The 102,187-nt window shown below is 40.5% G+C and overlaps 7 protein-coding genes and 1 long non-coding RNA gene across 16 annotated transcripts; 4 read left to right on the top strand and 4 right to left on the bottom strand.

The window, feature by feature from the left end:
* Positions 1-10,736: 10,736 nt before the first annotated feature.
* Positions 10,737-22,692, bottom strand: LOC102306254 (tetratricopeptide repeat protein 39C). The gene is made up of 14 exons (XM_005919766.3): positions 22,066-22,692; positions 21,280-21,328; positions 20,318-20,446; positions 19,759-19,873; positions 18,272-18,632; positions 17,146-17,314; positions 16,739-16,832; positions 16,533-16,640; positions 16,332-16,441; positions 14,155-14,278; positions 13,970-14,067; positions 13,776-13,880; positions 13,626-13,664; positions 10,737-13,525 (listed from the first exon to the last, which is right to left on the bottom strand). The coding sequence occupies exons 1-14, from the start codon at positions 22,215-22,217 to the stop codon at positions 13,436-13,438; spliced, it is 1,743 nt and encodes a 580-aa protein (XP_005919828.1). The 5' UTR covers positions 22,218-22,692; the 3' UTR covers positions 10,737-13,435.
* Positions 22,693-23,399: 707 nt separating this feature from the next.
* zgc:103559 lies at positions 23,400-27,368 on the top strand. Of its 2 annotated transcripts, none has more exons than XM_005919767.2 (11): positions 23,400-23,661; positions 23,812-23,963; positions 24,441-24,555; positions 24,668-24,814; positions 24,946-24,991; positions 25,127-25,220; positions 25,369-25,555; positions 25,648-25,786; positions 26,802-26,974; positions 27,042-27,074; positions 27,174-27,368. In XM_005919767.2, the coding sequence occupies exons 1-11, from the start codon at positions 23,515-23,517 to the stop codon at positions 27,321-27,323; spliced, it is 1,383 nt and encodes a 460-aa protein (XP_005919829.1). In that variant the 5' UTR covers positions 23,400-23,514; the 3' UTR covers positions 27,324-27,368. The 2 variants fall into 2 exon arrangements, with proteins under 2 accessions (XP_005919829.1, XP_005919830.1); XM_005919768.3 differs by having other exon boundaries at positions 27,148-27,225.
* An 878-nt stretch (positions 27,369-28,246) lies between these two features.
* Positions 28,247-32,345, top strand: agxta (alanine--glyoxylate and serine--pyruvate aminotransferase a). The gene is made up of 11 exons (XM_014332856.2): positions 28,247-28,610; positions 28,748-28,940; positions 29,632-29,696; positions 29,788-29,888; positions 29,964-30,034; positions 30,123-30,207; positions 30,290-30,388; positions 30,480-30,549; positions 31,722-31,817; positions 31,915-32,043; positions 32,140-32,345. The coding sequence occupies exons 1-11, from the start codon at positions 28,452-28,454 to the stop codon at positions 32,245-32,247; spliced, it is 1,176 nt and encodes a 391-aa protein (XP_014188342.1). The 5' UTR covers positions 28,247-28,451; the 3' UTR covers positions 32,248-32,345.
* Positions 32,346-33,248: 903 nt separating this feature from the next.
* On the top strand, positions 33,249-37,639 carry dtymk (deoxythymidylate kinase (thymidylate kinase)). 2 transcript variants are annotated; one of them, XM_042216278.1, is made up of 5 exons: positions 33,249-33,709; positions 33,807-33,915; positions 35,316-35,325; positions 36,211-36,432; positions 37,313-37,639. In XM_042216278.1, exons 1-5 carry the CDS (start codon positions 33,397-33,399, stop codon positions 37,436-37,438), a joined length of 780 nt encoding a protein of 259 aa, XP_042072212.1. In that variant the 5' UTR covers positions 33,249-33,396; the 3' UTR covers positions 37,439-37,639. The 2 variants fall into 2 exon arrangements, with proteins under 2 accessions (XP_042072212.1, XP_005919832.1); XM_005919770.3 differs by lacking the exon at positions 35,316-35,325 and adding an exon at positions 36,047-36,137 and having other exon boundaries at positions 33,261-33,709; positions 36,235-36,432.
* Positions 35,742-46,611, bottom strand: atg4b (autophagy related 4B, cysteine peptidase). Of its 2 annotated transcripts, none has more exons than XM_005919769.3 (13): positions 46,487-46,611; positions 43,476-43,577; positions 43,283-43,354; positions 43,091-43,189; positions 42,886-42,987; positions 42,719-42,791; positions 41,280-41,359; positions 40,800-40,996; positions 39,608-39,686; positions 39,319-39,464; positions 38,778-38,834; positions 38,579-38,672; positions 35,742-38,237 (listed from the first exon to the last, which is right to left on the bottom strand). In XM_005919769.3, exons 1-13 carry the CDS (start codon positions 46,494-46,496, stop codon positions 38,164-38,166), a joined length of 1,185 nt encoding a protein of 394 aa, XP_005919831.1. In that variant the 5' UTR covers positions 46,497-46,611; the 3' UTR covers positions 35,742-38,163. The 2 variants fall into 2 exon arrangements, with proteins under 2 accessions (XP_005919831.1, XP_042072193.1); XM_042216259.1 differs by lacking the exon at positions 35,742-38,237 and adding an exon at positions 38,292-38,404 and having other exon boundaries at positions 38,482-38,672.
* Positions 46,612-47,395: 784 nt separating this feature from the next.
* On the bottom strand, positions 47,396-58,872 carry boka (BCL2 family apoptosis regulator BOK a). 3 transcript variants are annotated; one of them, XM_042216289.1, is made up of 5 exons: positions 58,698-58,872; positions 58,136-58,502; positions 55,860-55,988; positions 53,801-53,964; positions 47,396-49,327 (listed from the first exon to the last, which is right to left on the bottom strand). In XM_042216289.1, exons 2-5 carry the CDS (start codon positions 58,347-58,349, stop codon positions 49,202-49,204), a joined length of 633 nt encoding a protein of 210 aa, XP_042072223.1. In that variant the 5' UTR covers positions 58,350-58,502; positions 58,698-58,872; the 3' UTR covers positions 47,396-49,201. The 3 variants fall into 3 exon arrangements, with proteins under 3 accessions (XP_042072223.1, XP_005919835.1, XP_014188346.1); XM_005919773.3 differs by having other exon boundaries at positions 58,136-58,471; XM_014332860.2 differs by having other exon boundaries at positions 58,136-58,468.
* A 5,133-nt stretch (positions 58,873-64,005) lies between these two features.
* On the bottom strand, positions 64,006-94,367 carry farp2 (FERM, RhoGEF and pleckstrin domain protein 2). Of its 4 annotated transcripts, none has more exons than XM_005919774.3 (27): positions 94,221-94,367; positions 93,403-93,623; positions 86,547-86,651; positions 83,870-83,912; positions 83,712-83,790; positions 83,272-83,369; positions 82,682-82,796; positions 78,870-79,017; positions 78,672-78,767; positions 78,409-78,572; positions 78,251-78,319; positions 78,042-78,099; positions 77,619-77,871; positions 73,003-73,187; positions 72,677-72,766; positions 71,518-71,651; positions 71,249-71,330; positions 70,921-71,158; positions 69,041-69,171; positions 68,877-68,945; positions 68,696-68,785; positions 67,501-67,583; positions 66,759-66,877; positions 66,406-66,569; positions 64,466-64,573; positions 64,232-64,383; positions 64,006-64,148 (listed from the first exon to the last, which is right to left on the bottom strand). In XM_005919774.3, the coding sequence occupies exons 2-27, from the start codon at positions 93,601-93,603 to the stop codon at positions 64,055-64,057; spliced, it is 3,168 nt and encodes a 1,055-aa protein (XP_005919836.1). In that variant the 5' UTR covers positions 93,604-93,623; positions 94,221-94,367; the 3' UTR covers positions 64,006-64,054. The 4 variants fall into 4 exon arrangements, with proteins under 4 accessions (XP_005919836.1, XP_005919837.1, XP_005919838.1 ...); XM_005919775.3 differs by lacking the exon at positions 66,406-66,569 and adding an exon at positions 65,828-65,967; XM_005919776.3 differs by having other exon boundaries at positions 73,051-73,187.
* On the top strand, positions 64,495-68,965 carry LOC121812973. Its single transcript, XR_006053438.1, has 2 exons — positions 64,495-64,602; positions 67,687-68,965. It is a non-coding gene; the product is annotated as an uncharacterized LOC121812973 (long non-coding RNA).
* Positions 94,368-102,187: the final 7,820 nt, after the last annotated feature.

Raw genomic sequence — 102,187 nt, 5'->3', positions numbered from 1 at the left:
AAATAATAAACGTTGATTGCTAAACAAACAATACGTGCAGTTTGTTTTTTGACCTTCCTTTTGAAAAGGAAGCAGCTAAATGCACATGCACCTATATGTATTCTTTTAAGACATGCAACCCACACTTTAGTTTCCACTTCTTGAAAAAAAGTAAAATATGTGAAAACTATCATTTCTGGACGATTTGTCATACCTTAATTCCACCCGTGTTCTGTGGATTAGAACATCTGAAACAGGAAAAGCACAGATTAAGACACGTTCTGACAACCATGACTCAGTTCCATGAAGTGAACTTAATGAGTCTCAGCTTTATAATTATATTAATTGCATTTTCACAAAATATAGAGATTTTGACTCATGGCAGTAAGAAGCACTGATGTCATATTATGTTTTTCACTGATCAATAAAATTTCAGTTAAATTTTCCTTGAGAGAGAGGACCATTTTTACAGGCAGAAAAACACTGTCTGCTTCAGAGAGATACTCAGATAAACACACAATTTCCATCAGATGGAATGAATGAAAATTCAAAAACTCATCATTCTAGCTCTATTTTTTCAAATTTACTGACTACATTAAGGAGTGACAGTATGCCTATTTGACAAATAAATACTCCATTTAATATACACAGCAGCATTTTTTTCTACAAGTGCCTTATTTATTACATTTGAAAGCATTTACGCCACACACCACACAGCTGGATCCTCTTAGTTAAGAGTTGTCAGGAAAGGGGGTCTGACAGCTGAAGCCTGTACCTCCCATTCTACTTTTAAATATCCACAAATAAGCCTGCAGTCTGAGCGTGAAGTGCTCTATTGGGATAATAACATAATATAAGGTTTAAGATAAGATGTGGCCTTATTATTCAACATTTTGCATGTGAGAAGAAGAATTTTAAATGCAGTTATAGTGACTGGATGTTTACAATTTAGCACTGTTGACAGAGAGCAGTTATTTTTGCTTAATGTGTACATTGAAGGACATATTGTGGTCAAAAATGACTCCAAGATTCCCCTCAGTGCTGCTGGAGGTATCTGCCCAGAAACCATATTTCTAAGAATTTTAGGACTGTCTACAATAACCTCAGTTTTCGTCTGAATTGGTACTAAAAGTGGTAAATAAGAGGCCCCTGAGTCCATAAGAATGCCTTTAATAACCTTTACTAGTGCTCTTATGACGAATTTGAATCTTCTTCATATAATTTATTTTCATCGACCACTAATAATAAAGAATAATTAAGTAATTTCACTGAGAAACTAAATCATATCGACTAAAGCAGAACTATTTAATCAGAAACAGAGAAAAAAGAGCAGATAAAGTACCTGGAGAGAGATGTTTTGTGGATATACTTAAGCATCAGGTTGATAACAGAGATGAGAGAAGAAGAAGAAGCTTCTTTCAGCTGCTCCTTTATTCACACGGCGTCACCACAGCAGGTAACTTTGCATGTTTGAGTCAACACAGCCTTGAAAGAGACTTGTGCCTCCTCCTGGGATCAAACCGGGGAGCTTTTATTTGTTAGGGGAATGTGTAGACATCCTACATCACTGGCAAAAAAGATGACAGGATCCTGCTACTGGACAATGAAGATTTAGTGCCTGTAAAGCTCGATGCTAACAGATCAATAAATTTTATTTTCACTGACAGCCAGTGTAAAAAATCTTATGTGTATATTTTAAAAAATGAATTTTATAATTTGGCATCTGAGGAGCAGCTTTCTGAACAAATTCTTTTTTTTCTTCCTGAAAATAATTTGCAGCAATTTGCAAAAAGGTTTAGGCAGTAAAAGGCAGTCAACAGGAACTCTTTGTCTGGTGGAAGGATACTTTAACTGCTCAGGTTTCAGCCTCAGTGAAACACAATGCAATTTTGTGACCTTGCTCTTTGCGCAGTCCTACCAGTCCTACTGCTCTCTCTCACACACATTTAAACGATGTGTAAAATCCCTCTTGGGCTCTCTCTGTCTCATCCACTTCTCTCTCATGCAAATGTTTTATTTAATTCATCAGCATTAAGATTTCACGGTCTAATCTCCTCGCAGAACGAACATGCTTCAAACGGCACACAGAAAACGTAAGTGGTGTGAATCACAGACGTGAATAAAACAGGATGATGTCACTCCCATGAATGACCACATGCAAAACTCAGCAGACACTCCCTGCTGTGTGTACGTTTAGTTTTTTTTAAAGTGGGATGTTTTTATGATTACTTTGGCACACTAGTGTCCACTAGAGGAAAACACAGGAGTCGTGTATTGTGTCCCGATTCACGATTGAGGTGTGAGACAAAGGACCACTGGTCCAAGTGAGTCCAAACAATGATTTTATTACAATGTTTTCAAAAAATGCCACTACTCAAAGCTGAATAAAGATGATATATAAGAATAAAAATGATATAATTCCCACAATTGTTTCTGCCCAGCCTTCCAGCTCTGTTCTGCCATGTCTAAACTCAGTGGCACAGGAGCCTGAATAATTTATTGGTAGAGTGAGCTGTTGCCTCAAACCTTGTGTGACAGACATGCTTTCTTAAAGAGATGCTCTTGGTGTGTACCTATCAGACCGTGTGGAGAAAAACTCCCACCCTCATCACACTTGGAAACAATAATATCATGGCTTGAATATTAAATTTAGAGATGAATTTGAGATCATGTAAAAGGAGGTCATGGTCAGCAAAAACAAAGTGGATGGGTAATGACACATTACTTTTATCCTTCATGCTTCATTATGATCTGATTGTTTGTATTGATGTTCATATTTTCATAGGCAAGCTTTTCCTTAAACATTTGCCTTTTCTTTGGCTGTCAGTCACTCAACAACAATCTACTGCTAATAAAGGCAGCTACAAGTGCCTTTTACTACAAGGAGTACACTGAGATTTGACAGGTATTTATATACCACCAGTTCACAACCACAGTTGTCTTTACTGTAAGGATAGTCCCAGGATAGGTCACAGGATAGTCCCCCACGGGCAGCACCTGGCAACACTGGGAAGGAAAAATGCCCTTTTAACAGGACGAGACCTGCAGCAGAACCAGGCTCAAGGAGAGGCAGTGACTGGTTTGGAGGGTGAGAGGAAACCAAAGAGAGAAAAACAAAAGGAGAAATTAGAGACCATGAACAACAAACAGGACATTATACAAACTCTGGGCAGTGAGAAAAGGCAGTGGCATATAAAAAGGAAGAAATGAACAGGGCATAATTGGAACCTCAGCAGCCTGAGCCTATAGCAGCTTACTTAACTTCTTTGGTCTGCTGCCTACTGCACAATTGTATTTTTATAGTTTCACGTTTTAAGCTTTTCCTACCCTCACTTATGGCCGTTCATACTAAACAAAGTAATTAAGAAATAAACAATTATAAATACACAGTTTCTGTTTCTCGCTTTCTACAATCGAAATTTCTGTTTTGTTTTGGGATGTTTTCTTTGTTTTTACGAGTAGAGTTTAAAAACAACAAAGAAAGAAAGAAAGAAAAAAACTGGACAGTCTGAGCTACCAGAACTTTTTCTGTAAGTTAACACGTTTATTTCTTACAATGTAGCCCAAAGAGTTGTGCTGACAGATTTCTTTCTTTGTCACAGCAGCGTTTTCTTTGTCCTGTGAAAAAACAGTCAAACATGTAACTTCTTTATACTGACTGACTGGTGCGGCCCACTTAAGGTCATATTGGGCTGTGTTCAGCCCGCAATGTAAAATAAGTTTGACACACCACAGCTAAAGTGTAGCTTTTAAATATTGTCACATGCTATGGTGTAACTAAGAAATGACCCAACAACAAGAACTGACCTGACCTGACAAGAACTAACCTGATTAAAACTCATTTCAATATTAATAATAAAACATATTTGATTAAAAACACACAATCGTGTTTACCCTAATCCTACCAATACTTCTAAAATCGAGAACTGCAAAATATTTTTTTAAAAAGAAGGTGGGGTTGTAGTACTTCTATAAGTCAGTGCAAAGGTTGTTTTTTTCAACCCCTGTAATGTGATGCCTGAACAGTGCTGGCTTTAAGTTGTGTATCAACACAAACAGACATCCATACGATGATCGGTGGTGATGGTTGGCGCCGCTTTGGAAACAGCAACTGTTGGTTTGAAAGGCTGCAGTGCCTCCTTGTGGCGGGATTCTTACACTACACTGCAAGATATCGAGCAGTGTCAGCTGTATGCTAGCAGGTGATAAATGAAATTTTCTGGGGTCACAACGAAGAGCTTACTGCCTTTCTTGCTCAGTCTACAAAATGTGGTACTTAATGGATTGAAAAGAAAAAGATGACACCCTTTAGTTCACACCAGTAGTGATGATTCAGGGTTTTAATTTTGAGCCGGAAAGTATGTTATTAGCCAAAGCTAATAGTTTCTTCTATCTAGCTAGCTATCTAGCTATCTATGCCATTTGGCACGAGCAAGTGTATTTATTACATGGTGGAAATCACTCGAGGCAGATTGTCTCAGACAAGTCATTTAACCTTTGTCCTGTACTTTTATTAACCAGCAAAATTCCAGAGATTAACTGTTCACTCAGCATCAGGAAGTTTTTTATCCAGACTCTAAGTGTCCAGTGAAGCCAGAGTCCAAATTTATACACAACTAAACCAGGATGAGAAACTTCAGCTCTGCTAACAGTTCTATGTAAGTAATTCATGCTGCCTGAGTCAAACACAGAAACCTTCTTATCTCAAATTAAAGCTACCATTTGCTCCAGGTTATACATAAACATGTAGAATTTCACATTTGAGCTCATGTTTCCTGTCTTAATGGTTTCAGATAAGTTAAACTCTGTAGTTAAAAGCAAAAGGTAACCTCTATGTGTTCAATGTGTTTTCTTGTGTAATAAAGTGTAATAAATGAGAACCCTAAAGGATTTTAGTCACTTCTTCCCTGCACTTACCTACTGTACGATGACACAAATGCTTGCAGCCAGTTCAAAAGCTCCCAGAAATATGGACTTTATTTAAGAATCAGTCACTTTTAGACTATATAAACATATCACGTATCAACCTTGGTGCTATTTTACAAGCTGAATTGTGGAAACAAAAACAAACAAACAAAACACCCTTTTATAGCAGTCCTTTCAGTCTCCAATATTGATGACAGGTTATGTTTCATTATCACAATGAATACATTTATCAATAAATTCCTCATTAGTGAAGACAATAAATAATCACTGGTCAAATATACAGTGTGTGTGTGTATACAGTGTGCTTAGCTGATTTTATAAATGCAAAATGTTCTTAAGTAGATAACATACATAGATGTTTACATTGATAAAATACATTCATTAATTGCATCTATTAGCTAGATTTAAATGTAGCAAAATAGATTTGTTATGTGATTTATTAAATTTGATTGCATAAGACTTTCATTACAGGAAGTGATAAAAGAAGTAGAAAGATTCAAGTGATTTAAGGGATTCCTCTGAGGCCTTTGTCATTTGTAGTTTGATGCTTTTAGATTTTATCCTACAGAAAAGGATCACTGAGAAAGCCATGGCACATAAGTAAGGGGTTAAAATTTCAAAAATAAGGTAAGAAAAGGTGCCAAAAGGAGAAAAAAATGTTTTAAAAAATAATGGATTGCATTTATATAGCGCTTTTCGGGGCCCATCCATTCACCATATAGTTCATCTTAATGTAATGTAATGTAACCTCCAGAGCTGCAATCCTGAGCGCCACTCTCACAATAGCAGTGGTGTTATTGTCAATCAGCTTCCAGATCTTTGGGAAGCAACCAGTGATGGTCTAAAAAAATGTGTAGTGGGTGTAGGTTAAAGAGATATCATAATTATAAAAATATTTTGAATAAAGAATAAAATGTTCTTTTTCTTTTTTCTACTACTTTGAACTGTCCTTACCGAGCTAGTACATATACATTTCTACCACAGTGCTCAAACAGCCCTGCCGTGAAAAGTTACGTTGAAACCAAGCACACAATTGTTTTTCTTGTGACATTAACAATAAGTTTGATGTGTCACATGGCCCTCTTCCTATTGAAAAAACAAAAGTTGTATCCAAGATGGCCGACTTCTAAATGGCCACCATGGTCACCACTCATCTTGAGGAGTTTGCCCCCTCATATATACTAATGTGCCAAAAACAGGACTTTAATATCACCAACCATTCCCATGTTATTACGGTGTATCCATATAAATGGCCCACCCTGTCTATTTGACATGGATTTTAATTTAGTGTATGTGAAGTCATCCAAATGAAATCATGTTAAAAAAAACACATGTATGTGATAATGAGCAATTGTCATTCAGGATATTTAAGCTGCCTGTTGATTGAAGAAAAAAACGAGAATATTAAAAACTGAATTTCAGCTCAAACAAACTAAAATCTTGTGGATGAATGCCGCCTACATGTTTGCAACTTGCTTAGGAAGAGATGGAGATACAATCTAACACTCATGCACCCTGAAAATGATCAAGGATTTCTATGGGACAAACTTAAACCAGCCACTGTGACCATTACTGCAGAGCACAATGACCAATCCTGATGGGGACTATGAGGGTTTGTAGTTAAATTCCTGCTCTTGCAGGATCAGTGAGTGTCTGTTTAAAGATAAATCTCATTAACACAATTTTAGATTTCTGCTCCCCATGACATCACCGACAGTTCTGCAGGAGGACAGAACCCCCTGAATTAATCTACCATAATGCTCTGTGTTATGTTATCATGGCAATATGAAGTCAGAAAAATACAAATACAAAAATGCTAAAGAAAACATTTAAAGGAGGACAACAAGACAGGCAGCTGGAAGAGCTTCTGAAGCAGGAAAACTTTTCTGGATTTCTCTTAACTCTTAACTTTACTTAACACAAGTCAAAGAGGAAACAAGGAGGCAGCTTGTTGGATTATATCTGAGGACAGGACGCATGAAGGAGAAGCACGAGGAGAGAGAAAACAGCAGAGAGATGGCGTCGAGCTAATCGTGGATCAAGTCGAAGAAGCAAGCATCAAAACTGTGAGTAGACATCACACACCAAGAGTTAAAATTACTGTGCTGATTAAGGAAACATTAAATTTGGTTAGTTTGGGGTCTGGGGCTACAGGTTTGTGGGTTCAGTTGGTCTCAAAATTGAGGAAAGACAAAAAAATGTTTCTTTCAAAAGGTTGTTGGAGGATTCTTACTGTAAGAAGTGAAAATCAATCCATGTGTTAAACTGATAAAAAGAAAACAACCCAGAAGGTTTAAACATCTGGGTGTGTATCTGCTTTTATTTATTTATGTATTTAAAGTTGAATTTGGAGTAATCACACTGGAAAAAGAAAAATGGAGGATCAGGACAATAATGTGGCGAGATTTACTGTTTCCTTAATCAGAACAATAATTTTGATCTGAACTGAAAATGTTGAAATGGGTTATTTTCTTTTTTCTCTACAAATCACTCTGTTAAATCTTTAGTTACTTGTCGATCTCCGTTAATGCTAATGGAACTTTTAAAAAATGCAGTTTATTTGTAATTTTGTAGAAAAGGCTCTACACCTGTGAAAATAAAAAATAGGTATCCAGACGCCCGAGGTCACTGCAGATCAAAGTACCTAAGCTGTGGTTAACTACGATTATATTACAGATCTGCAGGCCCAGCTGTTGTTATACAAATGTGCCAATTTGTTTTAATTACATTAATAAGAAAAAATGGGATGTTTAAAAAGTGAACATTGCAAATTTAATTTTAAATTAGTTGGAAAGACGCTGATGTCTTTGGAAAAAGGTTTGGTAACTAAAACGTTGAGATTTAATATGATGTGATTTGAATATGATATGATTTAAATGTGTTTACTTATGCATGGGCCCATTTTTAGTATCAATCACTCCTGTATGGACAGATCGCATGGTTATTGTGATATTATTGTGATATTATTATGATATTATGTTATTTGTGATCAGTATGAGTTTTAAACATTGATATTTCTTTGTATTTCATACTAATTTACAAAATATAAAAAACACTTTTAGTATTTTAGAAAAGTAAGATGTTTCTAATTGACTTCAAACTTTTGAGCTGTAGTGTAGCTGTCGTGGAAGTATGAGGACAGGGAAACACAGTTAAAAAGTTATGAGCTGTCTTGCTGCAGAGAAAGTGGAGTGTGTCATCCTTGAAATGCTCCCTAGATCGGCAGCTGGCAGGATCGAACGATGCTCTGCCTCTGTGGTCAAGTACAGACATAGGCCTTAAGCAACCATGAGCCACTGATAAGCGTGATACACTAGGACGTATGCATAAAGTGGACTAGTTAGACACCTATGAGCCACTAATAGGACAAAATGAGCACACAGCCATAAAGTGGACTTGTTAGGGAGAGTTTCCCATCAGACCTTAAACACTTCAACTCAGTTTTTGATGATAGACACAACTAAAATAATCCGGATCAGATAAAGACAGACACATGTACACAATACACACTACTGCTCAAAAGTTTGTGGTCAGATTGAAACATCTTGTCTCAGTTATGACTTTACATTTGCTTTAATGTAATATTACATAAAGTTTATCAGTAATGTTTTCACAGATGTCTTTTTAATGAATCATTTATGGAAAATCACTCATGATGTGTTAGGAAATGTCTACACAGTTACACATGGGCACTTTTTTAGTATCAATTACTCCTGTATGAACAAATCACATGGATATAAACCAGATGCAAATTTGATTTAATGTGATTATAAAGGAAAAATGGGATGATCCATCACAAACCTCGCAAATTTACCGTTGTTAATCTGCAAAATGATTTTGGTTTGTGCTGATGTCTTTGGAAAAAGATTTCTTGATTGACAAGTTTGGATTTAACATGAGAAAACTGACAGCGGGTAACACAATGTACCACTGAAACAACAGGTATAAATGCTGAAAATGGGCCTCTGTAGATGTCATGGTCCCCGAGCCCTCTTTTCTCTGCCTGCTTTTTTCTCTCTCTCCTCTGTCCGTGTTGTTGTCCATGTGCTTATCTTTTTCAGGTGATGCCCCTCTGCCTTCCAATCTTCTGTGACAGCGCCTGAGTGTGCCTTCAGACAACCTGCGGCACCTCTGCCCCGTCTCCTGGAGCCCACATCGTTTATCCTGTATTCATAACTAACTGCAAATAAACCTGTTAAACTTTACCACAGTGTCTCATGATCATTCTGTTGTTAACAGTACACCTTTGTAGACATTCCACTAAATCTCATTCGTGATTTATGATAAATGTTACAATTAATTGTTTATAATCGTTCTTTATACTTCTGATTAGTAAAACATAAAAAAGAATTTCACTGTTGTCAGGAAATAAGACCTTTATAATTCTCTATGAACTTTTAAGATGTGGTCTAGATTGCAATAATAGTGTACCGTTATTGTTTATAGTAAATGATATAGGAGTATCAGGACGGGGAGTGAATAACAGTCATGAGCTGTGTGGCAGCAGAGAGTTGTTTACTTTGATTCTTTGAGCTTCCAAAAGTCTAATGGGAGGCTGAGCCTTCAGCTTTCCTGTCCCTCTCCTGTGTAGCCAGACATGTTCTCTTTAACATTAAACTTATGACTTTGCTTTTGATCAATCTTATGGCTACAGCTGGATCAGCCGACCCTGACCCATCCTTTAGTTATGCTTTTATAGGACACAACTGCTAAGTAACTTCCCATCATGCACTGAGCACTTCTGCTCCACTTCTGTCTTTTACTCTCAGTGTGTTAATTTATCACTACTGCATGTCAGTAACGTTGGTCCTCTTCCTCCCACCATGTGGTTTGTCCTGTCCTCGTATGCCCTTGATTATTTTTTCTTTTTTTGCCTTTTCTTTCATCCCCAACCATTTCCACCGTCCTTGAGCCTCATGCTGCCGAAGGTTTCTTAAAAAGGGAGTTTTTCCATCCCACCATCCCCATTTGATTGTTGGGGTTTGATGAGCACATTTGAATAATTTTCCATCACTGCATATTTTCAGCGAGTTCACATTATTATCGTGACTGTGCTCGGCTGTCATTGTGATGAAGGTGTGGTAAAAATCAAGCTTGTCGTATTCTGCACGCTTACTTTGAGATATAAAAAATGAAAGTGCATAGATAGATACATACATACAGCAGGATAAAACACAGCACAGGCCACAACGGTGTGATTAAATATACGCAGCATCTCATCACACACCAAGGGACCTCTGCCTCTGCAGGAAGAAGAGGCGGCTCTGCCCCTACTTGCAGAGAATATCGGTGTTCAGGGAGCCTGTGATCCAATAGGACTGCAAGATATTTATAAGAGTGCACATGAATGGAATTAAAATTTTAATGAATGTAATGTATTGCCATTTATATAATATGTTTCTGGTCATACTGACTATTCAAACCATGAACTCATTTAGCACTTTTAGGCCAATTTAGAATAACTAATTCACCTAATCCCAAAAAGTTGATATAATGACTGAATAAATGACTTGAATGAGTAATGAAATGCTTTTCCCACTTCATGTTTTGCCAGAACTACTGAATCAACTATCTGGGATTTGCTCAGCTACATTAATAGAGCATTAATCAAGTCAGTTCACCTAGCATGCATATATTGGACCGTGAGAGGACGCTGGAGTTAGTAAAGATAAATTCAATGGGAATACATAGAAACTTGACAGCATAACAAACAGTTTCACAGACATTTTCTTGAAAGTGCAGTTACTGTGTGTCTACCAAAAGTCATCGGTGCAACATCACTTTTCAAAGGTGCGATTTCAGTCCAGAGGGAAGAGAAAAAACACACACTGTTTACCTGGATTAATGGAGAACAGTTTATTGTTCAGTGACACATTTGAACACCATCATCCAGACTTGTAACTTTAATTCCAACATAATCTCGTGACAAAAGAAAATCTTTCGGTGACAGAAGTACTGGATGCATTCAACTGCTCAACATTTACCACATGTTATATCCATCACAGCCACAAGGGATGACTAGCACTGTCTTACCAGGTATGTCAGCAAAATAAACCTTTAATTTTACAATGTGATGTGATGAAAAACACAGAGTCGGTGTGGAAAGCCTTTTTAAATGACTATATGATACCCTTCATTTGCTTGTATTGCTCGGATAACAAAAGCCTCGGAGTGCTTGTTCATAAAAGGCAGTTCTCTGCACAGAAGTTTTCATATGTACAGTGTTAAACTGGTTAAAAAGGTTGTCAAAACCACTCTCACCAATGTTCTTTGTCCAATACAAGATCATACTGAGTCAATTCAGCTGCTAACGCCAGCCATCACAGCAGTCAAACTAAAAACAGCATAAATACTGCTTGTAAAAAGTGCACCTCCTCTTATGTAATATATAAACTTGCCACTATTAAGAACTAATTCAAAAGCTTCAATCACTAAAACACTAACAAAAGAAGTCACTAGTAATATATGTTTATTACGCTGACATTTAGCAGCACCTTTCAAGAGGTAACATGACAGCACTGAAGGTACTGTATTATAATACCGTCATATATATATATGCAGGACTGGACACACAGGTACATTTGACTTCAGTACAGTCTTAAAGCCACTGTTACCCTGCCATGCCATGCATAGTGCACAGGAGCCACGCCCAGTGTCTTCACATAGCAACACCATGAGGGCATTGTGAAGTGTGGTCGTCTCATTTGTTAAAGTTCCAGCTACTTGAGCCGCTGTAAGATTAGGTGACCGGTGACGTTATTTAACTATTCCCATGTTAGTTTGCTAGTTTATTTCCACTGTGAATAGTAATGAAACTGTGTGATAAGGTATGACTCGTTTCAATGTCCATTTTGTTCAAAGTCCACAGGCAGATTACTAAAATTTAGTCACCAAAAGCACGATTTTAACACTGAAGTGACAGTTGAAACATTAGCAAGCTATTTAATAATTTACAGACAGGTGACAAATTAAAGGAAAAGCCAATATTAGTAATTAATGAGGCCATACGATGGGATTCGCATGATATTTGTACTTATCGATCAACTCTGTGACCCTCATGTCTTATAGATGGAGGCACTGTCACCCTGGAATCGCCTTTAAGGATTAAACTGTTTCATTATAGGATAAAGCCGTACTGAAATGCAAAAATCTAGGGTTTATTTGAGCAGTTTTTTGAAGTAGTTGCAGTGATTCATATCTCTAAGAGGACAAGTGAATCAAAACCAAGACATCAAAATAAGCTTCCACAGCATAACAGATCTCTTGGATCCCCCCCCCTCTGACTTCCGGTTTATGTGACTATGGCGTAGGTCGCACCGAGCGTAGCTCCTGCAGAGTCTAGTTATTATCTATCATTTCCAGGCACATTTTGACGGGTTTTTTCTTTTTGTATAGCTCCGAGACAAGACTGTTTTTGCTTTTTGTGTTTACAATGTCGCGTAAGGTTAATAAGAGCGCAAGTACCTCTCTTGGATCCCCTCAGGGCCCACTTGCGAAGAACATAACCACAGAGGGGCCGTTGCTGATGTCATAGTGCTGAACCGTCAGTTACTAAAATTCAGCTTTGTTGCTTTTTTATTCAAAACTGCTGATTTTTTAAAAAAAAATTCCGAAAGGTGACACGATAGAAACACCACTGCTCTCTTTCCATTAATTTGTCATCTGTCTGTATAAGAATGTATTAAATATATCAAATATTACATTTTACTCACTCCTGTTCACAATATGTTATGTGGTAAAAAAAACAAAACAACTGAATTTAATTTAGCATTTTCTTTTTTATAGTTGGAGTGAGATGGCACAAATGTAAAAGCAATATTAACTGTATCTTATCCATTTTAAAACTATTATTGAAGGAATTCCACTCTCATTAAGAGGTTGTGTGCTGAGTAAACTGCTCACTGAAGGGAGAGGCTTCATTAAAGTCATCCAAATACACAAGTTAATGAGGTACACTGTTACAAGCTAGCTTACACATATGCATGAGAAAAACACTTAAAGGAACAGTTAAAGATTGGAGGAAATGAGTTTGTTTGTTATTTTTCCCCAGGGATAAGGACTCATTTAGTTTCATCTACGTGGATCATATCCAGAAACAGGACATGGATGCCTTGGAGGTGAAAACAGCTATCGTAGCTGGATGTAAACTAAAAGAAACACATTCGTAAAGCTCCCAGAATTTCTTATTTAGATTTTAGCTTGATGTATATGATTCACCTCATCATACAATGAAAATAATCTGCCCTAAAGTTTTTAATATTTCTTGCACCATGCAGCAACAACATAGGTTTTGGTGGCTAACTTGCTGGCTAACAATATACATCTATAAAAGTATAACTTTGAAAACTTTAGGCATAGTTTTAAGCCTGCTAGTAATAGCCACACTAGCTATTTTTATGATGACACTTGGTTGTCAGTCTGACTGGGTGGGGTAACAAACATGTATTTCCCCAAATCCTTCACTAATACATCAAACAGTTACTCTGAACGGCTTAAAAATTCAGCCATTGATGCTCATAGTTGTCTGGAGTCACACAGGCACTACTTCCTTCAAAGAGGCCAGGGCTGAATGGATGCGAACATGAAGCCGGTTCTCAAAGTCGTAGCCTGTAAAATCCTCCTAAAACATAATATAGACATGTATTAAAATGTTTGTTTTTTTTGAGAAAACTGCAAATGAGTTCATTCTAATTCAAATAACTTATAAGTTATTATTTTACCTTTGCTTGAAGTAGCAGTGATCTACCTTTTCCCACCGTCTGAATAGCAGCACAAAAACCATGGGGTTATAATTAGGCACGTAGTCGCAACAATATCCAACATCTCAGACAAATAAAAAAAAATCTAAAAGCTGTGACCAGCAAGCTGACCTCTGGCTTTGCAAGGAGTACACATCCCAGCTCATAGACGGCATACGGCTGAACGTATGAGTTGATCTGTCGTCCGTACTCATCTCTAGCAGCCAGCTGGAATGACTGGAAGGCCACACAAAAGAGCAAAATGAGTAAATCTGCCAGTGTGGATCCACTGCAAAGCCTCTCAGTGTGTCGCTGCGGATTGATACCTGAACAGCGTCTCTCATATTTCCATGACATTTATGAATGGCACCGAGAAGGAGGTGTTTCAGGCCTCTGCACGAAGTGTCATCTATAGTCTGCAATACTGAACCCCCCCCAAAACAGGAAATGATTACACAGGATAGATGATGACAAAGGTAATGCTGATCTGAATCGTATGGGCTACCCTCACCCTGATTCATTATCTGCAGTTTAGATGAGGAGCAGTTCTGCAGTGCTTTCCACAGATAAACAACTTCGATTACGCCAAGAATGCATAGCTCTCTGGAGGGCGACATCTTTCTCAGTCTCTCAGCCTGCAGGCAGGAGACAGAAAACATAGAGAAACATTAGAGAGGCTGTCGTACGGTGGAAGAGTCAGACATTTCACCAGAGGTCACCACTTACCACCAAAAACACTTACTTGGCACAGAAACTGATTTCTTTTGGTTTTAATAGAAAGTCCTATTGGACACTCCCAGTCATTATTATACGTAGAACTACACAGGATTGCTACATAAAAAGGCTTTTTTAATGTAACTCTCAAATGATTAAAACAAACTTGAAAGGCTAATGTTACTGCTTTTAATTACAATTTTAATAATAATGGATTGGATTTATATAGCGCTTTTCAAGGCACCCAAAGCGCTTTACAATGCCACTATTCATTCACTCTCACATTCACACACTGGTGGAGGCAGCTACAGTTGTAGCCACAGCTGCCCTGGGGCAGACTGACAGAAGCGAGGCTGCCATATCGCGCCATCGGCCCCTCTGGCCAACACCAGTAGGCAAGTAGGGTAAAGTGTCTTGCCCAAGGACACAACGACCAGGACAGAGAGCCCAGGGATCGAACCGGCGACCTTCCGGTTACAGTTTTTCCACCTGAGAGCTTCCATGATCCATCCATCCATCCATCCTGATTCCATCCATCCATCCATCCTATCATCCATCCATCCATCCATCCATATCCATCTGATCCATCCATCCATATCATCATCACCTCCATCCTAATCTCCATCATCCATCATCCATCCATACCAATCCATCCATCCATACCTCATCGACTCTGAAAGGTCCATCCATCCCTCCTCCGACTCCGCCCCCTCTTCACTCCATTACCTCCCCATCATCCATCCATCCATCGCACTCCATCCATCGATCCATCCTATCCCATCCCATCCCATATCCATCCATCCATCCTATCCATCAACCAGCCATTTTCCACCATCATCTTATCCGCTTTATCCGGGCCGGTGTCGCGCGCGGTAGCCAGCCTAAGCAGAGAGGCCCAGACCTACCAAGGCGTTCCCAGGCCAGCCGAGAGATATAATCTCTCCAGCGTGTCCTGGGTCTGCCCCGGGGCCTCCTACCGGTGGGACATGCCCGGAACACCTCACCCAGGAGGCATCCTTGTCAGATGCCCGAACCACCTCAGCTGGCTCCTTTCGATGTGGAGGAGCAGCAGCTCTACTCTGAGCCCCTCCCGGATGGCCGAACTTCTCACCCTATCTCTAAGGGAGAGGCCAGCCACCCTTCGGAGGAAGCTCATTTCTGCCGCTTGTATCCACGATCTTGCTTCCATGATTTAAACTCAAAATAAAAACAAAATATTTTTGGAGGTCTAAGACCAGAGAAGTGATTATTTAACTTATATACACTAGGTTTATTTTATGAGCATTAAGTTATTAGTTTATTATAAATAATGCCTTTCTGTCCACATGCAGTACCTTCACAAGCCACCAGGGTGCTGAAAAAATCCATAGAAACGAAATTTTATAAACATGGTTTTAACCTCTGAGTCTGAAAAGTGAAAGCAAGTCACCTTAGTCTTGCATTCTTTCTACTGTCCACCAGGTGGTGCCCATGGTGGCAGAAACACTGTTCCTGCACTGTTTTACATGAATGAATGCTGAGGACAGTGCAGTTTGTCTGTTTTTGCTGAATGACAGTAAAGTAGTCCTTCTATTCTATTGTATTCTATTCTAAGTTGTATTTAAGACTATAGGAAAATGGGTGTTGGCTCTTTTCTCCTTTGACCTCAATAAACACCGTCCTCACAGGCTCACAGTCATTTTGAATAAAACATTTTGAATACAAGTCCAGCTTGTAAAATATGATCATTATAGAAATGAGGCTTATCCAGGGCATGCTCGCTGGCTAAGAATAATGTGGCTACTCATTAGTTGTGATGGCTATGTTCATGTTTTGTACCATCCATGAATTAAATCAGGTACTAGATGTAACTTCTGTCCTGTGAAAATGTCACAGTTGACTTCAGCTGTGCAGTGAAGCGCAACCTGTGACCCTAACTGGCTCTACACTTTGTAAAAGAAAGAAAAGATAAAAAGGTGTCATCAGAGTGCCCACCCTTTTCACAGCAAACTGCTCAATCTGGTTGTTTTTTCTCTTGAAGAGCTTCTGCACGTCTTTGAAAACTCCACTTGCTCCATCCAGGTCTCCTGAAGCACCCTGACACACTGAAAAAACACACAAAGAGGACCATTTAGGAGCTAAAGCAAAAGGAACAGCATCCTAACAGTGTCGCTTGTTAGTGTATGCCAGTCCTACCTCCGGTCAAATACGCATAGTAGCACTGTGACCAGCGAGACTCATTCTTCAGTCTTTCGAATGCCCTGTATGCATCCTCAAAGTTCAGCTCTATCATGCTACACCAGCCTGTTCCAAAGACAAGCAGGCAGAGTGCAATTAATCTATCACTGCAGTCTGCGCCAACAGCCAGTATGTCACGACTAACCTGATGAGGAAACACGTACCAATCTCATAGAGACACACATGCTGGATCTCTCTTTGGTCTGATGCAAGTTCTAATGCATCATGGAAACAGGCCAAAGCACTGTTGATATGGCACTGGGGACAGAGGAGAGAGCACACACACCAACAGGTAACGGTAATCATGTTAGACAGACTACATGCATGCGCTGGGTGATGGATCAGTAGGTGGTTGATTAGATGCTGGTGAGTTAATGAACCATCTGACATGCATATTAAGTGCATGTGCTCAAAACACAGAGAGGTGAATGATATTTTTCATACTCTACTACAGTGAAGAATGTTTTGTCTACTGTGTATTTCTCATGGAGCGCAACACAAATAAACCATCTGCAGCTAATATGGACTTGCTGACTGATCTGTCGCTGACCATTACCGAAAGGTTACATACCTCTAGCCTTTGGACTCGTCCTTTAAAGAACATGAAAAGAGAGGAGTTGGGGTAAACCACCGACTTTCTCTGCAGAATAGCTTTTGCTTCCAGCAGCCCTGCATGCGTATCCGAGCCCTCCAGAGCAAAGAAAGGCAGCACTACGGTGTGGTACCACAAGAGGGCCAACCTGAGCAACAAAACAGGAGATTGAGCCCAGAGTGGTCAGATAACAGTTCTCACTACTTCAGTCTAAATCTCTGAAATGGAATTAAGCTTATAAACGTCTTGTCAATGTGGCTTAAAACTTGAGATTAAAAATTAATTCCCAAAGCTGACACGCAGCTCTCAAATAAACCTATTAGTGAGACTCCATTATCAGCTGCTTTTTCCAGGGTGAAGATAGGACCCTGATTGGCTAACAAGCTCTATGTTATGTAATCAAAAACCACAAAATAGCTGTTAAATGACCGTTGGTGAGACTGTTTTAAATTTAGAAGAGGGGGAAAAGAAGAACTCGTATGTGACGATCTTTTACTATATGCTATAATTAACAAGTAATTAAGCTTAAACAGAACCATTAAGAACCACTCAGCAATTCCTCATTTGTTTATTATTATTATTAATAATAATATTATTATCCTAAAGGTCATTTTCTACCGCAGGAACTTGTGGGCCATTTTAGGGATGCAGGCATCTTTGCATGCTGTTTGAGTAACAGTAACTGCCTCCACTGGACCTCTTCAGGATTGTTTTAAAAAAAGGGAAAGGGTACATGCTTAGATGAAGGTACTTCTGAGTGCCGATGAAAAACTGCACTGTTTGCTTGTTGCACAAAACATTTCTAAAAGATGATGAAGAACAGCAGCTGCATTGCTCAAATAGCAGTATTTTTACACTGAAATGTCACCATCAGATATCAACCATCAACCATCTCTGTTCCCTTTATTGTTGTTAATATTTATGTTGTTTAAACTGACAAAATATGTCACCTCAGTTTAGTTTTATGGATCGTCCTTTTCTGCAATGGAATTAGAGGGTCTGAAACAGCAGATTAGGGAGCTGCTCACATATAAAACTTCTGCTCTGAGTTCCTGCTGTAGAAATGAGCCTGATGTAATAAACGGTAAGACCTCCGCTCACTCACGTAGCTAGAGGGGCCTTCATGTCCTTGCTCTCGCTTGCATACATAAGGGAGGAGAGGCCCTGGAGTCGGTCCCCAGGGAAACCCAGCAGGTTGATAATCTTGAGCAGGTGTGGCGGCACCATGGAGATGCACAGGTGGAAGAGGCCGTAACCGAAGCTGACTGAGCCCTTGAGGCGGTCCAGGGCTTCGGCTGTGACACCATTCTCCACGGGTGTATTGTGGTTGGCGTTGTCTGCTGAGAGGGAGTCCTGGTTCCCAGAGGACCTCCGCTGATAGGCGTCCTGCAGCTGGCTGATGTCGCTGTGGCACTTATTGTACATTTTCCAAGCCTTACGGAGAATCCAGCCTCCTTTGATATACGCTGTCAGTGGAAACAGGAAATAAGATATTTTGGAGGACACTCTGCACCGACATGCTGAGGTGGAAGAACAAACCCAGAAACCCAGAAGACAACTATAAAAAACTCTAAATCTTCTGTTATGGTTTTGAATTTATTGCTAATTTATTTAACTGATTGCAACAACCCATCCATGAAAGTAAGTCTTAGGCCTGACTATAAATTCTTACCATTTACTCAATATTTAACTTTATTAAGTGCCAAATTGTGTCAATTTCAGACCAGAAACAACTATACTTCATTTAGCTTGCTGTAGCAAGATTCTCACTGCTGGAAATACTGGAAATACACTACTGGTGTATGATCTGTAACAAAAATGCTGAGAATCAGAAGAAGCTGGTAGAGTGTGCAGGAGAACAGGACAAAAGATGACAATTTAATCACTGCGAACTCTCCAGTTACTTGCACTATCTCACACAGTCTCACATGGATATTACACAGACTCCGTGCTACAGATCTTTGAATGTCTAATCTTGACAGAATCAGACATTTGCACTCTCACATCTTTCAGGCGGCAAATTACATAAGAAATGAGGATCACCTGAGAACCATGGAGCTGAATTTCTGTGTTATTATTTCATTAATCGCTTAACACTTTTTAAAACAAAACTCATCTGAGTAAGTGGGTGTTTGGTGACAAATCTCCATCACTCTGATCTATGCTATTATACAGATTCACCAAGGCAGGTGAGTCTGCTGCCTGACCTCCGGTGTAAGACGCTTACACTGAAGGTCGTGGACAAGCATGGACCATCTACTGCACTTGCAAGACAGGCTTTACTAACCAAAACAACAAGACTCTTCCTCTAAGGGCACTAACATCCAACCCTGTGTCTGTCACCACTTGCACCTCTCTTAGCTTTTCACTTGAGTTAAATTTAAAGTTCAAGAACATCCCACAGGTTCGTTAAGTTAATGAATCATGCAAAGTAATCAGAATTATAATGTCAAGTACAAGTTCAACAATCAAGCAAACCTAGTCATGATAGACCAACAGCAGTCTAACCCCCCACTTTCCCACACACTGGTTTACTTCATGAATGATGCAGATTCAGATCATACCGGCTTGTGATGGTTCTTTGTTTATTACCTGAGAGTTCCTGTTTGACAAAAGAGAGCACAGCAAGGTATACTTGGCAGTCGGCGACGATTATCTGTCTCTGCAGGCGGTCCACGACAACAACGCCGGACCGTTGAGAGTCCATCTGTAACACGCACACACAGGCACACGTCTTTAGTTGCCAGCATGCATCTCGTTTCCCCAGCGGTTGGCAGGCATGAGGGACGGGGAGTTTCCTGAATGACCCTCCACTCCTCACCCAGTTTGTTGATTAAATTTCCCAGGAGTACTAATTGAATCTGCGAGTGAGTTTGGCATGATCTCATTGCTGCCTGCATCATTACGCCTAAAGCTGAGGATCCTAACATAGTTATCTGGATTGCAGCCTGTACCGGCCGTGATACAAGAAGATGCCAGCAACAGTGGAATCCATCTAAATCTGTACTAACAGTATCTCTGGATTTCAGTTCAGCCCCAAATTTAATGGAAGCTCTCTTATCAGTTTAGTCTACAGTTTTTTTTCAGCACCCTCCAGAAAGCCCCATAATATACACTTTGAATTCTTTTTTTTAAATAGCGTTGCACTCACACTCTTTTTAATCTTGTTCCTGATTGTCTCTATGACTCCAGCGCTGTCGCTCTCACACAGTTTCTCAGTGGTCCTCAGATCATCACAGGCAGTCTGCATCTTCTCCTCCTCAAATGTCATCATGGCATTCTGCAGTGAAAGGCAGGAAAAAAGTCCTTGTCTGGTGATATTTCATTGCTTCACATTAGTACTATCTTGATATGAATTTGTATTGTTTTGTAAGGCATTTTTATGCATTAGCTAGCTTACAATCTAAGAGTGAAGGAGCATTATGTAATAGCTTTAAAAGCAGGAAAGGACAAAGGGCTCTTTCTACAAAATAATGAATGGAGGAACCCGGTGACATCTGTGCAGCTGTGTTTGGGATGGCTGAAAAGATGCAGCCCAGCAGAATACACACACAGGGTGAAATGCTAAATATAAAACAAGAATAATTTCTTACATTGACATAAGAAATTAATTTTGTGGTTTTATACTAGCTTGTAATAATATTATGCATGGTGCATTAAATGCCACTGGGCATGTGTGAGTGCCTGCAATGATTGGTCAGATGTCAGCACCCCCAACAGCCTTCAGGGCCATTTAGCATCTGGGGACAGAGGATGACATCATGCTGTGCGAGTGTTGACACGAGTGGGAGTGACACAGCAGTGTCTGTGAGTGTGTGTGTGTGTGACAACCATGCTGTGAAAAATCTCCTTCTGCCATTATTGAAGCATTTCAGTAATGTGCTTCACTGCAAGAGTGATGCTGATCTTGAGAGGAGGAAGCATCCATTATGTTAATGGATTTAAAAGCAAATCAAAGGAGAGAATGTAGTGGTGACAATGAGGTCCTAATACCTGGGTGAACTGTGATGGGGTGGCCATTATTTTAACTCTGCTCTTGCATCTTTCACACCTCTTTCAGTACATTGCTATTTTTTCTACCAACTTTTTGGACTACTGGCTAAGGAAACTCACCAGAAAGCTGACAAAACTGGCCCCAAAGCTCATCAATGGGCTCTGGCCCCTGTGAAGAAACAAAAAACCAGAGAACAAGAAAAAAAAACTTTATTATGCTTTTTGTGTATTTTTGGGGTGTCCTGCAAAACCAAGATGAACATTTTTAAAAGGAGCTGCAGACAGTAACTTTTTCTGTTAGCACAAACAGAGCAGAAACAAGTCTCATCTTAAGCTGTCATGACCGCTGCCAAGGACTATCTGTCTGACATGCAAGGAGGAAAATGCAAGTGTCTCAGTGCATACATTTAGCGAGGCCACGTAGGGCTGCAACAAACAAGTATCATTAATCTGTTGTGCCTGAAAAAATATCCTTTATCCTTCACGACTCTTCAGAGCTAAAGCTGAAATCCCAAAATGTTTTATCTCGACCAATAAGTTAAAATACATTTAAACTGATTTACATTTATTACAATGTACTACAAAATCACCAAATACTTTCATGATAGAAAATACAGCAATAAAGTAACTGACATCGTTTAACATTTTCTTTGATTTCTTAACTTTTTATATCTGTCACCTGGTTTCTTAATTTCAACTCTAGTGCTATGACTTCCATTTTAAAGGTGGTGACATAAATCAGACAGATCCTCAAAGATAGTAAAGTTCTTTAAAAAATATTCTTCCGTTTGAGGTATATGTGGATCCATAGGGACATACTGTACTGTGTAGTGTTTCAGACTTAAAAAATCTCACTAAATTGTAGGCTTCAGCAAGATTGCAGCGATTAATGCGCAAAATAATTACCTGTATCTCCTGAACAGCTCGTCGCTTTCCTTGAAGCCGTTGTTGAGCAGCATGTTAATGCCTTGCAGAGCCATCTCAGCATCATCTATGTGCTCTGCCTTCTCCTCTACCTGCTGCTGCTGCTGCTGCTGGGACTGCTCGGGACCCGCCATTGTTTATACCACAGCTCAGCGGCTGTTGGCTCAAACCAACGCAATAAAGAACAAAAGACGATGTTGTTTCTTCCCTCAGCCAAACCCGCATTAGTTTATTTCCACTGAGATAAGAGAACACGTTGAACACAGACGCGCCAGCGGCCGGCTAAAAAAAAAAAAAAAAGATGTGCAGCTTCCGCAGGCTCCAGACGTCTGTGCACCTCAGGGATGGGCACCGATGTCCCAATCAGGCTCTATCACACTGCACTCCTACAGTTTACAGTTAGCATTGTAGTTGTAAGCTCAGTCAAACGCCGGCACGCGGTTATTTGTTACCAAATCAGCCATCCGTCAGTTTTCCTCCAGATCTTGAGATCCGTGCAGCAACACCCGATGCATTACATAACGCGGCTGCTGTGCTGCTCTGACAGCCCCACGTAATGCGCTCGTCAAACGGCCTGGCGTCATAACGCACAGCGCATCGCCGGGAGGATGAAGGGATGAGGGGAGGCGAGGCTTGCTCAAGCTGAATCCTGTCAGCCTCCATCCCTCACACTCACCCCACGCCCACAGACAGCCAAAGCCAGCAGCAGGCTGCGGTGATGACAGGTGAGGAGGATCACATCTGTCGGATTTGCGCACGAGATTTTTATTTTTTTAAATACTTGTCAGAATCGGCGCAGATGTGTGCTCAAAACTGATTCGGTTTTAAAAAAAAGTGTAAATCTACATTTTTAAGTTAAATCCGTTTCATTGTAAAATACGATCAAACAAATAATAGATTATTGTAGCCCTTTTACCTTACAGTATAAAGTGCCTTGAGATGACTCCTGTTGTGGTTTTCGTTATATAAATAAAGTTTAATTGAATTAATTTAAAAAGTGATATTGGTCATCATATCTATTACTATACTATATTCAGACATTCAAATAAGCCCCCTGAAATATGTTAAATGAAATATTTAAATGGAGCTGAAAAAAATCTGTCTCAAACATGAAGTATGAAAATGCCTTTAAAAGAAAAAGTATCAGTATTAGTACATGCAGTATCAGACACCACTACTCAACATGCTCACAATTTGTCATATGTCCTCTAGAATCAGTATATTTTATGGCCCTACTTGTGAAATTTCATACAAACCGTGCATGACTGGCCCTGCATGTCACGTGGCCAAACAAAGGTCAATAAGCCCGTTCAGTAGAGGGTTGTGCCTCCACATAGGGCAACTGAGCTGCTCAGATTTTATCTAGAGTTCAGAGGAATATTAGTGAAAGTCTAGGGTACTCAACTCAATAACAGTCAATAAAAAAGAAACATGGAACTCGGATCAACAGTCAGTGCTGTGAGGAGTACGAGGGTGCTGGATGGTGACAAAGTACGTCCTGCAGTTGTAGTTATAAAGGATGGGAAGATACATGAAATAGTCTCGAGCTGCAGCTTTTCTGAGAATGTGGCCTGTCAGGTAAGCTGGGTCTCACTCCTCAGAACACTGCTCAGGATAATTCGCCTGTCTGTAAAATTGTAATTCACTGATTTAACACTCCTGAAGATCTTTTTTCTCTCAGATGCTTGATTCATTGCATTGTTTAAAAAACTTTTCTGTGGTTGGAAGGTGCTGGATGTGGGTGACAGCGTGGTGATGCCAGGCATTGTAGACTGCCACGTTCACGTGAATGAACCAGGCCGTACCTCCTGGGAGGGTTTCTGGACCGCCACCAGAGCTGCAGCAGCCGGAGGGGTGACGACGATTGTGGACATGCCGCTGTAAGTTGGAGACTTCACCAATTCAGAAATCAGTCCCTGCAGTCTGATCAGACAAGGTCACTGGCAGAGCGTGCAGGGTAAACAGACTGCAAAATAAATGTTGTTTTCCTCAGGCAAACATCAAAATGAATCTGAGAAGCACTGTACGTCAATGGCTTGGTTTAAAATGTCAAGGCTGAAATTTTTATTTGTGAGCAACACTTTATTCTAAGAATTATACTTACAGTGAATGAGTTTAGGGTAACTGGAAAAAGTTTAAAGCTAGAAAACAAAACATAACGATGCAGTCTTGCCTGACGGGTTAAATATAGCACAAATAATGAAAAAAGTAATAGTAACGTAACATGTCTTCTTTATCAGTTTTATGTTTTATTCTATGGCTGAAATGATTTTTGGCTTTGGCCTGAGACCATTTTAGAAAGATTCTTTTTAAACAGTAGACGTGAAGCTCTCATCAGGCCTTTGTTATTCACACAGAAACAGCATCCCTCCCACCACAACTCTTGGAAATTTTCACGAGAAGCTGCGGGAGGCAACAGGGAAGTGTTTTGTGGATGTAGCCTTCTGGGGAGGCGTGGTCCCTGGCAATCAGGTAATGTGTGCACAGCTTTAGCATGATGAACTCTACAAACAGGCCAGGTTGTAAAAAAGCAAACAAAAAAAAACAAGACTAAAGCAAATGCTCCATGAATGTCTCCTTGCAGCTCCATCTACGTCCAATGATCCAGGCTGGAGTGGCTGGCTTCAAGTGTTTTCTCATCCATAGCGGGGTGGATGAGTTCCCCCATGTAAATGACAGCGATCTACATACAGCCATGAAGCAGCTGCAAGGCACAGGAAGCGTCCTGCTGGTAATTTACAAACCAAAACATCTTACGTAACATTAAGTTCTCTTACTCTGTGTGTGATTTGCCTTTAGTTTGCACACAGAACATTGCCAGATGAAATAAAAAAATAAGCCTTTTTCTCCTGTCTCCTCCAGTTTCATGCAGAGAGGGACGTTTGGGAAGGAAAAGGAGAGACTGGTGGTAACAATCATTACAGTGTTTTATGAAAATACTTAATATAATGTAGTCAGTGTCCAAAATTCATTCACCCTTTATCCTTTTTATTTGTTTTTACACTAATAAACACTGATATTTTCTTACCCAACCCCATGTTAGACCCTTGCCAGTACTCCACCTTCTTGCGGTCCAGGCCAGACGTCATGGAAACCGAAGCTATTCGTGTTGTCACAGAGCTTTGCCTGCAGTACAGGTGAGAAAATCATCATGTTAACGAATAACCATAATATCATAGTTCATATATTTGTATAGGTTCTGTGTGTAGCAGGAAAAAATAGTCATTCCATAAGAAAATCAACCAAAGGGAGATGCTGATGTTTCTTATAATATCCCTGCTCCAGGGTTCGCTGCCACATAGTTCACTTGTCTTCTGCAAAGCCACTGAAACTGATTGAGGAAGCACGGCAGGCTGGAGCTCCTCTGACTGTGGAGACCACCCATCACTATCTCAGCCTGTGTGCAGAAGACATACCTGCAGGGGCCACGCAATTTAAGTGCTGCCCACCCATCAGAGGATCTGTTAACCGAGTAAACAATCATATGTACAGAAGACACAAAGTTGACTATTTTCAGCAAACAACAACAAAAAGCTACTCTCTGACTGATTTTTTCCCCACCAGGAGCAGCTATGGTCTGCGCTGAAAGCTGGACAGATTGACATGGTGGTCTCAGACCACTCCCCCTGCACCACCGACTTGAAGAAACTGGACAGTGGAGACTTCACACAGGCTTGGGGAGGGATTTCTTCTTTACAGTTTGGTACTGACTCGTGCAAACACAAATGCAGAATATTTAATATTCAGTAGCAACTATCAAAAAGGCAGGCAGACCTTAATGTCTGCCACGGTCCCGGGACCTCAGCAGCCTACATCAACCCCTTCTGCATATCATACCGGCAAAGTTGATGCCACCTGCCTGCAGTTACTGCTGCCTCAGCAAGCCTCTCTCCTCCATAATTAATGTCATGTCAGATGCGTGATCTGTTCTGTATCCTGAGGAGGTCTTGCTGCAGCTTTCCAAGTATTTGTTTGGTGCAATGGAAAGACCAAATGCCAAAACTGTATTTGGATGACAGTAATGGGAATTGTTAACAGGCATTCGCATCAGTAATAACTGTAGATGGAGAAACTATTCTACTCAACTACTGCAACATAACGTAGTGTTTCAGACAATACAATTATAATCACAGCACTTTCAGCACTTTTATAGTACCTCGTATAATAGTGAACGCTCTGGTGAGAATCAACCAGTTGATATGAATAGAAGAGATGATGTCTCTGTGTGTTAGCCCTCTGACAGACTGGTGACCTGTCCAGGGTGTAATCTGCCTCTCACTGTATGACAGCTGGGTTAGGCTCCAACCCCCCTGACCCTGAATGAGATAAGCAGAAGAAAATGGATGGATGGATTACAAATGAATTCTAATCCGTGGAATATTACAGGGATATGCTTCTTTTCTTTTGGGTTGGATTAGCTGCCCCCTGCCCCCACATATCCCCCATAATGCTTTTGACAATCACTGACAGTCAGTCAAAGTTCACAGGAAGGTAAACATGAACGAGTTCCAGTTTAAAGCAATCATTTACTGTTCTGCCTCAGTGAGAGAGCGGTCAAAGTCTGACACCAACACGTCTCGTGACAGTGATACGCAGTGTTTCGCCTCATACAATCTTATTATTAAAGGACAAATAGAATTAAGGAGTGGAAAAACTCTGATTTGATTAGTCTCAGTTCAGTTCTCAGTGATCTTCTTTATTACTCTCATCGTTTTCAGGCTTGTCTCTGTTCTGGAGTTCAGCCAGTAAACGAGGTTTTCAGCTCCCTGATGTTGTGAGGCTCCTGAGCCAAAAAACAGCTCAGCTGTGTTGCCTCGACAGCCGGAAGGGCTGCCTTGCCCCCAGTTATGATGCCGACTTGGTCGTGTGGGACCCAGAGAGAGAGTTTGAGGTAAGAAACCATAAACAGTCATCATATCCTGAGGCAGATGTCTTTCATCCTTTGCTGTGTTTCACAGATTCAAGAAGAAAACATACATCATAAAAACAAGGTAAATGTAATCACTGAGAAAATTTTAACATAAACACTGTACGATGAGTTGACGAGTGTTGTTTGTATAACAGTTTGCTGTTTGTGACTGTGCAATCAGCTGACTCCTTACCTTGGCCTCAAACTGCAAGGGGCCGTGCGCGCCACCATCCTGAGGGGACGGCTCGTGTACGAAGATGGCAGCTTCTGCGCCGAACCTCTGGGGAAGCATCTCCTCATCCCTCAGAAGACAAATCAGGCCCAACTGTGAAGCACAATGACAAGCTGTCATAATAAACCTCAAATATTCAATTCACCACTGATTCTCACTGAGTGATGGTTAAAAAGTTATTGACCTCATAATAATGGAAAACAAAAACTGGCCTAAGGGTCATTTAAAAAACTAAAACTTCTGCTGAACTTTAGCATTTTAACTGCACAGAAAAATGTAATTACGATACCGCATATTTACTTCAAAAGAATACTCAAGCAAAAGCTTTCATCTGTGCACTATCTCTAAAATTAGAAACATCCTTTTTCAGAGTGACGCTGAAAAACTAGCTCATGCATTTATTTATTCTATGCTGGACTGCTGTAATTCATTATTATCAGGTTGTCCTAAAAGCTCCCTGAAAAGCCTTCAGATGATCCAAAATGTTGCAGTGAAAGGACTGACAGGGAGTAAAGTGTAAAGAGAGCATATTTCACCCATATGGGCTTCCTTTCATTGGCTCCCTGTTAAATCCAGAATCTAATTTAAAATCCTTCTCCTCACATACAAGGTCTTGAATAATGACAAATATCTTAAAGGGCCATACTCTCCCAATAGAGCACTTTACTCACAGACTGCTGATTTAATTGTGGTTCCTAGGATATTTAAAAGTAGAAGGCTGTCCACTGTGAGTCTTGTTTTAACAGGAGATTTCATCCTGGTAAAAATGAGTTTCTCCTCATCAACTATTTCCTTATGAGAGAATTGTTGGGTTCTTAATGACCCGAGATGTAATAGATTTCATTAAGGTTCATTAATGCATTTAAAATATCATCTTACAAAGTGAATTTTTTTTTAGCAAACAAACTCTGTTAATGTTTTAGGAACACTGCAGTTTAATAGTTAAACCTGAGACTCAGTTGGTGGTCAATGATTAACATCTCGGGACATGCAGGATCACTTGCTTATCTTGAAAAATGAGAACACATCAAACTACATGAGCTCATTACGCAGAGAGACCAACAAGTGTTGACATAAGAAGAGAAAGATAAAAGCAGAACATGTTATGATGGTCTTCTGACCTGTGATGCTCACTGGTCAGAAAGAGAGGTGTGTTAAGCTGAGGTGTGGTTTCTCTGGTTCCACGGCTCTTTGCGGTTTTGTTTTGCTTGTTACACTGCTGGGAACATGTCGTCCATCTCTGTACCGCCACCAAAATGCCTGCAGAAACCTCTGACTGTTCCCTATCGTCACATGTTTGGACCGGGACCTTCAAACGTCCCTTCACGGATCTTGGAGGCCGGTGCTAACCCTGTCATTGGACACATGCATCCAGAGATATTCGAGGTAACTTCAGAGGTTTAACACCAATGACTAGGATCTATATTTGGGTTGCATGCTGTCTGTGCTAGACAAAGATTGGGAATGGTTCTAACATCAGATCGCTACTCGTTTCACCAAACTCGGCCCTTTTTCAATTACAGATAATGAACGACATCAAGAGTGGGATCCAGTATATGTTCCAGACTCAAAACAAAATGACTCTAGCTGTGAGTGGCACCGGCCACAGTGCTATGGAGTGCGCCATCTTCAATGCAGTGGAGCCCGGGGAAAGCGTGCTTGTAGCTGTGAATGGAATCTGGGGGGAGAGAGCAGCTGAGATGGCAGAGAGGATAGGTAAGGCTCATTGTATCATTTGTACCTAACAAATCCTGGAAGATAACCAAATTCAAAAATATAATTTCCTACAACAGATGGGCACTGTTCAAAAAGAGCTTTTGCTGTGGAATACTTTCACGCCTTTTCCAAATGTACGGCAAAGTTGATGTGTGCCATCTGCTAATCTCTGAAATCGCCTAAGAAACTGTCTCTCTCACGCAACTGTGCCTCCACCCGGGCCATTGTGTGAGTTCCAGGTTACACAAATTGTGACAGGCACAACATGCATGACACCAAAGCACACTGCAAGTCAAGCTGAACATTTTCACAGACGCCATCATAGCTGTTTAAAACATTAACTTAATGTTGTGCTAGCAGCTGAACCTATAATCTCCTGAGAAAGGTTTTTACTGAGGTCATACAATAAGGGAACCATGAGCCATATATGCAGTCTATGGTGAATACTCATTAGCTGCTCTAGTATTTGCAGCATGTCCACAGTAACGAACATGTCAGGCAGTGCATTATACTGACTTTTAGGAAAATAACGGAGCATTGTGGAACATAATTAAATAATCTCCCATAGGTCTTTCCACAGGATTTGATGATAAAAATACAGATTACTGCTGCTGTCTTTTTAAGGTGGCTTTCATTGGTGTAATTAAAAAAACAGTTAATAAAGAAAAACGCATGTGTATCAAACCTGCAGGTGCGAGAGTAAACACTATAGTGGCTCCTCCTGGTGGCTGCTTCACTATTGAAGAGATGGAAAAGGTATTGTTTCCTGATGCTGCAGTTATCAGGCTACTTTAATCATTTCTGTCACTGCTGCCACTTGTGTAATCACACTGTTATCTCACCGCAGGCTTTATCCAAACACAGACCTGCGCTGCTCTTTGTGGCACACGGAGAATCTTCTACGGGAGTCTTGCATCCTTTAGATGGCATCGGACAGCTGTGCCATAAGTAAGACACAGCACTTTGCCATCACCACATCTGCAGCTAGACAGATGATATAGGTGTTTTGTGATTTGCTTGCAGGTATAACTGCCTGTTTCTTGTTGACTCTGTGGCATCAATTGGAGGAGCCCCTGTTTACATGGACCAGCAAGGTGCACTGAAAAATCCTGCCAGATGTTTCCAGTCTTTATTTTATGAAATAATATATGTGGATTTTTCTGTCGATGTTTGTACTTTTAGAGATAGATATCCTGTATACAGGCTCCCAAAAGGTTCTGAATGCCCCACCAGGTACAGCACCGATTTCCTTCAGTGAGAGAGCATGGTAAGAACTGCACATTTTTATCATTTTTATTCATTCAGAATAATAGGGTACCATAAGTATTTAAAGGTAAATTTATCCACAGCCAAAAAATCTTCAGCCGAAGGACAAAGCCTGTGTCATTTTACTTGGATTTGAGTTGGCTGGCAAACTACTGGGGATGTGATGGAAAGCCATCAAGAGTGTAAGACTTTCTCTGCAGACTGGACCGTGTTTCAGGCTCACTTTTAACCTATTACTAAGATCATTTGGTATTGCTTTGTCTCTTTTCATAGATATCACCACACAGGTCCTGTCACTGCTTTTTACTCTCTGAGGGAAAGTTTGTCTGTCCTTGTTGAAGAGGTGAGACATGTCTAGCAATTAAAAGGGTTCATGAGCCTGCAGTTTTAACATTTTATGCAATTAACTAATGAAGCACAGAATACAGTAATGGAAACAGAGCGTATCTCCTTTGTGGAAACCTGAGATAAAAGCACTGCAGCTAAAACATTTGGTGTCACTAAGGAAATGTCACATTTTCAATTAAAATCCTGACTTTTATTAAACAGATGAGTTGCAGAGTGAATGTGAAATATAGACCCCATCACTTTTCTTGAATCAAAAAAGAGAGAATAATTAGTCCAGCTGCAGCAGTCAGAACTTTGCAGATGCAGAACTCAGTTTGTTGAGGAAATCTGCAGACACCTCCCACCAGTTGAGTACTTCTTATGGCCCATACAGTTAAGCTCCAGTTAAGCAGCTGGATCCTATGTGGTTCAGTAACTGTCTTGGGAATCCCATAGAGGGGGAAAAATATCTATTATCCTGCTTATCTCAGTCTGAGTTGCAGGACAGGAGTCTAAGCAGGTATGATCAGACAGCCCTCAGCCACCTCCTCAGGTGAGGAGAGGGAAATGGCTTTTGTAGTTAGATGCCCAAACCACCACAGCTTTCTAGATCCATGGTGGAGGGGTTTACTTGGTTAAGTGATCCCAAGAGTGTTGATGTCAGGGGCAATTTGTCAAAACAGCCACACGGTAGTGTATGAATTCATTAATAGATAATTAATTAATGAGTGAACAAATGTTTGGCTTTTGTGCAGGCTAAAATATTTCAGCCTTGTACTGATGATCATGTTCAGAGAATTAATCCTACCAACTTTAGGATCGTTATATTTCTATAGTCTCCAACAGTTATCAGGCCAAAATTTAATTTATCCACTGCTTTGATTGGAATACCAACAACGTGACATTCCCACCAGACTTGGTATTGTGTGCCTGATGCTAATATGAAAAGTGCTAACACACTACTCTAAGAGTGAACATGAAACACTTTCACCTGTTAAATATTCATGTCATCCAGCATTAGAATTTAGCTGAACATGCAGCTTCACAGCACAGCTGTAGAGCACACTTTTGTGATCAGTACTCTGAAAATTGAGATATGGTTGATGAGTAAAGGACTTGCAGCTCCCTAGTGTCTGCGAATTGTCTGTGAATTTTTTAGCTTTAATTCTATAATTCAATTTTTTTAAGGGTTTGGAGAATTCATGGGAACGACATCTGAAGGTAGCCGAATATTTCCATGCTGGCCTGGAGAGCATGGGCCTCAAGCTTTTTGTCAAAGAAAAGGTAAGTTTTAGAATAATCATAATAATCTGTATGGGAATTTACATCAAGCTTGCAGCTCTTTCTTATATAAGATTAAATAATGAGCTGTTTGTTACAGCGTCTGAGGCTACCAACAGTCACTACAATTGTTGCTCCTTATGGATATGACTGGAAAGAGATCACAAGCTACATAATGAAAACACACAATCTGGAGATTTCTGGGGGGCTTGGACCATCAGTTGGTTTGGTAGGAGAAAATGATGATCGAGTGCCAATATGCATCATCCAAACACATTCGTTCCTGCCTGTGTGTTTTACATTGGATGTTTTTGTCGTTTTCCAGGTGCTCCGCGTGGGACTGATGGGATGTAACAGCAGCAGGGAGAACGTCGACATGGTGCTGGCAGCACTGAAAGATGCTCTGAAACACTGTCACAAGAGCAAAGTGTAACACGTGTCTAATGCTGTAAAGATCATTTTCCCATAAGGATGAAATCTGGTGCTCATGTGGTTATGCAGTTAAATATTAAAGTTAAATACATACATAAATTGCAGTTAAGTACATTTTTAACAATACAGCAACTTGTCATGACAGTCTCTGTTAATGGGAAACAACCTATTCCACCCCCTCCCATCTGCTTTATGGTCTTTTGTTTTTGCTGTGTTCATTCACAGAACAAACCAACGTATCAATAGGCTATAATTTAATAAATATATATATCTATCTAATTATTTAACTAAGAATTAATGATTAATTTCATTCATCGTGTCAAAGGGAGTGAAACAGATTATTTCCCTCCATACTATCAGAAAAAGAAAGGTGTTGAATATCACCTTTTACAGGACCTGTGGGTATTTAGCTGGAATTAGTTTTAAGTGATCACCTTCATCCTGATGGGAGTGTTCCCTTCCAGGGTGCCACCGGACACAAAGGGACAAAAAAGGGATAGCAAACAATAAAAATATATAGTCTTTATGACTTCCAGCTCTAAAAAACAACTAAACAGTTATGGGACATTTTGTGTCTATTTGCTATCCACCACCATTATCAAAACACCAAATCTGGGAATATCTTTTAAAGCGACATCCAGACTATCAGATACCTGGAGAGTCAACGCCAACTCTTATAGAAGGGGTTGTCATCTTATTTCGCCGTATTATTACCTTATATAAATCAATCTCTAATATGAAGCATCTCAAGGAGATTGCTGTTGTGATTTGTTGAGATTTTCTGATGACATTGAATTGACAGACTTGACAGGGGGGAGGGGTTCAATCTGAGAGCGAACTTCGGGACACTGCACACTCACAGGTGAATCAGCCAGTAAATTGCCCTGTGCTAATAAAACATGTTTTATTCAGCATAACTGTTGCTTGTGATTAAGTGTATGAAGTTCTAAGTACAGCCAAGGAAGTAGAGAGCAGTTTTCCATAGATATTGGAGCAGTTGTAGGAGTTTTATTTCCTGCATTTTTGCTTTTCTTGGATATTCTAATTCAAACAGACTGACGGAGTATTTACACGGTGTTGTAGGCAAAATCTAAATGATCTGTGAAGGGGGATGATGGGTAAACAGTAGAGGGCAGCAGTCGGAGAGCTAATGGGCTGGCTGAAACGTGACGAAGTGAAACAGGAAGTGCGTCATTGTGTTTCCTTGTTGACGTTTTGTTTTAGGAAAAGGCGGCAAATGGTGATAGGGCACAGGTCTGTTTCTAGGGCTTGGCTTCAGTTTGTTCGTGGTTTCTGCAACGTTCACCGCAGCACTGACGGACAGTGGTCGGAGATGGCGGGTAAGAGAGGAGCGCTCATCGTGCTGGAGGGGGTGGACAGGGCCGGGAAGACCACGCAGTGCAGCAAGCTGGTTCAAGCTCTGCAGCAGAGCGGCAGGCCGGCTGAGATGATGAGATTCCCCGGTGAGAATGCTTTCCGTTTTTCACCGAAGGAGCTTAAAGTTCTCCTCTGGCTTTGACGTGTCTGACGTGTTGTCCCGGGGCGGTTTTCTTCATGCAGACAGGACCACGACGATCGGACAGCTGATTGGGGCTTACCTGGAGAACAAGAGTGATTTGGAGGACCACACGGTGCACTTGTTGTTCTCTGCAAACCGCTGGGAGATGGTGTAAGACTCTCTACGTTAGTGTGAACATATGTGCCAATGAAAATCTGTGCGGAAAGAAAATCTCAGGTGTGTTCAGTACCTTTAATCAGGTCTCCTGAGGTCGGCTTCCTATTGGCTGCAAATCAGTGTCAGTGGACTGATCCTCGAGCTAACATGTAGGAAGTGACACGTTCCCAAGTTACTCTGATGACAGGCACTACAGTAGGAATGATACAGAGAAAATGGGAAGCAGTCCATGTTTGGACTTTTCAGTGCTTTAGCTTTACTTCATGCAGTCTTAAACAGGGGCGGATCTACAGGGGTGCCACCCTATAATATTCTCTTGCCACCTCAAATTTGCATATGACAGTGTTGTTTATTAAAAGAAGCTAGCATTAACACCTTGAGCCTAGCTACAATTAACACTGAATATAAATTCTAAAACTGAATATACTGCATATTGTCAGGCCTGCAGGCCTGTGGTGTTTTGTGGCAGACAGACTACTTCACTGGCACAATCAATTTGTGTGGCATCTGATTGTTCTGTAAATGTCTTTGTTTACAAAATTTGTGCATAGGTTTTTAAAATGTACAATTTAATTTGCATTTCAAGTTATGAAAATAATTAACTAAACATGTTTGTGGTTTTTACAGTAAAAAATAAACTTTTGCTGACTCTGATTTCATATTTTTTTGTGATTTCAGATTACATGTATTATTACAGTATAGCAATGAAAAAATAACTGTAAATTCAGACATGTGAGGTTGTGCTGAAAATAATGATACCAAACTAAGCAAGGCAAAAGAAGATCAAGCTGTTATTAAAAAATGGCAGTTATACCCTGGACCCCAGAGGGTTAACCTAATAAAACATGAAATATTAGGTTTAAATGTTTGGTGATAAATGTGTTGATGACAGTGCAGATTTCTGGCATTTTGTTTACATTCAAGCACAAAACAATCAGATTATTTCTGATATAAAAATGACTATGAAACGTAAGTTAGACTTGTGATTGTAAATGAACCGCCCCATGTTCTGTAGCTTTCTGGTTTTTATAGTTATTGGGCTACATTAATTTTTATTATATAGGCTATACACTACATAAAATCAAAGGTGTAATGAAAGGTGTATACTTATTGCAGTTAAATTATTTTAATCATATATAATGCATTTTACAGAATGTAACACCTGCATATGTGTAAAACAAAATGTCTTTGCCTAAACACTAATGGTCTGGCTCAACTGGAGACACCAGGCTAATAAAACCCAACAGTGTGATCAGCAGCTGGACGAGTGTTTTAATGTCAGGTGTAAAACCTAAAGCAGACAAACGGGTGGATGAAGACGGAGCAAAGATTTCTGATCTTGTCTTTCTTTTTAAAAAATGAAGGGACAAATTCTGAGCAAAACGCTAACAAAGCAGAAACCCAGTGATTTGTATTGATGGCTTTGTTTAATTTATTTCAGTAGCATTTTTTTTTTTTTGTGAAGAAAAACTCAGATGTTAGTTTTTATAGGACACCCCAGAAAGTTCATTGTGAATTTTATGAATCAATAGCTTATTACGTGTGAATTTATTTATTTTTTATAATGAAAAAAAAAAAATCAAAGTCATGATTTGCAGATAATTGTAGCAGTTTGATCCTCTTGAGATCAAACTGGGCTGCCTGTGGCACGTGAATTAAAATGGTTTGAGACCCTGTAACACAGGCTTTGAGCCTTATGGCTGAAAGGACTAGCTGTTTATTGATGCACAACTAAATATTTCCTAAATCAATATCACGTTTTTAAGGTTTCCTAAAAAGTAAAGTCATTCTATGAAAAAAATCAGTTAGTGCTTCCCACCTCAGAATCAGCTGATTTATTTTTTTACAGCAAGTTTAGTACAATTAGATAAGCCATGTTCATTTTTTTTTTACTTCATGCTATGAATGTTATAAATCACAGGTCCTTAAAAGTGCATAGTGGTGAGTTCAGTTTCACGCTTTTTTTAAAATTTTTATTTGCATTGGTTCCTTCTCCAGTTTTTTAAGTGCAAATGGACTGATTGGCAAACACGACAGCAAACACTGCTGGTTGTATCAAATGTGCTGACATTTTTGTTTCATTTCCTTTAAGTCTTTACACAGCCTAACAGATTCTAATCCACAGGCCTTTAATGAAGAAGAAGCTGGAGCAAGGCATCACTCTGGTTGTAGACAGGTATGCTTTCTCTGGAGTTGCTTTCACCAGCGCTAAGCCGGTAAGTGCATTTATTCTGCTTTTCAAACTCCATCCATCAGTTCGGTATTGCAACATGCAGTTGAGCGTGACAGATGGAGGTTTTTTGTCTTCTTCAGGGCTTCCGCCTGGACTGGTGCATGCAGCCTGATGTGGGACTGCCAAAGCCAGACCTCGTAATGTTTCTGCAGCTGAACCCGGCCGAGGCTGCTCTCAGAGGACAGTTTGGGCAAGAGAGATACGAGACGAGCGTCTTCCAAAGAACAGTGCAACAGCGGTTTGAACAGCTGATGAAGGATCAGACAGTAAACTGGCAGGTATGAAGGAAGCCTGAATGGAAGATTTATTCCGACAGGATGTTTAAAATGGGGATGCATCGGGCCGATATCTGTGTGATCAGGTGCCACCTGTCAGCTGCAAAGCACCGCCTAAACTCTATTTCGTGCCTGCGACACCAACAGCTTTTCTTCATGTCTTTATAGTTGCACTGGCTTCTTTTTCCTGATCAGTCTGTGCCATCACATACAGTAATGTATCATGTTACCACCTCCAGGGTTATTTTACTCCACCTGTCTTCATCAGGTCCACTCCACACTGACAGGTGTTGGTGAGAGCAGTATAAAGCTTGACTTGCACTGCAATGACTGAAGTGAATAAATACTGTGAACAATGAGAGTATGCTTTATCTTACTTTATCTTGGGCCTAGTGTTATTTATTGTTCTAGAAATAAGAATTCAGAATGTGAATTCTTGGATAGTTTTCATTTTTACAAAGTTATGAAAGCAGTCCGAGGTTCTCTTATGGGGCTTTCACACAGGATGTATCATGCACCGAGCTGTGCTCACTACTAGAATCAGCGAGCTGCAGAGCAAAGAGCTAAACAGGCAAAGCTTCACCACTGTTAAACTCCACAGCTGCATCTATTTGGATAGAAACCCGTTTCCAAGGAAGTCTTTTCCTCCTGTGGTTCTGATATGAACTTTTCCACTCTGTCTGCTGGATGTCTTCCTTCTACTTTAGGGCAGTCCAAGTTTATATTTGCTGAACTGTGGCAGCGGTGTCTGCAAGCACTCCAATGCTGCCTCCTGTGTGAAAGCACCTCCACAGTCTCTTCGTTGCATCTTATTAACGTTAAACTATCTGGAAAAAGACTAAAGTCGCCGATTTGTTCTAATTATCGAAATTTTCTTCCTCAGGTGATCGATGCAGCACAGAATATTGAAAATGTTCACAAAGACATCACAGCCCACAGCCTCAATGCCATCAACAAAGCACAGAACCTGCCGCTCGGAGAGCTCTGGAGTGAAACTCTTAAAAACTGAAGTCCTCTCCTGCACCCCACAAACTTCATCCCACACGTTTACTTGAGTAAAATATTACGTCCCACACTTGTACAAGTCAAGAGAGCTATACAAATTGAAATTCAGCTCTTTTTATTTTTGCTTTTTTCATTCTTTTACATAACTATTGTTCTGTCACCTGCCTATATACTGCTTTGATTAAATAAATAATCTTCCAATGGATGAGTGTATATGTATCAGACTTGGCGAGGATACAACTAAGACAACTTGTCTTCAGATTTGACTAAATTTGGTTTCGTTACAGGCTGTTACAGACGTCAGTTATTAGTGACAAACCGCGTAAGCCGTGGGCATCATGACCGCACCGTGTTTCTACACAACATAAAACTGTTATGGCAATTTTACTAATGGAGTCAGGGAAAGGCACCATATCACTTCAGAAGAAACATTTAAAAGTGTTAAGACTTAAATGGAAACACGTGTATGTGAAGATGTGCATACAGAATTTATCCTGAGCTCCTGCTACAGCTCCCCTCCACACCCCTTCCCTCCCCTCCCTCAGGCAGTCTCAATGATGGAGCATTCGGAGGCTGTGTGCCACACACTGACTACACCACTGGAGCTGGACTGGCTCAAGAGTTTTCCAGTTCACGTTCCTTCACTCAGGCTTCCCTTCTGATTCAGAGAAGACACGGTGAATCTTCCGTCCGCCATCGAGAACAGCAAATCATTGTTCGTTATTTTCGTCACAGGGAAAGGATTTCAAATTCCTCGTCCTCTGAATCGAAGAATCGCTCCAACCTGTCTGAGTCTGAGAAATCTGCAAAGGAAAATTTTAAATTAATGTTTATTAACTCTGTGAGTTAAGACATCAGAAACAGTGTTTTATTTATCTTTAGGGGGGATTCACACATCTTCCTTGCTGTCATGCATTTTCTTGTTTGGTGAGCTTTACGACCAATCAGTGTAGCATTATTGCCACTGGCCCCCCTCTTAAGGGGGGGTAAAAAAAAAACATTTTTTGTTTGGGGGGGGGGGTCTTTTCTTACCAAAACGTTTTTTCCTCCCAAAAGAAAGAGCTAAAGAGTAGCTACAACACTCCCCTCACAGAGTTGAATTCGTTTTTAGCATATTTAAGAAAATAATTTGCAGTATATTTACCAGGAGTAAGGTTAAGGGTGTCCACGCTGACCATATGAGAGGGCTGGCTGTCTACGAGTTCGAACATAGGCAGGGTCCCTCTGTTGCAGGACAGCTACAAGACAAGGACAATTATTTTTGCGATATTCCAAAAACACAGCGATGCCTTTATTAAGTTGTAATAAACAAAAATTTATGTTACAGACAGAGAGAGACACACCCTTCTTATGCGCATACACCAGTCATCAAACTCATCCTCTGTTCTGCAGAAGAAACCCTGGAAGAGCACAGAAAACACATTTATGTCTAACTATTAATATTCATATCTGCACACAACAGCCTGTGTGTCATCCGATATGTTGTTCTGTTGATTGTTGTATCAGCCGGAGGCACTTCTGAAAGGTCTTTGGCAGCATCTGGACACAGGATGACATTTTTTCCAAGCCCATCGTTATTCCACTAGCTCTTTACATGCCTCCACTGCCTTATCAGGCTCTTTCATACTTTCCAACAAATGCTGGACAAACTTGGGATGAGATCTGTTAACATTTGTTAACCTAATGGAAGGTTCAGCTATGGATCTTTTTCTTTAGTTAGTGGGTAATCTGTTTTCCCCTTTATTATCCTCTTTACTGTACGGAGGAAAATACTGTCAGACATAAACTGCTCCGTGGCGCAAAAAAAGGTTGGGGACTGCTGGTCTAAGAGACGAAGACTGTTCTAAGAGCTCTGCACTGTCAAACTCTCCCTGGCAGTCCTACCGCTGCGATGGATGGGTCCAGTTCACAGATGTGCATGCGACAGGGTGGGTGCTGGCAGTGGTACGTCTCATCGGGGACCTGACTGTCTTCAGACGGCTCCACTGCAGGCTGTGTGGTGTGTGGGTCTAAATAGATGAGTTCTTCTCCTGGGGACAAAAACACGTGTTCAGACCCAAGCGGGTAACTTAATGAAGGTGTTTAAGAAGAGAAGGAAAAAAAAGAATCACATGATGAACATGAGCTGTTTAGAATGCACAGTTTATTTCACAAACACAGAGACTAGACATACCGACATAACCAATGAAGTAATGGGCACTGTTGGGTTTTCCCCCAATAACACCAAGGGACTGAGGCAGCATGAAGCATTGCTGTGAAAAGAGACAAGAGGGTTTATCTCACCCCAGCTGTGGCTGAATTTGGCTTATATATATATATATATATATATATACACACCATGCTGGCACTGAATGTCTCCTTAAAATCCCTTTCCCTAAATTAAAATCTATGATAACTTAACAGGAGTTTTATTCAGGTACCGTTCTTGCATTGTTGATCCCATAATGCTGTCAGTCATGAGGGGTCATTAAATTAATAATGAAGCTTTTTATTTCCGTTTCAGCTGAACAGAGATGTGCTTTTTACTCCATGTGTTAGACGCTGGGATTGAGAAGCGGGCAGTGGGAGGCCGTACATAAATTCTACAGCACTGAGATTATTGAATCTGTTGAAGTGACTTGTAATTCTGGAAGTGGATAGAGATTTAAATTAGCAGAAGCTGCTTTTGAATACTTTTGTATCTTGGCACTGCTGATGAATTATTTATCTTGTTCCCAAACAGGCATCTGCACTACCCACAACCCTTTTAGAATTTTAGTACGGATAAAAGTCAGGCACACGGAGACTACATCCATTATCTGACTGAAAAGCCGAGGACACTACATGCTCAGACTGTGGTAACTTTTAAATAGTTATTTTCCTGGTCACTAACATAAAAGAGCATCCAAAGACAGAGCATTTTGCTCATCGTGCATGACTTTCTGACTGGTGGTTGGTCACACTTGCTCCAGGCTCCAGTTGCCTAGGTAACCGTCTGTAAATGTGTGTACTAAGCTGTTGCGTGTCAGTCAACTGTATCATTTGCTCTCGTTGGTTGTCATTTTGTAGTTTAGAATAGTTTTGCCTGAGCCCACTTTAATTCACCAACAGTTATATCAGCTGTAGTCTGGGCTCAGTGTCATTGATTTCTAAGGTCTCTACGCTGCTACTTCCTTCATGTGTGATTCTCCTTAACAGTATTGGATTTCTGATTTCTAAATGCCTCACATTCTACAGTTCGTCATTATGTCATTTCTTTGTGGTTATCTGTCATTTTTCCCCATTTTGCAAATCACATCTGCACTGACAGTGCTCATTTTTCATGATACAGTGGCCATAACTACTCACAGAATTGTGTCATTATGCTGTACATGCTAGTTTCTTACCTTGAGGGTATCAATGTAGGCATCATTTATATCGCTCAGGCCCAGCCTGAGGGGGATGAGCAGTACCAGAGGTCTCCAGAGCGCTGTCTCCTCCTCAGCCATGGCACACGCTCCCTCCAGGCATCCATTAAGCTCCCCAACTCCCTCCGATTCTCCATAGGCTCCTGCAGCATCCAGCCAGGGCATGCAAAGGCGCTCTACAGAAAAATGATCACAAAAACCAGAAAATTACTCAGATTACTGTCGACCATGCTGCCAGTACAATACAGTGAAGGAAAACTACACCAGATACAAATTAGGTCTGTGTAGAGTTATGCTGCTACTGGTAAATTAAGTAGCAGCATAACTCTGTCTTTGGATGAACTTGATTTCTTTGCAGAGACTCATATCAATCTGTAGATGTTTACACACAGAAACTGTTAGATTTGGTCAAACAGGAACTGTGTAAACAGTCCACAGTTGCAACACAGCTGCACTCACTGATCTCCTCGATGACTACAGTGTTGTCCATCGCCACGTGTACAACTACTTTGCTCCACGTATCAAACACCGCCAGCTTCCTGAAAGCAAAACAGCACAGTCACACGTTTTAATTTTACCCCAGCGCTCCAAAACACTAGAGAACTGCCCACCCTCTGGACTTCCTGGTCCACTGGGAGGTTTGTGAGCCAGTCTGATGGAGGTGTAAATTTCATGGGGAAAACAGGAAATTTTTCATCAAGTTTCAAAACATGGTGGTTCCGTGTTTCTAACGTTTTTGTGTTTTATGTTTTGATTAGCGTGAAATACGATTCTGAGACGATATGTGATGTCACAGCACCGTAATTCACTTTAGCAGCAAACTCCTGACAGCAACACTTTTGACAATCCGAATCAGCGCTTTCTTTTACATCCATATGAGTTACCCCTCAGACATAAAAGGGTTATGGGGTATAGACGTCACCCCGCTGGGCAAGTGGCGTGGACACCAAAGTTGTGAATGAGATATCTCCAAAACAAGTCGATGTAGGACTTTGAAAGGCAGGTGCATCTATGAAAAATCTCAAACCAGTACAAATACTGGTGACCTTGAACTCAAGGTCAAGTTCAGACATCAACGGGTAGACCTGGTGACCGGCAGTATGTTTATTTGTTTGGAAAATGTACACAAAAGGGGTACTTCATGTTAGAAATGATTAACCAACCAATCAGCATCCATTGGGAGACTGCTAGTATTTATGTGCAGCTTGCCATTCACTGTAAGAAAACTATGGGGGGGGGGGGGGTAAAAAAAAAAAAGTAAAAAATTTACATTTAAATTTAGATGTTTTATTTATACTGAAAAATGTATTTTTGTCTAGAACTAATTGTAAGGAACTATTTTAGCTGGTGTTACATATAAAAGTCAACTTAAAGGAATTTGAATTGCAAATAATAAAAATACCACACTGGTATGCTGCACACTAAGTGATATCAGAGTGGGATATTTCATTGGGGGTTTTTACTCAGCTTTTTTTTTTCCTGTTCTTACCAGGATTCTTTTCGATTTTCCTGCAGTAGTGATAAATGTCTGAAAAATGAAAATAAATAGCTGACCGATGAGCAGAAAAACTATAGTCCAGAAAATGCTAATGGATTAAAGACCAACAAGTAGCAAGTCAACAATTACCCCATAAACTTGAGAGCAGCAGAAATGCACTAAAAATGTTTAAGGCCTTAAAGACACAAATAATGTGTGCTTAAGAGAAATGCTGAACACAAAAACTGTTGTTTGCTCACAAAAATGCTGCACAGCACAGCTTTAATCTTTAATTTACAGAGCACAGAGCCAGTAATTCCTTTGTTCTAGCTTTCAAAATGCGGGGATTTCTTGCTCATTTTGGCTTTGTGTGTTTGCGTGAAGTCCACAATGGACCCTTGTGGTACTTTCCTGTACTTACTTTAGAACCTGGGCAACTGTGTTTGGTCCATACCACTGGCCAATAGGCTTTCCCTCTCCAACTCCCATTTGAGCTGCAGCATTTAATAAGAACAGAAGAAGAATTTCCTGTGAAGTCTTTCACTCAAGCCTTGGTGTAACTGGAATGGTTTGAAGCTCACTACTTACCAATTTGATGGATGGAATAATAGCTGTCTTTTTTGTCGATGAAGGCGTTGAGAAGACTGATGTACTCCTCTCTTTGTTTCTGGCCTTTGGCCCATCTCCAATCTGAAAACAAAAAGGTCAGTTATGAAATCTGTCAAAAACAAGCCTCGTTTCAATTCACTGGAGACGGGCTGTTGGTGCCACGCAGAGATAAAGTCCGCCTTACCTCTTCCTAAATGTCTGCACACCAAGGCCTCGCCCAGAATCATCTGGCCACACCGTAACATACATCCCCACCCCGTGTCTGATGTTGGTCCGGTCCCCCCTGTAACAGATTCATGGGTCACCCATAACTCCTTTTGATAGCCAGAGGTCACATTAGAAACGTGTGACAGAAGTTATGAAGACCAGAACTGACCAATCGGTGGGAAGTTTTTTCTGTATGTGAACCACAGCCGTGAAGTGACATCTGATAAAATCTCATCTTTCTCTACAATACAGACATCGGCATATTACAACATATCCACATCATAATGACAAAACAGAGTGGCTGACTTTGTGATGTGTTTCGTAGGTATTGAAATTTTCATGCGAGAAGATTCAAGTCCCACCTGTGAGTGCATTGTATTCTTTGCCCAAGATCCACACAGGCTCCGAGGTCTCGGGAAAATCTTCAAACTCAACAAATCGAAGTGTGTCGTATGTCAAGGTAGCTGCAAAAAAAAAAAAAAAAAAAAAAAAAAAGGAGGAGGAGTCTGAGGGAAGATAAAGCTGTTTTCACAACTCAACTCGGGCAGCTTACACGCTGACAGCTGAGGTGGTTTATCTCTTGCTGTGCAGTGCATGTGAGTGAGGACCATATTCAGACTTGTCAATAAATGTCAGGTGATCACCAGCATTATCACAGGCCATTTATTGCAGCTGATAAACATGAACCTATCTCTCAGGGAGTTCAGATGGAGTATCCATTAGTTGCTGGAGTGGACTCTAAACCACATCCAGGAACAAAAATTTGGGGGCTTTTAAGAAACTGATTAAATCAAGTGTTCACATTTGTTGCAGTGTCCTGCCTTTAAGCACTTAATATCCAAACCATTCAATTCAATTTATATAGCACCTAAATCCCAACAACACTTGCCTCAAGGCACGTGAAACTGTAAGGTAAAGACCACACAATAACATAGAAAATCTCAGCAATCGGGCGACCCACTATGATTTAACACTTGGTGACAGCGGAAAGGAAAATCTCCATTTTTACAGGAAAAAACCTCTTGTTTGTAGTAACTTCTCTAAGTCAACATATAATCTTCTGCAGACTGCCTGCCATGCACAGGATCAGCAATCCAAAGCAATGGACAGTGCACAAGAGAAGTGAAGGGAGTGCATGCAGGACGGAGTGGGTGGAGAAGTGTCTGAAGTGGTTTATGTCAAATGGGTAGCAGAAAGAACAAAAGGGAAGGTTAAGAAGATGGTAGTGAGACCTGCTGAGATGCATGGTTTTGAGACTGTGGCACTGATGAAAAAACAGGCCGGTGATCTGGAGGTGGCAGAGCTGAAGATGTGAAGACGCTAGATTTTCATTGGGCGTGACCAGGATGGATGAGATTAGGAACACATACATCAAAAGGGCAGCGTACATGTCACAGTTTGGAGAAAAAGTCTAAAAGTAAGGCTGAGAAGGTTTTTGACATGTGCAGTTGAGAGACAACAGATATATGGGCAAAAGATATGGAAGGCTGAAAAAAGGAAGAAGACAAAAGATGTGATTTATGGATGTAGTGAGAGAGGACATGGAGATGATTGGTGTGACAGAAGTGGATGGAAGACATAGTGTGAGATGGAGGTAGATTATCTAACATGAGGACTCCTAAAAGAAACAGTCGAAAGAAAGAAAAACACTGCCACAAGACCAGGATAACCTGTATTTGTTTAGTGTCAGGTTAATGTGATTAACGACTGTCTATTTGCTTCTTACGATTGCTCACTGCTTACATAACACGCACAGCGAAATTCCCTAAAAAAATTGTTCTCAATTAAGTTTTTTCCTGTTTAGTTAACCCCAATCTGAACCAGCCTATCTAAGCATAATCTAGCACACCCTTCTAAAACAACCAGAAAACTGCCTTTTGAGTCATGAGCAGCTAGTAACCACCAAGAAAATGTATGAAGCTGAATTAAACTCTGGAAGTAGCAGCCTTGCTGGGAGCTAGGAGCAAAGAGCAGGTACCATCTGGATCCTGTAAGCCTCTGGTGCTTCATTTTATATGTGAAACAAAGTTGGAGCCAGCAAGTCAATCAATATTTGAAAGACCGGTATGGAGAGGTCACTTTTATATTGAGAGGGCTTTATTTTGAAAGGCCATGCCACTTGAGTCAGTGAAAAACACTCATCCATCAGCCTGAAAATGATTCCTCCATGCTCTTACTTTAAACTCAGAGTCAGATACTTTTACTGATCCAAAAAAAGCAATTCATTTGCAACTTACCTACACAACCTACTTGCAAAATAGCAATAAAGTGAAGAAGATGGACAAAAAATACATAATGGATTGACAAAGAAATGTGTATAAAAATTAGCAATCATAAAACGAAGTTATTCTAAATGACCACTGCAAACGTTAAGGGATTTAATAGCTGATACAATGAAGGATTTTAAATATCTCTACTTGTTCTACAGTGGGTTACAAGGTAGTAACGACCTGTTACTACCTGAACACAAGAGATAAAACTTGGTCATGATGTTTAATAATAAGTGAGCACAAATTTCTCTGCCTAACCCGCGTGATTTTGGAGCAAGTGCTAACAATGCTGCTGAGGGAGTTTCTATCATTAAAAGCTAAAAACATTAAACGAGCAGATACAAGGAACTGTTAAGGGACTTTCAATAACTGAATAACAAAAAAACATAAAATTTAATTTTTGTCCCTAAAGACTTGATGAGGATGGTCAATGTCCAACCACAATAACAGGCTAGATTCAGGCTTCTCACTGCAGCTGGAAACACTGCGCTCAAAGCCAAGATAAACTTTAGTACAACAGTAACAAACATCAATAAATGATCGAGTTCTTATTAAAAACAGCATAAAACTCCCATTAAACCTGTTATCAGACACTAGAAAATATCTTAACATGCCTTAATATTCCCACCGAGCTTTAAAAATACGTGTTGCCCACATAACTAACAAGAGTCAGGCTAACAGCAGCTTGATAACCGATGTGATGGTGACAGCGCATCAGCAGGGATGCTCATCTTGGGCGTAACAAAACGTTAGCTAAAAAGTCCAAAGATGTATAGAGGACAAATTATTTAGAACAACATATGGCATCACAAGAAACGACACCTTAATAAATGTTTTGTGATGACACCACAAGTTGTCAAAGCGGGAATCCCGCAGATTTAGCAACAGTAGCAGCAAGCTAACGATAATTAGCAGTTAGCTTTAGTCATCACTTTAGCAGCTAGCGTCACCGAGGCAGGCTGCCAGCTGGCGACGCTGATCCCAAAGCGAAAGAGCAGAAGTGCCACGGCCAGGTGTTAAAGAGTGATGCTGTAGTCATTATAACTTCTAACGAGATTGCTAAGGGAGTAAAATATCATATTTTCCTGTAAAATCTCGCTTACCTGCATCCATCCCGACGGTCTTCACCCGATCTTGTTTGTTGTTCTCTGCACTCGGACACGCTGGACCAATGGGAAGAGAAACCTGCTGCGGAATCCGGAAACAGCCGGGACGTTTCTGTCAATATCCAATCGAATCTGGCGTGGCGGCTTTAAGACCAATCGGGAGTGCGTGACGTATCCATCCCGTGGAAAGCGTTTTCATGGTGCGTTCACGTACACAAATAAACACCAAAGGTGCGTTCAGGAGAGACCCTTATTTCCCTGCTGTATATAACCAACTGAATGTCAAAACATCTGAAGAGACACGGTCTTTAGAAGTTTATATGGAAACTAATTAAAAAAATAAACCCAACTGTTAGAAAATATAGACTTATAAATGATGAAAATTGTAGTAGTAGTGTTATCAATAGAAGAGTGTAGGTGAATGGGCTGTAAACAGCTTACATCAAGTCAAATGAGGCCAAATTATTTTCTGAAAGGTTTCCCTGTGAATGAAGACCCCAAAATCTGACTTTATTTATTATAAGAGATATTTCACGGTTCAACACAAATAACTGCTTGCAAAGATGCATGCTATTTTGACCCACTGAATGTGGTTCAGCGGTAACAATAGCCTTCAGTGTTTATGCAGTTTCTTTGCAGCCTACACATAAATGTAAGTTTACATTTTAAAACAATTCAGTAAATGATGTGCAACTAGAGATCAGTCCTGGGATTATGAAACAAAAAAAAGACTGAAACATAAATACTGAAAAAAAAAACCCACCTGTAAATACAGGTGTTTTCATTTCATGCACATAGACCACTAATTAATACTTTGTAATGAGGAATCATTTATTCAGGGTTTACAAGTGCTCATCCTTTGGAAAACAGCTGAAAATCATCATTAATGGCTCCAGACTTTACAGATTGCTTTAAGAATATTTTATTTATGTCTGCATATTTACAGTCAAAGACCATTCACAAACATTTATGTATTTAACATGCCATATAAACAGTGAAATTATTCATGGAATAAATTCTACTCACGAAATGAAAGTGCTCAGAAAAAAACATGTTGCAACTCACTGCAGTTTCAGTACAGCAATATAACAAACTCCCTCACAGTGACCACTGAAGATGAATTAAGCTGCTGTACATAGAGACTTGGTGTAAGCATCGAAGCCCATTAAAAAAACTAAAATCTTCTAATTTTATATCCTAATAAAAAAGTATTCATAAATAACTTGGGATAAAGCTTAATCTCAGCTTCAACATTTGCAATCTTAATGTTTACTATGGATTCACCAGGTAGAATAAATGTATGGTCTACCCTTTTTATAACAAAGGTACATTTCACCCCAAAACCAAAACTGCATTGATTCCCTCTGGTCTATGGTCTTATTGATCCTTCTAGAGTTTGGATCAATGCCACCTGTTTCATCCAACTGTAGAACCAACAAGCTTATGCCACGGTGAGGATTACTCCTCCTGGAGTATTGATCAGAATGTAATCACACTTAAACACAATGATCACCTAATGGGTTTCCATCCAAATTTGTTTCATCAAGGTCAAGGTCACATTTGCCATTTTACAGATAACAGCACACCATGCATCGTTTTGCAGAAATCATGACAGGGTTACTCATTTAAAAAATAAATTAAAACTATCTGCAAACTTTGTTGTCAGCAGTTTGATGAGAGACTGACTTTCTTTCTAAAAGGTTACTGTTTTTTGTTTGTTTTTTTACAGTTAACATTTGTTAACTGTATCGCTGGAATTAGCTATGGTAAAATTGTATTTAGTAAAAAGAAAATAATGAAACAGGGCTGATGATTTAGCGTAAGAGGCATTGCTGCTGAGTTTTCAATGCTTTGAGCATCAAAGGGCCGTTGTCATTTAATTTTTATTATTTTCAAGAGAAAGCAGACATATATAAACCTGTCACCTCCAAAAACAGCAACTCATGCCTGAATAATGTAGACTGACATACAGCATAAGAGGGCCAGAGGAAAATCTGTCAATCTGACATTGGGACGAACTGTCACTTTAAATGCTTTCAGAACAATGTTGAAGAGTGACTGTAGGAATGGAGAGAAAATGTCAAAGCTGCTGCCAATCATGATAAGAACAATAAAGGCCTGAAACAGAGAATGTGCTGTTCTGAGCATTTCAGACTGCAAAGTCAAAAGAAAAACAAACACACAAACCATGTTTTTTCTGATCCCTCGATATCAAGGAATTTTGTACAGTCCTTAGTTGGTCTTTATCTAGCATGAACTATTACAGCCCAGGCGAAAAGTGTAGATTTCCTCTAATACCAAGTTCTCATGAATGGCCACAGGATCTCGCAGATTATCCTGAGTTGACTTCTCTGTGTATAGGGCTAGTAGTTACCATTTGGTACCACTAGGAGCAGCCAAATCCCTGCAAAACAGGCACCAAGACTGGAAGCTGTGCAGTTTGATGAAAAATGAAAAGCTAAACTTGCTCACAAATGCAGTTTTTATACGTTTGCATCCGATGTGTGCCATTATATAACCATTAATAATAAATAGACAAGGGGAAGCCAAAGACGCGAGGAAAGTTCGCTGTCTGTGAAATGGGTGGGTGTTCATCAACGAGGCTCAGTGCAAATAAGTGTAAACATATTCCAAAGCAGTGGGTGCTTTAGTGGTGTTGGTGGTGTGCAGTGCCGGGCAGTGTGCTCACAATCCACTGTGTCTCTTTTTCTTTCACTTCTCGCGGAGGAGGTGTAGCACGACCGTCTTCAGGTAGTGTCCAAAGGCACAGACAGCAGACACCAGCCAGTGCGAACAGAAGTTTGGGTCAGTGCTCACCACGCACTTTGTTACATCCACCTGCAGGGAGACAGAGGAATAAAGATAAGTAAGTTTCACACAAGTGGCAACCTTTGTGGCTGAAAATAAAAACCAACCAAGATATCCAACTTTTCAGGAGAAATCAACATCTTCACCACCTGCTACAGAAAACAGTTTGAGCCAATTTCCCCCCTTTATAACAAGTGTACAAATGATTTATTTATTTATTTTTACATAATTCACCTGTTGTATGGTTATAATCACTTTATCACTAATCCGGCCCACTCAACATGTGACATGTCTCAATTTTAGCTGTTTGTGAAGTTTGTGCTACCGCTTAGGTGAGTCAAATGTAAGTATTTTTTGTGTTACTTAACTCTAACGAGTAGATATTTGTATATTTACTTCCAGATGCATATTCTGTGAGTCATAAACTGTATATAAAGAATGAATGTAGCAACCATAACATCAACCATTTGTTTTGGCATTTTGAAGCCACCATGTAAATATTTTGAAGCTAGAAGAGACCGTATTTGAATAAAAAACTGTAGTGCTAAGTTATTAGCTAAAGCTAGCTTTTAACAAGCTGCATCCATATACTGTGTATACGGTAGCCCTGAAAGGTCAAACAGACTGCAACTCAAAAAAGTACCAGCAAATAGGAAAATGCGGCAAAACCACACAAAACACAAAGGAAGTTACATGAAATACAACAGAAGTAGAAAACAACAAAATCTAACAAAACACCATGGAAATGTTTCTGGGGAAACAATAACACTCCCTTTTTCTATTATGTTTTGTTTAACGTTCATTGTGTTTTGTGTGCTTTTACAGCATTGCTGTAGTTTCTGGCCTTTTCTTAAGTTGCAGTGCACTTGACCTCACTGTCTGTATGGGTGCAAAGCAAAGACACAAATACCTGCTTATTAATTTTAAGTAGCAGACTAATAAAATACTTGTCATATGATGCAGGTTTAGAACCCAGGAGCCAACTCTAAGGGAGGGAGCGCTAAACACAAAACACACCTTTAAGAGAGTTTGATAAGCAGTCCCAAAAATACAAAGTCCATAAGACAACATACTGACAAAACACAAAGGAGAGACAACACACTCACACACTGAGGGATAATATCATGAGGATGAGACAGTTGAAACAAGGCAGAGGAAAGTTAAGAGTTTAAATTAAACACTGTCCATAGAGGGCCAAACTGTTTTGGAGAAGGCTATAAACAGCATTTCTAGTGCTATAAAGCTGACTTGTTTTTCAGTTGATTGCTAATCAGCTAACTAACTTTAATCAATAAGCTGGCACAATACACGTCTAGCTCAAAAAAATCAAAGCTGTCAGTGGCTGGTAAGCTTTCTTTCAAAGCAGAATTTCACATATCATGATGTCACCATGGCTATATCCATCATTTATTTACAGTCTATTGTTTTAACCCTCTGAAGTCTAAGTTGCACTGTCCCCGGGCTGTGAGAGTATGTTATTTTTGAAAGCTGTTCTCCCAAGTCTTGGTAATCAGGGGACAAAAATAAATAGAATAGAAGAAAGTAAACCTTCTGACTGACACACATCAAAAGCTATTTTTACTTTTTTTCCCCCAAAGAGTCCTTTTGGGGTTTTTTCCAAAACAGATGGTTAGAGTTTCTCTTCGTGAATGATGACTTGGTTCTCACAGGGTTTAACAGACACAAGACGACCTTACAATTTCAACATGTGTCCTTCATTTTCCACTAATCTGACAATCTGCAGATATGCAGCTAGCCCACAAGAATGCCATTTTAAAGCCAGAGCTCACACTTAATTCTGAGCACTGCTTACAATACGAGGCCATCTACTCAGACTTTTACAGACAATGAAATACCACAGAGAGTGCAGTTTAGTGTCAGCTCTGACACTAAACACTTCTCCTCCTTCAGCTCCTGCTGCTTCTCCCAGTCACACAACGTTATTTAGGTTTTCCCCGCACACTGACATCATCTGTCAGAGCAGACGTCTCTGGGTTAGAGTAAAAAACAGGTCGCTCATTTGTACTCAGGAGGTCAGTTATACAATGCATCGCTCTCCATTTCGTCACACTCCACTTCTCTCTGAACAAAACAGGCTCGGGTGCCATGTTTCAGAGCGCACGGGCCTGTGGTTCGCTCTGCTGGAAAGGCATTAATGTGCTCTTTCCAGCAGAGCAGAACGCGGACAGAGGCACGTTGTCAGGCATCGTTCCATTTCACACACTGTTTGTCCAGGACTTTATCAGATAGGCTATTCCTATAAACACAATTCTGCAGAAGAACATCCCCTTTCTAACTGAACCATTTGTTCCAGGTTTTTCCTTTTTTTGTAAACAAAGAATTCTAGTTAATTTAAAACAAAAGGATATTGCGATTCTGATCTGGGTGGGTGTAACACGATATGACACACCAATTACAGGTGGAGCATGCTGTTTTTAAATTAGGCCGACAAGCAGTGAGAGGATTAATAACAATGAAATATAGTTAGCTTCGCTGATTTGTTTCCTCCCAGCCTCTGCTGCTGTTGTGACGAACTTCATCACAGCTAAATAAAATAAAAATGTTATTTTTGAAATGAATTTAATTTAAAGTATTAAATACAATCTTTTTGGTTTAACTTCAATTGAGCCAAATTCGTCAAGGGGCAATTTGCTCAAAGCAGATCGTATAAAACACAAAAAAACAAAAGACACACACACACACACACACACACAGAAAAATCAAGGTTAAAATCAAAAAAGGTTAAAATCAAAAGTCAAACAGACTTTCGGCAAGCTTTAACCTTTTCATGCATGAATTATGACAACCTCAATCAGCATTTTTTTCTTAAGTATTTTTATTCATCTTTAGGCATGAAAAGAAAAGAAGAAACTTAAGAAAAAAATCCTGATTGAGGTTGTCATAATTCATGCATGACAGGGTTAAATAACAATTACAATGAAACACGTCATACATCTATAGTAACATTAAACGCCCAGTGGGTGGCAAGGTATGGGATGACATATCAGTGTCCAGTGTGGTGGTTTATGTGCACGTATACCATCAAAACTGACACAAATACAAGAAAATAGCCTTTGAATAGCTGTCCACTGTAGTGACCACTATGTGTGAAAGGGTTAAGGGAATTCTTAAGTTTATTTGACCAACAAAAATGTTTTCATTTAAAACTGCTTTATGCCCACAATTAATGTGATCAGTTGAGATTACTCTGCTAGGCCTTAGAAGTAACTGACCTTATGTATCCACTATAGTTGACCTGGATGCCAAAAAGTTCAAAAAAGGAAGAGCTGTGAGTGAAAACACAAAGCAGTGAGGATGAGCCAGGGAGACCAGCAGCAGCTTGGACTGAATGATAAGAAAATGCTGCTTCAGAGGGAGTACTTAGATTTAAAAGTGTGCATGTGCTTTCTTTCTTTAAAATAAACCCTATTTGCTTCAATAAAGTTGTTATCTAATGAAATAAAAATCCCTGTACGCTGAATCACACACGCAGACACACACATTGCGATTGACAACCACCACGCCCAGCACAGGAGGATGTGCGCTCTCAGTGAAAATGTGAGATCAAGCTGTCAGTAAAAATCCTGAGCTCGGTAAATCTTCAGAAAGCTTCTGAAAACATGCAACCGTTCATTAACATTTGTCGATGTCTGACAAATAGAAAAGACCTGCAGGTGATGAACTGGAATGTATCACAAAGGCTGTGTGAAAAGAAAAGAAAAATCGCCTCACGTCAACTCAAAGCGCAAAACTGAAAAGCGGGACTCTGAAGTTACATGTCCACACAAAGCTCCAGTTTCAATTTCAACCCTGCTCGAACAGCCTAAAGCAAAGTTTCTGACTGCATGTAAGTAAATCACACATAGCGTGGGAAAAGGGGCAGGTGAGCGCCACACTATTTTTACAGCAACCATAAATCCCTTCTACATGTTCACCGTCTCAGTTCAGTACATTTTTACAAAGAATAAAATATTTCTCATCATATGTGGAGGGAGAGTTTCCTAATGTACATACACAGATACCTGAATATGTAACATAGGTTGGTATTGGAAGAAAAAGTCGTTACAACGTCAGAGAAAGAATGCAACAATCAGATGATTATAAATGAGCAAGCAACTGGTGACAGTAAGAAGGAAGAACTCCCTTTTATCAGGAAGAGAGCTTCAGTAGAATCGGGATCAGGGAGGGGCAGTCATCTGTTTTGCCCGGGGGAAAAAAGAAGACTGAAAAGAGCAGCAAAGAGAAACCACGACACGTAAGCAGGCTGTGGTTGGTTAAAGTTATAGTCATTGTGGGGAACTGCATTAACTTAACAGACTAGACTAGCTGATGGCTTCCTCTCTTCTTTGGTTTTATGAGCTCTTACTGACACTTAACCGAACCCACAGATGCCGGCTGTCATTTTCAGTTACTTGTCTCATAGCTGCCACATAGTCGTACATTTATACAGACTAACACACGCTTACGGAAACATACAAACAAGTAATAATAAGTCGTCCTTACCCAGCCTCCTCTCTTTTTTAACCAGGAAGTCAGGCTCTTGCGGACAAACTCCCCCATGCAGTCCACAATGGTATGGACCATTGCTGGATGACCATGGCGTACACAGTCCACCGCCAAGGCTCCCGCCACAGCGTACAAGGAAACCACCTTTCCCCATGTCACACCTTATGAGAGAAAAAGAAACCACATCTTTACTTAAACCTATGGAAGCATCAATGTCCTGCTGTCTGATGTGTGAGCACATACTGAAAGTCATTATTTCATAAGTGGAGAGACCCTGCTCTCCACTTGAATAACTGCAGTAGGATTTAATTCAGCAAATGTGTCTGTCAGCAGCTTTCTTTAAAGGTGGATGAACAAATTATCCAATCTCAGCAGGAGGCCTGCAACAGGGAAAACCCAAACACCAGACCTGGGACGGCAGGCAGGCAGAATGCCTCGCTAGATTAGTGAGCACATCATTTCTCCAACCAAGCTTGCACGCTCAGTAGAGCTTTCTGCCGCCACACCATTTACAGTCAGTGCTTCGGACTATTTTTGTCGTGTTTATATGTCCAACACATACAAACCGAGCCTCGGCTTCATCCATCTCCTCTAACTGTCGTCTGATCTCTTTGAAGAGGAAATCTGGAAACTTGCAGGATGATACTCTAAAGTTTCTGCATATTTCATACTGCTATCAACATCTGATAGGTCAGGAATGTAGTTTTTTTGAACTGTTCAGAAAGATTTTAAATGTTTGAAAAGGACATGACGGTATGAAGGTAAAATATAGTGGAAATTAAGCTGTACTCGATAGGAAGTCAACCAAAGAAAAAAAAACATTCAAGCCATACTCGAGTATGATCTCCCTGCTGCTACAAAAACAACACTGTAAGTTTTAGGTGCTGTGAATGAGAAAATCAGCTGGAGTTAAATAAGGCTTTCACTTGTGGTTACTTTTACAATAAGACACACAACATCAGAAGGGGTGTAAAACATCTATTATTATATTATTATCTATGTTTACTTTTATATAATTAATATGTACTTAGTACTACAGGAAATGGAAATTGTAACAGTGTAGTCTGTGTGTGTGTCGACTACATGACTAAATGACTACAGCTACACCGTTGCGCGGGTTGCGTTACGATGCCTGAACATATTGCCGCTGTAGTTTATCTTTGTCGTGCGGAAAGCCAAATGACATTTCTAACTGTGCTCGTGCAGATTACACAAGTTTGTGGTCATAATCTGCTGTTGCTCAGGACTTCCTCTTTGTTCTCTTCTTCTGTCGGCACTGCGGTTTGTCCATGTTTACACTGTATTCACTGATATGCAAGTTTTCAACATGAGACTGAGACGTGAGACCTTTTTTTCCCCCCTCTTTTTTGCTCGTGGTATTGAATTCCCTTTGTAAGTTATCATAATCAGTTGTGAACTGTGAGAATTAAGGCAGATAATCTTTAAGTTCGCTACGTTTGAATTACTAAGTAACTCTGAACATTACTGAGGACCAGACTGACTGGATTTTCTCTCGTCTCCAGCCAACTGTTCTTTACCTTTTCATCAGACTGCTTTGTTAAAAATTCCCTGAAGAATTACCCAGCTGGGACTCATGTCTGAACTCCTTGGGTGGGGTCCAAACTGTCTGTAACAATCACTCGCTCCACCATCGTGTTAACCTAATATGGACTGAATGTTTTCCCTCCAGCTCCTTTCATTTGAGGGGGATAATGGCAGCCCTAAAAATGTCTCTCACTAATGGAGAATCCTGTGGTGAGCCTAAATAAGAAGTGTTTACACGACAACGGGCGGCATTATCACTTATACAAAACGTTTTAGCCATTTGTAATTTGTCATTTGTAATTTGTAAAGTAAAGTAACTCAGTTCTCTAAACTTTCAGTACATCTTTATTTTGTCTGTCTCAGGCTTCCTCCTTCCCAGTGATAACCAAAATACGTTCCCTTTTTTCATTTTGAAGTCCAAGTTAGTACAGGTTAGACCAGTTAAGAAAGCACCAACATTAGTTCCTGTGATGCAGATCTGCATGGCTTGATTTTCCAGAGTTTGACCTACCTGTGGAGAAAATGTCTGCAGCGACAGCCAGGAAGGCGTCGGACACCACGCTCTCCGATGCCACTGTGATGTTCAGCTGGCGGGCGACGTTACGGTACACATTGGGACGAAGGTACTCCAACTCATCGCCTGTCCAAAACAAGACTCAGTCAAAGCTCTCACTTTAAAAAAAAACTCTCAAAACAAAGCTGTGTGGCTTTTAAAAGTAACTATTACACATTATAAGCCACAGCTATCTCGTCCAGTAGCTAGTCATATGGCTAGTAAAGGCAATTTTGACCACCTTAGATAATGCCGTATAAAAGATATGACTTTTGAGAGATATTACTGAATAAAATACTTTGTATTTGATCCAATTGGAAAATGTCGTCAATTGTTTTGATTTACTGGGGAAGCACTTTTGCTCAGTTAGACACCCTGGCTTGGTCAAAGAGCAAAGATCGTATATTAAACATGGACAATGTCACTGTGAAGTTGAACCCAATGTAAAGATACCCATTTCCTTAATCATGTCGTTCCTGAAAATGGCTGAAATTGACCTCACTGAATGCAAATCTACTTCTGGCCAAAAAAAAAAACTAAACTAGTTTAAATGATGCGGCCTAATTGAAAGGAAACAATAATAATGTTCTTTAATTACTCATACAGTGATTTTGATAACACCAATAAACTGCTGGTTAGCCTACATTCTGCTAATGCGGGCTAATTGGTCGGTTAAGACTTCTCAACAGGGCCTGCTTCCATGGAACTGTTTTCAAATAATAATGATGACAAATATATTGGGAGTGTAGCTACATCAAAACAGGAAGTCACGTGTTAGCATTTTCACCGTCACCATTTGACAATCACAACACAGCCATGCCCTAAAGGATATCACGCTTTACTGCCCCTTTGGACTCCAGTGTGGATCATAATTTACCTAATGAGCATCATGTTGTATTTAGTAAGAATTGAAACTAGGGATTGAATTCATAAACACATCAGGAAAGTGTTTGTAGAAGTCATAGGTGCAGAGAGCAGCGGAGACATTTTCTCATAGATTTCTATAAAACCAGACGACTGTTCAAAAGAATCAGGTTTAAAGCACTTCTGTGCTGGTCTCACTTTTCTAACCCAGAAGCTGTTTCTATCTGTTACATACATTCATTTTACCTCTTGGCTGTTCCCATCTTTGTATTTTAAATCAGGGTATGACAGCCACGCACCGGATCTGACTAAGAAACAAAGGGACACTGCCCGGTGATAAAACACGGGTTTATCATCTCTCTGAATCTTAATGGAACCCTTTTAACAGTAAACACTTTAGTGAAACTATTAACTGAGCACTGTAGAAAGACTCAAAGCAGAGGAAAAGAGCTAAACTTTCCAAAGATACCAATAACATCCTGGAGTCTCTGACGCAGCCCAAAAAACTCCGTGACATAAATGTTTTTACACAACATAGTTTTTGTTGAGATTAAACAAACCAGATATGACATATCAGTTAGTGAGCTTTTAAGATGCTGGAATTAAGTGAGTTTGGTCAGAACATGGCTAGACTGGTCCAACCTGCTTGGAGTTTTTCTGTTATTTTGCCAGATATTAGTCTGCTATCAAAAAAGGTGAACTATTTATGAAAAAAGTCTCATTATTGTCGAAGTGTTTTGTAACTCTAGTCTTAGAAGGGCACAAGTGGTTTTGTTCAGTTTCACTATTCAGCAACAGTGTACCCCCTCCAGGATTTTCAAAGCTGAGCAGCCGAGTTTCAACATGAACTTCCAGTGAATTATCTGGAGGTGGGAAGTTCCGCACGCATGGTAAAGTGAATCCTCCCAGAGGAAGAAAATCCACCACATCAGTTTTTATACTGGGCCAGCATCCAGAAAGAAAAATATTACGCAAACTAAACGGTGACCTTAGCTTTATTATGGGGATTCCTGGGAATCACGTCATGATTCTCTAAATAATAAAGGTGTTCTCCGATAAAGTCGTTTACGTGTTTATTTATTTATAAGTATAAATATAAAATAAAGACATATCTTTATCATAAATCCCAATCTGGCCGTTTAAACGATTAAAATATAGATATATTCAATAGAATATAGAATATTGTGGCATTTGGCTGCACAAAAACGTGAAAGGTGAACTCAGCGCTCCCGGAAACCATATTAGGATTTAGCAGGAATACGATACATTCTTGAATATTAAACACACATTTGAGGGTGATCGCGGGTCTCTGTTTGAATTAAGTGTACTATTGTGCGCAAAAAACGCACGAACGTTTCCCGAAAACTTACCCAGCCACAGCAGGACCGAAGATATCTCTCCCAGTGTCCCACCTGACGCAGCCAGTCCGTGTTCAGGCTTGGACCAGCCGATCCCGGCACGGTTCAGCCTGGAGTGGATGTATTCCCTGCACAGTGCTTTGGCTTGGGACACCAGCTCCTTGTCGGTGGGCGAGCGGTCAAACACTTCAGAGGCAAACACAGAGGAGCGACGCAACATCTCCATGCCCCCGTCACCCTCCTCTGAGTGCGCTCCTCACCTCACCGCCCCCACCGCCTCGCTCAGCGGCCGCTTCTCCCCAGTGGACGCCCCCTCTTCGAACCTTCTCCTTCTGCCCCGTCTCTCTGCTAAGAGAAAGGAAGACTTGTGGAGATTATCCTGCAGAACAAACACGGGGATTAGTTTGTGAATATCTTTTGATAGCCTAGATAAAGCTCCAGGATCCAAACGCAATCAAAGTCTGTCGAAAACCCAGGATGGACACTTCAAGGAGAAGCTTGGCACTATACCTGAAAAGTTGTGTATGAATCCTTAAAGGTGTGCGGACATCAAACATCATCCAAGCACACTTACCCGAAGTACTATGTCGAGAAGGTAAAAAACCCCGACATCCTAAGTGTGCTGCATTTTAATCTCGCGGTGAGTAGAAAATGTTTTCACTGACTTTTAATGAGTTACTGCCACGCTGAGTGTAAAAAATGCTTTCCACTTACAGTCTGCAGGCAGGCTTTCCTTCTAAGGGAACTTATTGTGGAGTGAAAGGCGGAGATAAGCTGTAGCAACGCAAGCACCGCCCCTCTGCCCCCGACCCACCTCATATAAAAGACACACATACAGGACATGACCCAGTTGTGTCTCAGCTGTTAATCAACAACTGTTTTTATTAAAGGTGTGTCTACAAGACAAATTGTAATTTAAACTTAAGTAGTTCTGATTTGTTGAAAGCAATGAAGCATTTAATGTAGTTTAAATGAAAACAAAACGTGCGTGGTTTAATCAAGTGTGGGATCATAATGGAACATGAGAGCGGTATTTAGTTAACTGAAAGCAGGTTGTGAAGAGATTAGAGGCAGTTCAACAGTAAAATGTTAATAAAAAGCCCTCTGTCTCAGATTAGAAAATGAAAACGGACATGATGAAAGCAGTATTTCAATTTTTTTTTTGCTGTATTATGTGATGTAATCTTTTACTGCACACAATTTTTCTTTCACAACAAAGCCAAACCCATTTAATAGCCACCATTAAATCGCGTGACTTTCTGACAGCGTATTAAAGACAGCATCACACATGCGTGCTAATAACATGCAACAGTGGGATATAAATGCATGACGAGTTAAAAGAAGTGAGTGGAACACAAATACTCAGGGTTTATGGTCACCTGATCCAAACTTAACTCTATGCTTCATCAAAAAGGAAAGTTTGAAGGCTAGTAGGTGTCTGCCTCCTGAATCCAAAGTGGGGGCTTGTTCCAGTGAAGAGGGGCCTGAAAACCGAAGGCTCTGCCTCCGATTGTACTTTTACAAATATCTACAAGCCACAAGTAAGCCTGCAGTCAAAGGGCAAAGATCTATGTTGGGATAATATGATGCTACATGATCATTCAGGACTTTGTATGTGAAGAGAAGACTTGACATTCAGTTCTGGATTTTAAAGAAACCAGTTTAGAGAAGGCAATATGAGAGAAATGGGATCTCTCTTTCTCGGGCCTTTTAACACTTTTGTTGCACTGAAGGCTGAAGGAGGAGTTTGATATTTGATATTAAATATTTATCTGGAAGTTGATAACACTTGTGCCTGTTTGACTTAGTCTGAGAAAGGGCTAGCCTTGCCGTGTCCAAGATAACATTAGCACTCACTAGAGCCATTTTCACATAAAACTATATATCAGATTGTCAGTTCAATACTACAAAGTCATTCTAATCTTTAATAGAGTGCACAAAGTGTTGATTTGGTTATTTGTCTAGAGATCTCACAGCCAGAAGTGGCAGGCAGTATCGTCATCGACTGGAGTATTTCCAGTAATGGGACTAAATCTGATTTGTTTCTGGCTACGACAAACACAAAGCTTGGTTCACGTCAAGCGTCTTGTCCAGCTCAGCAAGAAAACAGGTTGGCACACATTTCTTACAAAAGTAAATGATTCCTTTAAACCAAATAGGGGCTGGGTGGTGGTGGACTCTCAGCTGTTGTTGTACATTTCACAGGAGGAGATAAGCTCAAAGTCACACGGTGTCCGCCTTTTTCATAATGTACTTCAAATGAGGGAGGTCACTTTTTTATGGGAACCCTCTGTGACACAGTCGTCCAGCACAGATAAGAGTTAGCCGTGATAAAGAAAGTAACACGGTGCACCACTTTACTCAGTTTGTCAAGGCAGAAATCAAAAGCTGTAATCTTAGAACTCTGTGTTAATGCAGATAAAGCTTGCGAAGTGAAGAAAATGAAAAAAAAACTTAGCGACAAAGGTAATCAAACAAGAACTAATTCTAAAGTCTTTGGGCTGTAGAGTTTAACTGTTAAAAGCTGCAGTCATCATTACTGACAGCCACAAAGACCCTTCTGAAGTGGAGGCACATTGTTGTCTGAAAAGTAAAGGAGACACGCCTTCACCACTCCCCAGCAGAAAAATGTTTGAACACATCAGCTTGGCAGACGAGCAGTATCAGCATTTCTGGGGAAGACACCACACCCACTGCTCCGTGCTGTTTGGACAAGCCTGAGGAATGCCCTGCTTTGTTTATGACTGACTGGCATTATTTTCTGCAGATCCTCTGTAATACATGAGACATAAAAAAAATAAAAAATAAAAAAAAACAACTCCCCAAACTGCGAGTCTCACCCTGAACAGGGAGAAGGCTGATTTCTCTTATCTTCAAAATGTCCAGCACAAAGTGTGTACATTTTACCGTCGTTGTGGTTCAGGTTATGCAAGCTGTGCAGATCTGATGCTATTTCTCAAGTGAGCAGCAGTCTCGTCAACACTGCTGTACAGTCAGGTGTAAAGTAAAGGCTACACTTTATTTAAATAATGCAATAACATTTATTTAGTGTTCCAGCTCACTATTCCTCTTTGGCATTTTCTTAAATATGTTGTTTAACCTCATCATCCTATCTATACATGAGCAAATGCTTAATTTGATTAATGGGGGATGTGGCTCGTTCCTTGAAATCCAAACTATGAAATTCTGCACGTTTCAAAGTCGTCTCGCTCAGCCAAGTCTGGCATAAGATCCAGCAGTTAATATGAGAAAATACATGCCGTGTGGGGAACTAGTTTGGCACGCTAGTTTTAATTTTGTGTGTTTATTTTCTGACGGTCTCAAATCAAGACCAAAACATTTTGTTTTGTACATATAAATTATGTCAGTTCTATAAATGATACCTGTATTTTGAAATTACTCAGTGAAACCTGATGCATTTTTCCTGTTTGGTTACTTGTGGATAATGTGCACTTAACTAGGCAACATGCAAGTGAAACCTCTACTCATTTCTGGACGTTTCAGTCTCTTCTCATCCCAACACTTTAGATGCTTTTTGTCTGGTTTTATGTACAGTTAAATGCCTCCTAATGTTTTTATATTCAAGTTTTACAAGTAGTCATATGTGACCTTAAGGTTTTATCTAATGTTCATTATGTAAAGCAACAGATCTGAGATATTAAAATGTACTTAGACCCTACAAGAAAACCATTATTAGATAAGTTCCACTCTATTTAATAAAGTAATTTCAGAGATAAATGAAGAATTTCTTTCAATGCTTTCAAAAGCTAGTCTGGTCAAATGTTAGTGTTGCATAAAGACGGGCTGACTTTTATAGGAAGTGAAGATTTTGTGCAACTTGTCTAGAGATTATCACAAAGGGGAACTATTATGCTAATTTCTTGGGGGTATTGCAGTAGATTTGCATGATGCAGTGTTAAAAATAATTCAAATTTATCTTGTATTCAGCCTTGGGGCAGCCCCGGAGTTCGTCCTGCATCTAAAATAAATAATTGTGGCCCTCTTCTTCCTCCTTTAAAGCCTTTCTTCCTTCTTAACGGCTGGTTTTTGAAAGAGGGTTTGAACAGCAGAATGGTGACTTTGTTTTTTTTTAAATGTAGAGCCAAAGCTCCACCTTGGTTTGAGACATCTGTACAGATTGTGCATGCTCTCATACTTACACAGGATTTCTCAGCCATATGAATATGAAGCTCAGGTGGCTGTTTATTGCAGTGATGTGAACTTCAAAGAAATTAACATTTTCAGAAAAAGTAAATTCAGTTGCTTTGAAAATGCAATGTGTACTTTGGTCCATGCTGCTTATCTTGACAGCAAGACTTCCTGGTTAAATAAAGATTAAAAAAGAAAAATCATTCAGGTATTTTTAAGTTGAGCATTCACCATTGAAACAATATACACATGACAGTAATTAAGTTTAGGTCCACTGAACCAAAAACATCTAACTGACGTCTTAAACGTAAAGTAGTAAACGGGCACCAATGTAAGCACAAAGCCACAAGAAGTCTGATTCAAATTATGCTTTATTTGTTAGGTTTTTAAATGGAATAACATGAAGACTACATGAGTGTATTCAGGAGCCTGGCCCTGACGACATCCTACACAATAAATAGGAATAACATACTGGATGTTAAGTGTGCAGCAGAGTCTGCCTCTTACTCGCACAGAATGCCTGATGGTTCGGAGATTACCTCCATCATCACTTTCTCTTTAAGCTCCAGAGGCAGGGAGGGGGAGGGAGGTGCAAGTAGGACTGCACGCTTGGCTTCACCACAAACACACACACACACACACACACACACACACACACACACACACACACACACACACACACACACACACACACACACACACACACACACAAAAAATAAAAAAAATAAACACATCACACACACACAGAGCGACAAGATTCCAGTCTTCTTAAAAATATATAAACCAAATAATACCATGGATTCATGTAAAACACTACACTACTATCTGTGCAGCTCCCATTCGTGTAAAAGTCTGACATGTGGCAAGTCATCCTCAAACAATTACTTAAAAATATGTTCTCTTTAGCTTTTAGAAGGAAAATCTGCAAATTTCACAAAGTAAACACTAGGAAAAAAAAATTGTTGCGCAGCATGTCCTCAAGTAGTAAATCCCTATGGGTCATAAAAACAGGAAACATGAGATATTAAAAGAGAAACGTAGCACCAGACTGACCTTAATGCTGCCTAACTAACCAGGCGCATAAAACACAACAGCTCCCTTTTAAAAGTTTCAAACACTGATTGCATTCTCCCACTCAGAGCAAATAAAGCAATCAGGTCTGGCCTCAGAGTATAGAAAAATACTGCCCACAACAAATCCCGCTTCCTCGCAGCAGCGTGAATTCCCTAAAACTTCCCAAATCATCGAGTCTCCCACTTGCTTCAGCATCTCATTACCTTCCCGTTCACCTCTTCCTCACTAATGCCCTCAGCGCTTTCAAAGTACAGTTTAGAGAGCACATACAATTTGCAGTACCTTCATTTCCCACATACTGTATTTCATCTGTATCCCAGTCAGTCCCGGTACAGTACTGTACCCAGTAAAGCTTCAGTCCTTCAGAAAACCTGAATTTAAGCCCTTTGTGTTGGTCCCATAAAAACAGCATCTCCCATCAGTCTATGCGATCAAAGAAACAAGAGCACAACATGTGCAGGAAAAAAAAAAGCTCATAATGTACACCTCTCCCTTTCATTATATCCTGTATAGTGGGACAAATGTTACCATTTACATCATTAATCAAGCAAAATGCAGAGACCATTAGAATCAAGAAGAAAAATGTTAACACTTGAAACTGGCAGTATCTTTCATTTGTTAATGTTTAAATGTCTATTTCACATAGAAATGACACCGACAAGTCTCTGATGCCCCAGAGGCCCAGCCTCCAGATACACGACGCTCATTTCAGTTTCCGTTGATCTCCATGGGACCTCCTTTAGGTATGAGGAGGCTCATCCTGCCTGCAGTGCTGGCTGCACTTTTGATCACCTCCATCCATCTGTGAAGAGCAGACATGCTACTGTAATCTGATGGATGAAGAACTGCACGGTTGGAGGAATCAACTGACCTGAATCAACTTACCTTTCAAAGGTGTACTCGCTCTCTGCTCTGAAAAAGTATACGTGAGACTTGAACTGAAGTTTGAAGACGTACTCCTTGTGAATGCTGTCCGATTCCTCGGGCGTGCTGACCGTGTAGCCGAGCAGTGGAAGGCTAGCCAGCGGGAAGTCGTCCTGCAAACGAGACATCGACAGACACCTCAGTGACGTGCTTTTACGTGGGCTCGATCTTTGTCACAGATCTATAAGGGCTGACCTGATGAGTCTTATAGAAGAACAAGCAGAAGTTGGTGAAAACGACCCAGAGTTTCTGCCAACCGTTACTGTTCTTGAACTTCCTCAGGAGGTAACCCGAGAGCTGGTTCTACAGAGGAAAGAGGAGAAAGGAACAAGGTTAGACACTGATTGCTAAAATTAAATGGATTTAATGCTGGAGTTTAAAGTTTCATTCATGTGATCTGTAGATAATGCATGTTTGTGTGTTAATTCTAAGGTGAAAGAGTTAATGCATGCTGGCGCTCTGAAGGTGGAGTTTGATCTGTAGTAATTATAACAGTAAATGGTAAAATGGTAAATGGCCTGTATTTATATAGCGCTTTTACTAGTCCCTAAGGACCCCAAAGCGCTTTACATATCCAGTCATCCACCAGTAGCACGTCCATGTGATACACGGCCTCACTAACCCTGCGTTTCATCAACAAGTGGTTGTAACTCGGCTGTTTTTGCTAATGTGCTTCTGCGTTAGCTGCCAGGAAGACTATTCATTCAGTTTGTTCACCATTACCATGGTGATTTAACCAGGTAAAGAGAGACCTTCCTGGCACCGTAAACTCTGGCTTGTCGACACTCAGCCCTCAGCTCTGATTTGCATCTAAAAATTTGAAACCGCCACCATCTTAGTCCAACCGAGGAGAGATACAAGCATGAGCATATCAGTTCTTGCTTAAACTCTGATTCAGATTTTGATTTAAGAAACCCAAACCTTAAAAAACAAACCATTTTTGCTTTCATGCTTCTGTTACATTTTTGTATAATTCTATTCAGTACACTAAGGAGTCTACCCAACAGGGAGATTAGCCGTGGAGCCATTTTTCTCTCTGACACTTGGACACGGAAATAAATATCTGGCATTTTTAAAATGCTGAAACACTTTTCTAGTTTTCCTGACCAAAGTGCTTAAAATTTCATTACCCAATGTGAGGCTCAAACACAACCCTTGAATAAAGAGTCTCAAGCGCAATAGCCTGAGGTAGCCTGGCTCCTTCGCTCTGCTTCCAACTTTTCAATCTGGTATTTAAAATATATGCATTTTCCGTTCTTCATTATCTAAATGCTCGTGTTGCCTTCATTTTTGCGTGCTTTACTTCTAATAATTCTTCTATTTAACATTATTTGTTTTGATCCAAACTGAAATGGAGACTTAAATTTGTTTTGAATGCATCTCCTGGGACACAAAGTAGTAATTCTAGCAATAAATTGACAAATAAACACCTTAGATGTTTGTATTTCTTGGAATTCCAACATCACTCTTCATCAATTCTCTCTCTTTATGACTTTAGGGAGGGAACACAGTCACTGTGTAGCTCAGTATTCTCTTTCGGGTCAGTGGATCGAGTACCTGGTTCATGCGGAGGTAATCAGTGAGAGAGAGGTTCTGGTTTCGGTACCAGCAAACATGTGTGATGGTATTTGGTCTTTGGCCCTGACCGAGGAGATAGCGAGGAGGAAGTTCTGGTGAGATAGCCGGAGAACCGAAGACTGGAGGAGGTCGAAGAGAGAGAGAGAGGCGGGGGAAAAAAGGAACAAGAGGGTGCAGAAAAAAGTGTTAGCATGTTAGCTCTGAGAAGTGGAAAGAAGTGCATGTTAGGAAATCCTTCAGGTCTGTGGGGTGAAAAGCCAGTGTCAGAGGAAGGTTCTTGCATGCACATAAAGAACAGAAGATGATCTATCAAGGAGAAATTGACTGTTAGAGCCTTAAAGAACTTAAAATGGAAAAACAAGGTGGAAAAAAATGAGCATTTAAAAAGGCGTTAAAGGGTTCAGAAGAAAACAGAATGCAAAGCCATTTCCGCTCACTCCACTGATGCTGGTATGAAGATGGGAGGTTTGATGTACGTGCTGTTGGTGTGTGTGGTGTGCATGCTGGTGTATGTAAATGGCAGTGTTTGCATGTAATTTGGGGCAGGGGAGGAGTACCTCCACAGCCAGGCTGTGGTCAGACATAGACACACTGGTGTTGCGATGCCAGCACACATGCATGGTTGTGTTGGCACGGTGGTGCGTCTGCTTGTCCAGTGAAGTGCGGGAGGAGTTCATGTCATCCTCAGACTCCTGCTCCAGAGAAACCTCGTCGGACGACCCTAAGGGGGGAGGGTGGAGGACAGGAAGTTGTGTAGAGGAGAGGAGGGGGAGGGATTAACAGTACGTTTGGGGTGTTTGTGTCCAAACGGGATTTTCTGCTCACTAAGCTGAGAAAAAACTCAAAATAGCCACAAAAACACACATTTACACTCAAGGCTGTGTAGGTATCGAGTTTAAAGAAAACTTACGGTTGGAGCGATCGCTGAGTCCAGCGTCAAGAAAGATGCTGGATTTCTCTTGAGACTTCTTGGCCATGTCGATAGCCAAGTTCAGATCCTCAATCCACTTTCCCATCTCCACTTTAGAGCTGAAATCACAAACAGACAAATTACGGCGTTGCGGACACATTTTTAGAGAGAACTGAGGATGATGTAACCCATTATTGGGATACTTCCAGTTTATTATAACAGGGTTCTTTGTTTCTGTGCTTTTGGCCTGAATTTGTAGAGATTTTAAATCAAGACCATAAGAACTTTAGAGATGTAAGAATGTGGTGGTGTGGCCAATGAAGTCTGACAGGCCAAAAATAACATAAGCCACTTTACTTTGAGGAAAAACCCACCAAGTATTCAGACTACTATACTAACAAGGGCAGGTCAAGGCAAACCAGAAACATGACTCTTATACTGATGGAAGTTTACAGTGGATGGCTCAGGTAATGATGTTTATATTACAGTGAACACACATATTTATCACTCGTGCCAATAAAAGGAGCAGTATTTGACTGGATTCAGGCACCTGGTGTTTGCTGAAGGTTCACTTAGAACACCTGTTTGGATCTGCATTAGATTTACTTGCATTTATTTGATGTTTATCCGTGATGGTAATAATTACATGGGACTGTGGAAGTACATGATACACACAAATGTGCTGTTCACTGCATGCACAGTCACATGCCACTACTCCAACTTCTCCCCTTCCTAGTCTTACCTGGCAGCCACCACAATGGTCCTCTGAGCAGAGTAAATGGTGAAGCAGTGAGGCACCGACCATTCATTTTCACTTTCTTCTACCTATAAGCAGAAAAAGGAAACTATTAAAAGAAAGCAAAAATGCAAGCTAGATGGAGGAAACGGGTGAAATCCAAATAATGTTCTTCACCATGAATGGTTTCAGATCAGGAGCAGAAAGGGAGAACAAATGTAAAACGTCTGGAGTCACAGCGAGACCTGGGAAAGAGCCTCTACTGAAGCAGCTATGTGTCTGGAGGTAAACTGTGGTGGGGTCGTCTTATCTTTCATATCCTAATGATATCCATGTGCAAGTCAAAACACACATCACTGTGCCCTGCTGATAGTTCACCCTTGTATTTATTTGTATAGAATTATGAGTAGTTATGACAGGCAGAGGCCGACATGTCTGTGTGTCTTGAGTAAACACTGTATATTTAATTTTTAAAAAAATGGATGTAGCCATTAAGACATCACCCATTGATTTGTGATCATTTTGGCAGTCACCACCTCAGTGTTTTGAACCTGTACAGATGATGGAGGGGTGGTACTGACTGAGAAACCAGCAGAAACTTGTCCATCACAAAGTAGTCACACTGAATTATTCTTCAAGTCTCAGTTAAAGTAAAATAGCTGATAATTTAGTAAACATGTGTATTAGGTACACGGGAGTGTGTAATGCTGTCATAAGTGAGAAGCAGGCTCATTTTCTCAGATTTCTATGCAGCATTACTTCTTTTTAGAATCAGAATCACTGCCCCCTGCTGGCCATTAGAAAGAATGCAAGTTTAGGCTTTAAACATTTGCTTCATGTTTCAAAAGCTGAGGCTATTTCCATTTCTTTTTATATGCAGTCTACTGTCTTAAGATGAGCTTTTCGCTTCGTCTACACGGGCATGGGAGGAAAGAAGGGTCTGGTTTGGGCATCCAAGCTGGCAGAGCTCAGAGGACTTACCGGTGCATCCAACACTATGAGCTGCAGCCAGGAGCAAAGCAGAGACATGTAAAGTTAGGAGACCCTCACCCTCCCTTCTCAACACTTTGTGTGTCAGAAGAATTGGAGTACCCGATTATGAGATGTTAGCTTTTGTGTAAACCTAACTACAGAGTCTTACTGGGAGCTTTAATGGTTAAAACAGGATGGCAGAGGTTAAGAGAAGAGACTGCAGACTCACTATCATGCCATGAAGGGGCAGCTGTCCATGGACTTTGAACTGATTGGTTGCTGTAACACCTTTGCTTGTGTAAAGGAGCATGTCAGAGAACTGAAAAGACATGAAGGCAAAGATTAAAAAGTGCTAACAATGATTAGAAGCTTTAGACGTTAAGTGGAAGTAGATTTTGTTTTTAACTAACCAGGAAAAACATCCTCTGCTGTAGCCCCTTTTTGGTGAGCTTGTACAAGCACCCCTCTCGAATGAACTCCTATAAAAAAAAAAATAAAATAAAATAAAAAAAGACAACCTTGTTAGATTGTATGCACTTATTTCCTGCACTTCGCTCTGTGCCACTGCACCCACCCTGCCTGGTGCAGTCAAGTTCTCGATGCCGATCAGGTCTCTCTGCAGCTCTGTGAGCTTCTGGAAATTCTCCAGCCGGATAAGACTGCTTTGAAGCTGAGTGGCTATCTCCGCCACTTCCTTCAGAGCCTCTGTATGGGAAGACAAATGAATAACCAGAAGATGATACATGGCAGACTTATCACATTCCTGCTACAGTGACGACCAAGTGGAAATGATTTTCCACATGAATACCGTTTCCTTTGAGAGTTTTAATATTTCTCTTACACATTAATATATGATGTATTAATCTTGTCTCAAAGAATGAATAAAACTAGACTTTCACTACAAACCTGCTTGTGATAACACTCAAAGATAGTAAATATACTGAAGCATTTCCAGATTAATAGCGTTAGTCGTAGCGTTTTCAGTGGGAGAAACGTTTGTCACTCATCCAAGCGTCTTCTTTAGTGTCAGCTGACTGCAGCTTTCCCCACCTTATAAACTGTACATTTTCATAATGCATATTATACAAATGTACTACATATTATATAATGCTTAACCTCCTGACTACCAGGAAAAAAAATGTTGTCCAATCAAAAAAATTTTTAAATCCCCCAATGTTTGTAAAGTAATTAGAAGACTGAAATAATTTTTTGGGAAAAAAAAGTTTACATTTTTTAGATATCACATGTCCACTGCAGAGGACATTGGAAGGCCGAACGTGTAAAAATGAACTTTGATGGCAAACATTTGCTTCAACTCTTCACCAAGAAGAAGTTTGAACTCAAGGAACTGTAGTGGTTTCTTCCCCCAAAACTGCAAGTCACTGCTATACTGAAGCCACGAGTTGGTGATTGCCAGATCAAAAAGTAGAAAACTGCACATACTGTCAATTTCTGAGTGTGAGAGACCATCCTGTAGAAACTCAACATTCAATATGGTCCACATCACCTATATTGGTAGTGTACTCGGCAATTGCCAGTGGACTTGGCACATGGACAAACCTTTTGTTTTTCTTAAACCATCTTGTGCGTCTGTCCTGAGGTTGATTGCCATAGGATGCCATGACAACTGTCCAACCACTTAATGACAGCAAGTTCAGGTCTGAGTACCATCCCTGATGCTCCTCCTTCTTTCTTCTTCTTCAAGGGCTTATTCCCTATGATCTTCTTCATCAGACAACTCAAGATCTGGGTTTCCCTCATCAAACTGCAATAAGTTTCTTTCTGCTTCTAAAAAGGACTCCTTTTCTGGTCATTTAAAAAAAACAGAACAAAATGGAAGAAATGACTACAAATGTCCACTACGGAGGACATTTTTTAAACACTTCAATACTATACTAAAATGAAGTTAGAATTAAGCATACTATGTTTTAATGTGTTATTAAGAGACTTATTTAAAATATGCTAACAACATTTATAGCTAAAAATTGCTCAATAAGAAGTTTTATGCACTTACTTTTCTTCTTCCCATAAAATGTGCTTGCAGCGATGGCTGCCATGTTCCTTAATGAAAAAACTAAAGTTCCCAAAGCTCCACCCCTTCACATTTGGTATCATTGGAAAGCCCTAAATGTCCTCTGTAGATACCAACAGGAGGCAATTCTGTAGTATGCAGTGCATGGGAGATATTCAGGTTTAGAAAGGTGCTCTACAGAGGACAAATTTGCATTGCTGGTAGTCAGGAGGATATGCAGTGAATAAACTTGTGAATACTTGATTGGGTGAAAGTAAGCGGTCTTCACCAGAGGGACAATGTGCTCTTGCTGCATGCTACCATTTGCAGTTCCCTTGCTTACTACTAGTTGATGCATTCGAATGTTACAAAGGACTGATGCTGTGAGATGGTGGGGTATTATCATCACCGTCATGACGTAAAAGAAGCTTTAGAAAACTCACCCTTGCAGTCGTCATAATCGCGGTGGGCAGGGGAATAATGCTTGCACAGTCTCTCCAGGATTAGCTTGTAGTGCATGAGTCGCTGGATGGGCTTGAGCAGGAATGTGTTGAGGGGCAGGTAGCAGACCTTCTGCAATTCAAACTCTTTGTAGACCGTCTCCAGCTTCTTCAGCCTCTTGGAGGCCTTCTCCAGCTCTGTTAACACTTCATCGTGTTTCTGTAGATAACTGGTGAATTCCTGGAGACCAAACGAGACTCGGGTCACTCTGTTTGTCAGCCAATTGTGAAAGAATAAATAAACATGTTAAACTAACTGAAGTTGTCCTACCTTAAGGGCACACATGTTCTTCAGCATCACGTCGCCAATCCTCTGGTAGTCTCCTTTGACATGAGCATTTGAACGCCCCTCCCTTAGGAAAAAAACAAACAAACACAAAACACATGTACGGAGTTTCTTATTAGTGAAGCTCCTGCCTGATGAGAGGGTGTTTCTCTCACTCTCAAACACAGAACTTTTTTAATTGCAATGACGTCACTCCCCAGTTACAAAATCCAACTTCCAAAGTACATTGAACACCCACAACCAGAAGCACCTACCAGAGAGCCAGTCTCTGGTCCAATTCCTTCAGGAAACCTCGGTGGAACTCGTAGATGGGGTCGATGTTGGAGAACAGGAGGGTCATCAGGCCTTCGGGCATGGCGTTTTCTTTGATCACAGCACTACGGAACCACTGGGAATAGCCAAATGGAAAAGTCCCGTTAGTACATGGGTGTGAATGAAAACGGCAAGTCTGGTTTAACGCTTGCTGATGCTGAAGAAAAGTGTCCCAACTCTTCTTCACAGCGTCCTTCCCAAAAGCAAATCTCGTCTCTAGGCAGTTATTTAGGCAGCAATTCTGAAGGAGGATAAACTTTATGTCTCAGTAACCATGAAAATACACTGCATGTGTTGAATCCCCAGTGAAACCTGATTGCAAAAAATTCAAGTTTAGTAAAATTTGCAAAGTTTGCATGTGCAAAGTTTCATCACAGCTTCATTAACCATCAATCCAAAGCACTGCTCACGCCACCAGAGCCCTGAACAAAGGCCATGCTAATTCACACTATGCTAGAAAAAGTACATGTTGACTACAAGCATAAATGCCTTTAAGGGGAGCAGTGTTACAACACATCTGGCTTTCTGAGATTTCATTCTGATGCCAGTGTCCGTCTCTCTCTCATCATATATTGGTACAGAATTAAAAGCATGAGGATATTATTCCAAAACTTGACATTCAACCTATGAAAGCACCTGACGCTGACTCACTATACATTAAGGAGAAATGGGAAAGTGAGTGTGTTCGTAAGATTAGCCAAAACTATTCTACAAACAACGGTATGGCATTTAAAATAGAAGGCCTTTTATTTCTTTATTGGACTTCAGAAAATATAAATTATAGGGTTTGATGCCAGTTTCGCATCTTAAGGACTGAAGGTTGAATTACCCAGTAATATAAAAACCCCAAGAAAAACATCCAAAACAATTAGCATCATCAATATGCAACACACTGAGTTAAACTCAATTTTACACATGGAAACACTGCATGTGCATGTATTATGCAAAATGATATCATGTTAATAGAAGTTCATACATGCATGACACAGCAGAACTGCACAATTTCAGATTGATTACCCATTTTCGCTCCTACAGCTTTTGTATATATATTTTTTATTGATTTTGTCCAAATGTCCTTAAAGTTTCAAAAGAAAAACTTACCACAGTGATGACCTCGAGGTCCTTCAGGTATGTTCGCTCTGTGGTCAGAATCTCTTTGGCAATGAAATAGGCCTTATCGGTGGGATATCGCTGCGGTGAGAGACATCAGTTAACACTCGTGCTGTCAAAAATAAACTCAAAACTTTTAAGCAAAACTAACTTTCCCTCCACTGAAAAAAAACAAAACAACCCCCCCCCAAAAAAAAAAACAAAAAACCTCCCATCCCATTGTTAATTAGAGGGACTGACTGAGTGAGTGAGTGTGTACTCCGTGCTTTATGGTTGTGAGGCAGGTTGTTGGAAGGATTGGCATGTAAGAGGTGTACCTTCCTCCTGCCTTCCTCCTCCTCCTCTAGCCTGGCATTGCTGCCCACCTCGCTCAGGATGGGGCTTTGCAGGGGCGACGGGGTCTGGCCCGGCAGGCTGAGGTTCGACATCTGGAAGGAGGGCGACAGGCAGAGGGGACCTTTGGAGGCAACGGGGGAGAGCTGAGGGCTGTCCACCACTGAATCTGTGGAAGAGGGAAAATTAAAATTATAAAATGCTTATCTTTATATCACTTTATATTGTGTCAGATTTCAGTAAAAGGATAAAAACAAAGACGGGTTAAAAAACTAATTATACAGATTAAACATGAGCTTTTCAGGGCAGAGCTTAAGACAACCAAGACCTCTGCGTGTAGTTGACCTCCTTCAGAAACTGTACGCAACTATTAAAATTGATCTTCATCCAAACCATTTTTTCCACCCCTAAATTATCTCATTTCCTATTAAAGAAAAAAACAAAGCCACAGATTCTAACAAATCCAAGTTCATCACACACACAAGCCACAAATAAAGGGAAGGCAACAAAGGCAAGTAATAGTTCCCACATTTTCCCCCTCCTGCCCTGGCTTCAAACGCCCTCTACGAGGAAGACAAACAGTAAGCTACACAGGCTCGATTCACGGCAGAGAACCGGCTCTGCTGCTTTTGTTCTGCACAGAAAATCACGAGACAAAACAAGCAGATGAAACGCCAGGTCATTATCTTAACCGAGTCATGGGTCACCACAGCTGTTCTTCCACTTCTATTAGAGAGGGAAGGGGGGGGGGGGAGGAGGCTGGGAGGAGAAAAAAAAAAAAAAGACAGCTCCACGACTCACTACTCGACCCGGAAATAATTGCTCATGCAAAGAGTTATCAGGAATGCGGCCTGTCTGGAGGGCAAACAGTTGTTTATAGTTTATTTGAAGTGCCCCCACCACAGGGACTGACACGAGGGGAGGAGAGGGAGCGGACGTCGGGCTCCACAGCGGGAGGATGGGGGGTTTGCTGTGGAATGACTTGGCACAAGGCCCGTCCAAACAGAGAGCGCGAGCACACACACACAGCTGGAATTAGGTTGAGGAATCTTGTGTACAAGTCCGACCCAACCCCCAACAGCATGTGCGTCTGTTGCCTCAAATATGACGGAAAACTGCTGTATATCGAATTCTTCCTCTAATAACGTTAGCAGGATCCCTGGAGTGTCATGCGATACACTCTGAACACACCAGGGAGTGGTGTCAGTGTAGGATATTAATGAGTCAATGCAAACATTTTGGCTGAATGACAGATTTGTGCGCAATAAAAAACTGATTTGTAGTTGTTCCTGCAACTAAAACAATGTCAGGATACAGCAGCAGATATATTATATGCAACATACGTAAACTTCATCCTCCACGTTCTTGACCATTAAGCTAATATCCAACACCAAAAGGGTTTGTGTTCCACCATTACTACTCCTTTGAGTTTAATCTGCAACTTTAAAGAATTTTAAGTCTGACATTCATGGTACCCAAAAGTGATTACTTTATTCTTTAAAGTAAAAACATACAAAACATTAAGTACAGGCTGTTTATGATTAGTAAAAATATACATGTTCAGGATTAAGGTGTGATTACTTGGTGTCTAAGTGCAGGTTAGCTGGTTATAATTGTCAGCTAGTCGTTAATGAAAACTTTAGTTAAGTGGGAAGAATCACATGGTAGAAAAAAATAAAAATAAAGAGCCATCAAGACAAATCCTTCAGATCAGAAAACTCTGAAGCAAAATACGATTACTCCATGGTGACACAGAAACACCCGTCCACACCCGTGACTGCAGAGTCTGCAGAAACACTTTGGGTGTGTTTTGCCCATCCTTCAAAATGACAATGAGGACAGATGAGATTTATCCATCTGGTGTCTACTGATTACAAAAAAATAAAAAACTGCATTGAGGTGCAAGTGCTGCACACAAAAAAGGAGTTTCTCTAAAATGTACAGAAAAATCAAGTAGAATTGAGTTCGGGCACATTAAAGAGATGAAAATCAAAGCATGTATCATCGTCATCTTAGTTGGGTTAAATGTAGAATCAGCCCTTACAAATCCTTACACCAGATATATCTCAGTCGAGCAAACATTACAGGGAAATATTCTGTCCACACTGATGTGTTAATAACCCGACATGCCTGGATTTTTCCTATAAAATTACTTAGAAATGTGCAAAAAAAAAAAAAACCCCAAAAAAACCCCTGTTTCCTAAAAAAGTTATCAAAAGGATTTCCTGTAAGTTTTTAGGTCTGATCAAATGTTTGAAAAGGTGCTTCATTGCTCTGCTTTCATTTGTTAATCAAGAAGTTTAAAACACTAAAGCCTTACACACAAACAGGTGATACATTCATTCTGTAGAAAGTGGTGCTAACGGCGCACTTAATGGCTCATCAGTACACCGTTTACATTCTTCTTTCATGTTGAGCTGAGTTAAAATGTTAGCTGGTGTTGGCTTTCTAAAAATATAATTATATAGACATTCTAAACCTATCAAAACAAAAGAAAACTACCACAGCTGGGGATTTTGGGATGTGAACAATGCTGACTTTCGCCAGCAGGTGGCAGCAAGGTACAAGTGGGGCAGGGAAAAAAGAAAAAAAAAAAAAGACTTAATGGCATGCCCTGTGTTTTTTTTTTTTTTTTTTTTTTTTTTTTTTTTTTTAAAGGGGGGGCTTTAATATTCATTTGAACAGGGACTAATATTGGTTTCATTTTTCAACCCTGAGATTAGACACAGATTACCATCTACCAGAAAACTCTACACTGCCCAGTAAGTGCCAGATATTATTTTTAAAAACAAACAAGTAGTTAAGAAGTTAAATGCTTGTTAAGTACTTTAAGTACATTTAGCTCATTTTTATTCCAACCTGTAGGTCAGGACAGAATTCTTTTTTAAAAAGTAGAAAATTATTAAAAATTCTGCATTACTTACAAGCTTAAATTATCTGAAACCATCATCTCAAGTGATCAACTTTACACACAGAAGAATAACTTTTCCATTAAACACTCACTATTCAAGTGGAAGGTAATTTGGATAACTTGTCCTATGCTAATGCGTACATTAGCGTTTTAACAGGAGTCATGTTGTGTCTTAAAAAAGATCAAGCTTCCAAAATAAATGCTTTTTTCCAAAATGCATTTCAATATTTTCTCTTAAAAGGCTAAATGTTACAGAGAAGACAACTGTAAAAGAGATGGCATTCGAGGCTCTCGTAAAAATAAGAGCCAAATTCCAAGAGAAGATAGGAATGATGTTAAAAATAAAAGAACCTCCTCAACCAGACAAGGCAGGAAATAAAAGCTAAGATTATAGCACTGCCTGCAACTAAAGTTGTGTATGGGGAAGGTCAAAGTGAAATGATGTGGTGTCTTCACTGAGAAGCCTCAAAGTTCAGGTGATGGCGATGATGATGAAGAACCACCCATCTTTTTCAACAACTACAAACATCTTTTAAGTGCTGGTTCAATGGTGAAATGTGCCGAATTATGCTTCAGTAGGAAATCTGCCATGTAGCCAAAAACTCCTCTTAACCTTTCACATAACCAGACGTGCACCTCTTGAGAAATGCAGCCCGCAGAGACTGATGTGGAAGGTTATGGTGTAGGGTTAAGAGGAGTTTCCGGTTACCACACAGATTTCCCGCTGAAGCATAATTCAGGTAATATAATGTCATCTCTACATTTGGACAGCCCTAGACTGTCTTCAAGTGCTTTACATTTTAACATGTGGGGATCCAGAGGGGTCTGCTAGTGTCAGAGCCTGCAGATTGTGACACTGCAGGAGGAACCCCTCGATTCCACTGTTTCCCGTCAAAGGATTGCTATAAAATAGGTTCTGCTCAGGGGGAAGGACGCTGTCAGAGCCCCAGTCGGAGTCTGAATCTGAGCTACCGTTCCCTGAACCCTCTGTGGCAGTGGGCGGGTAGCTGAGCTGCTCCAGCTGCTCCACCAGGTCACTGAACTGCACCGCGGAGCTGCTCTCCGAGCGTACAGAGTACGCTGGGAAGTTGACCATGGAGCTGGCCTCCGACTGGATGTCAGACCCAGGCAGGCGAAGCGAGGAGGTGTCAGCTCCTCCGTAGCCCACTGACATGGACTCCCCTGCAGAGCTGAGCCCCAGGTTATCCAAGGAGCTGCACTCTGAGCGGTTGTTAACCAAAGAACTAGTCTCAGAGTGACCTACAATACTGTCAGGGAAGGGATTGGGGTTCCCATTCAGATCTTCAATTCCCACACTAAAGAGCCGGTTTTTGCTAAGCTCAAGTTCCTCCATTAAATCAAAGTTATCTACTTTATCCTCCAGCCCAAAAGAGTAGGCCTCAACACCCCCGGCATAGAAGGAAATCTCAGTGGGATCGTCATCAATGAACTCCTCAGTAACCTGCAGTGGTGAGCTGGACAATGAGAACATGGGGTTCTGTTTAGTACGCAAAAGCTCTGCCTCAAAAGCCTCAGGTGTAAAAAACCCCGTCCTCTTCCCTCCACCCCACTTGGCCCCACGCTCACTATCCTCATTGCCATTTTTGGAGGGCTGTGACTGAGCGGTGCCACTCTCTGAACACACAAACAAGGGGCTGCAGTGTCCTGCTGCCTGATTGCTGGGGGCACCTTGAAAAGCGTAGGGTGACGGGGAAGTAGGCTTGATGGGCTCTTCCTTCGGAGGGCTGGGGGGTCTGGTGGCTTGCAGAGGGGACTGAAGCTGCTGCTGCTGAGAAGGTGCTGGAGACTGACTCAGTGCGGTCAAAGGCTGGGGCTGGCGTTCTGTTAGCGGGAAAACGCTAGGGATGTGCATTGACTGGAAAGTCACGGCTGCGGAAGAAGACGAGCCCGGGAACCTGAGACTGTCATTGAATGAAAAGCTCTGAAAAAAAAAACCAAAAACAAAGCAACACAGAAGAGAGACAAAAAACAAAAAAACAAAACAAAACCAGAGAGGACAGCAGAAAGAGATAAAGGGAGAAAAAGATCCGTGTTAGCTTATCCATTAAACAAATCTATGGCTGTATTATCACCACATGTTGCAGTATTTACCTGTTTTGGCACATCGGTTGCGAGGGATCGAGCCGACATTCTTACTTTACTGTTCCTTCTGAAAGAAAATAAGATCTCCATGTCATCTTGTAACAATTACCGTTATGATTTTATGCAGATTTCTCTTCCAGTGGATGCTTAAGAAGAATTAGAAAGAAACGGCTTCTCTTTGTGATAAATTGTGTGTCTAAACTCAAACACACACATACCTCTGGTAAGGGGTCCGCTTTGCTCCATTTTCCCTGACATATTCCACAAGCTGCTTCTGGGTCCTTCCGCTGGCAGAAAGAGTTTTAATTAAACCACTTCAATGTACTAAACCAGTAACAGTGACACATGGCATTATTTTTATGTCTTTAGTCAATACCTGTATCTGAAAGAGGAGCCTCTAGTGAAAAGGACAGCTTTGGATTTGGGCTGTGGGTGGTCAAACAGTCGGAAGAATGAGTGGTACTCAACGCAGATCTTCCAGAAGACTTTGCACTGGTCTCGACTGCCCATCAAAAATTCAAGAGTGTCCTGATGGGGGCCCTAAAACAAAGATTAATAAGAAGCAGAATGCATACAGCCATCTGGTCTCAGTCTCAGTGTATATGAAATCTAAGATTGAAGGACACTGATAACACTTACATGGACTTCTGGGTGAAGCTTGATCAGGAAACGTTTTCTTTTGAAGCTCAGTTTGCGAATCTTGGACCAATTGAAGGTATTTATTTTTGTGTGGCCCTGAGAGAGAAATACAGGTGGAATAAAAGACAGACACAATCATCAGTAACACTGTTAGGATATATGCACAAGGAAGACATTTGGATTTAGAGCAGCAGTCACCTGAAAAACCTGCAGGCCCATGTGAGCGACAGAGAGGTTGATCTTGGTGCCTTCGCGATCAGCTGCTGGGTGGAAGCGGACGCCGTACATTTCCAGTTTACGGGCGATCTCCAGGATCTGGAAGTCTGATTCAGCAGGAGTCTGCCCCCTGGTATCAACAACATAACAGAAGTTATTAATACTCACTGTAACAGCAGGTCCTCTACGTGCTGTTCTTACAGTGCACAGGTGGAAGGGTTCCTCTCAGTGGTCCACTGACAGGTTCAGATTTATGTGCACATAAATAAACCCTTTTTTTGGCTCTACGTTCTGTGTAACGTGCTGGCTTTATACACAGCAGATTTAACAAACAGGAGAAAGATACTATGATGGGCCTAATGTAGAGTAGGGCCCGTCACAGATTTGTTTCCTGCCAAATTCAGTAAATAAAAATTACTGATGTGTTTCAGTGAAGGAACTGAGACCTCCCAAATAATTGCATTAGCACTGAACAAGCTAGATGCCAATTACACCCCATTATGGCTTGTTTAGCACAAAGACAATGCCTCTGTTAATCACAGTCAGTGCTTACACTACAGATTACAGCCAAGCAGCTCAATCGCATTTGTTGCAACAAAATTGGGAGATGAGCTTAAAAAAAAATAAATAAATAAATAAAAAAAAAATTTCAGCGCATTGTCAATAGAATCACAGTCACCGACTCAGCCGTGACGCTGTCATTCAATCTAAATGTACTATTTTGATCAGGCGGAAGTTATACTGCAAATGTCAAATTTACTGATATGAATGTGAAGTCGTTTTGTGTTAACAGTGTTCCCACGTAGTTTCAGTCCTTGGGAACACCATTTTTAGCTTTCTGGCTGTTACCGATTAAACTTGGGTGTTTAAAATAAAAAGCCTAGTGCCAGAGGGCTTAAAACGCTGCTTTTTAAAAATCTTCCCATCCGTGTAGTGAAATGATTAAAAAAATAAATAAAAATCATTTTGCAGTATCTCATGTAGTGTTTGTAATTTAGCAACTTTGAGTTGCTCTAGATCACTTGTATAAACACACCAACATGTCACTTTACGGTCTTGTGATTCACATCTTCCCTTAATCAAATTAACTGTCTACCCCATTAATTTATTAAATTATTTCTCATCAAGTTGGGCAATAATCATCTACAGCATTCAAAGTGTTCGGTTTAACACTACACTATAAATGCGTACAGTTAAAGAATAAAAAATAAAGTTGCCACATAAAATTGAAACCGAGCACGACAGCATGAACTTTAGAGCGAGCAGCGCGACCTTAAATCCCTTATAATTTCGAGGATTTTAGTTATCTAAAAATGGTGCGATTACAACCAAACAGCATGTTAGGAAGACATATCCATCCAATCATCACAGTCTTCTAATTTTGTTCATCTGTTAAGCAGTTAAATCTCCTTAGGGCCCTCCCCTGCCCTACTGGCCTTATGGCTAATAGACCGGCCAGAGCAAAGGATTAGGCCAGGGAGCTCGTTGCTTGTGCTTCCACGCTGGCAACCAAGGGAAGATTAGCAAAAGTCTTTAGAGCTGCCTAACACACTGGGTTGAAAAGAGTCCCCATTGGCCACAGGATAGCACTGCTTTAGCATGGGAGCCAATGATGGGAAAAGTGGAGTGAGAGGTTTTGTAACACGCTGAAAACTGGGAAAAACCCTCACTGTGGTTTGTTTAGCAAGAACACTCAATAGTCACACTTCATTGACCTCATTACAGTAAACCGTGTTAAACATCATTAAAAGAAAAAGAAAAAAGTGCACTGCGCCTGGGTGCTAAAGTTTCAAGATCAGTTTTCAGGAAATGACTATTTATTCGAGCTCATCCAGAAACAAACACCTGAACAAATAAACATGTTGAATAAGTCTCCAGCATCTTCCTACATAAGGGTCTTATTTCTTTATAGTCGTACAAGGCTGGTTGAGGGCGGTCACACTAACAAATTGTTTTCACACATGAATTTTAAGCTATTTCGGGCGAATATGTGTTTCTTTTTTCTCCTCCCCACATTTACTAGTGGCACACAGCAGGAACTGGCATGCTTGAGAGGAGTTTGCACTGCTGGAAATACTCTGTGGGGCTGTCTGGGTAACGCATGCAGCAGGGACAACATGATTCCCAAACGTAGCAGTGAAGCCTCAAACATGCTCCTCTATCAGATGTTTTGTAGAAAAGTGCAGGGCTACAGTGCAGTGGAAGAATGGCTACAGACAGCCAAACATGAGTAATCACGTGGGATGGTTTTATGTAAAGCTTAGGAAGTGACATTTAAACACATTTTTATGCCCAAATAGCTGGAACCCATTTAGAGAACGGGACAAAATAACCAAGAAACTTTATACTCAACATGCTGGAGTGTTTAGTCAAATGCTGAACACTCAGTGACTCTTTTCAGAATGGTTTATGCATGTCTGAATAAAACCAGGGAGACACAGTAATGCAGAAACTCAGATGTCTGAAAGAAGCAACACTTAACAGGCTGATGCGGGTGTTACAGTTTCCACATCAGCGAGGGACCACTTCTATCTGAGTGACGTAAATGTAGTCATCAAGCAGAGAGCGCAAGGCTCCGTCTGCACGCTCCGTCTTTAGGCAGACTTGGAAAGAGACAATACAACATAATGACTGCTTGCCTGTGGTGACTGCAGCTGTCTGTTTGCAGCTGAGTATAACCCCTGCCTGTCAAACCAACAAGGCTATGCATCCCATGTCTTATATAGGCCAATGGTACATTCCATACAAGATGCATCTGGACTTTTGGGGCTCACTGCTTTGGTTTTGTTTACTTTGCAGAAATGCGTTTCACAAACAGTCACACAGCCTTGATGCGGATTCTGCAACATGTGCTGCAGACAGCACAGAGCGCATTATAAAAACACAGCCAGAGTCCATCTGCTGGAAAAATTGTGCGATAACAGGCTTGCACAAAGCATACTTCTCAGCGTGTTTCAATATTAGAACACGCACACGCTGATAACGACAACATGTGTCGCCAGCGGTGAGGTATGATCACCGACTGCTGGGTTGAAGCAGGGGGAAAGGAGCTAAAATGGCTTGTTTCAGATAGACGATCGACTGTAGGGTAACCCAGTACAAGATAAAAGAAACAAAACCTTTTTGCTGTGACTCATTCAAAGCTCCACAAGAAGAAAAGGTCTAAATAAATGAGCCAGTACTACAGTACTTGCTGTGCGTGTGCACTTTTAAGAGGAAAAGCTAAAATCATTTGTTTAATCTGAAGCTTGCATCTCATCTGCCAGTGAAATAAACCCGTGCTATTTTTCATCTACCAGTATGAAAATTCAGCTTCTTATCATCCATACCAATCATGGTATCACAGTGATCGTTTGCATTTCCCCTGCATCCTCACTGCAGGCCAATCTAACAAACCCACAATATGATGGCAATGCCTGGAAGCGACTTCGATGTCATAGTTAACTTGTTTCAAATCGCCTCAACATGTGGTCATCTGGAGAAAATAATGAACTGCATTTATTCTCAGAAGTGCACAGTCAGTAGCTGCATCAGAACAATCTGCAGGCGGCTGGTCTACCGTGAAAGTCGCTACATGACCGTCTGAAGAAGCTGAAAGTCTGGCTGACTTTAATTTTGGTAATGACATCAGGAACAAGGCTCGCATCCCTGTTTACGTTTACAGGTCAGATTCAAGTATTCTGAGTGCGCGAGGAATGCGAGAAAGGAAAGCAGCCATAAACCGAACTACAGGAGTCAGACGGTTAGAGCAATTTGGAAAAGAGGGAGAAAGATTTCACTTAGACAAAACTTACAGGTGCCTGCGATGGAGCTCCATGATCCGTTCTTGTACTTTCTCTTGGTAAGGTAACAGCTTGTTTATCCTCAGGTATTCCCTGTCTGCTGTGTCATCGTAGTCGCCGATCTCCGCTGTGATTTATGGAGAGAAAACGAAGCGAGACTACGCTCATTTCAGGTTTTAACAGATTGTTTCTATTCTTTTGCGACCTGTAGATTTGCTGTTACTTTAGATTATAGCTCACAAATGATTCCCTACACAATTTGCTGCAAATTACCATAAGAATTGCTTTTTGAATCTAGACATTTGCGCTTTCTCATCTGGTCTCTAAAAATGGTAAAACAGTATTAAAAGACCTTTAAGAGGAGGTATAACACACTGAACCCTGGGATTTTTTATTTTTTTTTATTTTATTTATTTTTTTTACAGAGTATAAGAAAATACTGAAAAGAACCTTTTAAGATCTGTGGTTTCTGTGAACAGGATTATGTTCTGAAACAAATCGAGCAAACCAGTTACTAGAGATTTTACAAGTGCTCTTACTACTGCATAATTTAATTTAGTCTGATAACACTGTCGGCTTTAACAAAAACAGAAAGAACTTACATTGGACAAGGTGAGAGGCCAGCAGGGCACCAGTATTTTCTGTGCAGATCAACCTGCCCTCCATCAGATCCCTTTTCATTTGCAGGGAGAATAAATACCTAAAGGAGAGGGGGGGAAAAAAAAAAGCATTTGCACACACACAGTCATAAGCTAAGTGTCCATCTATTTATGTTCATGAGAAGTAAATAAGCACAAACTAAGCTCATCATGGATTAAGCATCTTTAGGAACCTTAAGTGCCATTTAAACAAATAACTCTTGGAAAAACAACGATCACAAAGTTTTTAACTGCAGAAAAAGTAATTTTAAAGAAGACAAAGCATAACAGAGCTTCTATTTTTAAAAAAAAAAAAAGGGAGGAAAAACAGAAACCATGTTCCTCCAGCTCCTCATACAGGTAGAGATAAAAGTGATATTCAAAAGGAAATTACAGTCACTGACCGGGTGTACTCCTCCTGCAGCTGACCCGGATCGGGGGGAAAGAATTTCACTGACAGTCTAAAAAGCGTATTTGCTGGTCCTGTAAACGCACAAGCAGATTATCAATGCCCAAAACACTTTATTAGGTGGATTCAGAGCTAAGAATCAGCCTCACTTACTTCTGACTTGTTTTGAAATGGGTTTTGTGGGTTCCAGCCAAACCTAAAGAGAAAAAATAAATAAAAATAATAGAACATAATGTGAACTATAACTTTGACAGGTGGTGGCAGGATAACTTCAGTGACTCCCTTGTAACACAGCGACTGTTTGCTGCTTCAGCCCCATTTGAAACAGAAGAGAGATGTCACAATGCTGTTGGCAAAACACTGGCTTCAGTGTAGGAGGCTGCTCAAGCCGTACATCTGGGGCTGATTGAGGGAGGAATGCGCTCGATCCAGACAGACATACTGAGAAATTGGTATCAGCTGATTGCTGCCTGAATTCTACTCAATTCCTAGTCACACATGTGCCAGTTTGTATATAAATTTCTATTAAAAAGGAAAAAAAGCTTTCTGGTTTCTGCTTCTACTCCAATTCTACTGGCTAACCACACTTGAGCAGGCTTTGGTAAATGGTCAGTGTAGAGCATAAAAGAGGGATTATATTTGCCAAAACATTCCTGAAACCATCAGCTATCATCTGATGTTGTTTTAAGTTTAAAAACAAATAAATACATAAATAAAAACCTGCATTTGACCTGGATATCCCATAGCTACACTTGAACTTTAAAAAAAAAAAAAACTACCCACAAAGACTGACTAGTAGCAATGTGCTGGTCGAGGAATGTCACTGAAATTGAGAAAACATTGGGGACATCAACTATAAGGACAACATTAAAGTTAGCGTCAAGCCAACTACACAACCACTACGCAATCAGTGATGGGTGTGTCGCTCGATACGTGGGCAGGATTACATCAGCAGACTCGCTGATTGGTTCTGGAAGTGTACAAATGCATGTGTAGAAATAATCAGAGGCAAAGTACTGAAACCATATCTATGGGAAACCCAACGAAATGAGTAGAATGCAAGTATTCCAAGTATTGATTTACCAAACATGTAATAAGCAAACCCTCCAAACACACGAGCTTTTCAAATGTGCCAATTTGAGGCTTATTCTCATCTTACTCTGCAGCACTGAATATCTGAGGATTTTGGACTGTTTTCACAGCTTTTTTTGGTACGTCATTTAAAATCCCATGGTGCAGTGGTTTACACATTTGTCTAACAAGCAAAATATGCCCAGATTGATTTTGAGAGGAGACATAAACCCCTTATTGTTGCTTGAGGAAGGCCATCCAGTGTAAAAATCTGCTAAACCAAGCAGGATTTAGAAACTTCAGATATGTAGTGCCATCATGAAATTTGGGGGCGACTACTCCTTAAACAATACCTGAACGCCACTTTGACCATTTTCCCTTCAAAGTCACCTTGTTCACCTGGAGACCTTTTCAGGTTCTGCTACCTTTCTGAAGTCACTCCTGTTTGAAAAGTTGTACATTTTGGATTTCATCCAAGTTCTCAAATGTTGTGCAGACAGCAAACAACAACAACTCGACTTTCATGCCCAGGATCATCGCTGGTGATCAAACTGCAGTCCACAAGATGTTCGTGGAAGAGTCTGCAGTGCATGAGGAAGATTGACGCTATTAACCCTCTCCCCATAAGTCACAGGACTTGTTTAGTTCTGCTTTAACACCCTTTGGCATCTGGTGGAGAAGATTCTATATAAGCAGAAGTAAAACAATCAAACCAATGCTATTCACATGAAGCGCCTCTCATTGACTTCAACACATTTCCATTACAGCCATTAAATGCAAGTTTAATGGATGTAGAGGAGATCAGGTGAGCAACACAGAGCCTCAAGATCAACAAGACTGAGCAGGACCTCTGGAGTGATATAGAAACAGCAGAGGTGCACACAGGGGGTGACCCTGTGGGACAGATTAGCCCAATTTAAATTAGTTTTTGGTTTTATGAGTACCGAATTCAGTCCTCACAGCTGGGAAGCTTTAACAAAGCGAGTGATTCATGACTCGGATGATTAATCATGAAAACATTTTCCAATTATTTGTTAAACTCTCAATATATTATTATTCTTCTGAGTAAGAGCTTCCTGAACGATGAAATAACTGATGAGGACACAGCAGCTACTCCCAAAAGAATCTCAGTGTGTGCCCTGCTGGGTCACCGATAGTTCATGACATCAGCTGCAGCCAAGCTTCCTTCATACGCTCAGTAAAAATTCACTATGCGTAAAAGATTTAGTTTGTTAATGGAAGAAGCTCCTTTAAAAACCAGACTGCAGAGCAGCAAATGTAGTGTATATTTAAACACGGAATAGTTTTCGGTCCTCGGAAAGCTGAGCGTACATGAGCAAAGAGGCCGGTGCGTCTTATTAAACAACACTGGCCTCATTCTCTTTGAAGAAGATATATAGTGGGCTCCATAACTCCTCTCTGCTGCTTTACAAAAACTTCTAGGTGGTCTTGAATTCCACTTATGTTTCTGGAAGAGTAAAACAATGGAAAGTCTGACATGTGTATATGAGCACTGCTGCCAGACAAGTTAAAAATATTCCAAAGTAATATACTACTCAAGTCCAGAGAAAACACTACCTCACTGTTTGCATTGCTGAAGAAGAGCAACTAATGACTTATAAGTCCATGTTGCTCCCCGAATGCCCATCCTGTTGTCATCAAGCATTTTTAAAAAAGTTTGCCTCAACCAATCAGTGCACAAGTCAGCTCCTCCATGTCCAATGTGTCCGCTTCAAACAGGAAATGGAGATGTACGTACCCAGTTCATCTGCATGTTCTGAAACTCGAGGCCAAAGTAATCACTCTCTATGAGGTTGCCTCTGTGGAAAACCTCAGAGAGAATGATCTGTCCAAGAGCCTTTGGCTGAAAGAAAAAGAAAAGCAGAAGAATTTCATCACTATGTCAACACAAAGATTTCAGAAGTTCTGTGACAATAGATCTTATGAGAAGCGAAAGTGCATTGCTTTAAAAGACAAAATATTCACAAAGATTCCACAGATGGAGAGCATCATCAAAAACTAATTTCAACTAAGCCCGAAGAGACAGAGGACACGCTTGTGTTCAAAGTGAGCGCTGAATAAATGCCGCCTGCCTGTGTGGTGCAGAAAATATTCGCAGCTGTAAATGATCCACTCCATTGTGTGCTTTATGGTTGCGTATGTTCCATCTGTCGATTTAAATACTTTTTCTCGACTTGGATGAGTGTCTGAACTTACTGTATTTCGCCGTTTATCTGGGCCTGAGAAGTGTGCATGCGGGAATTCTGCACAAGTTTACCATCTCAATGCTCTGGGGTTTGCTTTCACTAAATGAAGAACTAATTACTATGTATGAAGAACACACTGCACTTGAGGTTTGGAATCCTAGCTTGCGACTTTTTGAGAAAATTATAGCCTGAAACATCTGGTTGTAATGTAAAATAGTATTTTTAAAAGCCTTATAAAAAGTACTGCTTTGCATTGGCTAAAGTAAAGGATTACAACTCAAAGCATGCCAGGAGATTTACTGTAGTCGGTCTTTTCATTACTTTGATACAATCACATGTTCTGCATTCAGAAAATCTATAAATTGCAGGTGAAACCTACTGACACAACATCCATAAATTTAGGAATCTCTTGTAAAATTCCCCCTTTTTCCACACATTCAAGGTATCCGATTCCGGCTGACCTCAAACGGAGAACAAAAAACGGTGTGTTAAAATACTTTGTCTGTGCTGCCTTTGAGTGCAGGCCAAACATACGATCCAGACAACGTCAGCGAGATTTTTTGCGCAAAGACTCGGGAGCCAAATGTAAGGAACGCTTTGAGGCATTTTGTCAGTTTGACTCATTCAGTGAGTGCTTCATTAACAAAGTTATTAGAGCAAAACCAAATCTTCCCTGTGGTTAGACAATGTTTCCATACACTAATCCTCATTTCTTCTCAGTGTTCTTGAGGTTTACCATGTACACCTCATCCTGTTACAAGTCGGGGGAAATTCAGTCTAACCAGCAAACAAAGTTTGAAACCACACTGTCAAACAGCTACAATCAGCCTAATCACCACACGATTAATGTTTAGGTTTAATCAAACAGAACTGAGGCCGCTAGTTCGACAAGAAACCCAGAAGCAGTTGGCAGGTTTGACCTGCTGAGGATTATGTTCTCAATGCAGTAGCCATGAGCAAACTATTTAATGCCATCTTCTTTTTCTTGGCACTTTGTCATTGTGTTACTCATTAACCCTCTGCTGGAATTGTGAACGTGTGTTTTAAGAGCACAGTAAGATCAAACTTTGACATGTAGCATTATCTTTTACAGTCAGACAGGGAGGGATAGCATTTTCTCATTGACCCAGCTAGCCTCTTTGCTAGCTGCCAGGTGAAGCCAGGCAGCTAGCAAAGAGGAAAGGGTACAACTACTGCACATCATTCCCCCCCTAAGAAAGTTCTTTCCAGCATCACTGCAGTGAAATTCCATGTAGCCCGCAGATAATATTTTCCCCTCAACCAACTTCCTCTTATGCTGTCCAATTTGGCTTATCTCTCTGTGAAGTCACTGTTTACTTTGTGGGCACACACTTAAATGTTGGCAACCCTGCAGCAGTTTAAGTACAGCTGAAATATTTTACAGTGGAACAACAAAAAAAAAAAGAAAAATAAAAGTAGATGTTATGAAAAATGCCTGAATTTAAAAGTTTATAAACTAAAAATATAAATTGGCCAATAATGTACCAAAAGCAAAAATTTTGGTACAAAAGCAGTCTTCAAGTTCAGACAACTCCAAGAAGCAACCACGGTACAAATGACGTTTTACACTACACAGACATCAGAGTTAAACGGCTTAAAAATGAAATGGACTTTTAGTCGCGGTTGCCAATAAATCCATATTTTAGCTGTTGAATCACATGACTCATTCTTTTGGAAGGGCCTGGAATCTAAACTGGTTCCAAACTGTCCAATCCATTTGAATTGTTTGCCTCCGAGCTTATCAGCTCCTTTATCAGTGCTGGCTTATTTTTCCTGACAGTTGAACATTGCAACACTGTGACATCAGTATCATGGTGGTGGAGCTTTTGCACACCTGAGTCATATGCAAGCCTTTAAAAGAAACACTATTTGAGTTCTCAGAGTCATAGATAAGAAAACAATTGTACAGACCCGTGAAGGCCTCTGACACAGAAAACTGAGTTGAAACTAAATGGCATGGGCATATCCAGCCCCGTTTCTAGATCTAAATATCTTTTGAAAGCATGAAAATCTACTACCAAAATTGGCCGAACTGATTAAAAGAAATCCAAATTTACTTTGTTGTTTAACTCCACCTTTAAACGTAATTTATCAGTTCTTCTTTGCCGCTAATGTATCATAAACCAATGGGCGGCACCGCAGAAGCCCTCCTGGCATCTTAAGTCAAGTCACATCTGTGATGTGACAGCGAGATCATGCAGAGTTTGTTCACACCCTACTTGTGGTGTGGACCACAGTCTCATCTCCACACCAACATTAAGGCAGGTCAATGGGTCACCCAATCAAGCTCCAAAAGCAGCGGGGGATTATGGCAAACAGATGTTTCTCTGGAAGACAAATCTCCCCTTGTTTGTGTGTACGCTGGGAGCAGGGGTGAGTACAAGTAAAAGCTTAAAAAAAAAAACAGCCTGCTATAGGAGAGGACTGCCTTCCTCATGCACAGAGAATTTCAAGGAGGGGAAATGGAAAAAAAAAATACAGGTGCAATTCAAAAATGCAGGGATTTGTTGTACCTTGCATGACAGGTTAAACACTGTTTAAAGATCACAGTGAAAGGCAGAGGGCTCTAGCAGAACCTCCCACTGACAGCAGGGGTGTGTTGGGGCTTGCATTTGCCACAGTGGGAGGTACGCTGTCATTTTTCACGGTGGTATACATTTTGACTTTAAACAGGTTCTTCGATGGATTTTATAACTGAATGGCAATTTCCCTTCTTCTCGCTGCCTGGCTTTAGGACACGCCCGTGGACAGCTGGCAGTCATGTTGTTTGTTGGCAAATCAACTCTGGAAGGTGGTAATCGGGATCAGATGTTTTACAGAGTGCCTTCTGCTCAAGTCACCTGTATAACCCAGATAATTTACAGCCTCGGCTTGGCGTTTAAAACATGAGGGGAGAAAAAGGAGAAAAAAAAAATTTCAGTAGGTGGATCCTCCTTAGGTGGTGGTAAATTACTCCCTGCAGCAGGAAAGATTACCATAACAGTAAGAGCAGAGAGGAGTTGTTTGAGGTATTTAACAAGAAGTCCTTCAAGGCACAGCCATTAGATAGTTTAGCCACTTCAGTACACAGTGGGGTAGCGTGAGTGCTTTGTGGGGATGAGAGCTGAATGCTTCTCAGCCTGTGTTTGGTATGAAGAACAAGATTACTGCTTTTGTGAGCATGTCCGCGTAACCGACGCCACAGATGATAAACTGACCACAGATAACAAACTGAGATACACCACTCTGACATTACTTTATCCAAATTCCCTTTGGAAGAAAGTCTTTCCACTGGACAACCATCTTACAACACTTCCAGGAACTTATTTAGCTATCCATTTCAAACCATTATCTAAATTGACTTTAATTTCAAACATCACGCAACATAAAAACTGCATGCATAGAATCATTAGTGAGATCAGATGGGAAAAAACTTAAAAATCTTTGCTTTTTCTGCTCCAAAAATAAGGTTTTGAACTGTTTTTCCCTCTACAAGAGTGCCATGTGTCTCGATCTTGCAATCTCTTGTTAATACCAGAAACTTCCACACAATTTAAATAAGTTTTTTTTTTTTTACCCCTCTGGATTGTAGTGCCATTTACTCATCTAAATTGTTCAACACACAAAACAATTATTCATTAAAAATCCATGTAAAAATGTCTCTAAAGAAATGACAATCTGAATAAATAACACTCTGGGCCAGAGGAAAATTGTGTATTGTTAACTTTAGTGTAAATCATCCATTTTAAAGGATAATTAAACACTTTTGTTGCATTTCACACCGACTGCATCGTTGCAAGAACGGCTCAGAGATGAAACAGGACTTTAAAGCACACATCACGGTTGAATTACACTGTTTGAGTTATCTAGTTAGTCCAAATGTGATTTCAGGGACAGGCCAGGGGGGTTTGGAATTCCTCGGCCCAACTTTCGACAGGGCTTCACTCCTGACCGTGTCCCCTTCCCCCACCACCTCGGCTCAAACTTTGTACTAGCCATGACTGCTCCCTCTGAACTGCCCCTCTTGGTTGTCAACCTTGCTATTTATGTGCTTGTTTGCTAACACTAAAGCAAAGCCTGCCTGGATTCCCTCCCACCAGCACCCTGACTATAAACGCATTTTCACACAGCTAGGTTCCACAACCCACTCTCTGCCCCCTTTTTTTTTTTTTTTTGCAAGTTTTAAGCTGGAAGTTAAGGCCAGCAAAGGGGCTGGCTGTGCTGGATAAAAGAGGCCTGTGTTTCCCCTGCCCCGCTGGCCCAGCCTCCCTGTCCAGAAACCACAAGGCTGAGCTTTCTCCTGTGCTGGGTGGCTGTGGGAGGGGTCTGTGGACAAGAGTCGTGCAAGCAAATGTCTGCTGATGATGACCCATGTCAGGTAACTGCAGCAGAGGAAGGCCAGCAGATCAAAGACTGATCTGATTGGACTGTCTTAGGTCCAGGCTAAAGACATTATATGGCCAGAAATACAAACACCTTTGCACGCAATATGATTTTACAGTTCAGAGTTATCACACGTAATGAAAGATGTGATGTAACGGTAAAGAAATAAATATGGAGAATGACAGCTGTTATTCTAGGAATGCACCAATATATCAGCAGAATATTGTAATCAAAAGACGTCAAAATCTATAAATTATGCGGCATCTACATTTTAAAAGCACAACGCAAAGCAGAAATACTCCAAAAATGTTCCCATACATTTATCCCCCCTGACTCAGAGAGAAACCACACAAAACAAAGCAGAAAACAAGAACATCTATATCAAGCAAATTTGCACAATGGATGAATCCCTTGTGGCTTTCCTGTGTGTAATTTTGAGTGAAGCGTATTTTTGCTTTACTGTACAGTAAGAGGGGCAGTAAATGGCAGGTGATGGAGACTGTACACAAGATATTTGGGCAGCTGAGCAACCAAAACGCCACAATGAGGGGAGGCAGTTACTTGAAGGCCACAACCATGGCAAACATTCCACACTGCAATTTTGTATCTATTTTTGCACACGGACTCCACGAGGGAGAAAAAAAATATATAATTAAAAGCATAGGAAAAGTTGTGCTGGCTCAATCAGTTCTCTTTGAAGTGACTGGACAGATAGGCACAAACTGAACGCACATTTCTGATGCGTTTAGCTGAGCAGCCATTCAATACACAAGGATAAAAACTATTCACCCACCAGCCCACGACTCCTCACAATGAATGAACAGAAATATTAAGCAGTGAACAACAGAGCCTCTCAGAGGCCATCTTGTTCCTGGTAAACTCCAGTCTGCTTGACAACAGCACTGCCGTCATTCTCTTTTTGCAGCCATGTATTTCGGTCTGCCACCTCCTATCAACACCACGTGCGGAGCCGCGCTGAACTCAGACCTCAGTCAGCCTGTCAGAACTCAGAGAACCACATTTTCTTGAGACCAATTACATTTTCTTCAGACTGAACAGCACACAGGTCTGCTTCCATGCAAGTCTAACATATGTCCGTTACGCTCTATTAGCTTAAGACTTTGAGACAACATATGGTGCATAAGATTATGAAACGTCTGCCTCAGCAGTACTCCTGAACTGCAACTCTTGTAGCTACACAAGGATTTAGGATACACACAGGAAAGTATAAATATACAAACCTATTCGAACACAATTAGCAGCTGCCAGGTCTTTTTATTACACTTCACCATCAACCAGCCACTGAATTGAGCATTTAATCATTGTACAGACTCTACTTCGATTTGTTTTCCCCTTCACATAAAAAGCCAGGAAGCATGCTCTGATAGAGTGGCTTCCTTATTGCTTCCTATTGGCCTTCTCGGTGACTCCTGCTGCAACTTGGCAAGTAGACATGGCAAAGCAGAGTCACAGCATGGATCTCAAAGTTTGTTCAACAGCGAGTATTTAAATGGGATCAACTTCTCTAAAGTAATTCCAATGAATAGAAGAAAACAAAAGCAAGAATATTTGGCTAGGATTTATACACCGTATGTGATGGCTGTGTGAGTAACCAAATGCTTCTGTAAAATGTAGACTTCGTTAACCCCCCCCCCCCGAAAAAAAAAGGATTATAAAAACAACCCAGAAAGACCAGACTCCTAACTTTTAATACCTACTCCTTTGGAAGTCAAGCTTTAGGGACCGTAAAGAGAACTGCTACCACTTGGACCTGGAGCAGAAATCACAGCCAAGAAACCAAGAGGCGCCCTGCTGAGTTACACTAAGTTGCCCCAATAAGAAGCCTTAAAGAGGAAGGGATTTCAGCACCAAAGCCATGTGGCAGCTGTCACCAAGACACACAGACACAGACAAACCAGGGCGACCAAGGCCTCCAAGGTAAGATGGAGCCTTCTGTGGAGCAATCCGGAGACATAGTTTAAGTAAACAAACGAGGATGCACAAACCACACACAGTAGAACCTACTTCTATATCAAAGAACTCCTGAGAGTCGTCCAGCCCCTGCACACGGATCTGTATTCCTCTGCCTTGGCTTATTCTCCTGTTGACCATGTTGCCACTGAGACTCTGGCCCGGCTCCAGAGTGCTGATCCCAGCATTGAACTGGGCTCCCAGTCTTGTGCCAGGGGTCTGCAGGACCCTGTATGAACCCTCTATCTCCCCCATTCCAGCTCAGGGAAACGCTCCTGCAAATTCAGAAAGCAACAAACATTAACACAAAACTTCCACTGATCAAATATTTTCTTTGTTCTAAGGACAAACTATTTGGGGATAAAAAATAAAAAAAAAAAACCCAAAACAAACAAAAACAGTCCAAACAGCTTCCTTTAACTGCGAAGTTGCGAAGCTGTTTACGCACACCTGAGGCTCATTCATAGGAAATGTACCGCATTACGCTGACATACCGAAGACCATAAAGTAAAAATGACCCAAACCATTTAGATTTACCCTCAAGCAGAAGTGCAGGTTGGCACAAAAGACGGCCTAACATACGAAAAGAACCGACGGCGCACCGATTTTGCGCTTCATGTGGGGCCCAAAAGTCCCACCAAGACGTAAACCGCGTTTACAGCAACACTTAAAGCCAGAAAAGCTTTCGGGAAAAGCATGAGGAATGTTTAAGGTGAGGTTTGTTTTCTTGATGAGAAACTCAGCTCAGTGGATTCCAGTGTACGGTCGAGAACCGAAGCTAAGTTAATTATCTTAACCGAGAATTAGATCCGAAAAAGTCGCCACACGAGAAAACAAAAAGGAAATTTGCTCAAAAGCGGTTTTAAACTTACCGTTCTGCCCGAAATGAAACTAAACGCTAAAAGTTTGAAACGCCGAAGAGGACACTACTCCGCTCCATGGTCGTCGTCAGCCAAACGAGTGCGCACTCAACAGCGGTTTATCATTGGCTACAGCAGAGCCGTCTGTCCTGCCATTGGTTCAAATGTGGCTAAGGCTCGTAGGCAGGAGAGCCAAGATATACTTTCTTCTACTTTAAATGGCTTTCACGGATGGAGAAGAAGGAACTCACCAGTCGGAATATTTCTTTTACGAGAGTAATGTTGCAAAAAGTAAATGGGGATTTGCGCCAAGAGTCAAAGTCGATAATAAGAAGTGTTTTATATCATTAGTTTGGTCTGATTTGACCCACAAAGCGAAACTGCCATTATTTAAGTTTGGGCTAAAGTCTGACCCGTAGGTGATGTAAATAGACTTCACTGTAAACTTCTAAGTGGTACAAATATAGTAACACAGTTCTCCGAACACATTGTGTGTGAATGTGTGTGTGTGTGTGTGTGTGTGTGTGTGTCTGTTATCCTATTTAACCATCCAGTCTGATCTATAAGTCTTTAAATACCTCAGATCTGAATTACATCAGGACAATGGGCACTTTGCACTGCGGTCCAATGTTCGGTAAGCCCATTTTAAAGACAAAAACTATGTGAGGTAAGGAGGAGGACTTTTTTTTTTTTATTGTGGAGGCGCTCCCCCTACTGTTCTCTCTCAAAAAATCCCAAACAACGTTGCATCATGCTTTAAAAATGCTTTGATAGGTTCTATAATTAAATCTGATGTATATGCACGCATTTCCACTGAATGTGTGTTTCTCATAAAGCAAAATGTGTACCAACACACCGCAGAAATAATGTTTATGCTGAAGTACAAGTATTGATAATAGAAATCCTGTTTGGAATGAGGAATGATGGGGATAAGGCGAGGCTATGGGTTACTAATCGAATGCAATCGATTAACTGATCATCAGTAAGCGGGAGCACCTCTATGAAAGCAGAGGTTTTGGCAGTTTGCTAGTCTGGAGCAGTCAGGTCAGACCATTTACAAGTGGAAAACACTCATGGCACTTGGTAGTCCCCCCCAGGAATGGACGACTCAGCAAATTCACCTGCAGCTCAGAGAAACTGCAGAAGACCAAAGAGCTACATGTCAGACGCTACAGACGTCAGTTAGACTTCTGAAACGATGTCCTTTGGACAGGTAGAATCACAGTGGAGACACTTGGCTATAATGCACGACATGTAATTTAAGCCAAAACAAAATACAACCTATCAACACCTCAGACCAACTCTTAGCACGGTGGTGCTGACATCTGGGCTTGTTCTGCAGCCACAGGACCCGGGCACTTCGGAGTCACTGAGTCATCCATGAACTCTTCTGTGTACCTGCTGATTCCCCTCCCCGACTGGGAGGAAAGTTCCTGTTTGAGCCATCCGTCCCATAGCTATTCTGAATATAGAAATCAATTGTTGGCTATATTAAAGCTAAAGGGTTCCCCAGTCCTCTTGCCAACATAGTGATAGGAAGCCCTCTTCTCTTACTAGTTTGTTTCAGTGCTCTTTGCCTGTTAAACCTGTTTCTCTATCTCCCTTTTCAGTCCAGACTCATTCCTGGAACCCTGTTTGTTTGGTACACAACTCACTTGTGGACTGTGGACACCTCCGGCAAATTTTGCCTGCTCTTGCTTGTTTTCTCTGCTACTTGCAAAGGAAAGGTATTAGCCATTCAAAACCTACCTGATTCCCCCCCCCACCTCTCTGACACCCCTTGATTTTCTCTTGCTGACAAAGTGTTCCTCCAAAGCTTCAATTTACCATCCTAACAAGTAAGACTGTCTGAAATATTCATAAGCTCCGCAATAATCAATTCCTCCCGCCTGGGCTGCAGTTAACACCCTCTCCGCCCTGCAGCAGAGCTCCTCTGCATCCCTGTAGTGAAGCTACTCTTCCCCGTCACTTACCTGTTGCCCGTTAATAACTCACTACCATTCAATGAACTCTGTAAAGCTGCCAATCGTCGCTGATCTTTGAGTCTGATCTTTGCATTTAGATTCAGACTAGTTCATGACAACACTAAAATATTCTAGAACGGATCTGTCTGCAACATAAAGCTTGGCTACACCTTTTTCTGAAGACCAGAAAAAGAAAAAAATTAGGGTGTCAAATGCTGTGGCAGAACCTTAAGAGAGCTGTCCATAAACGAATGGCCACAAACCTAACCTGAACGACCTGAAGCATCATTTCAAAGAGGAACAGTGATATGACTGATAAAGACATACAGAAAATGATTACTTGCTGCTGAAGGTGGTTTTGCGGGTTAATGATTCACGACTTTACTGCAGACAGCCCTGTGAAAACCTTTCCACATAACTGTATTTGAATGTAATGTGCAAATTATTTTCGTAATATGAAAATGTGTATCTATCATCTGGCATTTCAAGTCTTAACAAACACAGACATTCAAATAACATAAGACACTTTTCATGTTTAAAATAATTTATTTTTATCTAAGATATATTTTCTGCTATTATATGTTGTGTTTTATTGCAGGACTTTAGTATTTTTAGTATTTTAAAGCAGACAGTGCCCAAAGAGAACTGGTGCTTTTCATTGGAACGATGACAACTGACAGCTGAACCACTATGACCTTTGCATATAACCAGCTACAGTCCTGGCCATAATTATCAGTTTCCCTGAATTTCAAATTCATAATTGAAAACCTGAATGCAAATGGAGCTATTTTGTTTATACAAGCCAGGTCAAGATGATCACCATGGCATCTGGAAATGTTGTAGACTTCAGAGAGTAGTTGACCACAATTATTAGAAAGTATTTGTGGCGGAGGTGTGGTTCGCGGCTCCACTGCAGAGGTTGGGTGGTCCAGTGTGCTCAAGGGGCAGTGCCAGGGAGACTGGCAGGGCAGCTGGAAGCAATTCAGTAATTACACTGTCCCTATTTCAGTGACGTCGGGACCTGGAGGAAGGAAGGACAGGTGAAGACAGCTGGAAGTCTGAATAGTACTGAAGGGATAGAGGGATTTGCTACAGCAGCATCTCTTTGAGGGAAAGGATAAAGGGACTGAGGGACGCAGAGATGCACATTTTGTAAATAAACACACGGTCACAAGCATGCTGAGTGTCTTGAGTGTTTGCTGGGGTCACATCATTATTTAAAATTACGCTATTTGTCCAAATACTTCTGAGTCTCTGAAAATGAGAGATTATGTATAAAACCAGATTGACAAAAGCTGTGTCACTGTATAAATAGTCGTAGACATAACTGTATCTGCTTAATGTCTCAACAAGAGGCCGTCATTCATCCTTGCTTCTTTTTGGAGAGAAGTTTTGATGATGTTTTTCTGATTTTTGTTCATTTAAAACAACATTTTATTTGATGCAAAACATTAAATGGAAAGATAAAAATTATCTGCTAATAGAAAGACAAAGAATGCAATCTGAACTGGATGACTTTCCCATGTTCCACACTGTCTTTTGATCTGTATTCATTATCTGCAAGAAGCCCTGGGCCTCATCACAGTGCCCGTCATGTGTGATGAAATTAGTCTGGTAGATCTGAAGCCTCGGATTTGTCTGAAGATACAGTTTGTGCTGTTTCTTTATACGTGATATTATTAAAAAAATGAGCATAAATTGAAAACAATAAAACATAAAAATTAACTGCGTGCGTGTGTAACAGATATTAAACATGACCAAACTTTCAAATTATGATGCCAGTTTATTTTTGGGTAACCCCGTGAACTAAGACCTCTAAACATTTGGTTTGTTTTTTCAACTCTTTATGATATTAGTGAGAGCAGTTAGCCCTTTGTATAAATCCAGAGACAGACGCCACAAATTCTCTACTCATACAAATATCTAAAATACTGAAATAAACTCTTTTCATTGACAGACTGAATACATTTATAACTAAGCACAAAATATTACAGATCAAGATCCATTGCATTAACTAAAATTGTATCAATCAAAGAAAGTATGCAGCTGGAGCTTTTATCAGCTTAAAGGAAGATTTTGAGACAACTGATCACCAGGCTTTAATGAATAAAGTGGAAAGGTATGGTGTTAGAGGGGTGGCACTAGACTAGGTGGAAAGCTAAGGCAACAATTTGTGGAGATAAGACAGCACTAGAAAAAATTGTGTGAATGCCTTGCAGTGGAATCTGAAAACAGCAGAAGAATGAGAACAATCTGCTGAAAAGAGCTGAAGAAGCTGAAGTTTGTGCCGAAAACAGCTAAAGAAGCTGGAATTTTTGCTGAAAAGCGGTGAAAGCCAAAAATTCTGCAAAAAAGCAGTGAAGAAGCCTAAATTTGCACTGAAAAGATGTGAAAAAGTTAAACTATCTCCTGAAAGGAAAGTTTGCCACAAGCTGGTTAATCAGCAGAGCTTGTGCTAAAAAGAGGTTTCTGATGAAAAAGCTGGGATTTGCGCTGAAAAGGGGTGAAAAAACAGAAAATTCTACTGAAAAGGGGTGAGAAGCTGAAATTTGTATTGAAAACGGTTAAAAAAAAGTTTAACTGTGAACTGAAAAAATTGTTGCCATAAGCAGGATTTAAACCCAGGCCTCCTGCTCTGAGAACGGCTGCTCATCTCACTGAGCTAAAACACAGCTCAACCCGGCAAGCAAAATCAGTGACCACACTGATGATGTGGTCCATTCATGTCAATGGGCAAAAAAATTGCATGAAAAATTCAATATCTCAAAAAGTATAGAAGTAATGAGTACCAAAAGTCATATTTCGGCATTAGCAGAAAGAGCAGAATTTTTTTAAAGTCTGAATGGCGAAAATCGGATAAAAACTGTGGAAGTAGTTCCACGGCGAAGAATCATTGAGCAACTAGAATAAAGTATAAAGAATAAAGAGAAACAGGAACTCAATAGTGTTAAAATGATTGAACATTGCTTGTGGAGTCCCACAGGGGTCAGTATTGGATTCAAAACTCTATGTGAGCAGGGATGTCAAATTAACCTGAGGCAGTGGGCCACACTTCTGTCAGTGTAAGGAAGTCCAACTACACATTTAGAAAAAGAAAAGGTGTAGTTTTTATACATGACAAAGAAATGCTGCTGTAGTAAATGAAAGAAATGTGTATTTTTTTTTTTACTATTGGTCCATTCTAAAAATAAACAAAAACTGATTTTTTTCATAGTAGATTATAAAAACAAGACTTTCCTGACATTTAATTGTTTATTGATTAGTATGAATGGCTATGGGGAAGGTCATTATTAGTCGGAGAAGCTGCAAAACTTACAATTAAAAGTCCAAAATTTATCTTCTCCTTCTTTTTTCCAAAGCTGTCCAGTGGCCCAGATTTGAGTCTTTGTTGTGCCAATTCTGCCTTTTGTTTGACACCCCTGATGCAGATCATCAGATACTGTTCTCATTTTATTTGTGGTTGATACAAATATTCTGATAAATATAACTGGACATAAATGTCAGATTAAATTTCTTGGGCGGGCGGGCGGGCAGGCACACACGCACACACACACACAAACACACAGGGGCCAGGGGCGGGAGCCTGTAATGAGCACCACCCCGGCAGAGGAGAGAGACAGAGAGAGCAAAAAAACCAAAAAAAACCCAAAACATGTTGCCTATCACAGAGTCAGCCAGCAAGGCACGGGGACCATGACAATTGTAAAGCAGGTAAAGTTTCAAGAACACAATAACATTTTATTCTTGAAATCAAACTTGTTCAAATTAATGAGCCTTGTTAAAGATCATACTGCACAAGTACTGTACACTGTAAAATCTAATTAGTTCACAGAACTCATAAAAACTATGCAAACTCGTTGCCTCAAAAAGAATTGAGTAAAGTTTTACTTAAGATGATTAAGCTAGGGCAACTTACCCATGATGAGCACACTGTAAAGCCTCAATAGTTCCTAGAACTCAAAAAAATGAGTAGAGTTTGCTTAAGATAATTAAGTTACTCATTTTGAGTACACTCTACAAACTCGTTAGTTCCCAGAACTCAAAAAAACTATGCAAACTCGTTGCCTCAAAAAAACTAAGTAAAGCTTACTCAAGATGAATGTTAGGACAACTTATTCATTGCAAGTATGCAGTATTAAGAATAACTTGATATTTCTGACTGTATAATACTTATTGTTTACCTACTGACAAACATTTCAAGTTCAACTAAATGAAAAAAACAATTTGTGGTAACCTGAATATGATTAAAAATAATTAACAACACTTTTTGTAATGATGTTAAAATCAGCCCAACTTTTATTTTCAAACACAACAAAGTATAACAGCCAACATATCTTCTGCTGAACAACAAACAATTATATTGCCATCACTGTTATAATCTTACAATGAAACAAAGTCTCAGATTTAATTATTCAGAAAATAAGTTTAGGCCTACCACAAGTTTGTTTTGTACTTACATTACTTATATAATCAAAATAAAATATTTATTGTTCTGTCACAAGTGCAGTCTCTAATTTAAACAACACATTTGTTTTTCATTCCAACACATGAACTGGAATGTTGGAATGTTGTAATATTTTAAGGATGGCTAGTCATTCAGGCATTACTGCCTGAATGACTATCATGGATCGAGGTGAATCAAATGTAAGTGCAGAAGAAAGTCTTTAACTTGCCTTAAGTACAGTGGCAGTGGATGTGGGTTGGAGATGCAAGGAGCTTGAACCTGCAGACGACCATCTTCACTGACCACACCATCTGTGACGGAGGACTCATCTCTCCTGGTGTCCTGCAAGCAAACAATCATATTTTTTGGAACATGAACTTAATTGCTTTCTCAAAACATTTTTTTATGCATTTGGTATAGAACAGACTCAAATTTAGACAATCTCAGGCTCAGGTGAATTGGAACAGCACTTGTTCTCCGACGTATCACAAGTCCACCAGACAAGTACACACAAGTAGGCATACACAGGCTCTGACAACTGCGGTGGACAAATGCGACCCTCCTTTTCCCCAGATTACCCTTTCTGGGTAACAAAATAAACTTTTAAGATATTTTCAGGCGAGAATGTAGCTGTGTAATGCTCAAATATCTACTTAATTTATCAAAATATCACATATTTGCAAAAGTGCTTCAACGTTTTCGGAGAGCTTTGTTATCCACCAGCGCGATAGCTGACCGGGAGGTCAAGGCTGAGCACAGCTAACTCTTGTATCGTTTTCAACCCCCCTGCGGTCTTTTGATACTCAGGTTAAACATTATATATATAGTTAGTTATGGCTATGGATTGAAAATACCCCCCACACCCCACCCCTAATGGCTGCACCTCCCGAAAAATTTTGTCTGGGCTCTTATCTCACTTTTTTATTTCAAACAATCAACAGAAAATTTCACAGACATATTTTTATATAAGGTTTTTAAGGCTGTGGTGTTAATTTGTAAGTAACATGAGCCCAGCGGCAGCAGCAACACTAGGCTAACACTAACTAGCTAGCAAGATTATAAACCTGGTGCTAAACTAAGAGATGCCACAAAATCAGTTTGAATAAGAGTAAACATTTACTCACCAAGTCAGTGTATCAGGTGAAGATCCACAGCAATGACAATAATAATATCTTGAGCTGAAGCTTCTCCAGGTTTGCTCAACATAATCCATAAGGCTGGTACCATGAACATCTGGACTGATCTGAGAGGGAGGAGGACGGTAGTGACGTGGTATTTTCAAAACACATCTTTCATCCTTCTGCACCGAGAAGCAACATTTCCAGCTTACTTAGTTTTTCTAAGTTAAGACAACTCAAATAAATTAAGTTGATCAGCGTTTTTGCATAAAAAGTACTGGTAACTTACTTAAATTGAGTTCTAATAACAAATTGATTAAAATTGAGTTCAGCCTACTTAATATTTTTAATTAAACAGAATATTAGATTTTACAGTGTATGAAACATAGAATAACCTGTCACCAGCAAATATACGGAAGATGTTCTCTAGAGATGGGTTATAATCTAAGGAGA

The sequence above is a fragment of the Haplochromis burtoni genome, unplaced genomic scaffold (genome assembly GCF_018398535.1).
Source record: "Haplochromis burtoni strain Fernald_Lab_line unplaced genomic scaffold, NCSU_Asbu1 Contig_13, whole genome shotgun sequence".
NCBI classification, from domain to species: domain Eukaryota; kingdom Metazoa; phylum Chordata; class Actinopteri; order Cichliformes; family Cichlidae; genus Haplochromis; species Haplochromis burtoni.
The sequence above is the reverse complement of the archived record's forward strand: the minus strand, read 5'-3'. Positions and strand labels throughout refer to the sequence as shown.

Coding starts and splice junctions, on each gene's coding strand:
- LOC102306254 (XM_005919766.3), bottom strand. CDS start 22,217: ATGGCGGGTCCCGAGCAGTCCCAGCAGCAGCAGCAGCAGCAGGTAGAG. Junction 19,874..20,317: donor GGAACAAGATTAAAAAGAGT/GTGAGTGCAACG, acceptor TGCGTGTTACAG/ATGGACTCTCAACGGTCCGG. Junction 16,833..17,145: donor GACGAGTCCAAAGGCTAGAG/GTATGTAACCTT, acceptor CTCTGTCCCCAG/TGCCATATCAACAGTGCTTT.
- farp2 (XM_005919774.3), bottom strand. CDS start 93,603: ATGGGGGAGATAGAGGGTTCATACAGGGTCCTGCAGACCCCTGGCACA. Junction 79,018..82,681: donor GAGCTCCATCGCAGGCACCT/GTAAGTTTTGTC, acceptor TGTTGATACCAG/GGGGCAGACTCCTGCTGAAT. Junction 64,384..64,465: donor TCTTCTATAAGACTCATCAG/GTCAGCCCTTAT, acceptor TCTCGTTTGCAG/GACGACTTCCCGCTGGCTAG.
- agxta (XM_014332856.2), top strand. CDS start 28,452: ATGTCGTCCATCTCTGTACCGCCACCAAAATGCCTGCAGAAACCTCTG. Junction 28,941..29,631: donor TGAGATGGCAGAGAGGATAG/GTAAGGCTCATT, acceptor TCAAACCTGCAG/GTGCGAGAGTAAACACTATA. Junction 30,208..30,289: donor TCCTTCAGTGAGAGAGCATG/GTAAGAACTGCA, acceptor ATTTATCCACAG/CCAAAAAATCTTCAGCCGAA.
- atg4b (XM_005919769.3), bottom strand. Junction 42,988..43,090: donor GTGCAGACATTTAGGAAGAG/GTAAGGCGGACT, acceptor TTTTGTTTTCAG/ATTGGAGATGGGCCAAAGGC. Junction 39,687..40,799: donor CCTACATTGATACCCTCAAG/GTAAGAAACTAG, acceptor CTCTTTTCACAG/CAATGCTTCATGCTGCCTCA.
- dtymk (XM_005919770.3), top strand. CDS start 33,397: ATGGGCTGGCTGAAACGTGACGAAGTGAAACAGGAAGTGCGTCATTGT. Junction 33,710..33,806: donor TGAGATGATGAGATTCCCCG/GTGAGAATGCTT, acceptor TTCTTCATGCAG/ACAGGACCACGACGATCGGA. Junction 33,916..36,046: donor GCAAACCGCTGGGAGATGGT/GTAAGACTCTCT, acceptor TCTAATCCACAG/GCCTTTAATGAAGAAGAAGC.
- zgc:103559 (XM_005919767.2), top strand. CDS start 23,515: ATGGAACTCGGATCAACAGTCAGTGCTGTGAGGAGTACGAGGGTGCTG. Junction 24,992..25,126: donor AGGAAAAGGAGAGACTGGTG/GTAACAATCATT, acceptor ACCCCATGTTAG/ACCCTTGCCAGTACTCCACC. Junction 25,221..25,368: donor GAGCTTTGCCTGCAGTACAG/GTGAGAAAATCA, acceptor TCCCTGCTCCAG/GGTTCGCTGCCACATAGTTC.
- boka (XM_042216289.1), bottom strand. CDS start 58,349: ATGGAGATGTTGCGTCGCTCCTCTGTGTTTGCCTCTGAAGTGTTTGAC. Junction 55,989..58,135: donor TTCGGTCCTGCTGTGGCTGG/GTAAGTTTTCGG, acceptor TGTTTTGGACAG/GCGATGAGTTGGAGTACCTT. Junction 49,328..53,800: donor TAAAAAAGAGAGGAGGCTGG/GTAAGGACGACT, acceptor GTCTCCCTGCAG/GTGGATGTAACAAAGTGCGT.